Raw genomic sequence first — 144,179 nt, 5'->3', positions numbered from 1 at the left:
GAACCCCGCCCCTCACCCAATGTGACCACCCGATCCATTTAGTCGCCTCAAACGGCCAGCATAGGTTGCTGGGGCCTATATGTTTACCCAGAATTTCCACAAGGTATTTATGAGGTATGATAGTAAAAGTGGAGCTATAGATAGTTTGACTAAACCCTTTCGTTTCGGGAAGAGATGTTTTTATCCTAATTTTACGACAGAAAATTCTTTAACAGGATTTTTATAAAAATGGTACTGTGGCTACATGTTTGTCTCCTTCCAGAAAGACAAAAGGTTCGTCTTGAAGAAAAGACAGAAAAAATGTTTTGAGTCCCACCAGCCCCACCTCTTTCTCCCACAAGCATGAGGATGCTGATAGGCCAAGGGTGATCATCACACCTAGGGATTCAGACCAGGGTTTTTACCTGTTTTAAAATATAGCATCATATATATTTAAAACTTAAGAATATTATCCAGCCAGTCATTGGAAGCAAAAGAGTATGGATGCTGAAATGATTGAAACTAAATTGAAAATGTTGGTTAGATTTCTCTGATATTTCTTTTGGAGAGTTCATTTAAGATTTTCCTTTACTCCAAGTTTTGATACAGTAAAGGAAATCCTTTTTATAAAACGAAAGGCATCACACATACTGGTTACTTTGTACTTCATTGCTGTTGAATCAGTGGTCACCCTGGGACATCCATTTTAATACCTGGGACACCAAGAAGTATGAATGTTTCTGAGAGTAATAGAGAGTGGTTATTCTTGGATGTTGATGTTTTAATACCAAGACTCCCCAGGACTCACAAATATATAGACCAGGGTAAATTCCTGGATTCAAACCCATGAAAGTTGATCCTTGCAGATAAGGAATATGTATGTACATCGTGCTGTCACAAATACACTACTGGGCCACATATGTGCCCCTTAGTCTCTTATACCCAGGGGTCACGGGAGGCCCAGTCATCTAAGGGTTCTAATTAAATCCCAGTTTACCCCAATTATTTTTCTAGGTTCGTCATCAGCACACCCGATGTTTCACCAAAGTGGTAAACGTTTAAGACACGCTTCACTTCGGGATTTCCTCCCACATTCACCTGACGCCACGGTATAACTGGAATACTGTTAAAAGTAGCATTAAACTTACTCACTCATACAGAACTCAGACCATATATAATAAAACATTCACCCCATTGCACCCCTCTCAGCTACATCAGGCTATACTCATTCATCCCTTTCAACTCTAGCTCCTGAAATTATCACACTTGAGGGTACTTTTAATACTTATGGGTTTTCTTGTAGAATTACAAATTAACTTTATACAAAACTTTATTTCACTTTTGGTTTCAACGTGCAATTTCCGTCATATGCATATTTCGCGCACGGCCCGCCATGCCATTTAGTGATGTGGCCGAGAAGGGTATGTCCGGAAGGTGAAGCAACCAGGAGGGGGCTTTATGGCTGCTTAATTAATTTTGGTGGAAATTTGTGATTTTGAAATATGCCATAACAAAAATGTGGGGAACTGAAGGAGTTTGTGTGGTTGTGTGGTTGTGTGGTTGTGTGTGTTTATAGATTTATGATTTATGTTTTATTGGTAGCTTGTCTTGTTTTAAATGCGTCACCAAGTCTATTCAGTACCAAGGCTACAGAGTGTCACCCAGCCGGGAAACAATTTACAATACTGTCAGCAGTCTATTGCTGCTACCCATTACTGATTAAAATTAAAACTGTTCCAAGTTTGTTTTTTGGTTGTTTTTTGTGATGGCATGTCTTACAGTACAGAAACCACTCAAATCTAACTAAATTAAAGTCCCATTGGCCACATTTGCGTAATAGTTTTTGCCTCCAGTACAGGAAATGCTTTTAGCAATCACATGTTTAACAATTAAACATCAATTTATTGACACTGTGGAAGTAACAGTGGCTGTGTTTTGTTATGTTAACACCAGTGTGGCAGGTCTGAACTGGCCACGCAATGCTGCCATGTTTGTTTAGTTCAGCCCCAGAGGTGCCAAAGAGACCCTCAAGTATGAAGTGCTCTTCAATAAAACATTCAGAGGCCAAATGGCGTTAAAATTTGTTGCAAGACATGAGGGTCTATAAATCAACATCACGCTTCAGTGTTTTGGTATGTCACTATTTCATATCCCCTCGAAGCTAACCTACACATGTTGGAGAAACAGAAAAAAAACATACCGAAAATGAGGATGGGGGAAATACTCATGTATAAAAAAAAATGTTGGAAGTAATTAAACTGCCAGTATTGATGACAATATCGAGCGTTTGGAAACATATCAAGCACGTGGAATCGTGATAAGTGAAGGGGGATGCACGTGATCATATAGCAGACGACAGATTCATTACAATGAACCTTGGGGGTGAAATATGTTCACCCCAACAAAACTCACATCCGCAAAATCAATTCTTTTAATCCCACTTCTTGGGAGCAGTCGTCACGCTGCTAGCCTTTGCATGCTAGATGGCAAAAAATCGAAACAAATATAAATTTCCTATTCCCAAATCATCAATTTTTCCATCGTCTAATTCTGATGAGCGAGGCATGTGTGACATTTAATACAAGATCTTTAAAAAATGTGAAGTGTGTAATAGAAAAATGTGAAAATAAATCCTTGACAGTAGGAACAAGCCATGTATGAATCCCTGCAGTAGTCATTCTGTGAGAGGAATGATGCTAAGTTACTTACCTAACATCGCGAAGCTTGTTGATAGGGACGCTATCACTCCGTCAAGAAGCAGACGATACTCACAAGCACGCGCTGTATGAACGCACGCGCCACAGCTCGTGCCTCTTGAAGTGACTCGCACGTCTATCGTTCACTGTCACTTGCAGCTGTCCAGGAATCGCGCCACTTATAGCGAGTTTGCGGCAACACACACTAAGTTCGCAACAACAATCCAACCATCTTCATGCCTGACATGCGATACTCACGCCTCTTTAAAATTCATAACTCCCACAACTCAAGTGGTACCTTTACCACCATTGTCGGGCCTCATTCAGGCATTGCGGACAATCTGCTTCGCATGTATTGCTGCGATTCCTATGGAGCATTAGAAGGGTAACGCTGGACACTTGTTGACTTCTGTAGTCGCTGTTTGCTCCATAATCAATTTAACAATTGAGAAAGGTCATTGTATATTAATTTGTCATTGGATCACATTACAGAGAAACATGCTTTTAATTCCAACCCGAACTAGAACTACTGATGGTGTCCAACCAATGATTTCAATTCAATCAAAACATTTGCCTCATGAGTCAAACGTTACGTGCGAGTGTTCAAACTACTGAATCGTCCTTAATCCAAGTTATGCAGCAATCAAGATTCCCACTTGCTTTTAACATGGTTGAGCACCTTGAACCAGAAATACATCCACTCCTGGTGACCGTGTCCCTGCTACAGGCATATTATCTCGCCACAAAAATCCAATGAACCATATCGGAGCCAACGGCACACAGATGGTCTAACAAGACTTTGGGTTCCCATAGTTTTACTACAAATCACAGCTCAACCATTTTGCCCTAACAATGTATGTAGAGACATACCACATATATACACTGCCAGCATGGTATTTCTGTATTTCCTGCGACCCTGGGCTGTTTTACTACCTTCCTCTGTTGCCTACTTTTGATATTACATAGTGCAGCCTGCCTTAACCTATCAAGCAGATGCTTCCACAGTATCACACGACAAAAAACACTTCTGGATTGCTGTTTGATTAACTTGCCATCGAGGTTTAAAAATATCCGGGTTTCAATTCCACATGATTAAACCAAAAGATGCAAGATAGTAAAAACAAATGAGGAATTAAAACGAAATGGGCGCCATTGATCAAATGTGGCTCTTTAGCAATCGGCGACTAACATTTAAGGAATACTTGATTGACCGGAAGCTTGCCAGTTGATATGAATATTTCCCGATCGGAATGTTATAAAACATGTCTTCCGTCTGAAGTGATGACCGACAGACCAAAACTATCACGCCATGACTGTTTATCTCAGGTCTCGGTGGTCGTTACATCAGTCACAAGTCGATTTCAGCACGTGCCACTCTGTAGGCAGTGAATGTTTTCTCCATAGACAGAAGAGCTATAATGCATGCATGGGGTGTTATACAACACGGACCGCGTCACTTGGACGATGGTTCCATTCCAGAGATGTCTCTTAACAGTCGTACAACAGTGGGGTGTTGTGTCTGTGGAATGGTTTCCTTTGAATAAGCTCTTTCTCTCGGTATATTTATCTTTCAGTGGCCTTTCTCTCAGCGTTGGAGAAATGTAAAAGGGTACAATTACATGTTATCGCAGATGGGAAAACCAAATGTTTCATGATAACCTAGTACAATCACGCAAAGAAAATTGTACAAATAACGAAATTTAAGAAATTAATGCCGAGCTAGTATCTCCCCACCTGACCGGAATGTAATTGCTTTGTAGACCAGCAGATCGACCCAGATGACCTGATGTAGGAGTGAGTGTGTTAAAATTTAACGTCACATGCATCGGCAATATTTCAGCCATATCGTGGACGTTCCAGGGCTCTTCAATAAGCTCAGGCTTTTATTCCAGCTATATGATGGCCGCCTGTAAATGATCAAGTCTGGACCAAACAATCCAGTGATTGAAATATTGAGCAAGGATCCACAACGTCGGTACGATGACACCCAAACAACCAAATCATCGAGCCTGACCACCCGATCCATTTAGGGACCGACCGTTTGATATTCTGGTATTTGGTATTAAAACCAGAAATTTTGTTCCGCTACAGCTGCTACAGTGGATATTTATTTTATTTAAACTATGGGCTATTTTCTACCATCTGCCCTATACAATTTAACGGTTGTAGCTATATTGCTTCAGTTTCGAGGCTTTACACATTGCACTGGTTACAGGGAGAACAGCCTCTGGTCCCACTCTACCCTGTTGTGTAGAATACTTCGTACATAATGTTGTCAACCTGCCTGCGACTATTTTGTAAATTTATACAAATACAAATAATTGTTCACTGGAGGTCCAGATAAAATGAGTGGGTTGAAAGAAAAATGTCTTGAAGCAGTGATAGAATTATTGTCTCTAACAACAATTAACCCCAGCCCCAGCCCCAGCCCCAGCCCCAGCCCCAGGCCCAACCCCTACGCGGTTCCAGATCTTAGTGGTAGCAGCAAAAATTCAAACGTCGATTACCCGATTTTAAGCTACCCCGCCACGCTCACCTGATGAAGGGGTAAATCAAGAAAGCAATAAAAGCAGCGTTCAAAATGCATGCATGCTGCATTCCGTATGGAATACCATGGTAATTATTCTCTTCAATCTTGTACATTACATTAAATGCATACTCCTTTTTGATACCACCAGTTGTTTATAATTGGTACATGCGTGCAATTCGAGCCTGTAAGCCTGGGCATTATTCTCTTTAATGTATATAATGTCTATCTTTATTATGAGTGCGATACGCGACACTTTGATAGCCTGCCGCTATACTTGACATAACATCCGTGCAGTGTGTTATCTGGTTGCGTCACTTGGTAAGTGGCAACTGGGCACCGTGTACCGAAGGTCAGGTGTTAAACTGGGCTGATCCGATACAGATGTTTACCTCCACGGTGATTGCCTTAGACAATGATAAGCTGGACAGTAACATCCTACGTAAACCCCCGGAATCCGGATAAGAATATTGGTCTTCAGCAACCCATGTTTGCCGCAAGAGGCGACTAAATGAATCAGGTGGTTCGGTGACTTTGCTGCTGGCATGTAATTGGATCAAATTGCGTGGATCGATGATCATGACGTGAATCACTGGGTTGTTTGATTCCAAAGCAAGTCTACAATACTTTGGCAAATTTAATTTTTTTCAGTTTCAGAAAATGAAGAGAATCTCTGAGCGCCTTTATATTAAATATTGAAAGACAATAAAACGAAAATAATGTGTTTTAAAATATTTTCATTTCAAAGTCTTAATGTTTATCTCAATGGTACTTACATGACACGAGTGCGAAATTAGCATTAACTGGAAGCGCATGTAAAATCTACATTCCCAATATCGCAAGGCTCGTATCACTGCTTTGCGTGATCCTTTTTTTCGAACATGCATGGTTACTCGAAACAGCTAGTTGTCCGTGTTTTGAGATATAGGTTCACTCTGATAAATGCAAGATTAATGTGACCGTGTAGTTGACGAGGGACGAGGAACCATCAGCTGGTGCCCGTCTCCAGGCTAAGTCTACGCACAGGGTTACAAATAACCGAGTTAATAAAAATCGTATGTGCATTTGTGCATATATCACTTGACGCGCACAAGTGTATTGGTGACGTTATTCGAATCGTATTGTTACGTAAGGACGAAATGACGTCACACTAGAAACGACATCATATCTGAAAATTGGTGACGTCATTCGACAATTGTGGTTTTCTAAGTCGGTGATCGTGATCAGTACATTTATCTGAAGGGAGCTCAAGGTATTACGAAATAATGGTCAATAAAGAAATTATTACACTCTGAGGGGTGATACTGATTTTACCAAACTCGTGTAAGTATTACTGTATTACCCTCGCTTTCGCTCGGAAAATACAAAAATCCTGGCACTCGTCTTGTAAGAATTACTGTATTACCCTCGCTTTCGCTCGGAAAATACAAACATTCTGGCACTCGTCTTGTAAAATCAGGATGACACACATGCTCGTATTATTATTCTCTATGTGTGTTGTGCAATGTAAATGTTAGACACTGTCTCTGTATTTACTGCCATCAGTATCTGCCAAAGTGTACACACCATAACATTTGAGGTGGCCGTCAAACAACATAAATGTGGATTTTATTTACTTACTTGCTTCCTCTGCGAACTGTTATGAGTCAAGTCTCCATTTAACATTAACATTGATAAAGACACTGGTTGCGTGTGACCGAGTTTTAAGTATCAAGACTTGATTAGGGAATATTGGACATTTGTTGTATGATTTATTCATAACATAATTCTGTATTGCGATGGGCCATAACATCTTCAAACACCACTGGGCAGAAACCCCATTAGATGTATCAACTACAGATTTTTAAAAGTGAAATAATTGCATTATTGAGACATGAACCAATTTAACCTATAATGGAACTCACAATAGAAGAATTCCTGCAGCTGCCTCAGAAATGCATTCTTATTTCTAAATTGAGTCGTGATTCGACCTCGGCAGTCTACCCAGAACCATGTTCTCATGTGATAGGAACATCGCTCCACATGTCATGTCGATGAATTCTGAATATTTCTCACTAATATTGTAATGCTCTTATAGTGCATTATCGCGTTTCTTTGTTCAATTTCATTTTTGAATTTCTACGAAATATATCACCCTGGTTCACTACAGCGATGAACTGTAAAATGAATAACTTTCGGACTCGTGGTGTACAATCTATCTATCTATGTCTGAATCCACACACACACACACACACACACACACACACACACACACACACACACACACACACATATATATATATATATATATATATATGCAAGTCGAAGTGCGAGACTGTCGGATTAACGGGTCGAAAAAGCACTGATTTAATCGGTTCCCATCATTAGTGTCTGATAAAGCCAATTGTCGGATTAACGAGTGTCGGATTAACTAGACTTGACTGTATATATATATGGTAGACACAGTAATGGTAGTCATAGTAACCGTTTCCCAACCCGATAGGCGTCAGATTTATATATATTTCCCGGCAATCTATCACACTATCCCGACAACAATGGGCAGATGCAGATTCCTTTGTTACGCACGCCTCGCAGCCCCTCTTCATAAAACATATCTGATGAAGATATTCCCTAGTCAGTTTTCCCTCCTTATCCACATCTCCGTGACGGCATCAGCTCCTCCGCTCATCGATTTCTTTACATATACTTAGTTTCGTCTTCTAGACGCACGAAACTAAGCCCTTTTCAGCATGCAGACCTGTACACCTCCGTCTAACTTCAAACTCCTCTTACGTCTAAACTAACCATCACTACATCAGGCAAGCTGCTGCCGTATAGATTCATGTGCCACATAAATCCCTTCTGTAAGAGACCTTATATCCACGAATGTCGTAACTCATACACTTTATCAAAAGCATTAATATTTTTTTGTCCGACGAGGCCCTCGAATACGTTGCTTGTTTAGCGATGCACTCCGCAATATCTCAGATATATAATAGCGGTCTGTAAATAATCGAGTCTAGAGCAGATAAACAAGTGATTGACATCATGAGCATCGATCTAGGCAATTGGGATACGATGCCATACATCAACCTAGTCAGCGTGATTGATCACCTGATCCTGTTAATCTTATCTTACGACAAGCATGAGTTGCTGCATGAAGACCAATTCTAACCCGGAATCTTCTCGGATACTGTCGTAATTGTGTGGTATATATAAAACAAATAACAATTACGATAGTCGAAACCATTAAAGTCTTTTTCTTGAGACACAGAACTTAAACTGAATTGAATGTCGCATGTTTGACAATGTTCTGCTACTGGCCTATGGTTCACAAAGCAATCTTAGCGCTAGGATTGTCACATGTCTATAATAATTATTATGTTAAAGATTGGGAGATACAACAACCGCAGCGCTGCGATCGTTTTGTTTGAAAGGGAAAAGGGGACGATGTCTGAGCAACCATTGTTGTAAGTCCAACTGTTTAACATAAACTTACGACATTCGTAGTCATATAATAGCTTTTGTAAACGATCGAGGCCCAGTCGTAAGCCTATGATTTAAAGTTTACTAGCTACAAACTGTAGTACATTATGGTCAACAGAAATTTGGTATTTTTAATTTGCTTTACCCTGCCGTTAGAATTAAGGAAAAAGCAAAAAGAAAAGTTTTGTAATCTAATCATATTTGGATTCGAACCTGGAGTTCTAAGTGAACGAAGATAGTAAGTATCACGTGCCTCTTGCTATATTTGTGCAACTCTTTTATGAATGCAGTAATATGCAGGAACATGTACCCCCAATATCACTCACGCCACATGAAAGTGTTCTCTGAATGGTGAAATAAAGTTTACAAGAGTCTCTCTAAGCGCACGGATAACAACAAAGCTATCCATACTACGCACTTTATACTCGTGACAATGCATAAGCAGAGAGCTGTGATTGCTAGCTGATATACACGTACATGTCTGTCACTCATCACATAGATATATCTCACGTATACCCACCGGTGATAATGAAGATAAAATAATGACAGACTCAGAAACATATAGACAGTAAACCTTTTATTCGTTCCGACAGCTTCAAAGGGAGTTCCATTTCGTTTGTAATTAGTCCAGGTTTTATACACCCCGCGACTTGCACTGAGTACCATTACGCACACCGAGTTGTTAGACGTGGACGATGAAATGCGGCTCCCCGAATCAAGTTATTTTATTTCTCTTTGAAGTAACTCAGACTGCATGTAAATGTAACAATTTACTTTGGTATATTGCCACACTTTTGAGCTTGTTATCTTACAAAAAATATAACTCTGTCGTATTTTTCTTTGATAAATAGGCCACATAACACCACTGACGCTTACCCTCCCTATCTTCTAATTGAAACCATTGCCCCATAGAGAAATACTTGGGCCATGTCTAAATCTCGTTTGTAACGTGAAAAATAGTTCACTGGCATTTCTGAAAAGACTCTCATTACAACACTGAAAAACAGAATACCATTCATAGGTTTGATAGATAAGCCTAAGATGTACACAATCCCCCCGTCTTGAAACGTAATTTAGTCTGATCATCTTCTCAGAATTCGTCCGAAAGGATGTTTCAGGATTTCGCCAGGTAAGAAAAAAATCATTAATCTTGACTTCCCGGAGTAGGTGAAATATCTAGTTACCTTTCCGCCAGTGTTAGGATCCTGTGACGCAACCCGAACCGGTCTCAAAGCCAGGAGCCCCTGCCCCTAAGTGCGTTTTATCAATCTCCGATTATTCTCTCATTCTTAACAAAACATCTTAGGGAAGTGACAGAGGGGATTGTTTTCCCCGTGCAGTGATGCCCCATAGAGCGGTCTCTGACAAACGCAGACACACAGAAGGCGGTGTCAGTAAGTGAATTTTTCTTTATGCCTAATAAACAGTTGTGGAATTATTAAAACAAACTGAAAAAAATGTTTTCCCCAGGTTTCACCCAAAACATAGTTGTTCGTTGGATGTCCTGAAAAATATATGCGAGTAGAATATAACATTGCCCTGCTCCTCATTTCATAAAAAATAAAAGCGTGTCTTGACGCAGGGACTGAAAAAATATCCTGTCTCGAACGACCCCTCCCTCCTATATATTGTAGTGGGGCCTTTACGGTCAAAATCAGTACAACTGAACCCCGTTTAACAAAGCGAACAAATAGTACACATCTCCTATACCTTGACATAGTCTTACGATAGTTGTATAACTTGCCCAGTTCGCTACATGGAACAGGGGTATGGTTCTTCAAATTTTACAACTATCTTTCATTGCAGTTTATCATTTTTTGCTAAAAAGGGTTAAAGTCAAGTGGTTAGGAAACCTTTTGAAAACATCTGAAATATTAGGAATAGTGCACAAAACGTTGACCCTGCTTGTCCACTCACAAGAGTTATTCCTTACAGTGAATGCAGCATTGCAGACTAGCGTGTATACTGGGTGGGTGGTAGGTTCTGAAAGATGTTCCTTCCCATGTATTTCCCAGGAATTGGGTGGCCTTGAGGTGCGCGTGGTCACTCATTACGTTCCGACATGGGTTCATTGGGGATAGCCCATTCTTTCAATAATTGTCCTCAGTATTTTCCAAATAAAGCAACTGGTCCACTGGACATTGCAATTTTTCTGAAAAATAACATGTAGCTGGTAAACAAAATTGTACGCCTTGAAGCGCTGATTATATGAACTGCTGCAGATAGTTTTAATATATTAATTCATAACGCCGCGACCAATGCTCCTGTTATTTCCACGTTTGGTGACATGATGTCTCGTCTACCCTACGTCCTTCACCCCGTGTTGAAAACACTAAGACGGTTCACAAAAAAGCCCTTATGCAGAGCGTTTTTCAGACTTTAGTCCTTCTGCAAAAAAAATGTCTTCAACAGAAAATTGCTCTTAGTTATTTGAACTTACCATTTAAACCCTTACCAATCTTTACATTTGGCAGGGGTATTTTTTGGCCCGAAGGGACCTTGTCATACACATGTACTAGTCCTGTGTACACCGCAGAAAGTACGTGATAAATGTTACCACTTTGGTGAAAACCCACGAGCATGGGTATGGCGCGGACAAACATAGAAACATAAGTAGGTCGAACCGGGATTCGAACTTAAGACCACAGGTCTAGTAGCAACTCTGCACAGCCAATTGCGAGACCTTAGACGATTGAACCACCCCTGCCTCCTTTGTTATATTGAAACGTCAATATTCAACAAGCATCTGCATTTTTTAGATGTAATTTAAATCCTGTGTAGAATCACTCTATCGAGAAAAGACTGATTTACAGTTTAACCAATCTTTCATAATTTAATGAATGTGGTTTGAATTTGAATAAGTCTAAATGAGTTTTTCAAACAAATGGTATGTTTAAATGCTGAATCAGCTTCATGATAGGAAACAGCATCGTGTCTGATAACAAAGAAGCTGTCAGTTTAAAATCTTTAAAACCTGTTTACAGGAAGTTTCTGTTCTTGATATAATCAGATTAGTGGAAGGCGGGAGTCACACATGCAGCGTACAGTCATCTATTTTACCATGGAGGTGAAAGATTAACATTAGCACATCATCCACAACACACTTCTATACAACAATACCTGGAACAGGTGCTGATACAGAGACGTATACTGCTTATAAAGCTCCCAATACCAGCCCCGTGATCGGCGTGTGTGTATACCGGTGGGGACGTTATCAGGAACGCCGCGCTATCCCATCTGTCAACAGGATACCAAGATACTTCCTCGCGTTTTACTTAACTTATCTCTAGTTTTTATTCCCCACTTGATGCACATTTTTCATTTTATGTTTATTCCTGTTTGTCTTGTAACTGACGTGAACTGTTTGTTCTGAGAGATGAACTCTGTCATTAGGTTATCGAGAAACCCATTTGTCAATGTATTTTTTAACATTCAGGAGGAAACAATATCAATTGTTTAGTAACCTATGTTCGATAAGAATAATACCTTAATCTTTCACTTTTGTGTTCGCCGTTTATGCAAGCCCATTGAAGACTGTCCTCATTTCTGTACGAACAGATATACAAATATTAAGTATATATTTAAGCATCTTATCTGACAAATTATATGTGTATCTAGAGTATGTAGATACAAACATGTCTACTAGTTTATGACACTCTTTTCTCCATAGCGGAATGATGTGGACATAAAAACAGTGGCCGAGTTATCACTGAAGAATATTTTACCCAAAAGTATGTGTGTCCAAACACTATGTATATGATGGTCACAGACATTCAACACTCTCAGTGGAGAGAAAAGAGCAATATTTATTAACACGTATGGGTGTGGACGTATACATGTACGATAAAAAACAACACTGCTTATGGAAACAGGTATATGACGTGGCTTTAGCTACAAAACGTCAACGCCCAAGAACAAAAGTCTCGATTTTCTGACGAAACAGATTCCTATTGGCCTAAAAGGCCAAACAGTGATGGAATTATATGAATATATCACTTTAAGTGTTTCCTTGTATCAGCTGTAATGCAATCCCCGATTCTTATGGGACCACCATCAAATCGATAATGACTACTACAGCCGCATCCATTGAACGTTCGTAGCGCCGTCTGTAAACACACCTACATTAACTGCATATGACGTGGTGTTTGTGGTGGAGTTGCCGGAGGACGGATCACAGCAGATGGCAACCTGCTTGTTATGGGGGTCATGCTAACGTTTGTTGCATTAAAGTGTTCATACCTTTTTCGCAGATTAACAAGGTGCCTATCATGCCTATGTGAAGTGACCCTACGTCCATTAGGCCTTTTTGCATATGCAACAGTTCCAGCGGTTTAGTACCAAAGTCTCCCATTAACACCCCGAAGACCATTAATACATGCTGCCACCTGACGTTGACCACTCGTTAAGGAGCATCCCATAGCGCTGCCACGATTTCCAATACTTAATTGACGTATAGTTTCAGGTAGCTATTGTCATCTGCTACTGCTAATGATATTGGGAACAACCCCACCAGTGTCAACTGTGCCTATGTAGCCCATATACTCCACCAGTGTCAACTGTGTCCATGTAGCCTATACACCCCACCAGTGTCAACTGTGTCCATGTAGCCTATATACTCCATCAGTGTCAACTGTGCCCATGTAGCCTATATACCCCACCAGTGTCAACTGTGTCCATGTAGCCTATATACCCCACCAGTGTCAACTGTGTCCATGTAGCCTATATACCCCACCAGTGTCAACTGTGCCCATGAAGCCTATATACCCCACCAGTGTCAACTGTGTCCATGTAGCCTATATACCCCACCAGTGTCAACTGTGTCCATGTAGCCTATATACCCCACTAGTGTCAACTGTGTCCATGTAGCCTATACACCCCCAGTGTCAACTGTGCCCATGTAGCCTATATACCCCACCAGTGTCAACTGTGTCCATGTAGCCTATATACTCCACCAGTGTCAACCGTGCCCATTAAGCCTTGATATCCCACCAGTGTCAACTGTGTCCATGTAGCCTATACACCCCCAGTGTCAACTGTGTCCATGTAGCCTATATACCCCATCAGTGTCAACTGTGTCCATGTAGCCTATATACCCCACCAGTGTCAACTGTGTCCATGTAGCCTATATACTCCACCAGTGTCAACTGTGCCCATGTAGCCTATATACTCCACCAGTGTCAACTGTGTCCATGTAGCCTATATACTCCACCAGTGTCAACTGTGCCCATGTAGCCTATACACCCCCAGTGTCAACTGTGTCCATGTAGCCTATATACCCCACCAGTGTCAACTGTGTCCATGTAGCCTATACACCCCACCAGTGTCAACTGTGTCCATGTAGCCTATATACCCCACCAGTGTCAACTGTGCCCATGTAGCCTATATACCCCACCAGTGTCAACTGTGTCCATGTAGCCTATATACCCCACCAGTGTCAACTGTGTCCATGTAGCCTATATACCCCACCAGTGTCAACTGTGTCCATGTAGCCTATATACCCCACCAGTGTCAACTGTGTCCATGTAGCCTATATACCCCACCAGTGTCAACTGTGTCCATGTAGCCTATACACCCCACCAGTGTCAACTGTGTCCATGTAGCCTATATACTCCACCAGTGTCAACTGTGCCCATGTAGCCTATATACTCCACCAGTGTCAACTGTGTCCATGTAGCCTATATACTCCACCAGTGTCAACTGTGTCCATGTAGCCTATATACTCCACCAGTGTCAACTGTGTCCATGTAGCCTATACACCCCCAGTGTCAACTGTGTCCATGTAGCCTATATACCCCACCAGTGTCAACTGTGTCCATGTAGCCTATATACTCCACCAGTGTCAACTGTGTCCATGTAGCCTATATACACCACCAGTGTCAACTGTGTCCATGTAGCCTTGATATCCCACCAGTGTCAACTGTGTCCATGTAGCCTATATACACCACCAGTGTCAACTGTGTCCATGTAGCCTATATACCCCACCAGTGTCAACTGTGTCCATGTAGCCTATATACTCCACCAGTGTCAACCGTGCCCATTTAGCCTTGATATCCCATCAGTGTCAACTGTGCCTATGTACACTACAGTACCAATGTCAACTCTTCCTCTGTACGAATGCTCTTTTGACCCATGACACCTCTGTCCATTGTACTCTTTTGTCCAATGTGTCTCTGTTTCGCTGCGTCCACTATACCATGCACCCCTGTACCTCAGTGCCAAGTGTTTAGCGCCGCACTCAGCAATATTTCAGCTATATGTCTGTAAATAATCGAGTCTGACCATACAATCCAGTGTAAGCATCGATATGCGCAATTTGGATACGATGACATGCATCGACCAAGTTAGCGAGCCGGACCACCGGATCCCGTTAGTCGCCTTTTCGGACAACCATAGCCGTCTTTTAGGGCAAGCATGGGTTGCTGAAGGCCTATTCTAACCCGGATCTTCACGGATAGTGTGTCCAGTGAATCACAGTATTCATGTGTCCAATGTGCTCCCCTTCATTCCTGCTCTACTCTACTCATCTCTGCCCTTCCACATATTCTGCATTCCCATACAATGCCAACCGAAATTTCACATGAACTTGGTATCGGGGTTCAAATCTCAGACAGATCTCGGCTGAACTTAACTGGCGCGCCCCGATATTACCTTCAACTTGGATAAACCCAGAAAATGGGAGTAACTTTTTGTGCAGGATATATCTCGTGTAGTTGTCGGGTGAATTATGACTGAGATAAGTCACCACAGTGGCCTCCATCACTCAGCCCAATGCGCGCGAGCTGATTTATTACACGAGGGCGTGTCTTGTCGACTACAACATCCACACAGTTTCTTCCTTCGCTGGCGTTGAATGATGTAACGGGGATGGCATTTAATCATGGGAGTCCCGTAAGTAGTGGCAGGCATAGATTGAATTGATATGACCCCGTTAGCTCCTGACGGAACGCGAAGAAATCGACATGGAATGGTAAAAATATTTTATTACTCAAAAAGTCCCTGTATGGCAGATGGTGGGTTATGATGTAATGCCATAAAGTCATAATTTATCACAGAAAACTGATCCCCAATTAGCCGTAAAAGCAAAAAAAAACCACCCCCAAAACTTAAAGAAATCGAAATTTAAAAGCCATAGATCCTCTCAGCAAAGTATGGACATTTACAAATGTTTTAGAAATAATGTAGACAGTGAAATGAGCAGTTTATTGACATAAATTAGCGAAAATGGCTTTAAAATACGCATAATCGACTTTAAATTGGTAACTATTAACGCGGCGATGTTATCGCAGTTCCGCTAAAGAGGAGATAAATGAAGGGGACGCAGTTCATCATGGCCTCATTATATCATAGTCACGTGGTGGCGGTGTGGTGTAATCCTGGCAATATATCCTGGTTATATCATAGTCACGTGGTGGCGGTGTGGTGTAATACTGGCAAATATATCCTGGTTATATCATAGTCACATGGTGACGGTGTGGTGCAATCCTAACAATATATCATGGTAATATCATAGTCACATGGTGACGGTGTGGTGTAATAGTAGCAATATATCACGGTAATATCATAGTCACGTGGTGACGGTGTGGTGTAATACTAGCAATATATCATGGTAATATCATAGTCATGTGGTGACGGTGTGGTGTAATAGTAGCAATATATCATGGTAATATCATAGTCACATGGTGACGGTGTGGTGTAATAGTAGCAATATATCATGGTAATATCATAGTCACATGGTGACGGTGTGGTGTAATAGTAGCAATGTATCATGGTAATATCATAGTCACATGGTGACGGTGTGGTGTAATAGTAGCAATATATCATGGTAATATCATAGTCACATGGTGACGGTGTGGTGTAATACTAGCAATATATCATGGTAATATCATAGTCACGTGGTGATAGTGTGGTGTAATACTAGCAATATATCATGGTAATATCATAGTCACATGGTGACGGTGTGGTGTAATAGTAGCAATATATCATGGTAATATCATAGTCACATGGTGACGGTGTGGTGTAATACTAGCAATATATCATGGTAATATCATAGTCACGTGGTGAGGGTGTGGTGTAATCCTGGCAGTATATCATGGTTATATATCATAGTCACGTGGTGAGTGTGTTGTGTAATCATGGCAGTATATCCTGTTTATAAAAATTACAGTCACATATTGCCGATATGGTATGTGTTATGTGGATATATACCCTGGTTGTAACAGCGGAAAAATATCCTAGTTCTCATTATTAGAGCCACACTTTGCCGATGTGGTTTAACCCTGGCAGTATATATCCAGGTTATATATCACAGTCACGTGGTGAGGGTGTGGTGTAATCCTGGCGGTATATACCCTGGTAATATATCACAGTCACGTGGTGAGGGTGTAGTGTAATCCTGGCGGTATATACCCTGGTTATATATCACAGTCACGTGGTGAGGGTGTGGTGTAATCCTGGCAGTATATATCCTGGTTATATATCACAGTCACGTGGTGAGGGTGTGGTGTAATCCTGGCGGTATATACCCTGGTTATATATCACAGTCACGTGGTGAGGGTGTGGTGTAATCCTGGCAGTATATTTCCTGGTTATATATCACAGTCACGTGGTGAGGGTGTGGTGTAATCCTGGCGGTATATACCCTGGTTATATTTCACAGTCACGTGGTGAGGGTGTGGTGTAATCCTGGCAGTATATATCCTGGTTATATATCACAGTCACGTGGTGAGGGTGTGGTGTAATCCTGGCGGTATATACCCTGGTTATATATCACAGTCACGTGGTGAGGGTGTGGTGTAATCCTGGCGGTATATACCCTGGTTATATATCACAGTCACGTGGTGAGGGTGTGGTATAATCCTGGCAGTAGATATCCTGGTTATATATCACAGTCACGTGGTGAGGGTGTGGTGTAATCCTGGCAGTATAAACCCTGGTTCTAGTTATTAGAGTCACATATTGCCGGTGCAGCCAGAGAGAGAATATTTGTAACCCTGTTTGTTGACCTTTGGGTCGGCATGAGGTGCGCGTGAGAAAAGAATATGGTAGTGTCACCATTATATCTCTGAGCTTTTACACTTTACACTTGTAATATAATAAGAAATGCCAGAAATCTTTCACAATATATGATTGCTTTTTGACATAAATATTTCACACTTTGAAGTAGTTGGTTGGAGAAAATTACTGGTAACACAGGTATACAGTTCACATGTCGGCATGCTTTTACCTTCATCAATACATGATTTATTTACAGGTAATGCAGGCGTGACTCTGTAGACAGGAATTATACACAGTAGAGACACATCAGTCGGGATTAAATCGAGGTTTTATCGTTGTATTTCCGCAGCTCTGCACGACAACAGAGAAATCTCATACACGTGCAATTCATGACAGTGTATCCAGTACACGTTCGTCCCTTACCACCAAAGTTAAACCTAAAATATTGTTTCATGTTTAGACAAAGCAATGTCCTGGAGCTTCTGTGCTTAGTCTATAGTGTTGGTCCTGGTGGTCGACCAGAGAGTGAGCCGGGCCAACTGGTGATACCTGCATGTTCATACTCCTTCCGAATGACAATATTCCAGCTACATGACGGCGGTCTGTAAATAATCAGTCTGGGCCAGACAATCCAGTGATTGATATCATGAGCATCGACCCACGCAAATGGGATACGATGACATGCATCAATCCAGTCAGCGAGGCTGACCACCTGATCCCATTTGTCGCCTCTTACGACAAGCATACCTTTTCTACAAGACCTATTCAACCACGGATCGCCACTGGTCCAACCTGTCAGCAATCTTTATATTAAAACGAGAGTTGGGGAATCAGCTCGCTTGGCAGAGGTACCACTATACACGACCAACCCACACAACAACACAAGACCTGAGTGAATAAACAGTCAGTTTATTAGACAGCCACATAATCTTATATATAATCAGTTAGACTAACATCTAGTCTCTCAAATGAACATATCGTACAGAAAAAAAACCAGTTGTTCAGTTATCTTAATACAAATATAATAAAAAGGAGCACAGTGACTCTCTTCATCCTGATACTGCAGTAATCTAGACTTGCCAAAGATTATAGGCTTGCATGGGCTGTATTTGATATATATTTGTATAAGGGTCTGTAAGACAGACTAATAATCATTCAACAATAGAATGTTTACAATCAATTATTAGAGAAGATTTACAATCAGTTATAGAGGTACATATTTATGTGAAGAACATAAGATAAACATGATATGGAATCATTACACAAGATATTTACATTAGTCACGATACATACGTCCAAGGTACACAACGTAATACAACAGTTTACATATGACTGAATATAGTAGACCCGACACACTCTAACTAATACATTACCCGAGTGGGCATTCACACAAGATACATTCAGTTCAGCCCCAATACATATTCCAAAGTGTAAACAACGTAATACAGTGAACAGAATTGGCATAATCTATACACAGAAGTGGTACACGAGAATATCTAAGATCTCCACTCAAGTATGACATTTTCAGTTAACAATTAAACTTGCAGGCTTTGCCAAGGGTAACAAGCATATAGTCAAGAATTAACATACAGTAAACTACGGTTATAACGAACACGCTTATAACGAACTGACCGATATAACGAACTTAGTTTTTAATCCCGGCCATTTGCTATATATATACTGTATAATATGCTTATAACGAACTACGGTTATAACGAACTAAAATAAGTGGTCCCTTTGAGTTCGTTATAACCGTAGTTTACTGTAGTACAAGATAGTAAAGTTTCTTACCTGAGTGAATAAACAGTCAGTTTATTAGACAGCCACAGAATGATTTGTGACTGTCTGTCGTCCGCATTTATACCTTTTTTAGCAACTGCAGATAATCTCATTTACTAATTACAGTTGTTATTGCGAACTTTAGTGGCGCTATCTAGACAGAATTATAAAATTTAGTTTGACCGAGGCATTGATGATGATAAAGGTGTTTCTGAATGTAGTTTAGTAAGAATACTTGTTTGCTTGTATGCAACGAATGTATACGTGGTACGGGTGATTTGACAAGGGTAGATGTTAAAGATATTAACGTGTTATATTTGTTTGCCTAACTCTATCAGACCAGCACCATGAGTGACGCGGGTCCTGCCCGATATGCGTTATCGGGTTGACCCTTGGAAGTCTAAAGACAATGGAACGAGGTCGTTAGTTGTAATATTCCCTTATTTCACAATTTCCAATTCTTAACATGTGACATTTAACGTGATCAAACTTTGTTCATTTCCCCCATGTTAATATTTATAAGCGCCACCTACCAGGACTGAAAATGTACATCGTATGAGTATCGATCTACGCAAATGGGATATCCTCATCCAAGTCATCAAGCCTGACCACAAGATCCCGTTAGTCGCCTCTTACGACACGCATAGTCGCCTCCTACGACAAGCATGGGTTGCTGAAGTCCTAGTCTCTATCCGGATCTTCACAGGTCAAGTCACTAAGCTTCGCCACCCGATGCAGTTTAGTGGCTTTCACGGCAATCAGTGGAGTAGCAGCCATGCTTACCCGGTAAAGCCTGAGTGAGTGAATATTGTCTTACGGTGCAGTCACCACTAATTCAACTAGCGGCCTGTAAATAATGGAGAATCGGCCTGGCAAACCAGGGGTTGATAGCATGAGCAAATATCCGCGCAATCAGGGCACGATGACCCATGCCCGATCAAACAGGTCACGCAGTTACCAACCGGTCCTCTTTCCAGTAGGTTCTCATGAGGGTGGTTGAAAAGTCCTGAGCCGAACAGTGATCGGGGGCGTTGATGAGGTTGGTTTCTAATTATTAGCCTAGTGGTTAAATCGTTCGCTCGTCACGCCGAATTCGATTCCCGATATGGGTACAATGTGTGAATCCCATTTCTGGTGTCCCCCGCCGTGATATTGCTGGAATATTGCTAAAAGCGGCGTTAAACCATACTCACTCACTCACTAACTCTAACTAACTAATTATTTTTCAACTTAATCCCCTCCGAGGTCTACACGCTTCCGCCAACGATGCTTGAGTGCCTTGGATCCCACTGCTGCAGAGTAGCTATAGGTCCCTTCCTCCTGGTGTGTAAAAGGTAATTCACAGCAGAAACGTTGGAGGTGGAGACCTGACGGGGCCACATCTGGTGAATGAATTGAAAGCCACAGTCGCCATTGCAGCCGAGGCGACAACAAACTTATGCACAGGTACATCGTCCAGGTAGAACACCTCACCTTTAGTGAGTTTTCCTCAATGTTAACACTTGATATTCTCACGCAGGTGCCTTAGCACATACCCAAGCCCCCAACCCATTTGAAAACCAAATGTAATATGTTGTTGGCAGTAAATTGTCTGAGAGAGGATTTTGTTATTTTGGGTTCCTCCCTTTAAAAAATGATGGATTCGCCTGTGGGTACTGTACTTAGTACATGCAAACTATATATTAAGGATGTGCTATACATCATCCTTCGTAGTAAGGATCACACATTTTCAATCCCCTGTCCCGTCCTACAACAAGCATATGGCTCTGGAGACCCATTATGCCTCTCACAATCCCTTCTTGGGGAAGACAATTTTGCATTGGAGAATGTATTACATTAAGTGACAATAACATACATGTAGATCATGTACAGACGTGTGTGGGCAATTGCATAGATCGCAAAATAATAATCTTGTCATGTTCAAAATATATTTCATGGATACAGATTGCTGCAAAGAAGCAGAGGAAGTGAAAAGAAGGTCGTTTATACAACAATTGTCATGTAACAGTTATACAACTTTTGAAAATCGATTTTGGTTTCCGTAATTCAATATTCGTATTTGGCTTTTTACTAAGAAAACAACATTTTTCTTCAAAAAATTAATACTGGATACGATTTAAAAAATGACCGTTTCTTATGGCAATGTTTGCTGAGTGACGGTTATTTCCTTCAAGGTGTGTATATATACTCACACGCAAAAGAAACGCAAGTCGTGTATGCAGTATACATGTTATTTATTTTTAACAGTAAAGACAAGAAATATTAAGTTGGGCAAGTTGACAAAAAATTGACTGAAGACAGTTTAATGGATTAAAAGGCAGATGACATAATTGTATTTTTCAAATGTTGAGGGCTTACACAGTTTCGGGTCAATACCCAAAATGTCAGTCAATACCTGGTGTGACCAACATTAGCATTGATCACTGCCACACATCTCCTGTACATTGAGTGGATCAAACGATTTGTGAAGGCCCTAGGGATCCTCTTGCACACATCCAGAGCAGTTGTGCGTAGTTCATCGGCAGTTGTAGGGACTGGGCGCACATTGTGCAGACGCCGTTGGGCCTCATCCCACAAGTGTTCGATGGGGTTCAGATCAGGGCTGACGGCTGTCCACGGTAGAACACGGATGTTGTGTTGTTGCAGAAAGGCCATGGTAGCTCTGGCAACATGGGGACGAGCGATGTCATGCTGGAAAATATGTTGTTGATGTTGTGCAAAAAATGGAACAACGTGGGGTCTGATCACTTGGTCGATATACCGCTGAGCAGTGACGCCGTGTCCCCGACCTTGACCAACATTAAGAAAGCACATGGGTCCAAGTCTCTCATTAAGTCCAATCCCTGCCCATATCATGACGCTATGTCCACCCCATGGATCCCTTTCCACAACGTTTCTGTCAGCGAAACGATCACCTCGACGCCGCCAAATTCTGACTCTTCCGTCTGCATAGGAGACACAAAAGCGACTTTCATCAGAGAAGATGACACGCCTCCACTCACGATGACGCCAATTGCGATGACCCTGTGCCCACTGAAGTCGTGCTTGTCGATGCCGTGGTTGGAGAGCAGGACGACGTGCTGGTCGACGACATCTGAGGTTGTTGGAACGGAGACGTCGGATCACAGTGTCCAGGCTAATGTGTCGATTATGTGTTCCTATGGTCTGTCGAGCACTTTCACTTGCAGTTATAAACGGATTTCGCTGGTGTTGACGACGGGTAATATGCCGATCTTGTCGAGGTGTAGTGACCCTAGGACGACCGCTCCGAGGAAGGTCATCTGTGGTCTGTGTAGCATTGTATCGATGCAGGAGACGGTAAATTTTGGTTATGGCGTTTTGGCGATTCGTTTTTTATGTTGCGTTTGTACTCGGGGCTTCAAAAATGCAACCAAATACCAATATTGATAACACCATCAGGCTTCACTTAGTCTACATGCTAAAACTCGTATCAATTTATAGTTCCGTGTTTGTTACCTATTTGCTTAAAACCACTTGCGTTTCTTTTGCGTGTGAGTATATATGCAAAATCATAAATATTCATAGAAACGTAAGACGTTAAGTGCATACATTCTCCGACATAAAAGGTAAAACCTCTGATGCTGAATGTATTCACGAAGCACGGATTGTATTCAAGCTGCAGCGCCCACGTCGTAATGCTGATCTGAGGCAGGTTCGAAGATTAGGAAACATGTATTGGGAAAAAGAAACCTTGCATTTATATAGAAATGATTTCGGTGTAGCTTTCAATCACTCCTGTTTCTATTTATCCTCCATACATCTCAATTATATACATCCCTCTAAAAAGGTTTAAAGAAGAGACAAGGAGCTATACCTTCGATTTAATGTCAAATATTCCAAAGAGGACATTTATCTTACTTAAGAGCTCTTTATTACGTATGCAGTTGAAAATAACACCAACTCCATCTACACCGAACTAAATGATGTTTCACAGTTTTTTTCTATAAAAAATATAATGTTTTCATATATTATAAAAAAAATCGTTTCAAGTTAAGATTAATCTTGTTTTCTTCAACCAGTTTCAAGAACGATACACGCGAACATGGTTGCGCCCACACAGACTCATGCACGAACATGCCAGATAGCGACAGGTTAACTGTCATCATTCGCATTAAATCCGAGTTCCTCATAGTCAAAATGTTGCATTTCGGATAATATCACTCTCTCTCTCCCCCCCCCCCCCCCCCCACTCCTCTGCTCTGCGTTGGGATACATGTTCCCGCCAGATCCCACAAAGAAGTGACAGTGATGGATGAACGTCATTCATCGGGCGTTTTTAAATCATTTTGATATGATCCACGACATTTTGGAAGAAATTTTCAATTTAGTTCTGAGACAACATGTGACAAACCTCTATCGATTGATTTATAAAAAAGAAGTTAATTCAATAAAAATTACAACTGAATATTCTGAAACCTCTGCATCTCGACCACGTTAGTTTGTTTTCCGAGAAAATATCAAGAAAAATAAAACAGGACAATGCTAAGAGACAGTGTAAGTAGAGATGCTTTCGTATGAATATATATTATGCGCATTGGATATTCCTTGGGTGCTTACATGCACGTGCAAATATTGTTAAAGTGTCTGAATGCAGATATCGCCGAGGTTCAACACTCCGACAAACGTCAATGTTAATTATCGAATATTGTTTGCTTATGTAATAACAACCAGGCGCTAGATAGTATTCCAAACCAATCAGCCTTTCAGAACGCGAAATAACATAAGAAGACAAAATAATTTCTTCTCGGAGAAGTCAACAACACGTCCCTAAAGACTAGCTTTAATCTCACTGTGGCACACAACACATGTCATGGTGCTGTCCTTGACATGCAGCCAACACTCACATCACAAACCACAATAAACAGTAATTTGAACTCTGGAGAAAGGGAATATAAAATAAATATGCAATAGTAATGAATTTTTTTATGCCTATCAATTACGCTTTCTGCTTTAGTCCCAAGCTGTCTTGGTCACAAATAATTGGGCTTTTTATTGCGCACATCAAAGCTCCATACACTTCTCATAGGTCGTGCGCCTTCCTGTAACGTCGCCGCGGTAAAATAAACTACGGTGCTCTGAGCAGAAGCGTCTGCAGTGTATTAGCGGTATCAAAGGCGGACTAATCTTCTCCAGCTCATAACGGTGATAAATAACAGTAAATATCTACATATTGTCAAGGTATCGACTTACCGTTATTAGTGTTTCATGTAGGCTTCTCATGAGCGACTCGGAGAAACGATATTCACCACAGAAATAAGTAATAAATATCATGGATAGTGTATTGAGGCGGTAAAGTTATTATGGAGTGTTATTAAGGACAAAATATGGTTTCTGACAAGAGTTTAGAAAACAGTTTTGCTATCAAATAGATGTATTCAAGCTCGACTACATGTATATCGATGATATTTAGTTATGTTTTCACGTTTTGCACGTGTTTTTCTAAGGCCTCATGTTGTATACACAATCCAATGGCCATAACCTTATTGATATTTGATATGTGAAAGTGTTTAATCATTTAATAAACAAACAAAACAAAAAACAAACAAATACCATCAGAAACATTACAATGTTGATATACTATGCGTTCTGGAAATTAATAGGTTAGTTACTTGATGTGGATGGCCTTGGAGATGAGGATGGCGTGGGTTATGTGGGCGATGTGGGTGATGTTGACGACGTAGGTAATGGTGTTGGGTGATGTCGTCGACGTGGTTGACGTGGGTGGGAGATGTTAATGACTTGGGTGACGTAGGTAATGGGGTTGGGTGATGTTGACCACGTGGTTGACGTGGGTGGGAGATGTTAATGACTTGGGTGACGTAGGTAATGGGGTTGGGTGATGTCGACGATGTGGTTGACGTGGGTGGGAGATTTTAATGACTTGGGTGACGTAGGTAATGGGGTTGGGTGATGTCGACGACGTGGTTGACGTGGTCGGGAGATGTTAATGGCTTGGGTGACGTAGGTAATGGGGTTGGGTGATGTCGACGACGTGGTTGACGTGGGTGGGAGATGTTAAGGACTTGGGTGACGTAGATAATGGGGTTGGATGATGTCGTCGACGTGGTTGACGTGGGTGGGAGATGTTAATGACTTGGGTGACGTAGGTAATGGGGTTGGGTGATGTTGACGACGTGGTTGACGTGGGTGGGAGATTTTAATGACTTGGGTGACGTAGGTAATGGGGTTGGGTGATGTCGACGACGTGGTTGACGTGGTCGGGAGATGTTAATGGCTTGGGTGACGTAGGTAATGGGGTTGGGTGATGTCGACGACGTGGTTGACGTGGTCGGGAGATGTTAATGGCTTGGGTGACGTAGGTAATGGGGTTGGGTGATGTCGACGACGTGGTTGACGTGGTCGGGAGATGTTAATGACTTGGGTGACGTAGGTAATGGGGTTGGGTGATGTCGACGACGTGGTTGACGTGGTCGGGAGATGTTAATGACTTGGGTGACGTAGGTAATGGGGTTGGGTGATGTTGACCACGTGGTTGACGTGGGTTGGAGATGTTAATGGCTTGGGTGACGTAGGTAATGGGGTTGGGTGATGTCGACGACGTGGTTGACGTGGTCGGGAGATGTTAATGGCTTGGGTGACGTAGGTAATGGGGTTGGGTGATGTCGACGACGTGGTTGACGTGGTCGGGAGATGTTTAAGACTTGGGTGACCTGCATCACTCTAGGACATCTCGTGGTAATTAATATATAATTTTACGTTTTATAACCATTGAAAATTTCCATTTTCTCGAAAAAAATCAAAACCAAATTACCAGATTGGACACATGGATCGCAAAAACCATATTCCCGAAACCCTGCACAATGGCAACCGTCAAATCACTAATCTATCTGAATATCATCTAGGATGCCAATCTAATATTAATATTTTCTAAGTTTCTTGTCTCAAATTAGAAGTTAACATATAGAGGGTGTTGAACTTTAAGGTTGTGGGTGGACATACGATATACAAGTTTTGAAAGTACATCAAATAAATAAAAGTGACAAAACCCTTTCCATATTTATACGAAATCGAGTCGATTTTACGATTCCGACTATGTGGTATATTCATGAATCACCATGGAATAGTGATGATACCAGGTGTTCGCGAAAAGGTGAGCGTATCCTTCCCACCGGTGGCACCCGTCACAAACACATGCAAAGGCAAGTGTTCACCTGAAAAAACAACAACCACGGGAACATATGGTACAAGTCAAAAGAAGCAGTTGCATAGGACATCTTTCTTGTCACTGATGCGTCAAATGTCTCCACATGTCTACCATAAAACGTTTTGAAAGCTTTTCCTTAAAGGAAAGCCTTCTCTGTTGATCAAACAACTGAGTTAAATGACGCTCTTTGAAATCTTGGTAGAAAGGGCATGTTCAATTGTACCTCGTTGTGAAATGTAGACACCAAGGGCGTGAACTGCAGGAACAAGTCATCCCCCTTGTCATACAGTCTTGTGGATAGTTTTTGGTCACTCTGAATCTTTATGCATAGATCTAAATGAGAAACAGATGAGGCGGTCTCATTGGTCACCTTTATTTCTGTTTCAGTTGGGTAAATCACAGGAAGTGAATTGGCTATTTGGTGATTATTGAACGATATCAGATCATAGATATACCTGGAGCTTAAGTTAAACTTCTTGGCCAAATTGCCTTGTCTTGACTTTGCCAATCCGAGCAGACACACCGATTCATGTGCATAAAGAAACAGATCAGCAAAACGCACTTGGTGTCCAAGGGGATACCCACTTCTTACCTTAATGTCTTTCCCCCAAATTGAAAAGAATCTTGAAGGTAGATATGTAACTGTCTATGGTCACCACGTTTTGTAACAAAAGCCCCATGGATCAAGGAATTATTTTTGTCCTTAAGTTTGTCATGTTGGATAGTGGTGTAAAGTTAAGAAATCAAATGTTTTGACAGAATTGAACCTGGCTCTTTTCTGAGACAGTAAAAAGCCAAGCTAATCCTATGTTTTGAGAATCCACGTGGTATTAATTCCACTTGTCCCAAATACTTTCTGTTAATATTAAGAAAGTCCTTCCTTGATTGTTTTAAGGATTATGATTAATCTTTCAGTCAGGGATTTGGTGGTACATTTACCGGACCAAGCATTTTAAAAACAATCCCAACCTTCTTAAAAAATCTTCAAGAGGGGAAAAACTTGTCTGGTTTGGCCGAGAGGGAGTTTGGATTACTTTCAACTTCTAATGACTACGTTAACGGTTTATCTGTTCAACTGAAGTCACTGCATAAACACACTTGGCTGCGACGTAATAACACATTAAACCTCTGTTTGATTTCAGTATACATCATTATACAATGGCGGAATCAACTGGGTTGTGTGGGAAATTCTGTAGGTGAATACCAAGGCACGTGGTGAATGACGTAGGTTGTTGGAAAATCTGTAGGTAAATACAATGGCACGTGGTGAATCACGTTGATCGTGTTGTCAATTATGAAGGTGAAAACCAACACATTTTGAATCACGTGGGTTGTGTTGTCAATTACGTACGTGAAAACCAAGACATTTTGAATCACGTGGATTGTGTTGTCAATTACGTACGTGAAAACCAAGACATTTTGAATCACGTGGATTGTGTTGTCAATTACGTACGTGAAAACCAAGACATTTTGAATCACGTGGATTGTGTTGTCAATTACGTACGTGAAAACCAACACATTTTGAATCACGTGGATTGTGTTGTCAATTATGTAGGTGAATACAATGGCACGTGGTGATTCACGTTGATTGTGTTGTCAATTATGAAGGTGAATACCAACACATTTATGAATCGCGAAGGTTGTGTTGTCAATTATGTAGGTGAATACAATGACACGCAGTGAATCACGTTGATTGTGTTGTCAATTACGTACGTGAATACCAACACATTTTAAATCACGTGGATTGTGTTGTCAATTATGTAGGTGAATACCAAGACACAAGGTGAATCACGTGGATGTGTTGACTATCATGTAGGTGAACACAAATACACATGGTGAATCACGTAGATGTGTTGACAATTGTAGGTGAATACCAAGACACAAGGTGAATCACGTGGATGTGTTGACAATTATGTAGGTGAACACCAAGACACATGGTGAATCACGTAGATGTGTTGACAATTGTAGGTGAATACCAAGACACAAGGTGAATCACGTGGATGTGTTGACCATTATGTAGGTGAACACCAATACACATGGTGAATCACGTGGATGTGTTGACTATTATGTAGGTGAACACCAATACACATGGTGAATCACGTAGATGTGTTGACAATTGTAGGTGAATACCAAGACACATGGTGAATCACGTGGATGTGTTGACAATTGTAGGTGAACACCAATACACATGGTGAATCACGTAGATGTGTTGACTATTATGTAGGTGAACACCAATACACATGGTGAATCACGTAGATGTGTTGACAATTGTAGGTGAATACCAAGACACATGGTGAATCAGCCATGTCCCCTCTTCTGTTATAGGGATATGATGATTATACATGTTTTGAGTATAATTATGTTCTCGACCTGTGACTCATGGCAGCCTGTATACAACACGACACCACTCAAGCACTGGCTACACTAACTGGTTCCTGTACAGACGCCTGGTCTTCAGCTGTTCAGTCACATAAACGTATGCCATATTATTGGTCAGACATCAGCACATGTTATAGGAAATTGTGTTTTTCAAGAAAACTTAGATTAATTATCATTTCTTATCGAATTCATCGGCCAATTACAGTTTTGACTGTTCTGTAGTTTAACTGCGCATGACAAATGTCACGTGTACTGGTCACACCTCTTTCAGGATATATGCCGCATACCTAACTCCCGACACCGTCACTGATAAACGGCTAGATAAGAATATTCCTCCCTATTGCACCGAAAATCATATATCTTTACAAAAATTAACAACCGTGATATTCCGTGCAGCCCGCTTGTCGGATCACTCAGACGTTGGGTGCGTTTTGGCGCTGGGACAAAGGGTGTCATAGTACCTCTTGAAGACCGTTTGGTTCAGAAACACGCCATACATTTCGCAAACACATATTTTTGAGGAAACATGCTTGTGACAGAAATGCACCTAAAGATTTTATGTTTTGGCTTTGACAAGCGTGGCAATTGTTACTAGGTAGATCATGGATGTTTGACACATAGAGAAGAAATGCTTGTATTTCTTTACAGACAATAGCACGGAGAACATCCATCATCGGCTAATCCGTTCCCTGTTCTGTCGGTGTAAGGAGATTCATCGCACCAAACAGGCAGCGTCTTGATGCTACACGCTACAAACTCCCCACAACTCGTTTACCCCCCTTTCTTTCGGCCATATCTCAAAATAACAAATTCTCTAATCTGGATAACCATTATTCATTTCAAATCTGCATTCCTGTTTTGAGGACTTTAAAGACATGTTTCAACCGAATTTACATTGTTTCGGAAAAAGATGCCGTTACTCACACTAAGAACGAAAAAAAACCAACTCCGCGATGTTACCGTCAATTGATTGGCATGTGTATATCTGTATGTTCTTAACAGACGCAAGATACTGCACTTAACCAAGGCAGATTACAAGTTATAAGTCGCCCGTCTCCGCTGGTCTTGGTGACCAGTCTGGACTAGGATCTTATTTATTTTTTTGTTCTTCCCCTAGAAACAATTGGTACGACCTGGAAAAGTGTGTTGTATGTCATGTATCAGTGACAAAAAAAACCCGTCAGTCTTTCACAAAAATACAAAAATACAAGCCCTCCCAAGATACATGTCATAATGCTTGAATATTCCATGTTTACCCAGGGTCTTGTGATGACAGGAACACTTTGTGCCAACCTTGACACCCTTGGTACATCTCTACTTCACACGCAGTGCAGAGTAACGAGTTTTCTGAGACATTTTCTTGGGCACGGGTGGCTCGATTCGCTGTGCAGAGTTGTGTCACTTGGGCGCCCCGGAAACCTATGATCTAGGGTTCGAATCCGGTTTCGCCTCTGATTATGTTACTTAGTTTGTCAGAACCTTACCCGTTTGTTAGAACCGTGCTCGATGGTTTCTCCAAAGTGAAAATCGTCTAAGACCCGCAGTTCTTCGGGTTACCTACCCCATCAAGCTGACAAGCCGTGATATAACTGAAATACTGAGCGGCGTTAAATCAAACTCACTCACTCATTCTACATTATGTTTCACAACAAAAGCATTTCCCCTATAATTCTAATGCAACTGGATATTTCGGCCCCCTCCATATATTGATACAAGTTCTGAGGTTATGCGCATGTCAGTGATCACAGCGGTATGTTCCGATTTGATACATGTTCTGAGGTTACGCGCATGTCGTTGATTACAGCGGTATGTTCCGATTGTTTTCGTTTCCGTGATGCCAGGCCGCCATGCTGCCCAACTGCCCCACCTCTGCATTAACCTCATATCACACATTCCAACATGGCGGACCAGTGTTATCGTTGTCCATACTTCACACACCCCAAACAGTACATTCTCTCACACATCAATCTCCCGGAGATGAGATAGCGCCGAATCCACAAGACACAGACGTTTAAAAAAGCCCGATGTGAGTGTTGGAACGATTGTATTGAATACTATGGAACGTATAACAGCGATACGGCAGACATTACTGCTGATCCCGCACTGATATGGCTCTCAACAGCGCCATTGCCGGAGCGAATCTTTTAACACTTTCCTCGTAAACCGAGACGAGTTAAAAACACACAGGAAGCACTGGATGCATGCGTCGTTGGACTCTATTGAACTGAGACATCGTTGGACTCTACTGATCTGAGACATTTGGCATAGTTTGATCTCATATCATTCGTGACCGACCTCCTCCGTGGTCTAATGAGAGCGTCCGGAGAGCGGAAAGTCGAGGGTTGGATCCCGGGCCGCGTCATACCAAAATACGTTAAAAGATGGTACTTGTTGTTACTCTGGTGCACGGCATTAAGGGGCTAAAACGAGGACTGGTCGGCTATACTGTGTCTGGGTTGGGAATTCATGTTAAACTGCGGCATGGTATCTCAGTGGGCTAGCTTTTTAAAATCGGCATTAGTCCGGACTAGATTAAGCAGACACACGCGCACACGCAAACATACATACACACACGCGCATGAAGAGTCACGTCCCATTGCTGTACCAGGATCCTTCGCGGTTTCGAATCTAAGATTATTATCCTCACTGCCAGCATCGTACCTTTAGGCGTGGGTTTCAGAAAAGTAGCAAACGTCGACGCCATGCATCACTTTTCCCTCACATTTAGATATACCACGTCGTGATGTAACTGAAATATAGTTCAAAACGGCGTTAAATCCCACCTTCCCTAGGCAAAGGCGTTTACTGACTTCAAAAATCCAGATTCCACCATTGCCAAACTAGGCTGGAATTATGGAGTTGTATTTTCCTGGACTAACGAGTCCAATGTGCATACTCCAATCAAAATCGCGTAACGAAATCGACATCCTGTTAATAATCAACATGGCGACTGCCGTGCAGATTTCGGTCGATTTGTCAAGCATGTGTACCGCCAAATACGTTTTCCAAATCGTTTCATGTATTAAGTCAAAGTGGCCAATTGGTTTGGTGCACTTCGCGAGGTAAGACCCGTTTTATTTCAATGTTGATATTTATTATTGGAGCTCCGCCATTTTTTAAAAGAAATCAAATGCAAGTAATGTGAGAGGTGCGATCTGAATGGTCAATAGGAGGCACATAGAAGGGACATAACTCATAATAGCCACGAAATTCCAGTCTCGTTCGGCAAGGGTGGAAACTGGACTTTTATAGTCAGTTAACTCCCTTGCCTAAGGAAGATGAGTTAAACCCAAATCACTCACGTGTAAGCCGAAGTGCGACCTGGTTATTATCATACAATGGTCTTAGATGTTAAATAGTAACAAATAGAAATACGTTTATTGTTTATTGTTGTAAGAGTGAGTGAGTGAGTGAGTATGGTTTTACATCGCTTTTAGCAATATTCCAGCAATATTACGGCGGGGGACACCAGAAAAGGGCTTCACACATTGTACCCATGAACCCGGGTCTTCGGCGTGACGAGCGAACGCTTTAACCACTAGGCTACCCGACCGCCCCTGTTGTAAGATATAGGCTAATCATTGTCAAAACAGTAAATGTCAATCAATGAAAAATGGCTTCCTCTCAGTGATCCATTCTTATAGTTTGCTCCACTAATTTGCCTTTTACGCCCAATAGAATCTGTGTCGGCGGATAGTTAAGACTGATTATTCTCATGACATTGGCGTTGTATATTCCCTTCTTCTGTGCGAGTATATCGGACGTTAAACCAAAGGGCAATCGAAATACAGTTGTCGGCTAACATAAATTCATGATAATATACCACTCAACCTTCGATAGGGATACCGAGACAGTTCATACAACGTATATAAGTTACATGTTAGGAAACAATTGTTATAGTGGGTATTTCGTAGAATTGTAACAGTGTGACACGTACACCTTATTCTTAAAATATTGAATAGTATTACTGTAATCTAGGTTATATGACAACTATATTCTGTTATATGACCAACCCTCACTGTATAACAGCTTATATCAATACGGCCTCCCTTCATAATTTTGTGCTTAATCCTCATCCATTATATTCTTACTCCGCCGCACACGTTATATTAGCAAAAGTAATATTTATGTCTACGTGTCTACGTTGTGCGACCGCCTCCGTGGTCTAGTGGTAGAGCGTCCGCCCGATGGGCCGCGTCATACCAAAAGACGTTGAGGGGCTAAAACAAGGACTGGTCGGCTCGGAGTCAGTATACTGTGTCAGAGTGGGGTATTCATGTTAAATTGCGGCATGGTATCTCAGTGTGCTAGCACTATAACTCGGCATCAGTCCGGACTAGTACAAGCAGCCACACACACACACGCACGCACGCACGCACGCACGCACGCACACATACATGCGTGCATGCACGTCGCTCTATAAGTGCAATAATCTTGGACGCGACGTCAAATCCAATTACACCTCGGAGTCATGTTAAGCTGCGGCATGGTATCTCAGTGGGCTAGCACTATAAATCGGCATTAGTCCGCACTAGTACAAGCAGCACGCACGCACGCACGCACGCACGCACGCACACACACACACACACACATGCGTGCATGCACGTCGCTCTATAAGTGCAATAATCTTGGACGCGACGTCAAATCCAATTTCGCCTCAACTCTACATTGTGTAACGTGGATGTTCGGATGGTCTGGTATTAATATTCCGACCGCCTGTGTACTGACGACCGCGAGCACGATGTGCCGCTCGGAGGAACCGCCCGGGGGTTGAGCTGGAACTCCGCTAGTCTCCGCTAGTCGCCATCTAGTCTCTAATATGAAACAATTTACAGAAAAAAGCAGTTGTAATATTATCTTAATAAAATATAATAAAAAGGAACCAAGAGAAACTGCAGGAAGTGAGTTGTGTTTAACGCCGCCTTTAACATTATTCCAGTTATATCACGGGGTGTCAGCATAATGTGGGAAGAAAGCCCGAAGTGATGCAGGTCTCAGACGTTTACCACTTCGATGAAACCCACGAGCACGGGTATGGTGCTGACAAACCTAGAAACATAACCGGGACGAACCGGGATTCGAACCCACAATCATAGGTTTCTGGCGTGCCCAAGGGACGCAACTCTGCACAGCGAATTGCGGCGCCTTAGACGACTAGGCCACCCGTGCCCCCCAAACTGCAGTAAACTAGACTTGCTCACTATGATAGGCTTAACTGTATTGGAGTGAGTATCGTGTTACGCCGCTTTTAGCAATATTCCAGCAATATGACGGCGGGGGACACCAGAAATAGGCACCACACATTGTATCCATGGGGAGAATAGAACCCGGCGTTCGGCGTGACGAGCGAAAGCTTTAACCACTAGGCTAGCCCACCGCGCCCCGGATATATTTGTTTCAGGATCTGTATGACATACCACACGCTCATCGTTGTGTTCTGATGTTGAGTAGCCCAGCAGGTATTCCGCTCGATGTGTATTTGACGTTTTATTGTTATATATTGTGTATTAAATGCACCAGAACAATGTTCTGATGTCACCCGCCGTGATATTGCGAAAAAAGGCGTAAAACCAAACTCACTCACTCCAGAACAGTGATGCTAATGTTGTCCTCCATTAGCTCCAAGATCTAATTCCCCCGAGACTGCACACTGTCTGAATGATAGAAACTTCCTATTACAATGATGATTAATATAGATTGCGACATCAGTGTGTTTGAGTGAGTATGATTTAATGCCTCATTTATAATTTGTGGAACCATATTAGGCCGAGGGACACCAAAAATGGTCTTTACACGCAATACTAAAAATTAGACAGCAACGAGAAGCGTATCAGTGCTAAAAACGGGATGTGGCTGTACGGACCTTGGGGAAAGTCGGGTACACACAAAAGAGGCAATACATCGATTTTGCTATAGATTTGCTACAAAGGGTTAACCATCAACTAAACTTTCATGACCACAGAAACTACATTGAATCATTGGTTCCCCTCCACGTCTGTTTGTTTGCATGACGTAATCTCGCGTGCTGACTGAGGAATGACATGCGATGGTATCACGCTATCACACAATCGCTGTGTCGCCGCCACACACACTGTTTTCTTTGCGTTATTCTGACCTTTACAAAGGAAATTCTTTACACAAAGCTCGAAACTTTCTGTGAAACAATCATTTAGGTCTGTTCGGGAGGCAATCACCATGCTCCCCTGACATTTGTGTTTGAAATAAAGTCAAAGTTGAGCCGCTATTCATCACATATCAACATCCAGTTCTCCCGAGGGGGATTAATCTACAACAACGGCAGGTGCGTTGAGACAGGTGCGTGGAAGAAGGCACGACTTGTACCCAGTCTGTCCGTATAACTACCCGTCCCCGCCAGGATCCCATTGCCCACTTTTGTTTGTTGTTTAACGCCGCACTCAGCAATATTCCAGCTATATGACGGTGGTCTGTAAATAATCGAGTCTGAACCAGACAATCCAGTGATTGACATCATGAGCATCGATCCACGCAATTGGGATACGATGACATGCATCAACCAACCCGGCAAGCCTGACCACCCGATCCCGATAGTCGCCTCTTACGGCAAGCATGGATTGCTGAAGACCTATTCTAACCCAGATCTTCACGGGTCCCTTTTGGTATGACGCGGCCGGGGATCGAACCCACGACCTTCCGCTCTCCCGGCAGACGCTCTATCCACTAGACCATGGGGGTGGTCCTCGAACCAACGATAAACAGATCTTGGCACGATAAAGGCACTTTCAAGATCACCATCACATACAGCTGACATCTAGACGTGACTGGCTTTGCCGCCAGCTAATATCAATACCATTCTCGTTTGTAATAATAATTCAGCATAAAACTTGGATATGGCTAGTTTTATCGCATCTTTAGTGACGGTCGGTCGCGTGCTGCTAAATACAAATGTGGACGATTATACACACGAATTACGTGTTTTTAATCAATAAAATTCAACGCTTTTATCATTTTATCACAACTGCAATACAAAAACACCCGACGCATTTGACTGTGTAATGAGCGAGGCTACACTAGCGGAAAGCTCGGTAATTGTTTGCTTGTGTAAGTTCCCAGTATACAGAAGCATGCCAGTAAAGCGGAAGTCGTGGCCGACTACCGGAAGTGCATTACAATCGTTTTACCCGGACATGACTATTATTTGAAGCCATGCACGCGAGACGAATACAAACACATCTTACACAACCCGCACTGTCAGAAAATTAGCGAGATTATCGGAAAATTGCTGTAATCAAACATGTCTAAGAAGAGATGTTTTATAGCAGCGCGCGCCCGCTTCATCACACTCAAGGAGGAAAGACGGCCATTGGCATAATTGAGAACACGCGCCTACCATAAAACACGTGCCTGGACACGATCCGGAGATAATTGATTAACCTTTGACCGTTGATATCCGAGGTGACTTTGATACGGAAGTTAATGAGTGCGCATGATCTCTGTATTGGTTGAATTACAAAGGATTTGCTGAAGGTCAACACGAAGTGTAGGGTCATAAATCTGGGATTTCTTCGAGGCCAAATTGGTTGACAAACCAACAGGGCTTTTTTGAGTTTACTCCGTTAATTAACTTGTAAAATGCATGTCTGCTATCTCGGCGCCATGCCATTCAGGGGGAAGGCGGCGGTGGTGGTATTTTTCTTCATGGTGCCAACAGCTCATGATCTGAGGTCAGGCAGCTCAACGACAACTTTCTCCACCCCTTTGTTTCCCCATCGCGGCGTTCGTTCCCCTTACCTACACTCAAACGGGAATCTCGGGACAAAATATGTGGGTTACTTTGTTCCCATATTGGTCGAACTTATACCTGAACTATGAAACTATATATGAAGAATGTCACATAAGTGTCTTTTCATATCAAATATATCTACACGAATTTTTAAAAAAAAGTTGAAACTTTTATCGACGAGTGTTGATATATTTGGTATCAAAAGACACAAGGGCGAGATCCCATTTATCATCCAACATCATTCTTCCAACCTTTTCAGTTTGTAGACACTAATAAGCAGTGTCTTATGTGTAAAATGTCCTGCTAACAGCTTCAGTGGCAGATCCATTAGTGATGTCATTTGATTGTGACTTCATGATAACCAATGACGCCACATGTAGATATCGTTTGATCTCACCCAAGCAATATCCCCCGTGGGAGCCAGTTTGGGATGAAAAATTTAAAGGTCAGAAATGTGTCGTATTATTGTACCCCACATCTGGTCTCATTGACATGGTTTCGATAAATTGCTAAAGTTGTACATGTACTGACCGAATTATGGAATGATGCTTTTTACGTAACAGAGAATCCTCACATATCATTTATGATGTGTATCTGACCTAGCATATTTTTCACATATTCATGTTGTTGCATGTCATTGTATCCCAAATGTTTAGATCGATGCTCACGACGTCAATCACTGGATTGTTTGTGGCAGACTCGATAATTTACAGACTGCCGTCAAACAACAAACAAAAGTGGGCAATGTGATCCTGGCGGGGATGGGCAGTATGTACGGACAGACTGGGTACAAGTAGTGCGTTTAACAAGAGACAAACGATAGTTATACTATACACATTACTTTGTATTTTACTGAACGAAAGTAAAAGTACTTCGTTTCAATAGAAACCCTTTCCTTTCCACAAATTCACCCTATAGGCTACATGTACCATATTGTCTGCAACATATCCGCACTTGGCGATCAAATAGCATAAACCACGATCGTATAATTGTTTCGACGACAATATTCCAAGTATCAGATAGCCAATGTCAGTTCTTCATTGGGGATTCTCCATATGATGATGCTTAAAACAGCTGAAAACGAGGTGTTTTTGTGAGATCTGGTCGTTAAAGCATGTGAGAGTGCATAAGATTGTGTAGTTTGTCTGCTTCCAATATTGATGAAACCTAGCCCACAGCTCCATCAGGAGCCGTCTTTATATGGTTATGAAACATGAAACACAAACACAGTCTGCCGCGTCCATTAACAATGCATCAGGCTCACGTCGGAGTACACGTGAGCTATGTGACTTCCATTACGGTCCAGCGTTAGTAGGGAACCATTGGGACTCCAAATCAGTAAAGCGCCAAGTTGTTGTAAGTGTCTAATTCAATTTCGGAAATTGTCAAATACTCGAAATGAATTTCCCCAACGTGAATTCATAGCAAACGAAGACAGAACAAGACGGAATGTCCGATTCTGCTGAGTTGGCAATCCTCTCAACTTGTCCTTGCCTTCCCCATAGAAGGACAGGTCCCCCTCGAGTTTGTCTATTTTGGCCGATAGGACTGGCGAGATATGTGTTTACAACGTGTCCATAGGAATGATTTAATAGCAGTAGGATTTGTCTGCACAAACCAGTGAGAATTGAATACTGAGGAGATCGTAAAAAAACACCGGTCAAACACTTAATGGTTGTGATCCCCGAGAGCAGACGACTATTAACTCCGTCAGACCCCTGCCTCATCCTACAAGCTCCTCGCAGAGCAGACGTTGCACGGAGTAGGAGGAACTCCATACTATTTCAATCATGGTGCTGTCCCGGCTGCTTTTGACAAGGGTATTGAATACTCCATAGAAAGGTGTGTTTTCAAGTCTAGTCTTGCGCCCCCCGTGACACAAGGACATCAATCAGTCCGTCACACTTAAAGGCCCATGTTTGCAGACTTTGAAACGTATTAAAATCACAATGCCCTTGGTCGAGACTGCTAATGGGAGGACTGAAGAGTCTTTGAAGGTCGTCTTGAGGTCGATGTGAAGTAGGTAGTCGTTTTCATCAACACTGATAGTAGGAAGTGGCAGTGCAGAATGTTGTTCCCCTAAGTGAGTGAGTTTGGTTTTACGCCACTTTTAGTTTTCCTCTGTCTTTGCACCCAGTTTAACAAATCTGGAGTCATATCAGTGTACACATCTGGTACAGGTAAATTATACTGGGATGTTCACATATAATCCATTACCATGTGTGTTCTTAAGTTTAGGAACCGCCTAGGGTCCGTGGTAGAGCGTCCGCCCGAAGAGAGGAATGTCGGTGCTGCCATCGCCGGCTGCGTCATACCAAAAGACGTTAAAAGATGGTACTTGTTGCTACCCTCTCTGGCGCTCGGCATAAGGGGCTAAAACAAGGACTAGTCGGCTGGGAGTATACTGTTTCTGAGTGGGGTATTTGTATTAAACTGTGGCATAGTATCTAGGGCTGACTCTATATGGGCTAACACTAAACGATCGGCATTTGTCCAAATTCGTACAAGCAGCCACACAAACACACACACGTGCATCCACGTCGCTATATAAGTGCAATCATTTTTGGCGCGACGTTAAACCCCATTTCACCTCACTTTCTTAAGTTTAAGGCTATATATATTATTGATTTGTCTTTACAGGAGCAACAGTTCATGGCATCCTGCATCCAGCATCAAACATTTTAGGGAGTTGGCACCCTCAATATTTAAGCAGTATCACTAGTCTGCCTAGGCCCTTGTTCTTTAAACATTTTCATAAAGCGATCTCAGCCGATCTTCCCAAGGACGTTAACTGAGTGTAAAAGTCCACTTTCAACCCTTCCCTAACTAGGCTAGAATTTCGTGGCTCGATCGTAGCCACCAGTGGCTATTTCAAGTTATTTCCCTTCTATGTGCCTCCTATTGACCAATCAGATCCCACCTCTCACATGTGTTGCCAGACTCCGACGTTGATATCCATGAAACGAATTCCGTTCAGAGCCCTAGACATTCGAGTAAGGTGGGCCAAACGAACAAATTTGATTCCAATCGCTCAGTGTCATGTCATTCTGATGCACGTCATTCGGATAGAGATCTAAGAGACTTTCAGTGAATTCTCATAAAAGTCACCCATCCCTATCAGAAAATAGACGACCAATCTCAGGTGAACACAGCAGACGTTCTGATGAAGGTTCCAATCAGTCACGTCTCAGTCATAAAAGCCGCTATTCGGTTAGTAGATCACATATCAACTGCCAGTAAGCTGTTGGATCATCAGGTTGCCAAACTTGCATTTATGAAGAAGCAGGCCCAATTTATTGAACTTTGCCATAGGCGCCTTGAGAAACAGGAGGCAGATGAAGTCTTAAGCATACAAGAAGATGAGGCGACTGAAGCCCAATATAAAGCCGAAGAAGAAATACGCATAAGCACATATTCGGGCGCAGATGGTTGAACGAAAGGCAACCAAAAGGCTAGAAAGAATGCACGCTGAAATACAACAAGTAAGCTAGATTCGGAATTTGGAAAGAGAACTACATGAAGCCAAGTTAGTTGAATCTATTCTGAGAGAGAATGATGAACCACCCGAATCCGAGTCACCAAAGAAACTGAATCCTCATGCCCAAGAATTTGAGCCTATTTCCAATGACTTCACTGCAAAAGTTACAAATAGTCATAACCCCCTCCCCCCCCCCCCCCCGAGATACAAGGTAACAGTACATACCAGAAATCTACTCATGGGTCACTGGTCAGTGAGTCTTCTATAGACCAGAACCCCCTCCATCCAAGATCTATACCTGTACTCACAGCAACAGCTGATCCACGGAACATTTATCCTACAGTCAAACCTGTGTCCCAACAAGAGGCTGTAACTCAGATAAGAGAGCTGTGTGATAAACCAAAGTGAAAGAAATCCATCCCCTATATGATACCCACAATGCCTAATATGACTGAACTGATTATTGCTTCAGCATATGGTATTCCTGGACCAACATTGGCCACATTTTCTTCCAGTAAAGATAGAGACTTTGCCATTTAAATTGGCCATAGACAGCCAAGTCAATGTGCACCCCCACCTTTCCGAGCAATATAAGTATCAGGTACCTATTGGCTGACTAGAAGGCTCACCAAGGAGTCTAGCAGAAACCTACCTATATGATGTGAATCCATTTATGAGTGCCATGCGAGCACTCAGGGACAAATATCGACAGTCACCGCAGCTTGTTCAGTCTGAAATGGCTGCAATTATGCACATGGCTCAAGTGAGATTTGGGGAAAGTAACATATTCGAAAACTTTGCCTTGTCGGTTCATTCTCTAGTGGGAATGCTGAAATCCCTTGAAGGCAAAAATGGGTATGAACTCAGTAAGGGCTCTCATGTTGATCGCTTTCTGGGAAAGTTACCCCTTTCGCGATAGTTTCATTGGATACTGCATCAACCAGTACATCCTCAGTACTGATAAAGATCAGACATACACCCTTGTTCACTTCTCCAACTGGTTGAGAACCAAAGCACTGGCGACAAGAATCGCACACCAAGCTGTTGCTGTGTATAGACCTGTAACTCCAAACAGATCAACAAAGGATACTTCTCACCCTCCACAGAAGCGAAATCTGCCAACTGCAGTATTCTCAACCAAAACTGAACAATCCTAACCTTCCACACAGGCTGCTAAACCTGGTACCACAGGGTTTTGTGCATACTGCAACAGAGGAGTGAGTGAGTGAGTGAGTATGGTTTTACGCTGCTTTTAGCAATATTCAAGCAATATCATGGCGGGGGACACCAGAAATGGGCTTCACACATTGTACCCATGTCGGGAATCGAACCCGGGTCTTGGGCGTTACGAGCGAACGCTTTAACCATTAGGATACTCGACTGCCCCCTCAACAGAGGAAGTTATCGCCTGGATAAAGGATAAGAGGCGATGTTGGCAATGTGGTCGTGTACAGCTATGCTGTTTTAGATGATGGTTAGATGAGACCTCTGTGATGGTGCAGTTGAACTTTCTGAAGATGCCAGATGATATCTTGCTCACAGTGTCACAGTGTCTTGGTCACAGTGTGAATCTTTTGATCTCATCCAGAGACAGATGTGATGTTAGATTCCCGATTTCACCTCAGAGCACCTAAGAGCAGCTCAGAGCCTGTCAGAGTACTCATATCCAGTGGAAGCCCTCAAGACGCACTACCTTCATATGAAACATACACCTTTGCCAATGATTGACAAAGCTATCCCTACTATCCTCATTGGTTCCGATCATGCAGATCTCATATTGCCAACTCAACCAATCGTGTTTGGTCCGGAACGAACTCCAGTGGCAGTGCATACCAAGCTGATAAGCAAGAACCTGCTCTTGGATTGCACTAGAAATGCATTACTACTGGTATCAACCAGTTACATATGATAAACAGACAATGTTGTGTATCAGATCGTTGCCACACAGTATGATCCTATCGGCTACTTGGCGCCGTTCATGGCACAAGCCAAAATCTTGATGCAGGACCTATGGAGATCGAAACATGAATGGGATGAACTGGAAAACCTCATGATCAATGGAGTAAGTGTGAATCTGAACTGTGTGATATCCCTCTAGTGTGTTTACCAAGATGCTATACATCAACAAACCAAAATCCTTCTCAGTCACAGAGACAACTGCACATAATCTGTGATGCTTCAGAGCGTGCCTATGGTTCAGTTGCCTATTTGAGAAGTGAAGATAGTAATGTTGACATGGCTGTCAGTTTTGTGGCTGCGAGAAGTATAGTGGCCCCTTAGAAGCAGCTCTCAATGCCTAGACTTGAACTCTGCTGTCCTTACTGGTGTACAGTTAGCCACTACACTTCACAAAGAATTGAGCTTGATGATCCAAGATACCATATTGTGGATTGACTCAATAACTGTCCTGACATGGCTTCAGTCAAAGTCCTGTCTGTGAACGCAAAGGATAACCCAGCCGATGTTGTCACTAGAACTTGCAGGAACTCTGTGTTGCCGCCCAATGGAAGAACAGTTCTCTCTTCCTTCTAGAATCCTCTGAGAAATGGCTGACACTCACAGTCAAATGTGATATACATAATGCTGCTGAGGTTGTAGATGACTTGAAGAAAAGTTTCTGTGGCAATATCTCAGCTGTGACCTTTCAGATTGTTCTCAGTACACCAACTGGGAATCACTAGTCAAGGCTACCAAGGAGTGCCTTGAATGGGCGGCCGCAAGTGATCAATTTGATGAAGTTGAACTCATAGAGAAACTTGAAATACCGTTGTTTCAACAAATTCAGCTGGAATGCTTTCGTGATGAAATTGCAGTATTAAGAGGAGGCAAAGCCATAGCCCATACAAGTAGACTTATAGAACCCAATCCAGAATATGACCCATCTGAAGGCCTGGTAGAAGTTGGTGGTAGGCTGAGGAACTCCCAGACAATGTCAAACACCCTATAGACCTCAACCCTAAACATCCCATGAGAAGACTCATCATCAAGGACTTTGATGAAAACTATCCATTATGGACCGGAATGCCTCTTCACAGACGTTCGACGAAAGTTCTTGATACTGAGGGGACGGAAAGCAATCAGAGACTTTTGCATGTCAGAGATTACGTGCATCTCCTCAGTTACCCCAGATGGCAGATCTCTCCCCCCCCCCCCCCCCATCACGCCTTCGACTGTACAAACCCGCATTCTACTCGACTGGCGTGGATTGTTTTGGACCAATGTGGGTCAAGATTGGCCGCAGAAGAGAACAGTGATGGGGAATAGGCTTCAAATATCTCACAACGAGGGCAGTTTTCCTGCGATGCTTTCCTCATGTCTTTGAGACGATTCATAGCCCACAGAGGGAAACCCTATGAAATACTTTCAAACTGTGGAACCAATTTCAAGGGTGGTGACCTTGAGTTGACTGAAGCATTTGCCTCAATGAGCTCTGAGATCGCTCAGCAATTGACCAAGCAGAAGATACGCTTCAAGTATAATCCAACTTATGCACCACACTTTGATGGCTGCTAGGGGCGTGAAATAAAGTCCATTAAACATGGCCTTAGAGTTGTCGTCGGAGATCAGTCAGTGGCTGAGCCAGTCCTGCGAACTGTTCTTATAGAAGTTGAAGCCAGAATGAACTCAAAACCTCTAGGTTATGTCCCAACCGATGTGGCTGACCTTGATCCTGTGACACCTAACTCCCCCCTTATTGGGGGCCCTGACCCCGCACTGCCACAGGTAGCGTACCCAGAAGAGGACATTTTGGGAAGGAAGCTCTGGCGGCACAGTCAGGTGATTGCCGCTCAGTTCTGGAAGAGATACACCCTTAAAAAAAGTATATAAATTGGATATATGTTATTGTAAAATGTTGGTGGCCTGATATTCGACAAACAGTGCGTCAAAACGCAGAATTTGTCGATTTGCAATGTCTTAAACGGCATTGTTTTCTGTGAGAAAGTGTTCGAAGCGCCTTGATTCCGATTCCGTTTTTTGTTTACCTGATTACTGTTGATTCCAAGTTTTTGTAATTTAGACGAATAAATGGCAACATCCATGAGGCGTGTGATTCCTTTTGATACCAGTTTGACCCTACTTTCGCTCGTTAATCAAAATCTATATTTTGTGATAATTCCGGTCTTACTTCGCAAAGTGCATCAAATCTCTTGAGAACCTTCATTAAAAGCATGAAAAGATTTGGAAAATATCTGTTGACGCTGAGTTGGCGGTACACATGCTTTGCAAATCCTGCAATCGACCGACATCTGCACGGCAGTTTAAGAACCGGATGTCGATTTTGTTACGCGATTTTGATTGGACTGTGCATAGAGTCGTTAGTCAAACCAAAATATAACTCCATATCCAGCCTTGATCGGCAAGGGTGCAAACTGGACTTTTATAGTCATTAACTCCCTTGCCTAGGGAAGATGTAAGACAGGTTTGTTAGACACGGGGCCCTGAGTTCGAGCTGTAGGTATGTATTGGCAACAAATGGTATCCATCGTCAGTGAAGCCACGGACCTAAACTACAAGTCCGGTGAAGCTAATCGGGCGGGTGGTGTCACCTTCAGCAGAGACTCGTCTGACAGCAAGTAGTAACCCCTGATTTGACAGCTCACTCAAATTCGATTTCACAGTAATGACCTTAAATACACAAACACTTTATTAGATCAGTCTCACACATTGCACAAATTATAACTGTAGAACATGGCACCAGATCTGGGCACATTTTATTGGATGGATTCGAACCGACGATCATAGGTTTCTGGCACCCATTAGGGGCAGGGCAGAGTGAATGGCGGCACCTTGGGCAACTGGGCCACCCGTGCCCGTACAGGCCGTTTGGATATTCTTGACTTGTACAGAACACCACAATGACCACCTTGTTAAAGATACAGATTGTTTAAACATGAAACATCTGCAGATCTATAGTATTCACTGGACTTTGTCCCACACTGTTTGATTGTCCCATTGTTCGAGCCACCATGCAAGATAAAGCTGGAATTAACCGATTCCACACTTTACTATTTTAACGACATAATCTGCGCATACAAGAACTAAGCATTGGTGGTATTTCAAATCCAGGGCTGATTTTCTAAATCAGGTTTAAGTTAAGTACACAGAAACGCCTAATTGTAGTAATCACCTACATGTAAGTTCAGCAGTAAAACAAATATCTGATGGCAACGCCTTAGGAGGTACCTTAAATACCACACGGACTCTTGCATGGAATTAATTATAGCTCTGGTCGGTACGGTGGAACACATTTCTACATCGACCCCGTGGGAACCCTGGTTCGAATCTTGCATGTCATCGTATCCCAATCGCGTGACCCGTTGTTTATTACAACAACTACGTTTTTCTGGTCAAGACTTGATTATTTACAGGCCGCCATGCAATGGCAGGATTTGTGCTGACTGATGCGTTAAACAACACCCACTCACTCACATCTACTTAGTGAGTGCAGCGTACAGGAATCATACAGTCAGTGTACAGGCACCGTACAGTCGGTATAATCAGCGTAAAATTGGGGTACAGTCAGGGTACAATCAGCGTACAGTTGGCATACAGTCAGGGTACAATCAGCGTACAGTTGGCGTACAGGCAGTGTTAGGTAGTGTACAGTTGGAGTACAGTCAGGGTACAATCAGCGTACAGTTGGCGTACAGGCAGTGTAAGGTAGTGAATAGTTGGCGTACAGTCAGGGTACAGTCATGGTACAATCATCGCACAGCCAGGGTACAGTCAGCGTACAGTCAGGGTAAAATCAGCATACAGTCAGGGTACAATCAACGTACAGTTGGGTACAGTCAGGGCACAATCAGCGTACAGTCAGGGCACTATCAGCGTACAGCCAGGGTACAATCAGCGTACAGTCAGGATACAATCAGCGTACAGCCATGATACAAGTAGCATACAGCCAGGGTACAATCAGCGCACAGTTGGCGTACAGCCAGGGTACAATCAGCGTACAGTTTGCATACAGTCAGGGTACAATCAGCGTACAGTTGGCATAAAGTCAGGGTACAATCAGCATATAGTTGGCATACAGTAAGGGTACAATCAGCGTACGGTTGGCGTACAGGCAGTGTTAGGTAGTGTACAATTGGCGTACAGCAAGGGTACAATCAGCGTACAGTCAGGGTACAATCAGCGTACGGCCAGGGTACAATCAGCTTACAGCAAGGGTACAATTAACGTAATGTTGGGGTACAATCAGGGTACAATCAGCGTACAGTTGGCTTACAGTCAGGGTACAATCAGCGTAAAGGCAGGGTACAATCAGCGTACAGCCAGGGTACAATCAGCGTAAAGTCAGGGTACAATCAGCGTACAGTCAGGGTACAATCAGCGTACAGCCAGGATACAATCAGCGTACAGCCATGATACAATCAGCGTACAGCCATGATACAAGTAGCATACAGCCAGGGTACAATCAGCATACAGTCAGGGTACAATCAGCGTACAGTTGGCATACAGTCAGGGTACAATCAGCGTACAGTTGGCATACAGTCAGGGTACAATCAGCGTACAGTTGGCATACAGTCAGGGTACAATCAGCGTACAGCCAGGATACAGTTAACGTACAGTTGAGGCACAGTCAGCGTACAATCAGCGCACAGTTGGCATACAGTCAGGGTACAATCAGCGTAAAGTTGGCGTACAGGCAGGATACAATCAGCGTACAGTCAGGGTACAATCAGCGTGCAGTCAGGGTACAATCAGCGTTCAGTTGGCGTACGGGCAGGGTACAAGAAGGGTACAGACAGTGTACCGGGATCAATGATTAAAAGGAATTCGGATTAGCCAGGTGTCACTGTATGTTGTCTCGAAACCAGGTACCTCACATTTGAATTCATCATTTGAACAGGATGTCAATTTCTCTCCAACGTGTGGCTGGCATGGGGTAGCTGCAATACTGTTCAAAGCGGCCTTAAACCACACTTCTCCTGGAGAATACAATGAGCCATACAGACTTATCAGACGGAGGAATAATCTGGTATATACATATATGCGCACATTGCGGACTGGCCTTCTGACTGCACGTGTATAAACACCGGCCACCAAGAGCTCCGTGTCAATAATAACGCTGGTTCTACAGAGTAATGAGAGGCGTAACATCTCCCACTTGTTGGCGTTGTGTGCGTTCTCTGTCGGCGAGGCAGCGTTCGGGGGGGAGAGGGGGTATCGCTGACAGACAGGCTGTTCTGGACTGACAGGTCAAGCTGAGGGACAGCCACGTTATGCCAACTGAAACAAATAATTCCCATTGTAAACATCTGTTGTGCCAAAGTAATCGGAAAGGGTTGCTTTGTAGGCTTCATAACTTGTGTTTTGCAAGCATTTAAACAAAACAAGACAGCGATGGACATGTCCAGTAACAACACATCAGAAAGTCATAATGAAGAGAACCTGCTAGTCTGTCTTACAGACCCTGATACAAATATATACCAAATACAGCCCATGCAAGTCTATAATGTTTGGCAAGTCTAGATTACTGCAGTATCTGAAAATGAAGAGAGTCACTGGGCTCCCTTTTATTATATATTTATTAAGATAACTGAACAACTGTTTTTTCTGTACGATGTGTTCATTTCAGAGACTAGATGTTAGTCTAAGAACCTGCTTGTGTGGGAATATCGGAACATTCTAATGTCATACTAACATAAATGACATTCTAGAACCAGATCGAAACAGCAATTTCACGCCGGAACCTAATCGATGATACTGAACAGTGTCTGTAATTATAAGTGGTATTAAATGATATCAAATTTTCAACACATTACTATTGGCCGGGTTGGATTCATCAGGATTGTGTGGGATGCGATATCGTGTTTGACTGTGATATCGCCGTTTACGGTGTGAAATCCGTCCATCGTTCACATTTCCGCCATGCGTTATATATGGCTTAATACCAGCTTAACGTAGGCTTGACTTTAATGCGATAAGTACACGACTACTCAGAACAGCTGTCCGTTCAGAAAGTCCAACAGCCTAGTGGTTAAAGCTTTCGCTCGTCACGCCGAAGACCCGGGTTCGATTCCCGACATGGGTACAATGTGTGAAGCTAATTTCTGGTGTCCCCCGCCGTGATATGGCTGGAATATTACTAAAAGCGGCGTAAAACCATACTCACTCACTCCAACAGACGGCTTCAGAGCCCTGAGATGGGACTGCTCGTTGGGGACACGGATCTTTGATTGTAAAGATTCACAATAGGCAAGCCTTCTACAAGCATTCTAAAAGATGAATGCCAATTTGATGAAGCAAATTACGATGATGTTGAGTGCATTGTTTGTTTGTTGTTTAACGCCGCACTCAGCAATATTCCAGCTATATGGCGACAGTCTGTAAATAATCGAATCTGGAACAGACAATCCAGTGATTGACATCATGAGCATCGATCCACGCAATTGGGATACGATGACATGCATCAACCATGTCAGCGATCCTGACCACCCGATCCCGTTAGTCGCCTCTTACGACAAGCATAGTCGCCTTTTACGGCAAGCATGGGTTGGTGAAGACCTATTCTTCACCGGACCTTCACGGGTCTGTTGAGTGGGAATTATGTTGAATGATGATTGTGATGAATATGATGATAGCGATGGGCAGTAATGATGATGTTGAAATTGTTGGTATTATGGTAACAGTATTTACATTCATACTACAAAGGAACCAGCTGAGTGTCCGTAAATGATATTGGATTTGGTCTTTTCACGTATTGAAGATAAAATAGCTATGCATATTAATGAGTTTCATCCCTCACCAAACCCACAGGGAATCTGCTAGCCTGCCGATTAAGCACGGACCTATATAACCTACAAGTCCGTGGATTAACCAACATCTTGTACATTAAACTACCCCAGCTCGCGTCACGCATAGCCTTCCAGTCTGACTGTTTACATATGTTTAGCGATAACTTATGTAAAATGTTATTGCACGAGTATATTAACAGTCCATCGCGTTTATCACAATATTCAGATACGCCGTAATGGCGTAAAGAACGGCTGTGGTGATTCGAATGTTTCCCACGGAAGGGCATTTACAGAAGCAATTTCCGATCGTTCCTATCGACACTATAAAGCATAACAAATGTTGTGGCGGCAATCGGGATAAATAATAAAGCAGAATGACCCCTGCGTTTTTAATAACATCTTTTCTCAGCCATGTGTTAACGTCCCTCAACTTCGAGCTGCCATTATCACCTCGTACGTCAACGTTAACAGCCATGCTATCACATCCGGGTCACCGCTTTGACCCCCGAGTCATCGCTGGCCATTACGGTACGGTAAAGCAATGCTTTCTCTATGGGGAGCCGTGAAACTAGATGAAACTATAAATATTTACTCAACACAACATTTCCTCGTACTTTACAGCCTTTCAAAACATGGGGCGAAGATGAGGTACAGACTGCGCATATTGGTACCATAAGCACCGAGAATGGCAGAGTTACCCCCCTTGTTATTGAGAAGACGCCCACATGGGAGCACACACCTGTATGAATACTGACTAACACATGTTCCTGCCACGTGGACTCGACACATCACGATGTCCGCGATGCTTAGAATGTGATTGTGTGATATTCATTGCGAACACAACTGGTATTCCAGTTGTATAAGGCGCCGCAATTCACTGTGCAGAGTTGCGTCCCTTGAGCGTGCCAGAAACTTACGGTCATGGGTTCGAATCCCAGTTCACCCTGAAGTATTTGATGGCGGTCTGTAAATAGTCGAGTCTGGATCAAACAATCTAGAGACTGACATCATGAGCACGATCCACGCATTTGGGATACGATGACATGCATCAACCAAGTCAGTGAGCCTGACTACCCGATCCCGTTGGTCCCCTCTTACGACAAGCATAGTCACCTTTTAGGTCAAGAATGGGTTGCTGAAGACCTATTCTGACCCGGATCTTCAAGGGCACCTGTTTGTTTCAAGGTTTGTCAACTCCATACTCGTGTTCGTTGTAGAGGGCTAAAACCTGCGTCAATTCGGTCCTATCTTCAATTCTGTCATATTCTGAATACTGTTTAAAGCAGCGTTATCCACTCACTCACACATTTTTCAAGTTTTCGGCAATATTCCTAATAGCTACAGTTCGTTATATCCGGAAGTTCCTTACAAGCGTGTTCGTTATAAACGTAGCTTACTGTACATAACAGCGGGTTTGGAAATAATAGAGTCTGAACCAGAACATGCAGTAATTGATACTGTGCGCATGGACCAACGTAGTCGGGGCACGATGGCCCGCTATCAACCAGGTCCCCGAGCCTTACCACCCGATTACGTCACCTTTTACAATCAAGACAGGCTGTTGGGGACCAATTCTAACCTGGAATGCCCACGGAGTGATTACCACTAGTGTCATCACTGGATTTACACACCGCCGTCATGTAGCTGGAATATTGCTTAATGCAGTGTAAAGAACAAAAAACCCCAACCAACCAAACAAACATCAACATGACTATTCGAGGTAATACAATTTTTAAATTTTTAAATTTTTCAACGTCCCGCCCATTGCATAATGAAGCTGGCAGCCATATCAGGTGCAGGTGATACAGCGGTTTACCTGTATAATATGCGTCAAAGGCATGGCTCGTGAACATTGAGCTGCATCTTGTGTCAGCGAGGGTACAGATCGCTGGTTTAGATACATAGAGCAAGGTGTGTCAACAAGGTATCGCTTGGAAACTCGTCGCGACACACACATTTCATTCACTATCATTGAAATAGAAGTTGCTGGACTCACATGTAAATCGTTTTTAATCGACGCCTTGTTTACCATTTACTCAATGTGCATGTGATTGAGATAACTGTTTCATGCTGCAGTGTATGCAAAGGAACATTTTATGGATTGTCTGTGCATCTGCAAACGAAGGGAGATGTGAACTGAGTGTGTGAGTGAGGGTGAGTGAATGAGTGAGGGTAGGTGAGTGAGTGAGTGGGTGGGTTATTGAGTGAGTGAATGGGTGAGGGTGGGTGAGTGAGTGGTTAAGTGAGTGAGTGAGTGGTTGGGGGTGGGTCGGTGAGTGGGTGAATGAGTGAGTTGGGGTTGAGTGAGTGAGTGGGTGGGTGCATGAGTGAGTGAGTGAGTGAGTATGGGTGGGTGGGTGGTTGAGTGGGTGGGTGGGTGGGTGGGTTATTGAGTGAGTGGGTGAATGAGTGGGTGGGTGAGTGAGTGAGTGAGTGAGTGAGTGAGGGTTGAGTGGGTGGATGAGTGGGTGGATGAGGGAGTGAGTGAGTGAGTGAGGGAGGGTGACGTTTGTCCTCTGTGGAAAAAATATTCATGTATCACATGATCACTGTAGTGACGCAGTGTGGTAGTCGAGTGGAGAAAGCGCTGACTCTTTACGCTGTAGAACCGGGTTCGTATCCAAACATTGATACAATGTGTGAAGCCCATACCTGGTGTCTCGACGTAATATGACTGGAATATTGCTGAAAGCGGCGTAAAATTCGCATTCGAACACGAAAGAGCTTGTGTCTTTAATTAGATGATTTGGAGTGAGATCAGGAGAAAGTGTGTTTGTGGGTGTGGGTGTGGGTGTGGGTGTGCGTGTGCGTGTGCGTGTGCGTGTTGCAGTAAGAGGGCCGCTTAACTTATTCTACCATCCTAAAAACTATATCGGTTCTATTCACCTCGGCATTTGGTTGGCAAGCATTTTCCTGGTGTTTCTCTTTGTTCACAAACCACAACACATAATACTGGTTCAGGCTGTTTGATCTTCAGGTCGTGGTGCTATAGGGCGTGCTTTAACTCGGACAATACGTGAAAAAACAATAATCTCATGAATGTGCTTTTGCCAAAGAAGCTACAAGAAGTATGACAAGCACACGTCCAAAGTTCAACTTCAATACCCGTATCACATCGGCTCAGGTATCTTTCCTTCTCCTCCAAACTGTCGGTACTGAAGAACACGCCCGACACACACGGGACAGTCGGGAACTGATGGCTTTCACTGCCAAGACCCGTGAAGATCCGGTGAAGAATAGGTCTTCACCAACCCATGCTTCTCATAAGAGGCGACTATGCTTGTCGTAAGAGGCGACTAACGGTATCGAGTGGTCAGGCTCGCTGACTTGGTTGATGCATGTCATCGTATCCCAATTGCGTGGATCGATGCCCATGACGTCAATCACTGGATTGTCTGTTCCAGACTCGATCATTTACAGATCGCTGGAATATTGCTGAGTGCGGCGTTAAACAACAGACAAACAAACACTCCCAACCACATTCGAGACCAACTGGTGTTATTCCGTGACAAGCCGAATAGCGGGTTACGGAAAGGGGCGAGTGGTGACGAATGTCCCAACAGACCCATCCTAACATACTAGTTACGAATATATTACGAGCGCTTCCTGAGATTATAACCCGACGCCTGTCCTTACGTATATTATACCCCACTTGTGATAGAGATATTATTATCTTCCCATGGTACACAAAACAGATTATCATAAGTCCGACATGACGTCTTAGGCGTTTACCACTCTGGTGAAATCCGGGGTACATTGACGGTGGACCATTATAGAACCGAATCTGGCATTCGAACCTACGGTTCTGGCTCGACTAAGGGTTCGATTCCCGACAAGGGTGCAGCGTGAGAAGCCATTTAATTTCAGCCATGAAATTGCTGGAATATTTCTCAAACGGCGTAAAATAATACTCACTCAAGTATTTCAGTCATTCTCAGTTAAATGGAACAATTAGCTGAGCAAAGTATAGAAAAAATAAGTTCTTTCATCCAAACTTTTTATTTTCATAAAGTAGAAACTTCAACAATACTATAACCAAACATTCAGCACTGAGGGACAAACAGTGTCGTGACCCAGGTAATACAAAGTGCCCTACCCTGATATAACAGTGTAATTAACATAACAAAACCTGGTTAAACATTACAGATTCTACCTCAATTCCTAAAGATCCTTTGATGGACAATGCGGCATATTCTAAATACTAAAAGGAAACTAGATATTTCACGCACAATAACCTTTATAGATGTCTACTTTATACTTATAGTTTTTCTCCTTCATTTGCATATGCAAAAGATTAAACCCGAGGACAACACATAAGCCTCATTACGGATCCCGTGACGGCAAGTCTTCATACATCCAAATATTTTGATAAATGTCACTGGGACGTCATATAACTTAGCAATATGAAAATATACTTGGTTCTCACATTTAGACAGTCGTTCAAACAGTAGCACAGTACATATGACCGTGACGTAAATTTCAAATCTAAACAATTTTGCAATATTGTCTGCAATAAACAGTCTAATTTAACGTAGCAGCATATATAAAACACCTTCAAACGATTACTGATGCATTGGTTCACTTTACTTGAATTTTTTTACGCTAATCTATTCCATACTGAATGTGTAATTTACGTTGTAATTTACGTCACTCTGAAAATCGCAGTTTGTATTTGAAATTACTTCCTAAAACAATTGTATTTGAGTGTATTCTGACCATGTGATTATTTTTACAAATACAATTCACAATTAATCTAGAATATATTCTAAAATACGGCTCCTGGCCATGGGTTGTTTGAAGAATCAAAATTACTAATTACTAAACGTAAATTACATCTGAACTTCAATGGTTCAATATCCAGATATAAAAGCTGCGTTTTGGCGCCGTTCTGTTACGAAACATTCGTGGATAGAGAAGCCCTGTTGATGACCATAGGCTGAAACTAATTCAATTTCACAATACCCCTTACTAGCTGTCACGTATAGTTACATCCTTAAAAGGGGGCACGGGTAGCCCAGTCGTCTAAGGCGCCGCGATTCGATGTGCGGAGTTGCGTCCCTTGGGCACGCCAGAAACCTATGATTGTGGGTTCGAATGCCGGTTCGCCCCGATTATGTTTCTAGGTTTGTCAGCACCATACCCTTGCTCGTGGGTTTTACCGAAGTGGTAAACATCTGAGACCTGCATCACTTCGGGCTTTCCTCCCACAGCTGACACGCCGGGATATAACTGGAATACTGTTAAAAGGGGCGTTAAACCCAACTCACACACTCAAATCCTTAAAAAATCGCTTTGGAAATTCCTCATTAACGAACAATTTCTTACCAACTATTGCTTTTGTTGTATTTTCCAAGATATGTACTTTTTGTATGTTTCTTCCAGCTTTAAATAAACCCGTTTGGTTGCAAAATATGCTAATAATACTTGAGCTAAGCATCATGGAAGTAACGTAAATTTCACAACATCTGCCGACAAAATATTTAAGTATATTTGACAATTCAATTCTGGCTTACATGCAGGATTTTTGGCATTGAAATAAGAGGACTATACAGAAGTTTTCAGAATGATAGTTAGTATTTCTGACATTGTCACACATATCTTAGTTTAACATTTTCTTGATGGAAATGTTATTCACCGACAATTGAAAAATGGTACCCCAAGGTAGGAAATTACATCTGTGAATTATTTGCACATGTATTATGTGTTATTTTGTTTCGAATTAAGATTCTGGTATACTTAACTAATTAATGCGCAGAAATAAATCGGTGTCATATCTGAGTGACTGGATTTGTACCATTTACCTGAGAATGACTGATTTAAGCCGACGTGGTAGACTGCATGTCAACATTACCCAGACGCCGTGGAATATTGATCATAATGTCAAACGTCAGTGTCATCTATACTTTTATCGTCATCTTATTTTCTGATGTACATATTTTAATATCATATATTTTCTTGTTTTCATATTTTAGTGCTAATCAACTATGCAATATGAATTTCCTTTGGGATAATAAAGTTTTGTCTAATCTTAGCTACTTTTCGTTGTTAACACCGACATTTCAGCCCTTTTATCGGTGAGGTTGATTTTACTTCACGCGGTGGATGAAAGGCGTGTCATTGAGAGTCGTATGTCGGCTCCTCTTCGCCAACTCGGCGTGACCAACGTCATTTACTCACCACTTACACACCACGTGAGTGAGTTTATGTTGTTTTACGTCAATCAACAAAAAACAACAACCAAATGTGAATAATAGCCACATAGGCGCATCCATGGGCGTTGAATAGTGTGAGTTCGTTTTGAAATTGACGTTGATAAATGATGCGCTTCGTGATCAACCCGCCCTGCGGTACATACACCCACGCTGTGGTAGTGTGGGAACGTTGAGGACCCGCTTCGCCTAACAGTGATGCGAGGCAATTATGTCCGCTTCAGCAGCTCTCTCCATGGAGTTCACATGCTGCTGTGTCGGCCATAATTGTGGATAAACTTTCTTACGTCAGCCCACAGATCTGTCGTAAAGACTTTACCCTACAATATTTCTATATCTGAAATGTCCAAGTTACTATAGATAATCATACTATAGATATCTGACAGACTGCTGCGATTCGATACGAACTCTGACAGACTGTTGCGATTCGATACATATTCTGACAGACTGTTGCGATTCGATACGTACTCTGACAGACTGCTGCGATTCGATACGTACTCTGACAGACTGTTCAAATTCGATACGTACTCTGACAGACTGCTGCGATTCGATACGTACTCTGACAGACTGTTGCGATTCGATACGTACTCTGACAGACTGCTGCGATTCGATACGTACTCTGACAGACTGTTCAAATTCGATACGTACTCTGACAGACTGTTCAAATTCGATACGTACTCCGACAGACTGTTGAGATTCGATACGTACTCCGACAGACTGTTGAGATTCGATACGTACTCTGACAGACTGTTCAAATTCGATACGTACTCTGACAGACTGTTGCGATTCGATACGTACTCTGACAGACTGTTGCGATTCGATACGTACTCTGACAGACTGTTCAAATTCGATACGTACTCTGACAGACTGCTGCGATTCGATACGTACCCTGACAGACTGTTCAAATTCGATACGTACTCCGACAGACTGTTGTGATTCGATACGTACTCCGACAGACTGTTGAGATTCGATACGTACTCCGACAGACTTCAAATTCGATACGTACTCTGACAGACTGTTCAAATTCGTCGCGACTCGAGAAGACTCTGAGCGTCTGTTACAGTCACTGCATTTTTCAAACATACATTCGCAGCACATTCTATTCAGAACATTCAGCATGTCCAACAATGTATTAATTTTAGTTAAACATGCGGGCAAATTATGTTTTCTCCACCCCCTCCTGCCAATATGAAATGGTCATCCATTAACGGTAAACGTCCTTGCAGTACAGATTAACGTTTGTTGCACTACAACTATTCAAACACCGTTTTATGTCACATCTGTTTATAATACTTGCCAGTTTGTACCTAAATCAGTGGCATATTTATTAAACACTTTTAACGAAACTGGTTCGTTGTGTCAGGTTGAATGTTAGATGCCATGCCAATCTGAACCATGCTGGGATAGAAACTTCTGAATACCACGACACGGTTGAGTGAGTAAGTTTGGTGTAACGCCTATTTGAACAGTTTTTTTTAACCATTCAATAACACCACGGAGTGTTAGATAATTGTGAGAGGAGTCCAAAGTAATGGCAGCCATAGACGAATTGTTACCAATCTGGGACTCAAACTACGACCCTGGCACTCTGCGAATTGCGGCACTTAGACCTCTGAGTTACCCGTTTCCCTTACAGGAATAATAATTACCATTAGCATACCTCGCCAACACTAAAGTGCGCAATACCTGTGGAAGAGGCGCGCCGATATTCATCTTCAATCTCATTACAAACTAGGAGATCGAAGGGGCAATATTGACCCAATGCTAAGGCGCCGAAATACTCGACGAACATTCCACAAAACCTGTTTATACTCACAGCGTCACGACATTCACTAGCCTGTAAAGTAAATCAGTTGAGAAGTAAAAAAAGCTGTTAAGACATTAATTATAAATAGCAATATCAAGATTTCATTTGATTGTCTGGCAACTACACCGTGTCCCATTTGCACCCCAAGCAACTAAACTGCTCATTTGACAGCCAATTCTATAAATTATAAAAAATAATTTCCAAAAACATCAGCAGCTAACTACCTATGATATCCCTGGTTAATGGGGCATGCGACTACTTCAAAGTAAAATCACCAGAGTTCACGCAGGTGTACGCCACCCGGGGTACTGCTCAGTATACAACCTGCTATATATGGCGTTGACTAGTACTAAGGCTTTCATGGCCCCTCTTCAGTACTAACCTAGCTGTCCCATGCCGTCTTGACATATGAGGGACATAACTGATGTGTACACCTGTTTTCACAGCCATGTACACTCTTCAAAAAAGGAAACGCACAGGTAGACTTTTAGTAAATGTATTGTATCTAATAAAGTCGATATATTTAATTTAATGTCATAGATACAAATATGAAATTTTGGAGGTCGATAGTCACATGTTGGCGTTGTACCAAGGCACTGAAAACTGTTCATTGTCATGTCACATAAGGCCACAAGGTTGCGCTGAACTCAGTATCTCGTGTGACCGCCCCGGGCAGCAATCACGGCTCTGCATCTCCTCGGCACTGACTGGATAAGTGTACGAATTCTGTCCTGCGGAATTCTGCTTGTAACGCGTTAGCCAGTTGTGGGGGTGTCTGCGGCGTGTTCTGACGTTGACGTACACGTCGATCGAGTTCATCCCAGAGGTGTTCGATTGAGTTGAGATCTGGAGATCTCGACGGCCAGGGTAAAGTGATGGTGTTGGCATTATGAAGGTAGTCCACCGTGACATCGCTAAACCACACTCGTCTCCAGTTTCTCAAATTCCAAGGCTGTAAGGTATGGCACCAACGCAAGCGTCACTGTCGATGGATCTGTTGCAAAACAGGGACGATAACTGGTCTTCTGGGTCGGATTCCAGCCTCGCGAAGATGGATCTTGGCAGTCTGGTCCGATATCCTCCTCAAACCAGGGATGCGTCCTGCAGTCTCCGTAGCTGTGGCATTGCGATGACGTAGGTGGAACAGTCGAATGTAGCGATCCTGCGCTGGGGTGGTAACTCTTTGTCGACCCGTTCTCGGACGGTCTGCAGTGAAATTGAACTGTGTGTAACGGTCACAAAGGCGGCAAATGTTGCTGTGGTGGACGTTGACGTGGCGTGCAACAGAAGACTGCGATTCCCCTCTTTGGATACGTCCTATGGAGATGTTCCCATCGGCAGCGCAGAGTTTTAGCATTGTCGAACTTGTTGACAAATGAATGACAAATTATTGGGTTATGCTTACCATTTATAGCCACTACCACGAGTTACGAATGCCATAACATGCACGTGTAATTTGTTTTACTGTTTTCCTCCATGACAATTTTGTGCAAGTGTGAAAACAATGCCGTTTAAGATACTACAAATCGACACTGCGTTTTGACGCACCATTTGTCGAATATCAGGCCACCAACATTTTCCAATAACATATTTCAAATTTATATACCGGATTTTTTTGTGTAGTCAAGTTCAATTGGCTACATACTTTCTGTTTGTTTCTTTTTTTGAAGAGTGTATGTCCCATGGCAGCAGTAAATACGCTAAGTATATCGGGGAATCATAATCGGGCGGCAATGCTTTCATGTTGGGCCAGCAAATACATCGATATCTGAACCATCCACCGTGTCAGGTGTGTAACAACTGGTTGCATCCTCTTAAAAATGAAAGTGCTTTCGCTTCATTAAACCATTAGTGTATTGGTGTATTGGTGTATTGGTGTATTGGTGTGTAGCTATTGTCTTATCACCCATGCGAACGATAAACTACGAAAACAAAACGATAGGAACTATGGAACACCCAGTGAAATTCCTGTCCCCATATCTCATTATCTGTTACATTTAAATTGGTTCTGCTGGCTACACCTAGGAAATATATACTGAAAGTTAAAAGATACGCAAATACTGAATAAACTGAGCCATTGTCAATTACCTAAAAGTGATGATGTATTCGTATTGGTATTCGGTGACGCGGTGAGTGAGTGAGTGAGTGCTATGGCTTGGGATGAAACGTGAGGGGTTGAAATAAGTAAGAAATACGTCTTATGATGTAAATTTGCATTCGCACCGTTATTAGTAGTCGGTCAAACAGACCCTGAAATAAATATATCTAACAGCCTATACAAGTCTATAATCGTGGGCATGTCTTTACATCGGTTTTCTGAAAATGAAGAGAGTCTCTGGACACCTTTTTATATTATATTTCAATATATTAAGATAATTTAACAACTGCGTTTAATATGAAATATTTTCATTTCAGTGACTAGATGTTACTCTACGCTATTAGTAAATATACAATTAATGAACATTGTATTAACCCCGCCCACAGTTATTGTCCTTGTGATGTCAAATTTAAACTCTCACCTCACTACCACAGCTAGCGTTCTAATTGCATAGCTCCTTTTGAGGTACATATTTACACTGCTACGCTGAGTTCCAATTTCTCGTTCAGCTTCCTTCGGCACAGAGTGGACACAGCCCTTCACGCATTCATGCGCTCTGAGGCATTCCTCATTCTTAACCTGTTCCTCGCGAATCAAAAGCCCTGCATAGTTTCACATAGAACACTTTCCCCAAAGCTTCGTTGTGTCCGCTCGTATGCAAGGTTGACTGCAGAGTTCGTAATTACATACCGACGGTACAGCCTGTCATCGGAGTGGAAAGGCAAAACACTCACGGCAACCTGTTTCTATTGCTTTATACATCGCCACCCATTTGATGACTGAGACTATCCTGATTTTGTTCTGGAATTAGACCATGGCGACATATTATACCTTCAGCTGTGTTCAGATGAATGGCTTCTGGCTGTAAACATCTTCCATGCATCCCTCGAATCTCTGTCACAATAAACTTGTTATGACATATCGTTCACTTGTGCCATGTTAGTGGCAGACTGATCAACTGATTGAATGGACACGAGTGTCCACGTGCTAGGCGCGAAATACTCGGTGAAGTGTTGCGACCCTTATCCCTGCCAGCATCCGCTGTAAGTGGGCCTTGGTTCGATTCCACGAATTTAGCCCCAAATGTGATCCTTTGACTGTCAGGACTAAACCCATGCTCGAGTTGTTTGATAGGCATTACTTAGAAGTTGACAAAGTCTTTCTTGACAAGGGTGTAAGGATCTATACCAAAACGTCGCCTTTACAGTAATTAAAAAAGTTGTTATCATTAAATTGTGTGTACTTTGTAAACCCGTACTCGTAGATTTCATCAGGGAACAAGCATCAGTGACCAGCGTTGATTCTTCCCACATTTAGCTGACACGATGCAAGTGAAATAATATTCAAATTAGTCTGGGGGTGGGATGGGGTGGGGTTAGGGGTAGGGGTAGGGGTTAGGGTTAGGGTTAGGGTTAGGGTTAGGGTTAGGGTTAGGGGTAGGGTTGAAAGGTCCCTTGCACTCTTGCTTACCGTAAAATACTACTTATTTGGATCGTGTGGTCTGGCTTTGTGACTTGGTTGACAGCATGTTATCGCAGCCTCCCCCGTGGGTTGTTGCTCATATCATCCACTGAGTCTTCTGGCCCAGACCCTATTATTTACGACTGCCGGCATATAGCTGGATTATTGAACTGACTGAGCCGCAGCACAAAACAAAAACAACACAAAACAATTCAAAGCGTCGTGTAACTACACATTGGTACTGACATATTGGTACTGACATATTGTTATTGAGATATTGGTACTGACATATTGGTACTGACATATTGGTACTGACATATTGGTACTGACATATTGGTACTGGCATATTGGTACTGACATACATGTTTTGATATTGACATGGAGACTGAACTGAAAACTCGAAGAGAGGCAGGTATTAATCACATCGGGGAAACCACGAGTAAGGGTATGGCGCTGACAGACCAAAGATCCTTATCTGGGCAAATCCGGGATTCGAACCCCTACCAGTTGACACGTAACTAAGAGACGCATTATGTGTTGGTTACATACGATAAATGCGACGAAACCCTTTCCAATATTCAAATGAAATATCTGCCAAAAGATGAGTCGATGTACGATTCCGTCTATATCATGAATCACCATCAGATGGTGAAGATACCAGGTGTTGGCAAAAAGATGACCGTACCCTGTCCCATCCGTCATAAACACATGCAAAGGCAAGTCAATTGTTCACTTGAAAAACAACAACACGGGAACATAATATGGTACAAGTCAAAATTGCATCGGATATCTGATGCGTCACTGATGCGTCAAATTTAGATATAGATATGTCATTCACGTGTCTACCATCGAACTTTTTGAAAGCTTTACTTTTAAGTACACAGAAGCAGCAGATGGCGATTATATGACGTAACGAAACGATCATGCTAAAAATGGTAATTAACAGTGTGATTAATGTTGTACTAAATTACCCGAAACTCATTATGTTGTTGCTGCACATGACTACCCCTGTATCCACCCGTAGCCTGTTACCCCGGGTGCTCAAGACCTCTCGCCTGCACAAGGCAGATGTGACCAGACAGGTAAGAAGGTGCAAGGTTTTCTGTACAATAGGTATTGTTTGCCACGATGGAATATATTTATTATCACATGTATGCAGATTAATCAATGATTGCACGTTTCTCATTGTGTATATTTTGAAGGATATAAAGTTAGTGTCCGTTAGTATTAAGGTTTCTCAATTATTACCAAGACGTGTCAGTTATTACCAAGATGTTTCAGTTATTACCAAGGCGTTTCAGTTATTACCAGTTCGCCTTTGTTGTTACCAAGACGTCTAAAATATTACGATGGTGTTTCAGTTGTTACCAAGACGTCTCTGTACCAAGACGTCTCAATTATGAATATTTACCGAGGCGTCTCAATTGTTACCAAGACGTGTCAATTATTACCAAGATGTTTCAGTTATTACCAAGGCGTTTCAGCTATTACCAATTCGTCTCAGTTATTACCAAGACGTCTCAATTAATACTACGGGTCTCAGTTATAACCGAGGCGTCTCAATTATTACCAAGACGTGTCAGTTATTACCAAGATGTTTCAGTTATTACCAAGGCTATTACATTATTACCAAGGCTTCTCTATTATTACCAAGACGTGTCAGTTATTACCAAAATGTTTCAGTTATTACCAAGGCTATTTAGTTATTACCAATTCGTCTCAGTTATTACCAAGGCGTCTCAATCATTACCAAGGCGTCTCAATTACTATCAAGCGTCTCAATTATTACCAAGGGGTCTCAATTATTACCAAGGCGTCTCAATTATTATCAAGCGTCTCAGTTATTACCAAGGCGTCTCAATTATTACCAAGGCGTCTCAATTATTATCAAGCGTCTCAGTTATTACCAAGGCGTCTCAATTATTACCAAGGTGTCTCAATTATTATCAAGCGTCTCAATTATTACCAAGGGGTCTCAATTATTACCAAGGCGTCTAGGTTATAACGCAGGCGCCTCGGTTATCACCCATGCGTGTTAGTCATTACAATTGCGTTTTAAATAGTGGTTAATATAATATACACACTTAGAACATATTCACCCGTGTGACGAACAGCACTATGCACAGGACCCAAAACACACACACACACACACGCACACACACACACACGCACGCACGCACGCACGCACGCACGCACACACACACACATGGCAAAGTACACACTACCAATCGTATTATAAACCAGATTAAAAACATTATAAACACGACCAATAATATAATACATACGACCAACAACACACGATACACACGACCAATATTCTAATACACACGACCAACAGCATTATACACACGACCAACAGCATAGTACACACGACCACACCACCCCGTATTTAAATAAGTCAGAAGTCTCCAGAGGATCAACCAATGATGTTATTTGTTCATGTACAAAGGAAACCCCTGTGGTGAAGGTACGGCCCACCCGGTGTAAGCTGCGAGACCGGTTTCAGGCATGCTATAGTGACTTGTCAGTGTGGTTCCCCGAGAACCTTCACGCCTTGGTAAACATGTTGGCGGCCGTCGCTTTCAACACACGACACTTCAGTGCACGTGGGACATAAGGTAGATGCTATTGCTGTGGTAAACATGTTGGCGGCTGTCGCTTACAACACACGGCCCTACAGTACAGGTGGGACATAAGGTAGATGCTATTGCTGTGGTAAACATGTTGGCGGCCGTCGCTTACAACACACGACCCTACAGTACACGTGGGACATAAGGGTAGATGCTATGGCCGTGGTAAACATGTTGGCGGCCGTCGCTTACAACACACGACCCTACAGTACACGTGGGACATAAGGTAGATGCTATTGCTGTGGTAAACATGTTGGTGGCTGTCGCTTACAACACACGACACTACAGTACAGGTGGGACATAAGGTAGATGCTATTGCTGTGGTAAACATGTTGGCGGCCGTCGCTTACAACACACGACACTTCAGTGCACGTGGGACATAAGGTAGATGCTATTGCTGTGGTAAACATGTTGGCGGCTGTCGCTTACAACACACGACCCTACAGTACACGTGGGACATAAGGGTAGATGCTATTGCTGTGGTAAACATGTTGGTGGCTGTCGCTTTCAACACACGACACTACAGTACACGTGGGACACAAGGGTAGATGCTATTGCTGTGGTAAACATGTTGGTGGCCGTCGCTTTCAACACACGACACTACAGTACAGGTGGGACATAAGGTAGATGCTATTGCTGTGGTAAACATGTTGGTGGCCGTCGCTTACAACACACGACCCTACAGTACACGTGGGACATAAGGGTAGATGCTATTGCTGTGGTAAACATGTTGGTGGCCGTCGCTTACAACACACGACACTACAGTGCACGTGGGACATAAGGGTAGATGCTATTGCTGTGGTTAACATGTTGGTGGCCGTCGCTTACAACACACGACACTACAGTACACGTGGGACATAAGGTAGATGCCATTGCTGTGGTACAAGGAAGAATGTAAGTTATTGCTGTTGTGCACATGACTTTGTAAGTTTTTGTTGTGGTGCACATGAATCTGTATGTTATGGCTGTGGACCACAGGAATCTATACGTTACAAGGGTCTATATGCTGATGCACAGGGAACTATGGACTAGGGGCGTGGTACACAGGGGACCATGGACAAGGGATGTGTTACACAGGTGACTATGGACAAGGGATGTGGTACACAGGGGACTATGGACTAGACATGTGGTACACAGGGGACTATGGACTAGCGATGTGGTACACAGTGGGCCATAGACTAGCGATGTGGCACACGGGGGACTATAGACTAGGGATGTGGTACACAAGGGACTATAGACTAGGTATGTGGTACACAGGGGACTATGGACTAGCGATGTGGTACACAGGGGACTATGGACTAGCGATGTGGTACACAGTGGGCCATAGACTAGCGATGTGGCACACAGGGGACTATAGACTAGCGATGTGGTACACAAGGGACTATAGACTAGGGATGTTGTACACAGGGGACTATGGACTAGCGATGTGGTACGCAGGGGACTATGGACTAGCGATGTGGTACACAGGGGACTATGGACTAGCGATGTGGCACACAGGGGACTATAGACTAGGGATGTGGTACACAAGGGACTATAGACTAGCGATGTGGGACACAGGGGACTATAGACTAGGGATGTGGTACACAGGGGACTATAGACTAGCGATGTGGTACACAGGGGACTATGGACTAGCGATGTGGTACACAGGGGACTATAGACTAGGGGCGTGGTACACAGGGGACTATGGACAAGGGATGTGTTACACAGGTGACTATAGACTAGCGATGTGGTACACAGGGGACTATAGACTAGGGATGTGGTACACAGGGGACTATAGACTAGGGGCGTGGTACACAGGGGACTATGGACAAGGGATGTGTTACACAGGTGACTATAGACTAGCGATGTGGTACACAGGGGACTATAGACTAGCGATGTGGTACACAGGGGACTATGGACTAGCGATGTGGTACACAGGGGACTATAGACTAGCGATGTGGTACACAGGGGACTATAGACTAGCGATGTGGTACACAGGGGACTATAGACTAGCGATGTGGTACACAGGGGACTATAGACTAGCGATGTGGTACACAGGGGACTATAGACTAGCGATGTGGTACACAGGGGACTATAGACTAGCGATGTGGTACACAGGGGACTATAGACTAGGGATGTGGTACACAGGGGACTATAGACTAGCGATGTGGTACACAGGGGACTATAGACTAGCGATGTGGTACACAGGGGACTATAGACTAGCGATGTGGTACACAGGGGACTATAGACTAGCGTTGTGGTACACAGGGGACTATAGACTAGCGATGTGGTACACAGGGGACTATACACTAGCGATGTGGTACACATAGGTAGATTTGCTATTGCTGTGGCACACATAGGTATGTATGCTAGGGCTGTGGTACAGCTGCGTATGTTAGCTACTGCTGTGGTAAATCTTTACGCCTCGATCAAATAGGTCAGCCCTATACAAGACACCCTCTCTATTGGCGAGACATAACTGGCAATTTCTCTTTCAGAGTGCGAATAATACCATAGAATCTTGGGCTGCCACACCTTGCTTGAAGCCTATTAACCAAAAACGCTTCATTCTTTTTAGCTCTTTGAAATACCTTGCTACAATAACACGGTTGTGAATTTCAACAGTAAATAGAGTACCCCTTCGCCTCGCTATACCGGTTCTAGGATGAACAACTTTCAACATAAAACATTGAAAGACCATCCAGAAATGAAGCAAAGGCAATGTGAATTCATATTGATGCAACGTTTTAACTGCCACAGTAACACTACACTACAGGAATCTGCTTTGTCTGACGAGGTAGTTTTTAAATATTAGTATCTAAACACTATGTAATACGTCCAAAGTAGATAATTCCTACAATACAAGAAACAAAAAGGCTTTGTGCGTCAAATGTATATACATTCAGGCGTGAGGCGGGAATTGAGGCAGTGATTTAAAGACAGCATTCCCAATTGGTGACATATTCTGAGGCTGTTACATACATATGTGTTTGTATGTGTGTGTGTGAGAGAGGATGGCGATCTGTTAATAATAGTTTGAACTAGACTATCCGGTGATTGATATTAGGAGCACCGTCACCGTACCGGACCACCTCATTCATTGTATCCATTAGCCACCTTTTACGACCAGTATAGGTTGTGGAGACCAATTGCAACTCAGAACCCACGGGTTCGTGACTGTGAGGGGTGATGAGTGAGTGAGTGAATGAGTGAGGATGGCTTTAGGCCGCTTTTAGCAATATTCCAGCAATATCACGGCCTGGGACACAAGCCCATTGTACCCACACATTGTACCCATGTCGGGAATCGAACCCGGGTCTTCGGCGTGACGAGCAAAAGCTTTAACAACTAGGCTACCCACCAACGCTCCGTGAGGGTTGATGAGGTAGCCAGAAGATAACATACTTATTATGAAGATGAGTGAGTGAGTTAAAATTAAACGTCTCATCGGGCAGCCAGACGAAACGGCATTACAGAAATAATAAATATTTACCCTGAATAATGCATTAAATATTTCAAAACTTTATACAACAATGCCCTCCCAAGTCAAACATACAGTACGTCCAGGTAATAGCTACAGAACTTGGTTCATGCATCGTTCAGATGGAGATTTTAGTATGCATGTTGTGCTTCAAAAGCAGGGCTAGCTGTGCGGTATAGCCAATAACGACAAGTGTAGTGATGATATATGCGTATTACAGGTACACTATGTGTTATCTTAGGCTGCATGACTGGTAGTTGTCTGACAGCGAAACCCTGACACGCCTTAAAGATAACAGAATTACGTCAGCGCCTTTCATTGAACTGGCCTATAACAATCTCACTCATGCGTAGCTCTGTATTTCAGAATGACATTTATAATACTGAAAAAAAGGACTTTTAACTGGAACTAATATTTTGCTATTTATACATTTGCAAGGCTTCAAGGCAGTATATATATATATTTACGATGTTGATGCGCCTGCTGCAGTACAGCGTAAAGGGTGTTGGGGTAAAGCGTCTACCGTGAGGGGCTCGTCAACGTAGCAGGGTGTAGTTTCAAGGAAACAGACCAGTGCGGGGACGAGGACTTGACACATAAAGGACGTGCACAACAAGATTCTGAGATAGAGAGGAGGGTTTGTTTGTCTGGAGGCCGAGCTCACTGTTCACGCCGCGTAGGAGGAAACTAAGGGCAAAGAGGAAACAGACCGTCCATCATGTTTGGTCAAAGTAGAAAAAACAGGTGGCCAAATTTGGACGATCGTCACAGCGACGGAGACAGGGGTAAGTTATTCTTAGGAGTGGGATTGTGGGTTTGAGCGGGTGCAGGGATGAGCCGACCAGCTCTGTGTACGAAGCGATACCTTCATGGGTACGATAGGTCACGTACCCATAATCAATAGAAATATTATTATGTTCAATTTTACATATGTAATTCAAACATGTATTGTCAATTTGTGATATAATATTGCATTATAGTTTTATATTGTGTCATGTTGTGTTTAGGTGTTGTGTATTTTAAAGTAGTGTGATGTTTAAATGCGATGTGACGCACTGTTGTTTTGAGATGTGGTGATGAGGTGAAATTGGGCTTAACATTGCTGTTCAGATTATTACACTAATGTAGCGATGTGCATGCGTGAGTACGTGCATGTTTTTGTGTGTGCGTGCGTGCGTGTGTGTTTGTGTGTGCGTGCGTTTGTTGGGATATTGTATGATGTTGTGTTGGTTCATAGTATGACATTGCGTTGGGGTATGGTATGATATTGTATTGGACAATAGTATGACATTGTGCTGGGGTATGGTATGACGTTGTGTTAGGGTATGGTATGATGCTGTGTTAGCCCAGAGTATGACATTGTGTTAGGGTATGATATAATGTTATGTTGCCAATAGTATGGCATTGTGTTGGGGTATGGTATGATGTTGTATTGGCAAACAGTATGATGTTGTGTTGGTCCATGGTATGACATTGTGTTGGGGTATAGTATGATGTGTGTTGCCTCAGAATATGTCACTGTGTTGGGGTATGGTATGATGTTGTGTTGGCCATTAGTATGACATTGTGTTGGGGTACACTATGCTGCTGTGGAGTATTAGTATGCTGCTGTGGCCAGTAGTATGGCGTTACGTTGGGGTAGGGTATGATGTTGTGTTGGCCAATAGTATGGCATTGTGTTTGGGTGTGGTATGAATTTGTGTTGGCCAATAGTATGACATTGTGTTGGGGTTTGGTATAATGTTGTGTTGGCCAATAGTATGACATTGTGTTGGGGTATTGTATTATGTTGTGATGGGGGTATGGTATGATGTTGTATTCGTCAATAGTATGACACTGTGTTGGGGTATGTTATGATGTTGTGTTGGCCAAAAGTATGACATTGTGTTTGGGTTTGGTATGATGTTGTGTTGGCCAATAGTATGACATTGTAATGGGGTATTGTATGATGTTTTGTCGGGGTATGGTATGATGTTGTGTTGGCCTAGAGTATGGCATTGTGTTTGGGTATGGTATGATATTGCGCTGGCCAATAGTATGACATTGTGTTGGTTTATAGTATGATATTGTGCTGGCCAATAGTATGACATTGTGTTAGAATGGTGTTATGTGATGCCCTTGTGTTCTTTTGAGGTGTATTTCAACCTTTTAACGTCCTTGTCGATGGTATGTAGGTCCGATACAATTGAGCTTTATAAACTCGGAGAGGTGGATGCCCAAACGTACCCAGTCGTCCCCCACTCGGGAATAATGGAGACTATCAATACTCAATGGAGTAGTCATCCCCATGGGTGAACTAAACGATACAAGTGTGGAGAAAGAACATAACCTCAACTGTGTCGCCCCGGTTCCCTTGCGACATCTGCACGGGATGCTGTCTCCTTGCTTTCGAACATATATTTTATTCACTGTGTGTTTAATGCCTCACTACATTTGACGTTCACAATCTAATAAACCGCTCAAACATAACATGGTCCGATGGTACATGTAGGTGTGCCGGCTGCTTCTTTATAATGGCGGTATAACCTACCCGTTACCCCATACCCAGCTCCAGGTCCATACCTGTACCTCATGGTTGTATCATATATTACATAATGACCTGCTTCTGCAGACCTTGGATGATATATCGCCTTGCGGTCCCAGTCTAGCGGCTCCAGTCTCACATAGGAAGAACTTACTCCTTCAGTAATAGTGCTGTGGTATTTCTAATTGAAACTCATCGATTCCCTCTGAGGACATCGACTTCCGGGCAAAAGAAAGTACCTACCAGTGTTTGATTGTGGCTAAAATAAAACAGACGAGAAATGGTTATTCAATCATGATTTACTTGATACGAGTATCATTGTTGTGTTTATGGTTGGAGTGTTTTGACGTCTGTTTTCAACTTTGTAACGTTTTGAGAATGTTTGTAATTGTTTGGTTTCATCCAAATTTCAGTTGTGTACTCTTTTATTCCCTGCAGTTTACTAGTATATCAATCTGGGTGACCAAAGATTTCTTCTTATTCTCTTTAACTTCCCTTTCGTCAACTTGCACAGAAATGCCTCCTCACTCGATCCTGCACAATAGTTAAAGTTTCCATATATCTAATTTTGTTCTTAAGAACGATGAATAAGTTTTTAGGCCTCTTATATAGCGTGGGATGTGTCTTGCACGACCGTTCTCACACAATCACCAGCATCCCTCCAACATAGGTGGTATTTACAGCAATTAACGTCTTCGAGTGTGTTCATACACGTACAACGCAGGTCACCACACAGTGAAAAGGTGTATGTAGTTTTACGCCGCCACTAGCAAGATTCTATCAATACCAAGGCGCGAGACACACATTGTACCCATGTGGGGAAACGAGCCCGGGTTCTTAGGCGTGACGAACGGATGGTCCCATTATTAAGCCACTCGAACGCCGAGTGCAGTCAGAGGCGAGCACTGTGGTTGAAATTACAACAGCATGTAATAGAAACTGTGGTGGTGCTTTATGTATGTTTTTTCAAGCGCAGCCACGTGACCTCTGTAACATATCCATCGTTAAATATTTTAACATGTTAGAATTCTCAAGTATTGGTTCAAGATTCCCAAAATGCCTATTGATAGATTGCAAAGAAAATTTTATAATATAACGTTATTGTATGAAAAACATGGAGTTCGCAATTGGTTATACGATGTAAAGTCGTTATTAAATGAATGCGGCTATGGGTATGTTTGGCATAATCAATGTGTACCTGAGAATCCAGATATAAATATTAAAAGATTTAGAATAAGTTTAACACATTTAGATGCAGCTCCCATAGATTTAGGATCGATGTAGGCAGACATAGAAACAGAGCCAGAGAATTGAGAAGATGTGAGAAATATGGTTTAAATGTGATTAAAGATGAGTTTCATTTTCTGTTAGTCTGTCCAAAATACAACCATCTAAGAAGTAAATATATTGATCTGCCTTTTTATGTACATCCCACTCCACAAACATTTATATCGATCATGTCAACAACTGTTAAAGATACTCTAGAAAAGCTAACAATGTTCATTTATCATGCTATGTTAATTAGACTATGACCCGTTAAACATATCTGCAACCACTCCCGAAAACAGAATTGTACTATTGGCCTGAGGCCTTTCATTATGGAATACAACTTTTCCTTAACCTTAATATGTCCATGAAGGTACAGACAGGTTTCAGGTCTGGGCTGGAGGATGTGTGCGAATCTTGGTGTTGCCCCAGCGCAGAAGATTCAGTCATATGTATGCATTACTTACATTCAAAGTTTGACTTCAATAATCTCCGTGTTATGGGGTCGGGCGTTTACGTGGATTTACGCAAAGTGAGCACACCAGTTTTGACGTTTTTAACTCCACGAACGCAAAAATACATGTCGAGGTCAATTCTTAAATAATAAATTCTTGTACGTGAACAGTACTAACTTTACAGGCTGCTTATCTATTATTATCCCACCAATACATCAGTGAAACTATTAAGGGCATTAATGTGCAACATAGGTAGTACGGGTGTGGGCGTGGCCAAATTATTTTTCGGTTTGTGGCAACAAAAACGCAAACAGAATTGCTTGGTTACAAAGGACATCTGACAGCGGGGAATTATATACATGTATGTTCACATATTGTCAATCTCACAATCTGTGTTGCTTTGTTAGAAAGTATGCTTTACTTTAAGACATAATCAAATGGACAGTGTATATCTTCATGTGAGAAAAGGGAAAATACGGAGCCTCTTTTGTCAGGACGCTTCAATCAGTGAGATTAAAGACGAGAACGGGTACTGAAGGTGTGATTGATTGATGATGGTAAATATCGCCGTACTGGTATTGCAGTTATATCTAGAAGTGAATGGTGGCTGGGTTTATTGCGGTGCAGGTATTTCAGTTATATCATGGCATTCCTAGGAATGAATGGTGGCTGGGTTTATTGCAGTGTTGGTATTTCAGTTATATCATGGCATTCCTAGGAATGAATGGTGGCCGGGTTTATTGCAGTTCTGGTATTTCAGTTATATCATGGCATTCCTGGAAATGAATGGTGGCTGGGTTTATTGCAGTGCAGGTATTTCAGTTATATCATGGCATTCCTAGGAATGAATGGTGGCTGGGTTTATTGCAGTGTTGGTATTTCAGTTATATTATGGCATTCTTAGGAATGAATGGTGGCTGGGTTTATTGGAGTTCTGGTATTTCAGTTATATTATGGCATTCCTAGGAATGAATGGTGGCTGGGTTTATTGCAGTGCAGGTATTTCAGTTATATCATGGCATTCTTAGGAATGAATGGTGGCTGGGTTTATTGGAGTTCTGGTATTTCAGTTATATTATGGCATTCCTAGGAATGAATGGTGGCTGGGTTTATTGCAGTGCAGGTATTTCAGTTATATCATGGCATTCTTAGGAATGAATGGTGGCTGGGTTTATTGGAGTTCTGGTATTTCAGTTATATTATGGCATTCCTAGGAATGAATGGTGGCTGGGTTTATTGCAGTGCAGGTATTTCAGTTATATCATGGCATTCCTAGGAATGAATGGTGGCTGGGTTTATTGCAGTGTTGGTATTTCAGTTATATTATGGCATTCCTAGGAATGAATGGTGGCTGGGTTTATTGCAGTTCTGGTATTTCAGTTATATCATGGCATTCTTAGGAATGAATGGTGGCTGGGTTTATTGGAGTTCTGGTATTTCAGTTATATTATGGCATTCCTAGGAATGAATGGTGGCTGGGTTTATTGCAGTTCTGGTATTTCAGTTATATTATAGCATTCCTAGGAATGAATGGTGGCCGGGTTTATTGCAGTTCTGGTATTTCAGTTATATTATGGCATTCCTAGGAATGAATGGTGGCTGGGTTTATTGCAGTGCAGGTATTTCAGTTATATCATGGCATTCTTAGGAATGAATGGTGGCTGGGTTTATTGCAGTTCTGGTATTTCAGTTATATTATGGCATTCTTAGGAATGAATGGTGGCTGGGTTTATTGCAGTGCAGGTATTTCAGTTATATCATGGCATTCTTAGGAATGAATGGTGGCTGGGTTTATTGCAGTTCTGGTATTTCAGTTATATTATGGCATTCTTAGGAATGAATGGTGGCTGGGTTTATTGCAGTGCAGGTATTTCAGTTATATCATGGCATTCTTAGGAATGAATGGTGGCTGGGTTTATTGCAGTTCTGGTATTTCAGTTATATCATGGCATTCCTAGGAATGAATGGTGGCTGGGTTTATTGCAGTTCTGGTATTTCAGTTATATTATAGCATTCCTAGGAATGAATGGTGGCTGGGTTTATTGCAGTTCTGGTATTTCAGTTATATTATAGCATTCCTAGGAATGAATGGTGGCTGGGTTTATTGCAGTGCAGGTATTTCAGTTATATCATGGCATTCTTAGGAATGAATGGTGGCTGGGTTTATTGCAGTTCTGGTATTTCAGTTATATTATGGCATTCTTAGGAATGAATGGTGGCTGGGTTTATTGGAGTTCTGGTATTTCAGTTATATTATAGCATTCCTAGGAATGAATGGTGGCCGGGTTTATTGCAGTTCTGGTATTTCAGTTATATTATGGCATTCCTAGGAATGAATGGTGGCTGGGTTTATTGCAGTTCTGGTATTTCAGTTATATCATGGCATTCCTAGGAATGAATGGTGGCTGGGTTTATTGGAGTTCTGGTATTTCAGTTATATCATGGCATTCCTAGGAATGAATGGTGGCTGGGTTTATTGCAGTGCTGGTATTTCAGTTATATCTAGGAGTAAATGGTGGTTGGGTTTATTGCAGTACTGGTATTTCAGTTATATATATGAGTGAATGGTGGTTGGGTTTATTGCAGTACCGGTATTTCAGTTATATCTTGGAGTGAATGGTGGCTGGGTGTTTTGCAGTTCTGGTATTTTAGTTATATCTCGGCATGCCCAGGAATGAATGCTGGTTGGATTATAGCACAAAGAAAGCAGAGTTTGCACTCGAGAGGTTATCAAGCGGGAATGTTTATGCACACCACAGGCCCATGATTCATGTTAAACTATCTCCTGGGACAATAGTATTCTATACAAGGAAAAACTCTCGGTGACTCTAAAGTATTGTGACGTACACCCAGTAAACACCTAGCTATAATCATCACTTGCCCTGGTATGTGGTATTATAACTACTCTAAGCTCCATGGATGAACGACCCAAAATCATCCAATATTTCTATGCCTCATCTTCTCGGTATGGCAAGTAAAGGGCGTGATCCTGATCCACCATGCGAGAACAAGTGAATCGGTCCCTCACCGTAGTTAGCATGTCCCCGTACTCCCCACAATCTCCACAGCGTCTCTGATTCCCAGAACTAATCCAACTCCTCTTTCTCCACAGACTTCCAGGATTATACCAGATACCCTGACACAAGGCTAGAGGAACCGTTCTCCGACCATCTCGCGAGGATGAGCCTCCCAGGTAAGCCCTGCTTCTGCTGGTGGCCATTGTAATCTGTGTTTGTATAATGGGTGGTGCTACCATTATACCCATAACCCCAGGGCTATGTTTAAAGAGGCTCGTGAATGATTCAGAGTTGGATATTTTGTATGGCAGAGCTGCGAGACCTCAGTCTTGTAGCTTCATCAGGGTGGGAGTGGTAAGTACTAGTTTATGGCTTTTTTAGTTTTGTAGATTCATATTTTACTTACGGTACACCTCTTTGTTTTACCAGAGAACGTGTTATGGATTTAAAAAAATGGATTCTTTAAATCTCGATAAGGAGTTTATTAAAAATTATTTTTTTACACAGATTCTTCTGAGGAACGTACATGATATTGTTCATGGTGGGTGTACTTTGAATGAGGCTGCCATTGCTATGTAAAGAAATCTAGCTGTGTGGGTATATCATGAGAGATCAATGGAATGGTTATCTATTTAAAATGTGTAATATATTTATTTTGTTACCATGCATAACATAAATAAAGTTCTAATTTTACCTTCACAGTCGTTTCAGACGCGCGTCATTAATAGAAAACATTCATCAAATCGACACTTTCCTTCCATAAAACGGGCACTTACTTTTCTGAGCAAAATGAGTGAGTGGCGGGTGCTACGGTAGATATACTGACATTTTCACAACCACCCTGTGTCATCACTGATTTTCAGTGATCCATTCATAAAATTGTTACCCCCAGTGGAATTTGTTTCGGCAGATAATGGATACTATTTATTCTCTGACGTTTTATAGTTAGCATGTTGAAATGTTTGTACTGCTGATATTAACGTTAATAGTAATGCTTCAATCGACTGTCATAATTCCTGTGCCACAACTCGCAACGCCATTGAAAGGATGACGTCACTGAACTGCAAGGTCCAATAGACTTCGACGCCAGTGTTCCCAGGATGTTAATCCTGGGTCCTTGGCCAGCAATACACTGACAGGCTTGATCTACTATCAGAGAAAGTCTATAACATGTGTCACTTCCTCTATGATTACACACAATATCTGAAATACACATACCCCCTCCTCCAACAAACGCCGTTTTACGACGGTGTCGAACAAGTAGTCACTAAAGTTCAACCGTGTTGACATATAAATATTTGGCTGTCATTGTGCATACATCATTATGTTTTATCGATGTCTTGAAATCCGAAATCAAAACAGTTATTTCATGACTTTATTTCAATTTATACAAATCCCTAACCTAACGGACACACGTATGAAAGCGCAGACACCCTGACGTCAGCAGCAACACCTAAGCCCATGTCAAAACACAAGGTGATACAAGAACGTAGGGCAATATGACACGCGCCCTAATTTGGAATCTTTGGTTATTCGCGCATGACTTCAAGCTAATTGCTGCCCTATTCAGGTGTGTCAGAGCTGATACTGATGCGATGTCAGATGCCAGTCATAAAGGGGCTAAGGCACAATTACAACCTCCGTTCTGGAACACCACACAATCCTGCATTGGTACTTCATAATGTCCATCACATGTATGACCATGACCACCGACTATTTGATTTTTTGAGGTGATGATGGTGGGGATGGGTGAGGTGAAATTGGGTTTAACGTTGCGGCCATGCATACGTGTGTGTGTGGCTTATACTAGTCCGGATTGATACCGTTTTATAGTGCCAGCCCACTGAGATACCATGCCGCAGATTAACATGAATACCTCACTTAGACACAGTATACTGACTCAGAGCTGACCAGTCCTTGTTTAAGCCCCTTAATGCCGAGCGCAAGGCAGGGTGACAACAAGTACCATCTTTTAACGTGGTATGACGCTGCTGAGGATCGACCCCCGACCTTCCACTCTCCGGGCGAACGCTCTACCACTAGACCACGGACGCGGCGGGTGGTATTTGGGTGTGATGCTGGGGAATGATTGGTTGTTAAGGCTAGTATTGTGATTGTGTTTGAGACACACATCGATTTCCTCGATGAGGAGGCAAACACGTTTTTACACCTCTAACAGATTGTTTTGCAGAACATTATTTCCAGGTCACGATATTTTGTTATTAAAAAAGAGGGAAAAGATTCAATCATTTTGGGAAAAGATTATTTAAAAAAAACTCCCGCGCTCTCACAATAAAGAATCAAATGGTCGGTCCCTTACAGTGAGTGAATGTATTGGGATTTGAAAGCTTCTTTGTTGTGATATTTTTTAATTACTAAATAATACGAGACAGCGTTCTGGGTATGACAAGCATCTCAGAAGCGCAAAATCAGGACAGTGTGTACTTTATTAGTAGGTTTAATTCAAAATATGTTGTTTTAATTCTGGATGTGTAGAAGTCCATACTAGACATGATAATATTGATACTTATAAAGTAGTGTGCAAAAATAAAAAGTTCTTATTCTGAAACCTTTTATGTGGTATACAAATGACAGCGAAACCAAAAAGGAAAACCATAAGGGATCATGCACTGGCTTGACGTTATCATGGCTATGGTCGGTAGGTATGAGGTGTCCTGTACTGGCTTGACGTTATCATGGCTATGGTCGGTAGGTATGAGGTGTCCTGTACTACCTGTCCTGGTAGGTAGGTACACGGTGTCCTGTACTGGCTTGACGTATGTAGGGATGTGGTAAGTATATATAAGATGTCCTGTACTGGCTTGACGTATGTAGGGATGTGGTAGGTATATGTAAGGTGTCCTGTACTAGCTTGACGTATGTAGGGATGTGGTAGGTATATATAAGGTGTCCTGTACTGGCTTGACGTATGTAGGGATGTGGTAGTTATATATAAGGTGTCCTATACTGGCTTGACATATTTAGGGATGTGGTAGGTATATATAAGGTGTCCTGTACTGGCTTGACGTATGTAGGGATGTGGTAGGTATATATAAGGTGTTCTGTTCTGGCTTGATGTTATCATGGCTGTGTTATGTATGTATAAGTAGTCCTACACTTGCTTGACGTATCATGGCTGTGGTAGGTATGTATAAGTTGTTCTGTACTGGCTTGACGTATGTAGGGATGTGGTAGTTATATATAAGGTGTCCTGTACTGGCTTGACGTATGTAGGGATGTGGTAGGTATATGTAAGGTGTCCTGTACTAGCTTGACGTATGTAGGGAAGGGGTAGTTATATATAAGGTGTCCTGTACTGGCTTGACGTATGTAGGGATGTGGTAGGTATATGTAAGGTGTCCTGTACTAGCTTGACGTATGTAGGGATGTGGTAGGTATATATAAGGTGTCCTGTACTGGCTTGACGTATGTAGGGATGTGGTAGTTATATATAAGGTGTCCTATACTGGCTTGACATATGTAGGGATGTGGTAGGTATATATAAGGTGTCCTGTACTGGCTTGACGTATGTAGGGATGTGGTAGGTATATATAAGGTGTCCTGTACTGGCTTGACGTATGTAGGGATGTGGTAGGTATATATAAGGTGTCCTGTACTGGCTTGACGTATGTAGGGATGTGGTAGGTATATATAAGGTGTTCTGTTCTGGCTTGATGTTATCATGGCTGTGTTATGTTTGTATAAGTAGTCCTTCACTTGCTTGACGTATCATGGCTGTGGTAGGTATGTATAAGTTGTTCTGTACTGGCTTGACGTATGTAGGGATGTGGTAGGTATATATAAGGTGTTCTGTTCTGGCTTGATGTTATCATGGCTGTGTTATGTTTGTATAAGTAGTCCTTCACTTGCTTGACGTATCATGGCTGTGGTAGGTATGTATAAGTTGTTCTGTACTGGCTTGACGTATGTAGGGATGTGGTAGGTATATATAAGGTGTTCTGTACTGGCTTGATGTTATCATGGCTGTGGTCGGTAGGTATAAGGTGTCCTGTACTGGCTTGATGTTATCATGGCTGTGGTAGGTATGTATAAGTTGTTCTGTACTAGCTTGATGTATATAGGGATGTGGTAGGTATATATAAGGTGTTCTGTACTGGCTTGATGTTATCATGGCTGTGTTATGTATGTATAAGTAGTCCTACACTTGCTTGATGTTATCATGGCTGTGGTAGGTATGTATAAGGTGTCCTGTACTGGCTTGATGTTATCATGGCTGTGGTAGGTATGTATTAGGTGTCCTGTACTAGCTTGATGTATATAGGGATGTGGTAGGTCTATATAAGGTGTTCTGTACTGGCTTGATGTTATCATGGCTGTGTTATGTATGTATAAGTAGTCCTACACTTGCTTGACGTATCATGGCTGTGGTAGGTATGTATAAGTAGTCCTACACTTGCTTGACGTATCATGGCTGTGGTAGGTATGTATAAGTAGTCCTACACTTGCTTGACGTATCATGGCTGTGGTAGGTATGTATAAGTAGTCCTACACTTGCTTGACGTAGCATGGCTGTGTTATGTATGTATAAGTAGTCCTACACTTGCTTGACGTATCATGGCTGTGTTATGTATGTATAAGTAGTCCTACACTTGCTTGACGTATCATGGCTGTGGTAGGTATGTATAAGTAGTCCTACACTTGCTTGACGTATCATGGCTGTGGTAGGTATGTGTCAGGTGCCATGTTCAAGGCCACTCCACACGGCGATCTTATCAGTCAGACGATCGTAATGCCCATATTCTAACACAGACGTACTACAGTCATTGCTCTGAGATCGCTTTGTGAAATACGAACTATACAAATACAATATATACTAGCGGCAAGGAACACACCCAAACAATAGTTTCTATAAATCTTCTATGTACCCGAAAATGAACCGAGTTTCATTGATTATATTTTGTTGGTAAACCTGAATCAATATATCCAATCCAAACTAGATGTTCTTAAAAAAGAAATCACAACTAATCGCAATAACCTTTCATTCCATTTGGGGGAAAACTTGAAATGACTGTGCAGTTTGTCCAAGGCCGACCTAGTAATCAGTCAGGCGTGACACACTGACTATCACAGACTATCATCTCCCGATGTTATCTGTGTCTGAATGTCATGTGATGAGGGGGATGATACAAAAGTGTATTTACATCCAGCCTTTTGCTCCTGCTCGCGAGCAACACATTTAGCGTATTATAATCACGTTCGTTGTAAACCTGCTTCACAATGTTTGTAACATTTGTAAATGCGTTGTTTGTAACCCGAATATCTGCTCTGTAGTTCGGTGTTAAACTGTTATAAGCAGCGGCCATTCAAATGGGTCTCCAGTCTGTAGATAGATCTGCACAGTAGCAGTAGAAGCCTACAGGTAAAACATTCACCATGCACTGTAGTCTGGCAAACGGTGCCTAATATATATACCTACCAAAGCCGTGTAAACGTCAAGCCAATACAGGACATCTTATATATATATATATACCTACCACAGCAAACATCTAGAGTTTGGACCAACTCAGTCTTTTTTATTTCAAGTTCCAAACCACTTTATAAGTCATCCTTTTGCCAAGACCGGCTCCACTTTATAAGTCATCCTTTTGCCAAGACCGGCTCATTGTATCTTATAAAACTCTGGAGCAGAACACACTAACAAGATAAATAAAAAGGTTTTGTTTACGAACATTCCTAATATTCACCCTACCTGAGCAGTATAAATGTGTCCAGAGTAGATTTATTTTGAGCTCTTCCAATCCAGGCGAGGGGCGGTCGGGTAGCCTAGTGGTTAAAGCGTTCGCTCGTCACGCCGAAGACCCGGGTTTGATTCCCGACATGGGTACAATGTGTGAAGCCCATTTCTGGTGTCCCCCGCCGTGATATTGCTGGAATATTGCTAAAAGCGGCGTAAAACCATACTCACTCACTCCAATCGAGGGTTTATATAAAAATAAAGACGCATTTATTCTACCGTGTGTCACACTTGCAAATATTACTTTGTTGTTACCAGTTCAGGGGCGGTAGGTATTCTAGCTGATAACGTGTTCGCTTTTTACGTCGATTGCGCGGGTTCGATTCCCATATGTGTACAATCTTTGACGTCCCTATCTTGTTTCCCTGCCGTGATATTGATAAGACTCAATCACTTACTATTGCCAGTTCAAAGTTATGGTCAAAGAAACTGAACCCTCAGACGTGCCGTGAAACATGTCTGTTTGAAACACGCACCGCCCTCTCTCCCCAATAACGCCCAGTACATCTGTATACAAATATAGATACACAGTCGCTAAACAAGCTTGACAAGCTCGTCACGGGGCGACTCACACACACCTGGTCCCCACCCTAACCCTCTTTAATGTGCCCAGTGACCCATGTAGACCCGAGACGCATCCACCTAGTGTCCTCCTCCTCCTCCACCTCCGCATCAGCAGCAGTGTGCTGGGCGAGTCCCCACGCTCGACAGCATGATGCCGGGATGAAGTAGGCACGGCCACTCGTACTGTACATTTGTAGTGTGTAGCTGTCAACACTATTAAGATCGGCTCAGCTGAAAACAGGGTGGAGACGTTTACATCATCTGTATAAGAGATGTCCATGCGTGTTGCATTATCTGGTACGCTGAAACTACGGTCCAACTTCGTTATCTCGAACTCGAATGTACCGATATCTCGAATATACCCCCCGGTCCCCATCGCCCCACTATATAAATGCAGATTAATTATATAATTTGCTCTCTTTTCTCGAGTTCTCGTTAAATATACATAACGCTATCTCGAACCTTTGACTTGTTCCCAACTTTGACTTTACTGTAGAACTGTGTACCTTAATCTCGAAGTTGGCATTTGCTACATTAACAGTTTAATTTGAAGTATAGTGAAGTTGTTTTTGACCCAGAATGAATTATTAACCAAATCAAACATTTTAGATTTGTTAAATTATATTACCCTGGGCCCCATTCCACAAAGCGATGTTTGTGTTAGGAAGATCATAACTCCCAGTCGTCAACACTAACTGACGACAATCGTTGCGCTGACACCGTCATGTACCATGGTACCAGCCCAAGAGTACACATATTTCACACGTGTGCCAAGAAAGTGCATATATATCCGAAGCATGACGAAGCAAACGTGGCGATGTCATGAATATATCACAGCAGGTCAAAGGTTATGTCAAAGGTTGCAGCGATTTAAATATATTTAGAGAAAATGTATTCATGTTAACCCTGACTCACGGTCTCCTCAGAATATGTTAAATTACTATTTACTAATAAAAACAGTCCCTCTTATAATATATCCCCGTATTAGCGATTGATAAAGATATATACATAACGATATCGATTTCAACAACTGAAAGTGGGGATATACCTGCGATTTGTGAGTGAGTGAGTGAGTGAGTGAGTTGGGTTTAACACCGCTCTAAAACAGTATTCCAGTCATATAACGGCGTGTCAGCTTGATGTGGGAGGAAAGCCCGATGTGATGCAGGACGTTTCAGCTCTGGGGTGGTTGAAGTTAAAACCTACTTTCATGTAAGTTTAACAAATGCACCATGCCGAAAATGTTCGAAAGTTACATCAGCACTATAATGACCTAACCGTGACATATACACATTGTACGTCAGAGATTAACCACTTTCGATTATCTGCGGAAAAAGATTCCATTTTGCGTCAAATGCAAAACAGGTGAATAATTTATGAATGGATCACTGAAATTCCGTTATGACACCAGGTGTTCGCGAAAAGGACAAGCATGTCCTTCCCTACCGGTAGCACCCGCCAATCACACAATTTGCGTAGAGAGGGTGTGTTGCCTAGCGCCGCGCAGCGTTTACAAACCAACCAATCAAGTGATGGAACAGTAAATCTAGTGGAACGATAGGGTGTTTGGATTCTTTTTTACTGTCATTTGTGTATTTGAGAGGAAACAAAGATGATTAACATGCCAAACAGGGAATTAAAGGTAGTCATCAACCGCTCATTCCAGTTGCAACTCAACCCCAAAACGAGGCCTCTCCGGTGGGGCAAAAGGCCTGGTATCATCACTATTTGATAGCCATTCTAAACACATTTTCATAATAAAGTTGAAATCGTATAACGACGCTGCTTTTGGCAGACATTTCTTATGATTACGGAAAGGGTTTTGCCGTTTTTGATTTATTTACGTTTTTCAACACATGAGTCCTAACTGGTAGTTATAACACTGGTGTATTTTAGAGAAAGGAAATCCATTGTGACGCATTTAGACCACGTGTTACATTAGGTCTTCAAGCCTTTGGGTTACCCCCGATGACGTCCCTTAACAAAAGTTTGTCTTAATTTACAGGTCAGAGGTACTCGTACCAGCCTTTTTCTCAAAATAACTCACAACCCTACAGTCAACCATTCTCCCAATCTTTCCCCGAAGAACGCGACGTAATCACACAGCCATACCTTGGCAACATGGAGATTCCCCCGAATGGCCGCAATGTCAGGACATACACTCTACCCCACAGGAGAGGAACACGAGAGCGACAGCCTATCATGATCGTACCCCCAAAGAGGGAACCCAAACTGATAACCATGGAGGTGAAGGCCCCAGACCCAGAACCGATTTTCATAATGCCCCCACCTCCGCCGAAAAAGAAGGTAATTGAGTACGAGGTTCCTGTGAGACCCAAGACCCCAGAGCCGATCCTTGTGCCAGTTATGCCCCCTCCCAAGGATCCTGAGTATGTGACGGTGAGGCATGTCGTGGAGGAGCAAGCCGACGGTACCAACTGGGTGATACCAAATCATCATGAGCCGCCTGCCTACAGAACTTCCGGACCAACCATTTCAAGAATACCGGACGACTATGAACGAAAGGTAGGTATCTGGCTTAAATATTAGTATCTGGCGTTTGAAACTGTTTAACCGTTGGAAAATATTTTCATTAGTGCCATTTCTGGATAATGCCTTTAATAAACATGAATATTTTGTTGATTTCTGTTCGAAGAACATTCTGGTAAACTGTTTCTGATATGAGCGTTAACCATAGTATATTTTGCCAATCGTGGATTGAAAAACCTTTTCCCCCAACATAGCATCTAACAAAAGTCCCAATTCCTCCCATCTGTTTCTGTTTCTTTTATAATCATCCTGTTTCTGTGCATGTTTTTGATTCACTAACCCGCCATTCTCGCCCGCCTCGACAGTATCGGACTCAGAACTGGATCGCCCGATCAAGCCAGTGGTTGCCCACGAGAAGATCCCGCTATTCGTAACTGGGTATGCTGCATACGTACACACTGACCTAATGCCCGAATTTGCCTCAGTTTACAAACGGTGATAGGCACCCTTGCTTTAACACTCTCCCTATAGATGGATCCTCCTCACCGTAGTACCTGCATCTAGTTTAGTGCTTCATTATGCAAATTGTCTTTTTGATTATTTTCTATTTAATGAATCTAACGATATGTTACCGGACTGAGCTTATGTTTGTACCTAAGGTTTGCACATAATGAACACGCATTACATCCTCGAATACCCAGGGTAATACATGTATATCTCCCTTCGGTTATAATAGCCATTCACCATCATAGCTTCGTTTTGTGTCTGATTCAAATAGGCGATGCTAAAAGCAGCCATCAACTCCAATGACACCCATGAGCTTGAAAATATTTGTGCGAGGTTACAGATAAGAGTTAGAGACAATGACGACACTCCCTGGACGAAGCTATGGTTCAACGTATTTATTATAATAGGATATGACACACCGAATAGTCGACGGTTCCTGGAGGAAATCACGCATTAGCATGCACACTAGCCTCATTGCAGGACAAATCCATCGACAGGCACTGTCTATAAGCAGGTCCTAATTTCTTTGTACTCAACACTGTACATGGTCAAATTTAACACTCCTGCAGTGTGTAATCTTATCATGCTAACTAATCACATGCTACGCACTATACCAGGTTGTGGCAAATTCGGATATTGGGTCGCAGTTGGTATGTATGGACTCAAAGTAAAACTGTCCTCTTGGAGTGGAGACAGTGTCGGAGGAGGGAGGGGTGTGGGCAGAGGATATCCTGTCGTAGACGATAGGCAATACTTTGAATGCCTGATGCCTTTAAAGCTCTACTTCTGACCATCTTCCCGAGGAAAGGGAGTTAACAGGCTGTGAATGCCCAGTTTACAGTTTCCGGGATTTAGGGGTTCGATCGTAGCGCCACCGTGGCTATTACGAGCTTTGTCCTTTCTTTGTCCCTCCTATTGACCAATCAATTCCACCTCTGGTATCATTTGCATTTGCTTCAAAATGGTGACGCAAAGTGATTACGATCTGATCGATAATCAAGATCAATATTGTAATAAAACTGGTCAAGGGAGCACCTTGATTAAAAACATGAAAAGATGTGGAAAATATCTGTTGACGCTAAGTTGACAGTACACATGCTTTGAAATGTTACGCGATTTTGATTGACTCCATTTGATTGAGTCCATCCAATTCCGGAATCCCAGCCTAGTTCGGCATGGGTAGAAACAAGACTTTCCCCTAAGTCAGAATGTACCTTGAATGTCTTACCTAGAATACACTGTCCTCTAAGTCAGAATGTACCTTGAATAACTTACCAAGAATATTCTGTCCTCTAAATCAGAATGTACCTTGAATCACTTACCTAGAATACACTGTCCTCTAAATCAGAATGTACCTTGAATAACTTACCAAGAATACACTGTCCTCTAAGTCAGAATGTACCTTGAATAACTTACCTAGAATACACTGTCCTCTAAATCAGAATGTACTTTTAATAACTTACCTAGAATACACTGTCCCTTAAGTCAGAAAGTACCTTGAATAACTTACCTAGAATACACTGTCCTCTAAATCAGAATGTACCTTGAATAACTTACCTAGAATACTTTGTCCTCTAATCAGAATGTACCTTGAATAACTTACCAAGAATACACTGTCCTCTAAATCAGAATGTACCTTGAATAACTTACCTAGAATACACTGTCCTCTAAGTCAGAATGTACCTTGAATAACTTACCTAGAATACACTGTCCTCTAAGTCAGAATGTACCTTGAATAACTTACCAAGAATACACTGTCCCTTAAGTCAGAATGTACCTTGAATAACTTACCTAGAATACACTGTCCTCTAAGTCAGAATGCACCTTGAATAACTTACCTAGAATACACTGTCCTCTAAGTCAGAATGCACCTTGAATAACTTACCTAGAATACACTGTCCTTTAAATCAGAACGTACCTTGCATAACTTACCAAGAATACACTGTCCTCTAAGTCAAAATGTACCTTGAATAACTTACCAAGAATACACTGTCCTCTAAATCAGAATGCACCTTGAATAAATTACCTAGAATACACTGTCCCTTAAGTCAGAATGTACCTTGAATAACTTACCTAGAATACACTGTCCTCTAAATCAGAATGTACCTTGAATAACTTACCTAGAATACTTTGTCCTCTAAATCAGAATGTACCTTGAATAACTTACCAAGAATACACTGTCCCTTAAGTCAGAATGTACCTTGAATAACTTACCTAGAATACACTGTCCTCTAAGTCAGAATGCACCTTGAATAACTTACCTAGAATACACTGTCCTCTAAGTCAGAATGCACCTTGAATAACCGACCTAGAATACACTGTCCTTTAAATCAGAACGTACCTTGCATAACTTACCAAGAATACACTGTCCTCTAAGTCAAAATGTACCTTGAATAACTTACCAAGAATACACTGTCCTCTAAATCAGAATGCACCTTGAATAAATTACCTAGAATACACTGTCATCTAAGTCAGAATGTACCTTGAATAACTTACCAAGAATACACTGTCCTCTAAGTCAGAATGTACCTTGAATAACTTACCTAGAATACACTGTCCCCTGAGTTAGAATGTACCTTGAATAACTTACCTAGAATACACTGCCCCCTTAGTCAGAATGTTCCTTGAATAACTTACCAAGAATACTTTGTCCTCTAAATCAGAATGTACCTTGAATAACTTACCTAGAATACACTGTCCTTTAAATCAGAACGTACCTTGCATAACTTACCAAGAATACACTGTCCTCTAAGTCAAAATGTACCTTGAATAACTTACCAAGAATACACTGTCCTCTAAATCAGAATGCACCTTGAATAAATTACCTAGAATACACTGTCCCTTAAGTCAGAATGTACCTTGAATAACTTACCTAGAATACACTGTCCTCTAAATCAGAATGTACCTTGAATAACTTACCTAGAATACTTTGTCCTCTAAATCAGAATGTACCTTGAATAACTTACCAAGAATACACTGTCCCTTAAGTCAGAATGTACCTTGAATAACTTACCTAGAATACACTGTCCTCTAAGTCAGAATGCACCTTGAATAACTTACCTAGAATACACTGTCCTCTAAGTCAGAATGCACCTTGAATAACCGACCTAGAATACACTGTCCTTTAAATCAGAACGTACCTTGCATAACTTACCAAGAATACACTGTCCTCTAAGTCAAAATGTACCTTGAATAACTTACCAAGAATACACTGTCCTCTAAATCAGAATGCACCTTGAATAAATTACCTAGAATACACTGTCATCTAAGTCAGAATGTACCTTGAATAACTTACCAAGAATACACTGTCCTCTAAGTCAGAATGTACCTTGAATAACTTACCTAGAATACACTGTCCCCTGAGTTAGAATGTACCTTGAATAACTTACCTAGAATACACTGCCCCCTTAGTCAGAATGTTCCTTGAATAACTTACCAAGAATACTTTGTCCTCTAAATCAGAATGTACCTTGAATAACTTACCTAGAATACACTGTTCTCTAAATCAGAATGTACCTTGAATAACTTACCTAGAATACACTGTTCTCTAAGTCAGAATGCACCTTGAATAACTTACCTAGAATACTTTGTCCTCTGAGTCAGAATGTACCTTGAATAACTTACCTAGAATACACTGTTCTCTAAGTCAGAATGTACCTTGAATAACTTACCTAGAATACACTGTCCCTTAAGTCAGAATGTACCTTGAATAACTTACCTAGAATACACTGTCCCTTAAGTCAGAATGTACCTTGAATAACTTACCTAGAATACACTGTTCTCTAAGTCAGAATGCACCTTGAATAACCGACCTAGAATACACTGTCATCTAAGTCAGAATGTACCTTGAATAACTTACCTAGAATAAACACTGTATACAATGTCCTCTGTGTCAGAATGTACCTTGAATGACTTACCTAGAATACACTGTCCTCTGAGTCAGAATGTACCTTGAATAACTTACCAAGAATACACTGTCCTCTGTGTCAGAATGTATCTTGAATACAAGGTAGACACAATTTTATGGATAACAACTTCTCTAATACTATAAAAAGCGACGTTTCGATATAGATCCTTATACCGTTGACAAGCAGAATTATCTTTGCGTTGGCTTTAGTCAACTACAAAATATAGGCGACTAAACCCTTCCCATATTCATAAGAAATCTATAAGATTGTACAATTCCGAGCATATCATGAACATGAATTACCATCAAGTAGTGACGAAACGATAAGGTGACACCTTATCCCACTCGCCCCACTCCCACGAACATGTAGGTTTTACAAGGTAACTTGAGGAGCTTTTGAGTACCTTGTCTTTTGTGTCAGAAGAACTTGAAATTTGAAACATACTCAGAAACATACCTCATCATATCCCGGGTGCTACAGAGAAGGCAAAGAATAACCTACAATTTGCTTTGGAGGAAATCTTGAATACCCTACCGTCGGCTTTATAAGTTATCTCATACGTGTCAGAAAGTATAATAAAATACCCTGCCATATGTATTAGAGGTTATCGAGACTGCCCTGCCATTCGTGTTATAGTTTGAGGTATGTATATTACCCCATTATTACGATGTTACAAGCTTTGTAGACTACGCTTCCTTTCGCATTAGAAGGTATCTAGAAGGTACCCTCCCCTCGGTGTAAGGAGGTACCCTCCCCTCGGTGTAAGGAGGTACCCTCCCCTCGGTGTAAGGAGGTACCCTCCGCTCGGTGTAAGGAGGTACCCTCCCCTCGGTGTAAGGAGGTACCTTCCCCTCGGTGTAAGGAGGTACCCTCCGCTCGGTGTAAGGAGGTACCCTCCCCTCGGTGTAAGGAGGTACCTTGAAGAGCCGACCCTAGGTTCAATCAGCCAAATGCAAAATCAAGAACGTGGTTCATCTTGAATGTTCAAAGTCAATAAACAGTAGGATATTGCCTTTTAGACAACCACCGGACCTATTGACCAGAAGGTCCTCGTTAAACACCTGTAACCGTCAAAATCAGTTGTCATGATGATTATGTTAAGATACATCCCTTTCGGAACTATATAAGCACGCCACACACCCTCTGTAGTATAGGGATGTAACACTAAAACAAAACAGAGTGACACAGCACAATATCACATTCACTGATAGCATAACGTCTAAGTCAATCACCTTGTAGTATGCAAGCTATTCTGATTATGCAGTTAGTGCAGGAAAGTCACGCCAATGTCACTTCGGGACGATATGTTGAATTTCATTGACGTAAAGTGTAAAGGTTTTATGATTTAGATCAGCTACACTATACATGTCAGGTTCCGGTTAGGCACGGACAATTTGATATTCTTTGGGTGGAGTGAACCAACGTATTCAAGGCGTCAATCCACTTTCCACACGATGGGTAAATGTGTGAATGTTCTGTAGCGCCGTAGTATTTCTCCAGCTACAACACGGCCTATCATTCCCCTGAATCCCAACTGGGGCGCCACACTCTGAGCACCAATATATACTGAGGGAAACAAATAAGGGAACACATGAAAGTACACGTTCCTTTATTCTTTTCCAGGTTTCTTCGCATGCTTTGAATTGCTCTGTGGGTGAAAATCTGGAATTAAATAAAAGAACAGTGTGATGAAGTGGTGTTCCCTTATTTGTTTCCCTCAGTATATGTCCAATACGACTCTTTCTCTGTGACCTTCTCAGTGGATACCTACGGTTTGACTCCAGCAACCTTGGTTGGTCGTACGAGGCGACATTTTGGACTTAGATGATTGCGTAAACTCGTTTCCCGACTGTGTGGATCATTGTTCATGATATCAATCCCTGGGTTATCTTGTCCAGACTCGATTATTTATAGGCCACGTATATATCTGGAAATTATAACGCAGATCATGTCGCTTTAATATTACTAAGTGAGAAACAAACCAACCAACAAACAAATGGTATGTAACCTGATCATAAATGCTTACTGAATTTCGCCTTCCTCTTCTTCTCCCCAGTCGACGTACAGCGACACTCTCCTCGGCGTGCGACGAACAATCTTGTGGGAACTCGTCATCGCCAGTTTTGTCCTGTTTGTCATCATGCTCCTCATCGCCATCTTTGTTGCCGGCTTCCTCTCCTAAACGACGTCTCGACGTCTCCAGGTCTAACTCTGTAATCAGGGGCTCCAAATATTTCTTATCCAAATGAACCACCTTGTACTCATTACATTCAACAGCAGGGCGTGAATTTGGACGACGTCGCTGACAATGCGTCCTTACTTATATCAGCCAGGAGTTTGAACGGCCCTGCGGTTAAAGCGCTCGCTTGTCTCGCCGAATGCCCGGGTTCGATTCCCCACATGGGTATAATAAACAGTGTACCATGCCGTGATATTGCTGGAATATTGCAAAAAAGCGGCGTCACACTCTCACTAATAGACCAGACATGATTTAGATATGATAATAGATCGTATTGGTAAATGTTGAATATCCATTGAACCGTGTCACACTGTTTCGAAACATACGTTGTCCCGTGAATAGTTCTAAATTAACACTCTATGTGTTGCCCGCTGAAGCGTGTCCTTTAGCAGGCAAACGTGTGTTCTGGGCGTTAAACATTCCAGACAGCCATCAAGACTCCTATTCTTTCCATATGGCATCTTTCGCACATGCCTGTCAGACAACGATAGTGTCTGAATGTTAATGTATTTTAGGGCACGGGTGGCCTCGTCGTCTGAGGCGACGCATTCGCCATGCAGAGTTGCGTCCCTTAGGTGTTCCAGAAACCTATGATCCTTGTTTGAATTCCAGATTCGCCCTGTCTATACTTCTAAGTTTGTTATCACCATACCCGAGCTTGTGGTTTCACCAAAGTGACAAACGTCTACGACATGCACCAACTTGGACATCAAGTTGACACGCCATGATATAACTGAAATACTGTTCCAGGCTACTTTGTTCAAACCTAACTGTTGTATAACTTTCATGACAGTGGCACCTAGTTATCGCATCCTTTGGATAATGTTGCATAGAATACACGACAGGGTCCATAATATTTATGTAGGGACTGAAATGTTGCCTGTAAAAAGATCACACGTTAACAAGAATATAATATTTGATTTTCTGGAGTAATTTTGTTTGATAGAGGAAGCTATGGGCTTTGGTTCGAACTAGTGACGCTGTGACTCAACACAACAAAACCACGAATTTACGAATCGCTGATATACTCGTGATATAAGCTACGCCGCATTTCACTACAACATGGACAACTGGGCGTCACTGGTGTTGGTGACGTCACACCGATTGTCCTCAACTGTTTTTCATATTGTCTAAATCCGAAATAAAATTGTGACATATATTAAAACATATTCTCAAAAGTTGCTCGATGTAAGTAGTAGGATTAGGATTTTGAATCAATTTTAGACAGATGTTTTTGTTTCTAAACATGTATTTTAATAAATTGGACAACTTCTACGAATCGAGGTTGTATCATTCTTCTTTTTCGTTGACGAAAATACCATGTTCCAACACATCTGCAATCCTAGCCCGTGATTCACCGTAGTCAGCAATTCACATCACACCAGCACCACACGGAAAGGTCGGGGGCTATAGCAATACGTGTTATGAAAACGCCATTTCAAACAATAAATAAATCTGAATTAAAATCGCTGCTGTTAAAATGTCCATAATAGCATGGTACAGATGGATTAGTATATATGTATTGATATGTATTCAACTATATATTGTAAATATGTATGCCACCTGTGTATTAATTATATGAGCAATAAAGATCTATTTTGTATAATCAGTCGTTGTATTTGGCATGGAATGACTGTACACGGACTGCAACTACCGGACAATATGATGTCTGAGCTTATGCCATACCGTGGCGTCCGTCGTCCGTACGTCAACAATTTATTCAAACGACCTCTTCTTCGGAACCACTGATTGGAAATTAACTAAATTTGACTGGAAGCATCCCTACGTGGTTGGGATTCAAAATTGTACAAATGGTGGGGCTGCCCCCCCCCCCCCCCCCCCCCCCCCCCACCCACGCCCCCAAGGGGCTGAGGGGCGGGGCCAAATAGAGGTAATTTGGCTATATTGCTTTAAACGACGTTTTTTCTGGAACTAAGAGTTAGATATCAACGATATTTAGTTGGAAGCATTCTCCAATGGTGGAGATTCAAAATTGGAGAAATGGAGTTTCTAATTATTTCTATTCTAGGTACAAAGTCACATAGTGTCAAACAAAGTCAAATGGTATCAAACAATGTCAAACGTGTCAAACAAAGTCAAACGGTGTCAAACAATGTCACATATGTAGTGTTAAAAAAGTCAAATGTGTCAAACAAAGTCACATAGTGTCATACAAAGTCAGATGGTGTCAACCAAAGTCAAATGGTGCCATGCAAAGTCAAATGGTGTTAAACAAAGTCAAACGTGTCATACAAAGTCAAATGGTGTTAAACCAAGTCAAACGTGTCAAACAAAGTCACATAGTGTCAAACAAAATCAAATGTGTCAAACAAAGTCCAATGCTGTCAAACAAGGTCACATAGTGTCAAACAAAGTCAAATGCTGTCAAACAATGTCAAATGGTGGAGGGATTGGGTGGTTAAACTTATATGACAAACGTTGTGTCACAGAAACAAAACAACCTGAGAAGTGATCCTCATTTATTGAAAAAACAACATCTTTATGGCTTGGAAGGAAGATTAAATACAGACATTACAAGAGAATGAAACAATAATTCAATAACTCTGAAACTGAAGAGAGCGAGGGGATATTTTCATCACGCCGAAACTATTTTACTCTGAAATCTTAAAAAGCAAGGAATTGAAATAAGATGCAAGCAAACAAAATGAATGTCAGGTGTGAAATGAAATTGTCACCATCTAAACAAATGTGTTTTCTTCTTTACATTTACCGCAACTTACTCGCATGACTTTGAAACTGCCATAAACCTTCAAATATTGCATTTATACCGCTGAAGTTGCTGCCTGGATGTGCACGAGTTGTCTCCCTTATCCGCCATTGATTGATGAGTATGATTAATATTGCGTATTTAGTGTAAGGGCAAGTGGATCTTCTCTAAAACATATGACAATATCCTTCGGCAAATGCCGATATAAATAACAGCGAGAAATGGACTTTCTTGGACAATGTGTTGAAATAAGAGAAGCTCTGATGAATATATAGATGATTAGTTATTCTATACCCCAGAACGGGCATGTCTGTATTTGAGGTGTAGAAGTATCGCGAGGGGAATACAGTCTGAATGTACCCGATTTGTGGCCTTGGTCCCCTAGCCGACAGGCGAGGATTACACGGCCACACAGAGAGTACATCAAACCGTTTTCCTTGTGGATAAGCCTACAACGATTTATCTTGTTTATATATGTTTATCTTTTCTCGCAAAAAAACGGACCCTGAAACGCGAAGAGCTTGTTGCCATAGTTCCAGACGACAATTTGTTTACGTTAAGGCTGTGTGCATCACGCGCATATAAAGTGAATGTGAATGAACATTATGCGATGCCGTTTCACAGTAAGGAGCTTGAATTGCAGAGATTACAGAGATCGGACGAAGATCTTCAGAACGTCTGTTGCCACGACGAGTATGTTTTTTAAATGTATTTAAACGCCATTCACCTATATATTCAATTTTACATTAAGGGTAAGAAAGAGTTTTTTTTTACACAGTGTTTTGCTATTCACACGTCCTAGACATGTTTTAGTCTGGGGTGTTTAGATTTGTGTTCAAATCCTAAACGGAAAGGTTTTGTGCTCGGTTTATGGTAACATCTTTGGATTTCACCATCGATACACATGACGTGACCATATACCAATATCACAATAAGAGACCCGTGAAGATCCGGGGTAGAATCGGTCTTCAGCAACCAATGCTTGTCGTAAGAGGCGACTAACAGGATGGGGTAGTCAGGCTCGCTCACTTGGTTGATGCATGTCATCGTATCCCAAATGCGTGGATCGATGCTCATGAAATCACTGGATTGTCTGGTCAAAATTCGATGATTGACAAACCGCCGTCATATACAACAACAACAAACACAATAATATACCTTCTCTAACCGCATTTTCGTGGTGAAAATGAAAGACTATCTTTTGATTCAGACGAAATAACAAAAGACAAAAAACGCTTATGACATATGTTCGTGTGAGGTGAGGTGAGTGAGTGAGTGAGTGAGTGAGGGTCAACAGACGACCGAGTGAGTGAGTCAGTGTCGGAAGGATGTAGTATTGCAGCAACATTGCGACTGGGAACACCCATTACACCTATGTGGAGAACTGGGACCTTTGCTTTCGGGAACAGAGAAATGTTTTCCAAACAGTCACCTCCCCAACCTCCTCGAATATGAAAATTGGCGACCCATTAACGACATACTAGTATATGCCGCATACCAAACGAACATTAGTCCTCTATACACGTCGCTCGTGATACAGTCATATACTGCTCCAAATGGGGGTTTAGTATCACATATACAGTGATAAGTTGTCAATTGTTTACTATGTAGACTCACGACGAGGGACATTCCATAGAACCATTTCGAGACAGAGCAAGATTAGGATTCACGCATAAAGGGAATCAAACCGGGTCTTCGGCGTGACGAGCGAACGCTTCGGAACAGCTGAGCTATCCCCCTCGACCATAATCAAACCACCACTGCCAGCAACCACACACGACATGTGTGTGTGTGTGAAGTACATTGTATAAGTGAGGGAAGATACTTCCCCTCGGCGCCATGACGCCATGACGTAATGACGCCATAGATTCCGGATCTACTCAACACAACCATGGCACAGTGTGTACATTGCTGGTTTGTATGGTGGTCGTGTGTCGGCGTGAAGTCGGCCGGGCCTTATCTCAGTCCTACTGACGCCAGGAAGGTCTGTTTGAGAGAGGTGCGTTCCCGCGGTGTCTCCAGGTAGGTCCTCCTGCCTTGTGGGTCTGACGGACTCCACGTGCTGTCGGGAGTGATGCTTTGAAGGAAACGCTGAAACACATGTTTCCACATAACCATGAAGTAACAGTCGCCAGTTGATGAAATGTCTGTTGTAAGTTAAGGTATGTACAAACATGGTTGACAATTTGAATCTTTTCCTTAAATGACCCCCCCCCCCCCCATTCTATGAGGAAAGTTACTTACCTTATTCGACTTTCATTCCGATAAATATATAGCTGCGTATCCGTATCGTAATTATAAAATTATTAAAAATCAAACATGTGTATTATGGTCAAGATTCAAATTATGAACCATTTTGGCACAAAACTTAACTTACAACAGACAATTTCTCTGTTCAATTCCGAACAAAAATATTGTCATTGTTACGTTTTTTCATTTTCCGTCCACTCACAGCTCCTAAGCATGCATGGAGTCACAAAACATGACCGACCAACTCATCAGATTCTTGTACGCCTAAGGGACAACTCTCCACAACGAACTACGGAACCTTAAATCACGATATTCATGCCCCCAGCATTAAAACATGAAAACCAGCCTACCTGTTTTAGTGAACCATTTGCTCTGTTTAGTGTCATCACCATGACGACCACGACGGGCATGACTGGAATACACGCCAGGATCCAGCCAATCACGGGGGCGTAATCCGGGTACTCGTACTTCCCGTATGTCGGGGGGCTGTACTGGATCAGCGTGAAAATGAAGGCCGTCTGCAATAAAAGGGATATATGAGGCAAACTCCGAGACGTTAGGGGTCGATAAGACGCTAAAACAGTTTCATTTGGGGGGATAATGTCCCTTGATGACTAATTACCTAAATAGGTATATATACATAGGTATATTCTGATACACATTTTAATTTACCTCAGCGCACAGGATATGACGCTGGCAATATGGATGATAACATTAGCTATAAAATCGAGTGAGAATGGTCAACGCTTTTAAAAACACAAAGGGGCTTCACATGCTGTGTCCATGTTACTAGCACTAACCACTTAGCCACCAATAGCAATCCCACTTTGACTTCGGATACCCTTAAAACGATTAAATGTCACATAATTATACTTCGCTGAATAACGCTCTCCAGCTGTCGACATATGGAGGACAATTCCAAATTTGAAGCATCAGTGACAAGTATGATGTCCGATGCAAGTCCCTATTTTGACTTGTACTTTATGTTACCGTGATTTTTCAGGTGAACAATTGACTTGCCTTTGCATGTGTTTGTGACGGGTGCCAGCGGTGGGGCAAGATAAGCTCACCTTTTCACGAACACCTGGTATCAACACTATTTTATAGTGATTCAATAACACATGGTCATGACATAGTCAGAATCGTACAACCGACTCTGCTTTTAGCAGAGATTTCTTATGAAGATGGAAAGGACTTTGTCGTTTATATTGTTAATATCAATTATATTGTTGTAAGCGGATGTAAAATCCTTGTGTCTCTAAGCCGTTACAAGATCCGATGAGAACCCCACATTCGCCCCAAATACGATCCTTAGTTTGTCATCATCATATCAATGCATTGTGGGTTTCGCTTAAGAGGGGAGCGGTCGAGTAGCCTAGTGGTGAAAGCGTTCGCTCGTCACGCCGAAGACCCGGGTTCGATTCCCAACATGGGTACAATGTGTGAAGCCCATTTCTGGTGTCCACCCCTCCTCCCTTGATATTGCTGGAATATTGCTAAAAGCGGCGCAAAACCATACTCACTCACTTACTCACTCACTAAAAAGGACATCTGTGTGAATTCTACATGAAGTTAACACCCCGTGACATATGCCTACCATCATAAACAACGGTGTGATATAACACCACGTGATCTTGAAGAATAATGGTGGTTTCCGACCCAGCATTAGCTCAATGTCGTCACTGAACCGCTCTATGCCTGAAACCAAGCACACAATATATTGCATCTATCAAATGATGTACGAACGTTTAAGAATAAAACAATATATACAGGGAAAGTTAATAAGTAGATAGTTTGCCACTTCATATCTCAAGACCCGTGAAGATCCAGATGAGAATAGGTCTTCAGCAGCCCATGCTTGCCGTAAAAGGCGACTGTGCTTCACGTAAGAGGCGACTAACGGGATCGGGCGGTCAGGCTCGCTGACTTGGTTGATGCATGTCATCGTATCCCAACTGCGTGAATCGATGCTCATGAGGTAAATCACTGGATTGTCTGGAGTCGATTATTCACAGACCGACGTCATATAGTTGGAATATTGCTGAGTGCGGCGTTAAACAAACAAACAAACAAACAAAACGTCATATCTCAAGGGGCGATCGGGGAGCCTAGTGGTTAAAGCGTTCGCTCGTCACGCCGATGACCCGGGTTCGATACCCGACATGGGTAGAATGTGTGAAGCCCATTTCTGTGTCCCCCGCCGTGATATTGCTGGAATATTGCTAAAAGCGGCGTAAAACCATACTCACTCACGCACTTGATTGGGAATTTGTAATGCAATGTTTATGCGGAAGGATAACATATTAGGATGAACAACTTATTTTTCCTTTTTTACACCTCGGGCGGTGGTGTAGCCTAGTGGTTAAAGCGTTCGCTCGTCATGTCGAAGGCCCGGGTTTGATTCCACACATGGGTACTATTTGAGAAGCCTATTTCTGGTGTCCCGCGCCGAGGTATTGCAGGGATAGTGCTAAGAGCAGCGTAAAAGCATAGTCACTCACTCACTCACCTTTTTACCACTAGTGGCGTCCTTTTGGTGTAGGCCTTAACTACGTCGTCAAGCACGTGGTACATAGCGTGGATGAGAGTCAAATACACACATATGACGTTGTGTTTATACTTATCCTAATCGTAATAAAGAAGCTGTTCAACCATATATGGTATCTTTACTTTGAACTCCAACCCCTAAATGATGATGGGGCGGTCGGGTAGCCAAGTGGTTAAAAGCGTTCTCTCGTCACGCAGAAGACCCGGGTTGATTCCCGACATGGGTACATTGTGTGAAGACCATTTCTGGTGTCCCCTGTCGTGATATTCCCGGGATATTGCTAAACGCGGCGTAAAACCATACCCACTCACTCACTCTAAATGATTACAGCAGTATCTGGTCTCAGACGAAAATTGCCCCAAAATGTTCTAATTGTATCGCATCAGCAATATTGCAGTCATGTCGCGATGAGAAAAAAATAATTATTGTTATACTTGTTGACAAAGGACAGTAAAATAGTAAGGTAAGCATCAAAGTCTAAGTATAAAACAAATGGGATCAAATTAAAACAGTAAGTATTGTCAGAAAGCTACCGTATATCCAGGCCACACAGACACACTCAAGGAAAGCTGTTGTCAGCAGCACCAGGAAGGCGAAGTACCAGTCGATCAGCTGGAATATGTACATCCCTGCCTGCAACACAAACAGTGAGGGCCGGCTACTTCAGGTGGATACGGGTGGGTGTGGTGTGGTGTGGTGTGGTGTGGTGTGGTGTGGTGTGGTGTGGTGTGGTGTGGTGCTACTTCACATGGTGTAACCTGAGATATGGACGAGGGATTATGAATAATTACGTTGTTCATATTGCACCATACTGGAAATATCAGAATAGTTTTGGATCGTGGATTAGTTGTTCATATTGCACTCTACTGGAAATACCGGACTAGTTTTGGATCGGGGATTAGTTGTTCATATTGCACCCTACTGCAAATACCGGACTAGTTTTGAATCGGGGATAAGTTGTTCATATTGAACCCTACTGGAAATATCGGACTAGTTTTGGGTCGGGGATAAGTTGTTCATATTGCACCCTACTGGAAATACCGGACTAGTTTTGGATCGGGGATTAGTTGTTCATATTGTACCCTACTGGAAATATCGGACTAGTTTTGGATCGGGTATTAGTTGTTCATATTGAACCCTACTGGAAATATCGGACTAGTTTTGGATCGGGGATAAGTTGTTCATATTGAACCCTACTGGAAATATCGGACTAGTTTTGGATCGGGGATTAGTTGTTCATATTGCACCCTACTGGAAATATCGGACTAGTTTTGGATCGGGGATTAGTTGTTCATATTGAACCCTACTGGAAATATCGGACTAGTTTTGGATCGGGGATTAGTTGTTCATATTGCACCCTACTGGAAATATCGGACTAGTTTTGGATCGGGGGTTAGTTGTTCATATTGCACCTACTGTAAATATCGGACTAGTTTTGGTTCGGGGATAAGTTGTTCTTATTGCACCCTACTGGAAATATCGGACTAGTTTTGGATCGGGGATTAGTTGTTCATATTGCACCCTACTGGAAATATCGGACTAGTTTTGGATCGGGGGTTAGTTGTTCATATTGCACCCTACTGGAAATATCAGAATAATTTTGGATCGGGGATTAGTTGTTCATATTGCACCTACTGTAAATATCAGAATAGATTTGTATCGGGGATTAGTTGTTCATATTGCACCCTACTGGAAATATCAGAATAGATTTGTACCGGGGATTGGTTGTTCATATTGCACCTACTGTAAATATCAGAATAGTTACGTGTATTTAGTGTGTATATCTCACCCTGGTAGTGACGACGAGCCCCACAAAGTAGGCGACTATACAGAAGCCTGCAGTGAGATAGATTCGCTTCTCCCTCAGCCGCGGATACTGGTCAAAGAGGGCTGACATCACCGTCTCCACCGTTGCAAACTGCAGCATGACGCGGAGGATAAACTCACCATACAGGGCTAAACATCTACTGAATGCATAACTATAATAACACAAAATGTGTACACACACGGTATCAGGAATTTAATGCAAACACGAACATATTCAGGTAAAGAGAAATACAGTTGTACTGGGAGTTAAAAGCGATTGGAGTTTCATTCCAACGGCACTGCATTTGCAGTATTCATGCAAGCGCATCCATATGTTAAGATGTCGATTGGAGCATGTCATGATAGACCCAAATGTCACTATGCAGTTGGCCCTAGACAGACAAAGAGACAAGCATATGGCGACAGGGAGACAGACAGAGAGACAAGCATATGGCGACAGGGAGTCAGAGACACGGAGAAAACATATGGCGACAGGGAGTCAGAGACACAGAGACAAACATATGGCGACAGGGAGACAGAGACACAGAGACAAACATATGGCGACAGGGAGTCAGAGACACAGAGACAAACATATGGCGACAGGGAGTCAGAGACACTGAGACAAACATATGGCGACAGGGAGACAGAGACACAGAGACGAACATATGGCGACAGGGAGTCAGAGACACGGAGACAAACATATGGCGACAGGGAGTCAGAGACACAGAGACAAACATATGGCGACAGGGAGTCAGAGACACAGAGACAAACATATGGCGACAGGGAGTCAGAGACACAGAGACAAACATATGGCGACAGGGAGACAGAGACACAGAGACAAACATATGGCGACAGGGAGTCAGAGACACGGAGACAAGCATATGGCGACAGGGAGTCAGAGACACGGAGACAAACATATGGCGACAGGGAGTCAGAGACACAGAGACAAACATATGGCGACAGGGAGTCAGAGACACGGGGACAAACATATGGCGACAGGGAGTCAGAGACACGGGGACAAACATATGGCGACAGGGAGACAGAGACACGGAGACAAACATATGGCGACAGGGAGTCAGAGACACGGAGACAAACATATGGCGACAGGGAGTCAGAGACACGGAGACAAACATATGGCGACAGGGAGACAGACTGATGCAGACACAGAGCCGTACTGACAGGTTGTTACAGAAAGGTGACGGACAGGCAGGGACAGACAGACCGACGTACCACTGTATCTAACATGAGTGCGATCAACATGAGAGAGAACACAAAGCTCCACAACTGCGGGACGGGTAGACGAGACAGAGCTTCTGGGTATGTCACAAAGCCAAGCCCCGGACCTGCAACAGCAAGGGTAGTTCAGGCCATGGCGAGTGGCTAAAGGATGATCTTAATTATTACGAATGCTGTCTACGAATACAGCACCTGATTATTCACAAGCTGGAGATTCTTAGCCCGATTCTTCGGGTAGCCTAGTGGTTAAAGCGTTCGCTCGTCACGCCGAAGACCCGGGTTCGATTCCCGACATGGGTACAATGTGTGAAGCTCATTTCTGGTGTCCCCCGCCGTGATATTGCTGGAATATTGCTAAAAGCGGCGTAAAACCATACTCACTTACTCACTTGATTGGGAATTTGTTACCTAGGACCATGAAGAATCTATCACCTTTCATTTGATAGCATTTAAGGTCCATTCTTATCTCAATATTGTAAAATATATGTCCATAGAAGATACAAGTTATCGACGTCTAAAAGCCATTTTTTAAAATATGGTGATTGTGCTATTAATACTGTCATAGCGACTGATTTGGGACAACCATTATCTGAAGAACATTTGATTCCAAAGGCTAATTACCCTGTAGCCATGACATGTATTATTTATAAGACGCTAATCGCCGTTGTTAATCCTCAAAACATTCCATTGTATAGTGACTGTCAGCCACCGTGGTCTACTGTATTACTTCCCATTATTTACTGTTGACCGCCTCCGTGGTCTAATGGTAGAGCGTCCACCCGGAGAGCGGAAGGTCCAGGGTTCGATCCCCTGGTCAACTCGGAGTCAGTATACTGTGTCTGAGTAGGGTATTCATGTTAAACTGCGGCATGGTATCTCAGTGTGCTAGCACTATAAATCGGTATCAGTCCGGACTAGTACAAGCAGCCACACACACACATACACGTGCATGCACGACGCTATATAAGTGCAATAATCTATGACGCGACGTTAAACCCCATTTAACCTCACCTCACCTTATTTACTGTTATTTACATTATGACATTAATCCCCACAAGTCCCATGACCAGAACATCGTCATTGTCTCTTCGTCTGTCCATTGTTGTTCATTACTATATATGTGTTACCATTACACTGTTAGTCAGCGTAGCCGATGGCTGAAGCCCTCGTAAAATCTCTAAAACTCTCTCTCTCTCACTCTCTGTTAGTCAGCTTGGTATTACGAGAGCTGGTGTAGGGACGACCTCGAGCAGGATGTGTGGCTCGTCGGAAACGTCCTGAGGTTGAGGCTAGAGCTCCGCTCACCTCATGTATGCCTGACCTGGAAGGTCCGCTCATCGCTGTGTTTGTGTTGTCAGAAAAGGTATTCCGCTCATTGTGTATTTGTTGTTTATTGTTTACATGTTGTGCATAAAACGTTCCGGGACAGTGATATCGATTTTGTCCTTGATTCCCCCAAGAGCCAATTCTCCGTCAACATGCACGTTGACAATAACCCTAAACACAGAAAAGACAAATAGGCAAGCTCATAACCCCACTGCGTCATTACCCTTTAACAGACCTGAAACTCACCTAAATTATAGAAACGGGCTCCGTCCGTCCGTCACGTTTCGTTTCGGGAGCATAACTCAGAAACCGTTCAATATTTTTTCATGAAACTTTGCAGGTCTGTCAAGTACATGCTGAACTGGTGCCTTTTGCTATTTAGAATATTTTTATTTTTTACGTTTCCATGGCAACAAAATGGACTTAGGTTCTGTGAGGGTAGGGTTCATTTCCGGAGCATAACTCATAAACCGTTCAATATTTTTTCATCAAACTTTGCAGGTCTGTCAGGTACATGCTGAACTGGTGCCTTTTGTTATTTAGAAATTTTAGAATTTTTTTATCTTTTACGTTTCCATGGGAACAAGATGGACTTAGGTTCTGTGAGGGTAGGCCTAGGCTCGCTTCCGGAACATAACTCATAAACCGTTCAATATTTTTTCACGAAACTTTGCGGCGGAAAAACATCCCGATAATTACAATGGAGTTTCTACCGAGATCCGCATGCACTCATAAACATGCTATGCACTCGTTTTTTCCAGTGTAATGCTTGATTCCTACCTAGCAATGATTAATGCAATCATATGACTAAAGCGTCAAGACCTACATGTATGTAGTAGTCTTTCCTCCCTAACCCCACTGAGAGCACTCGGTTCACCTCGTCTCGACCAGCACTATTTCTTTATGCGGCGGGATCTGGCGTAACACGGATTCAAGCGAAATCAACACTTGTGTATTATGTACATATGTAAGTGGCAGCTGCAGAGTAAGCCGAGTAGCCCCGAGTTCATGGGCCCACTTGCACAAAGCGATCTTAGCGCTAAGATGATCGTAACTCCCATGCTTTAACATAGGCTTACGGTAGTTGTATCGCTAAGATCGCTTTGTGCAAGTGGGCCCTGATGTGCTGTCTACCTCTGTCATTGCGCATTACCTGACGACACTACCTCCGAGACTGGGACATTGGCTTCGTGCGCCATGAAACCAATGACTGTAAAGACAACCAGGCCTCCAAACATGCTGGTCCCCTCGCTGACAAACGTGATCAGAACCGCATCCCTGAAAAAAACCCAGCACTAAAATTATTTGATAAAAAAGCGACATTTCGTAATAATGTCGTCATTGAATTTACTTGCATTCGTGTTTGGTTCCAACAAATCAATAAAATCGTCCTTTTCACTCACGAATCTGACGTTGTTTCCAGCGAGTTGAATGGAGATGACATCGCTGTGGTCATGGATAGTATTGGCTCTTGACTTCAGACAACTTCATTTATCTGCCCTTTTAACCCTGGGCAATTTTATATAACGGCCATCTTTACTCTGGACAACCTCATACACTCGCCCTCTTTACTTTGGACAACCTCACGTTTTAAACCCCTTTATTCTGGACAACCTCATACACAGGCCCTCTTTACTCTGGACAACCATATATATAGGGCTCCCCATTACTCTGGACAACCTCCAACATCGCCCTTTTTTACTCTTTCGGACCTTCTTAGTGTAATGTGCTTCCTAATTGTCTGACCAATTTAATCTGTTTAACCCAATATGCATATACCTGACATCGTTACTCAGTGAGGCCTCATATACCGGAAATCGTTACTCTGCGAAACCTCATATACCGGGCATCGTTACTCAGTATGTTCCCCATATACCGGACATTGTTACTCAGTGAAACCCCATATACCGGGCATCGTTACTCAGTGAGTCCCCATATACCGGACATCGTTACTCAGTGAAACCCATATACCGGACATCGTTACTCAGTGAAACCCCATATACCAGACATCGTTACTCTGAACAAACCTTCAACATCAGCCCTGTTTTACTTAGTGCAATGTGCTACCTAATTGTCGGACCTATTTAATCTGTTTAACCTCATATACCTGACATCGTTACTTAGTGAGACCTCATTCACTACGACGCAAAAGTTTGTTGTCGTGTTCTGCAGTAAAATTGCGAATACTCGGCGGATATTCCGCGGATAAGTTGCAAATAATTCGCGGATAATCCGCGGATATGCATTTCTGCGAAAACTATTTTATTGCTTTATGGCGCTAATTAGGAGTTTATGGGACTATCACGCCGTCAACGCGTGGCGGGCCATGGCAATACTCTCCATACATGTTCACTGTATACTATGATGCTACACTATGAATTGATTTCGGGTACATGTAATGTTTGATAAATGCATATAAACAACAGTTTGTGAAATACCCCTGCCATAATACTGCTGTCAATAAATATTCATATTGACATGAATCGTTGATTCATGACGAACTTGCATTGTGTAACAACTACATGTATACATTTATGTACAAGAATTTACGTATGTACTGGACAGGTGTGTACACAGTTAACGTTGATCACAATATGAAATGCATAACATATACTCCTACAAAACTAATTATATACTCATTTGCATTTGAGTTCTATACTTCAATTCCCACGTTATTTACGTCAAAACCAATTATTAGATATTGATCTTTTTGTGTGTAACATATGCCAAGTGTCATTAATATTGTGATGCAGCAGTAGAACATGTCGTTAATTAAACGTGTGTACGTTATAACATTTCAGATCATAACCATTATCTGATATACAACAGATGATGCCAAGGCATATTTTTAATCTTTTATGTCTTGTGCATGCACGTGTGTGTGTCTGCTTGTACTAATGTCGATTTGGTCCTTGGTTTAGCCCTTTCATGCCGAAAGGCATGACTATGGTAGCTGTAGCAGACAGATTGACAGTCGTTGTCGACGAGAGTTGACTAAATCACTAGGTTATTTGAACGGCAGTGGGCTTGTAGGTTACACGCAACCAAATGTTTTCCCATAGACTTCTATAGTAACGTTATATTTTTTTTAAAATAACTAAGCATTCAACAGCTATTACCTGTACGTGTATGCACAGTTTGGCCTTAGAGCAGCAATAAAAAAATAAAAAATGACTAGCTCAGTCAGCTCCTTTTCCGAGTACCGGAAGCTAAACACAACACCCCCAGTTTCGCACCAAACGTCACCTACTTGAAAATAGCCGTGGTCACATTCAGCATAAGTCATCATGTTGAAAAAGACAGTACTAAATATAGAAAAACATGGTCAGTTTTACTAACTGGATGGATGTACATTTGAAAGACATACAAATCTTACAGAATATCCTCCAATCACAGCCTGCAGATATCTCTCGATCTGTACTGAAGGCTCCCTTCGAAAACCGCACTGTCCAAACTGGTACTGATTTGGTGTAGTAGAACCTGTAGGATGCTACTATACTTTGATGATTTTCTTGACGGACGTAATTCAAATTCCTTCCACACTGACACCACATCAAAGTTATTTATGTACCGAATACATAACTTTTACTGACTGGGTCGTTTTACACGCACTGTACAGGGTATTGCAATCAGAGAGACGGTCAGTAAGACATCTAATTATGCTGTATCAGTTTGTAATTAATGTGTTATGTACATCAACTGTCGTCATTAGTTTCCTAAACCTTGACATACCCTTTTCACTATTATTTGGTCACGTGTGCCAATCAACAATATGAGTTATGACTGATGATGCCCTGTGCGTTGTGATACCAGGTCAGGGTATTACATTCAGTCGCTCATATCACGTGACATATTTCACATATTGTCTATTAAGCTGTATACAAGGGGCAAACAATTACTCTTTGTGGTTTTTTCTATATATTTAACAGCGCATTCAAGTAATGTTTTCGTGAATCATGGGGTGGGAGTTGATGCATTTATTTTGTATTTTTGGGATTAATTAGGGCAGTACCCACAACAATGGTACAGTCCTACTCAGTGAACTAATTAGGCATGTCTCAAGGTTCATTGTTTGATCTTTCTCTACTTATTTTCTACTTATTTATTGTTATAGTTATTTACTAGATTGCTAATCCAGTTGCTAATCCAGTTGCTACTCCAGTTGCATGTCGTACTCTGATTATAAGTTATTATGTTAATCCAATATGTAGTGTTTGATCTTTAAAACATGTGGAAAATGAAGAACTTCTCAACTAGACTACTACTCAAGTTACACTTGCACTTAGCTGCTTGTTATAATAACATTCTTAACATAAAACGATTAATCTTTTACTATCAATTTGTCAGAGTCTACTCAGTTTAACCAACTATAATTAAATTTTCGTTGTGTTCATGGAAATTCCTGCATTCTGATTAGCTGAATTGGTCACGTGTTATTGCATTCATTTCCCAATGAATGTAAAAAATTAAGCCACGCCCACCGCGGCGGACTACTTTTATTACTGCGGAATGTCGGAGAATCCCAATATTACAGTAGAGGGAATTCCCATTCTGCTCACGTGTATCGTCGTGCACAGGACATTTAGCGACTTTCATGCATATTCATTGTTCAAACTACCCTTTGAAACCGAAGGCCGAGAATGAATGAAACAGCAAACGTGCAGGCTCGCTCGCCTTTTTTTTTTCTCCAACTGTGTTTTACCGTAATCAGGGAAGTAATGTTATTTGAAACAGCCGCCTTCTCTCGGACATATTTCTTCCGGTTCGTTACAGTCTGACTGTTGCAGTTCTTTTCGCCTCTTGCCTTAATTGACAGGTCCAATGAACATTGTTTTAATCCCACTCTCCGTTGAATGGCTACTGACTGTGTAGGCGTGTCAAGTTATGTGCATAAATTAAACGATCACCTGATTCATGTCACGCCACTGTATGTATTCCTACACCTGGAATGTTTATCAATGTCGTCATTTTTGTCTGTTTTGATATATGCAACTGTTTGGGGTTAACCTATTGTAGATAAAACATGTTTTAAGTTGTCGAATTTAATTATAAGCATTGACTGCTACGCGGATTAATACAGTTTGCACATCGATTTTTCGATTCATACCTCAAAGTGATATAAATATAATTACTGGCAAATCATGGAAGCATTATCAGAATGGTTGGGTTAAGGAAAGTGGAATATATTATGTCACAGAGAGGCACGCCTCAGATTCTTCAGGGTGGATATCTCTGCAACCGAAATCGAGAAAGACAGACAAGCACCCACTGGAGGTGTGCTATCTGCATATGTGGATTGACTAATACCTTCAGTAAAACCATTTCTTATAATTAGGCCAGCTTACACTTGAATACACAATGTCACTCACCTAAGAGGAAGTTGTGTCTAATAACAGAGTCGGCCTAATTTACAGGTGAGTCTACAATACCTGCTCTTCTTCAATTACAATCTACCACACGATGCCTGAAAAAAACAGCCTTGCAGGTGTTGATGTGGGCAAATACCCAACCTGTATATATATTTTTGTAGATACATCTTTTACATATTTTCGTTAACTGTGGGTATATTATACAAAACGATTATGAAAGAAGAATTGGTGCTTTGATATACAACAAGAACGAATCTTGTTATTTCTCCGGGATCTTGATGTGTATCATCGTTTACTGGTTCATTCTATTACAGGTATGTTAGGAGGAGCTATCAAAGGCACAGACCAGCAGACACAGACACTACCAACCCATTTCCCCACCCTGTCAGTAAAAGTCATGTAATCGGTACACAGATAACTTTGATGTGGTGTCAGTGTGGAAGGAATTTGAATTACGTCCGTCTAGAAAATCCTTAAAGTATAGTAGCATTCTACAAGGCCACTGTCGTTCAAATAACCTAGTGATGCAGTCAACTCCGTCGACAACGACTGTCAATCATAGACTACCATAGAATCATCCCTGTCACAACTGTCATTTAACTGTCTTTTTCAAAATAGAAATTGTAAAACTTCGTTAACAGACTGCATACCATAAACAGGCCTCTTTACCGCCTCCATGGTCTAGTGGTAGAGCGTCCGCCAGGAGAGCGGAAGGTCCAGGGTTCGATCCCCGGACCCGTCATACCAAAAGACGTTAAAAGATGGTACTCGTTTATATCCTGTCTGGCGCTTGGCATGAAAGGGCTTAAACAAGGACTGGTCGGCTCGGGGTCACTATACAGTGTCTGAGAGGGGTATTCATGTTAAACTGCGGCATGGTATCTCAGTGAGCCAGCACTATAAATCGGCATCAGTACAAGCAGACACACACACGTGCATGCACGTCGGTATAAAAGTGCAATAATCTTGGACGCAGATAAACCCAATTTCACCTCACCTACAGCCCTTTTATTTGATGCAAACAGTAAGTAAGAAAACTTGAAGATCAACTTGATGTTACATTCCTTATATCAGCTAACAGTCATGTTTGAGTAAATATGCACAAGACATAAAATATTAATTATAAAATATGTCTTGGCATCATCTGTTGTGTATTAGATAACGGTTATGATCTGAAATGTTATAACGTTTGATTAGGAAGAAGAAACATTTTAAAGTTTATTTATGATTATGTATTAAACAACTTGCCTGTGCACAAGCGTTTCCCAAGGATAGGATATTGCACAGACAACACAAACTTGTTGTTGTAGACTGATAAATAGCTAGTGATTTTCTTGCTTTGAGTGTGCCTCCATATACACATTACAAATTCAGATATAGCACCTGTGTGAAGCACTATGATGCTGAGAACAGAGATACCAAGTGTTATGTTCACGGAAGCAATAATTCTCGTGTAAGCCCTTTCCATGTAACACCAAAGTATTTTGAATTGTAGTAAATATAGTAAATTTAGTTTATTTACAGCTTTGATTAATAGTGATTCCGTACATGTAGTCACATTGTCTGCTAATTAGAATTTTCAATTGTCATGTTACAGCACTGTTACTAAAATCTTGTTGTTTTTGTTTTCGGGTATGAATATTTGATTCATAGAGTCATATATTTTAGGATTCTTATCCGATACATGATGTACTAGATACATGTATTGTTAAGTGTAATAGATACTAACATTACTGTATCTCAGATAACATTGAGGAACAAGAAGAACATTTGTCTTTATGTTTTAATTTCATGCATCCCTGTTCACAGCAAAATGGGTTTATCCGTACTGCGTCTAAATTAATCTATTATTTGATTCCCGACATGGGTACAATGTGTCCCCCGCCGTGATATTGTTGTAATATTGCTAAAAGCGGCATAAATCCAAACTCACTCACACACTCACACAGTATTACGGGTTAAATGCGGTAAGAGTTTCCCTGCCGCAGCCAGGTACATTGCACGTGAATGTGGTGTCACGAAATTACGCGAGGAAGGTGACGTGTCGTGTTTCGCTAACTGAGTTGAACCATTCGAGGTCTTCGCATTAAACAGGCGACCATATTTTACATCTTGCTAAATAATTGAACAACAGACAACTTCTCCGTCATCCCACCTCGAAGCTGCCGAGGAAATTCAGCCTGACAGATCAAGGGATTCTGTTGAAGGTTACGAAACTTTTCAATTGTTGAAAGAATATATGGATTGCAAACTAAATCATTCAAACGTGAAACAACTGAAGAGTCAGAACAAAGATCGCTTTCAGCCTCAAAAAGAGCTCGCAAAGATTCTGATATACCATTCTTTAGATTTAAAGGAAATCAGTTGCAGTATAAATTCAATGATGTTCTTTTGGAGAAAGTAGATTCAGCCTTCAGATATATCAAACATAATATTAAGTATTCCCTTGAAAGTCTTGCTTCAGAAATACACAAGCGAAACTAACATATCAGATAAGCTGACAGATCCCTGTCCGGTTCGGCCGTAGTCGCGGAATTGGAGAGAGACAACATTGATTCTGGTTCAGACAACATTGATTCTGGTTCAGACGAAGAACGTCGCTTCGAGAAGGCAGAGAGTAAGGCACTACGTTAGCCCCTTACAGGCCTCGAGATAATGCTCCTTACCCTAACCCTAACAACGACGACCTCCATCCCAGGCCTTTCGTCCCCAATTAAAACGTACTCCAACACCAAACCAACAGTGTTTTTTCTGTGGCGGATTGCTGCTCAACGCTCAGCCTAGACAGCAGGTCACACACAAGAGGGGCAGACGGCAGCAGATCCAAGTAGTCAAGAAATAATTTCAGAACATGTGAACCTTTGATTGCATTTTCAAAAATACTGCGCAATAAGACCGTAAATTGGTTCACAGATAGCAAGCCTTGTCATGTCGCAACATGTGGTAGTTTTATTTTTAGAAACTAGCTATAACAATTTTCGTTAAAGCTAGTATACACAATATCAAGTTTAGTTGGATTCCGAGGTAAAAAAAATGAGAAAGCTGATGCTTCAAGCAGATTTGAAGATTCAGATGATTGGAGATTTACACATACAATTTCCAGGATCCTGGATGCTAGATGGCGACCACATTCAGTGGACAGATTAGTCGATCACATTAATACACGGTTGGTAAGATTCAATTCCAGATCTTGGGTTCCCGGTGCCGAGGCAGTCGATGCTGTGTGTTTTACACAGCAGCGGCAAAGAGACAACAACTGGGCTGTACCACTTGTCCATCTGGTTTAAAAAACAATCAAGTTTGTTAAGAGGAACAAGGCTCCTACAACTATGGTTGTACCTATGTGGCCCTCTGCGTCATATTGGCCTGTCTTGTTTGATGGTGATAAAACAGATCTCTTGTTGCAGGTATGCTACAACTTTAAGGCAGTACTACTGTCGAAGGTGGAAGCAAAGCTTTCATGTTTGATTCATTTAACGGCCATTAGAATCAATGCAATTTGATGTTTATATTGCAGATATGTTTGGTCTGGGCATCTGGAAGGAGAGCGATTCCTTGGTTCATGAGGATTCATCAGTTTAGCAGGGAAAATGCCAGAATTAGTGTCAAAATCAAAAGCACCTGCCACTGTCGATAAGTACATGAGAGCTTATATTCTATGGTAAAAATGGAGTTCACATTTGCCAAAGGTGCCTTGTTTACCAGCAAAACCTTTTTATGTTGGTTTATATCTCACACCTCTTCTCCAAGGAGGTAAGAAATCACATTCTGTTGTTGCAGAAATCAATTGTATAAGTTGGGCACATCAAGTAGCAGGTTTACCAGATCCATGCCAGTTTGATCTCATAAAAAATATCAGAAAAGCAGCCCAGAGAAATTATAGTAATCCCGCCTAGAAGAAAGAGCCAATTGATACGGATATGCTGAAGAAACTTGTTTGTGTGTTAGGAAAGGAAGGTTGTTCCCTGTTTGATTTAAGACCATTCTCTCGTATGCAGGTTTTTTAAGAGTTTCTGAAGTTGTACATATAAAACTTTCAGATCTATGTTTTCATGTTCGAATTTTCATTGACGTGGTAGATATGTGTTGATTTCGGCCTTCGGGTCCGAACTATATCCATTGAAATTTTGGTTCGATGTTTAACAGCTGCAAATATTCTGAGGAGTATATAATACGTCAAATTAGTTGTTGCAGAAAGTTAGGAAGTTATAACCTGAAGGGAGAAAAGCCTCTGTCATATACTTGTATATTTCAGGTAACTGATGAAAACGGACTTGGTTTTGACAGATGCGTGGATTCACTTGAAATAATGTTTACGCGTTTGACTATACATGGGTTGTCTGATAGCTACGGTTTACCTGTTTAGAATAATTAGACGAAGCAGATTGATACCCGCAGAACTGATAACATCCTAACATGTAATTAGTACACAGATAATTGTTACATATATTTTCCTGTACATTCCTGCTTAAACAAAAGGCCTACATGTATGCTATAATCAGTGAAATTGTGTGTCCACGTGTACAGTCTCAGCTGGCTAACGTCACATCACCTATTATAGTGAATGTTCTAGCGAAGACTCAATAGCATTGTGCACTTTCCACTGTATTTCCACTGCCGAATAAAACCACTTTAGTTTTGTCTGGATTAACCTTTATTTTCCAGGAAATACAATACATTTCGAAAGCATCCAGACAATGCTGTAATTGTGAGGGAATCTCACCAAACAGGACAGTATTTATCTGCACATAACAACAATAACAACTTGGTGATCCCCGAAAGTGATTCTAACGTAATACCTTTACAGTCATAGATATTCATATGAGTTTCCATGTCATTTAAATTCAAAGAGAACAGGAGGGGCGACAGATTTTCCCCTTGACTGACACCCTTACTACATGACAATTAAAAAAGCCTGAAATATCATCATCATGACTCACCATATATTACTGTAATATTTTATTGTACATATACATATAAGTATAAAAAGTATACCTATAACACCATAGGATAGAAGTTTCTGCCCAAAGCCAATCCTCCAAACGTTATCAAAGGCCTTTTTAAAATCCACAAATAAACAAAATATTTTTTTATTTTGTGACTTCGGGATATCAATTGTTCCAATACCACGCTTGTGCCGACGCCTGGAGGTCATATACTTCGCAGGTACAACGCAGTAGCTCCGTGGATTTCACAAACGTTTTGCCCCTGCGGAAAAAGTACTTTTGCGTCGTAGTATATCGCACCTCTTTACTTTGCGAGACCTCATATACCAGACATCGGTACGCAGTGAGACCTCATATACCGGACATCGTTACTCAGTGAAACCTCATATACCGGACATCGGTACACAGTGAGACCTCCAATACCGGACGGCGTTACTCGGTGAAATCCCTAATACCGAACATCGTTACTCTGTGAGAACTCATATGCCGAACATCGTTACTCTGTGAGAACTCATATGCCGAACATCGTTACTCTAATAGACCTCAGACACCGGACATTTTTCTTGCGAAACCTTATATACAAAACCTTTTCAATCTGGGCAACCTCATAATGTCGCGGACCTCCTTACTCTGGACATAACGTATACTTAACCTCTTCTCTTGATCTGACATTTCATTTCAGGTCCCTTTTGCAATGGACGTCCTAATCAACGGACCTCTTTACTTTGGGCGACCTCATTAACCGGAATTTTTCTCTGTGAAACCTCATGTATCCCGTCACGCCTCTTCATTTAACTATTTACCTTAGTGTACACATTTGTATTGTATGAGATGTATGTATTCATTAATTTTGTAGGAACTCTCACCTGAGGCAGTTGTTGTCGAATTTGTTGAAGCTTGCCATGGTGATAAGGCCTCCCCAAGCTGGTCCAAGGGAGTAGAACACCTGGAGACACGCCTCCAGCCACACCTACACGAGGGAGAACATACAACCACATAGGCGAGCAGCGCCTTACCAATAAAGTTTTCACAATTTTGCGCGTTAAATATTATCGATCAAACAGATACAGGATTCCTGACAGTTATAATACTTACTGAATGCCAAAACAATCAGTGCAGTAAGACACGTGATGACCATTTCATGATTGGATCACTGAAAATTAGTCACTAGGTGTTCACGAAAGAACCTGAGTCAGTGCCAGTCAGTAAGAAGGTGTCATGGAATAGCATGGCGCATCGAGTTGAAATTTGTAAATTCCTCTCCCATAATAATCTCGAATGACTTAACCGGGCCTTTGATGGCGAAAACTTGATGGAAAAGCTTGGCTGAAATTTCCATGAAATCTGAATAAAATACACATGTGCTAAAGTACCTAAATCTATGGGATCCACTTAAATATGTAAATATGTCTAAATGAAGAAATGTATTCGGAAAAAATTATATGGCTTTTTGTACAATGAAAAAAAAACCCACATTGTTTTAGGCTTTTGCTGTATATAATTATTAAACCTCTACCTGCATTTCCATGAGCTTGTTAAAGTCAGGTTTAATGTACACCAGGAGGCCCTCGTCACTTCCGGGTAGCATGAGACTTCGAATCAGGAGGATGATCAGCAAGAGGTAGGGCAGGGTGGCTGTCACATAGACAACCTGTAACACACAGGAGTGAGTGTGAGTGAGTTGGGTTTAACGCCGCTTTTAACATTATTCCAGTTATTTCACGGCGTGTCAGCTTGATATGGGAGGAAAGTCCGAAGTGATGCAGGTCTTAGACGTTTACCACTTTGGTGAAACCCACGAGCACGGGTATGGTACTAACAAACCTAGAAACATAATCGGAGCGAACCGGGATTCGAAACCACAATCATAGGTTTCTGGCGTGCCTAAGGGACGCAACTCTGAACAGCGAATTGCGGTGCCTTAGACGACTGGGCCACCCGTGCCCCCGTAACACACAAGATATCAATAATGAACACGACGTATGTGGAGTAGAGAGTAAATGCGTTTTTTCTGATAAGCAAACATCAATGGTTCCTCAATTTAATTTCATGTATAGAAAATATTTCTTTTGGCCGACCGTACAAAAAGGGTTTTGTTGCTTTTACTTTGCGGTAATGCTAGCAAACCTTTACCCAACTGGATAGTGCTCATAAGTATAGTCAGATCTTGTTTACATGGTGAAGTTTAGTTTTTTTATTACTTTTCCAGCGGACTTGATTCCTCGGATGATGCACAGAAACACAATTATCCATCCGCTGAGGAGACATAGAGCCAGGTGAGTCTGTATCCCTCCGACACTGTCCAGACCGTCGGAGATACGCAAGACGTTGTACCTATGGATATATACATTGTAGCAATTAGGGCAAGTTGCTCGCTCACAGCGTCATACACACGTTTCGTCAAAACGCCATTTCACTGTGTGGAGTTGCTTCCCTTTGGCGTGCCAGAAACCAATAATCATGGGTTTGAATCCCGGTCCGTCTTAATAATGGTTCCATTCCCATGTCCGTGAAGATCCGGGGCAGAACAGGTCTTCAGCAACCCATGCTTGCCGTAAAAGGCGATTATGCTTGTCGTGAGAGGCGACTAACGGGATCGAGCGGTCAGGCCCGCCTACTTGGTTGATGCATGTCATCGATCTCAATTGCGTGGATCGATGCTCATGATATTAATCACTGGATTGTCTGGTCCTGACTCGATTATTTACAGACCGCCGTCATATAGCTGGAATATATTGCTGAGTGTGGCGCTAAACAACCAACCAACCATACCCGTGTCCCCAACGTGGTAAACGTGTAATGTTATACCTCGGGATTTCAAAGCTGACACGTCGTGATACAGCTGCATACTGTTCAAAGTGGCTATAGGGGGCGGTCGGGTAGCCTAGTGGTTAAAGCGTTCGCTCGTCACGCCGAAGACCCGGGTTCGATTCCCGACATGGGTACACTGTGTGAAGCCCATTTCTGGTGTCCCCCGCCGTGATATTGCTGGAATATTGCTAAAAGCGGCGTAAAACCATACTCACTCACTCACTCAAAGTGGCTATAAACTCATTCACTTAGGATACCAATGCCACAGAAATGTTCAGTCGTCTATCACCTATGATACGTAACAGGGTAGAAAAAAAGTAATAACATATTAATTGATGTTGGTGTTGGTGTTGGTGTATTAATATTTTGTTTAGTAGGGATTTTGCGAACTATTTGAAATATCAGTGAATACCCCTTCCAAATAATAGAGACTTAACACTAAGTATCCCCACAAGGGAATGTAGTACTACTTCGATCTAATATAATCCTTAGCCATGCTTATTCATATCAATACAATGTGGCAGACAAAAGGAATAAATTGCTGGGCACTAAAAGTAAAACAACTTCTTTATTCATATGGTTTTGGCCATGTTGGGAATAGTCAAGGAGTAAATCATATTGGTTTTATTGATAACTTTAAAACAAGATGTATTGATATAGATAACCAACAGTGGTCTAGCGGTTTAAGAACTTACTCAAAACTTTCTTTTTATTCTTGTATTAAGCAATATAATGTATTTGAAAATATCTAGATTGTATTTTAGTAAGTGCATATCGTATTGCTTTGAGTAAATTTAGATGTTCCCGTCATACTTTGCTAATTGAAAATGGAAGGAAGTACGATATACCTAGAGCTAAGAAACTATGTCCATTTTGTGTAAGACCTGAAGTGGAATCTGAATATCATTTTTGTTTACAATGTCCATACTATGACAGTTTGAGACGTAAGGTTCTACCTTATTATTTTTACACAAATGATACTTTTGATAAATTTGTAACACTCTGTACATCTAAAACCCCATGCATAATTAATGCTGTAGTTAAATCTATATTTCCTGCTTAATAAAAAGCGTAATAACTTTCTCATTGGCGCTGAAATTGTCTGAGCCTGATATCATATATTGTATAATGGGCCGGTGGCCCCTTTACTGAAACAAAGCTCTCTGTCACTCCTTCGATCTAGACGGGCCGTGGGGCCAGGGAGAACCCCACCACCCCACAAATACACTTACTGCCAGAACTCCTCCGCTGCAGTGTGTGAGAGACTGGCATTAGTCACACCTGAGATGTGACGTATTTGTCCACCATCGGTGACGTTGCTGTCGTTGGTTGGTGAATGATATAACGTCTGTGCCGAGGTGACGACACAGGATGGTGTGTTCCACCAGTTCCCACACGACGTCCACGGCAGCAATTGGGAACAAGACTGTACGAGGAAGTACACCGACCACGACAACACAATAGGGTAGTACATCAGAGTCAGCGCCGATAGCAACGTCATGCTGATTCCCAAGCCTATAGTTATAGAAGGTTAAAAAGCATCGCAGTCAGCATTGGTTATTGTACGATACTCAGGAATTAAAAACATCTAGACCTTAGAGTTATTCATTTTATCAGACACAGGACAAATATGGATAAACACAAACGAAAATATATAATGTCCTATATAAGACATGCATATCGCAAATTCATAATACCATCACAGTGTTTCCGCATCAGCGACCCGTGTGATTTTCGGTAAAATCAAAGGTAAAAGTATATTTTCCATTAGTAATGACACAGACTTGTAGTTATGATCGGTTAGTACAGTTTAAACCTTTTTACAGTTTGCTTTTCATCTAATAAATTTAATTGTTTGATGTGTCCTCTTTTTTTCTTGTCTCAACCTGACATATGTACATAGTACATTATTAATTAACAAACGACATAATTGCAGCAATTATATTGTTTTTTCTTGGAATGAATTTGTTTTAATGTCATAATAAAAAGGATTTTATTATTTATTAATTGTCAAGTGCAGTCAGATTAGGAATTGTACAGATCGACAGGTATTTAACGATCAAATACCAATTTGAACCTGCAAATAAGGTAGGGAGAGTCATTGAAGTAATTTGGAGTAATTGTCACCTAGTTTCTAAAAATATCTTTAATTTGAAAAGGAACACAGGCATAACTACTCGGTATGATTTCTTGTGTCTTTTGTATTTGTTTCATAAATATGAGTGAATTAGAACCACAAGCGCAAATGGTGACAGAAGCAAAACTACAATTAAAGGGCCTTGGCTGTCAATACATCAATTGTATTACCAATGTTTTTGAACATGTATAATACATAAAATTTTATTACTAATTGGTAATGGATTTACTATTGTATATAGATCACATTTTGGACAGATCAACATAAATATAAATGACATATATTTTGGTTTTAATTCATGTTTTACAACAATTAGACATACATCCACATCATGATAATGTCATGATTATACCCATTAAAAACTAAATTTTCATCACTATGTACATTCTTAACGTAATCGACATTGACTTGTGAGTTTGCCACGATTGCATATGACTCCAAAATGTAACTGTGGCTTGTTTATATCAGACATAGAGCCTAATGGATGACCTCAGTGAACAGATAATTGATGAAGAAAACCAGCTGGGATAAAGTATTTGCTCGTGTATAAATATTAAAAAACCGATTGAAATTTACCTTTTTTACACATGTAAGTCACATAACTATCTCATGTAAGTAACAAACCATTTAAAAAAGTGTCCCAAAATAACAATAATTGAGTTGTAAAGATTATCCTCATTCTTAAAGTATGCATACCTCGTGGGCTAAAATGTCAGTTACCATGCCCATATGACCTTGGTGGGTTTAGATATACAATGCTGTATTAAGGTAGAGAATATATGGATGTCAACTTCTTAATTATGAGGAACACAACGTTTCGGAGTATAAGCTTACTCCTTCATCACCTGAAGAAAATGACATCCGTGTATTGTCATCCTTGTGTGTATCACTTCTAAATGCATTTCAAAACCTGAGAGCTGGTTTTCTAAGACTTCACATCAATGTGCTTTACCCACCTTTCATCAAAGGACAGAAGCCCCAGATGTGCATCGCGCTCTTCCCGGCAAACTGTCCCAACGCCACCTCGAGAAAGAACAGGGGGAGACCACACAGCACCAGGCACACGAGGAAGGGGATGAGGAAGGCACCTGCGGAATGAGGGGGGTTGTTGAGTGAGTGAACGTTTAACGCCGAGGATAACAATATTCCTTCTATCTCACATCAGCGTGTGAAAATATAAATTATTATCATGTTAAGACATTTTTTCTCCTTAACCACTGTGGGTGGTTCTTTTTGAGAAATAAATGATGATTGATTGCTTGGTGTAAAACGGGTAGGACAAGTGCAACCCGGGCAATTGTCACTGGTCAATTACCATCCGGACAATTGCTACCTAGGACAATTACCATCTGGGACAACTGCCACCCTATAGAATTTACTACAATAGGACTTTTCCCACCCAATATATATTTTTTATTAAATGAAAGGTGTCTTACTATTGTTCACAGTGAGATAAACAAACACATGTTCTTGAAAGTAAGATGTAAACAGTCTTCATGTTTTCTTATAAAACCTTTGTGTTCTGCGAGGAGAGGGTGAGTATTGGGAGCAGAGCTGCTTGTACTTAAATAACATTGGTTAGGAAACAACTATTGTTTGATAAAGCCAAGATGGCATATATGTTGTGATAGTGTTCTGTTAGAGAGGATTTATACATATATCGGAAACAGTTTGATCCTGTGATGGTAGATTGAAGCCAGACTAGAGGAGGAGAATTATACCGTTAATCACAATTAAGAAAACTATATTAATATAAGGTGTGTCTACTAGGCATGATCGACCCTACTCACACACATAAGTTCCAAAAAGGGACAGGCCAGCCGACATTGCTGAGGCAGAAGGGGACCTCTTAAACCCCAAAAGCAACAGCAATATGATGGGCATGCATTATTCACAGGCATGGATAACCATAACCATAAGTAGAATTTGTAAAGTCAGAGAGGTTTGTAATGAAAGTACATCTTCACCACACGGTACTTGACAACCAGTGTGTTGGACCTCTACATGAACACACCCAAGCATTTGGCGTTTATTGCATGTCCTAAGGAGGGAACAGGCTCTGAATGATCAGGTGATCATCCAAATGCTGGCAGGGCAAAATGTGGCCAACCATCGCAAACAATATAAGGATTGCCAACATTTTGTCCTTCGCACCATTCATTTGCATCAGACTTTATTAACAGACACAGCATGCACTATCTGAGCCCTGTGGCTCACAATTACAGATTGTGAATTGTTTCTTCTGCTGTACTGATAGTTAACAGTTGAAGTATAATTATATTTATATAATTATAATATACAGTTGTATAATTAACCGAATATAGGAATTATAACATGTTAATGAAGTATTCTTTTACGAGTGGCAATTGTCCCGGGTGGCAATAATACTGATGGCCATTGTCCTGCTCCCTTTATCAATTCTGCACTAGGCAAACCAGTGATTGACTGCATGACCAACGACCCACGCCGTCGGGGTACCAGACACACAATGAGCAGGGGGACATGTTGCAGCAACCATATGTACATTAGTCAACTCTAACCACAAGCTTATTGGGTTGAAGGGGCCTATTCTATACCGGAATCCCGTCATGGTGTGAAAATACGCGAATTTCAGTATCGCAGATATTTCAACAAGTACTCCTTTGTCCTCTTCAATCATTTATGGCAAGTTTATATTGATACGCCCCGCGGTTTTGGGGAAGAAGAGCGTTCTCTCAGCGTGTACTGGGGGCGGTCGGGTAGCCTAGTGGTTAAAGCGTTCGCTCGTCACGCCGAAGACCCGGGTTCGAGTCCCGACATGGGTACAATGTGTGATGCCCATTTCTGGTGTCCCCCGCCGTGATATTGCTGGAATATTGCTAAAAGCGGCGTAAAACCATACTCACTCACTCACTCACTCACTCAGCGTGTACTGACAGAATGGCGAAAGGACGAATAGTTCAGATGAGTGAGTGAGTGAGTATGGTTTTACGCCGTTTTTAGCAATATTCCAGCAATATCACGGCGGGGGTCACCAGAAATGGGCTTCACACATTGTACCCATGTCGGGAATCGAACGCGGGTCTTCGGCGTGACGAGCGAACGCTTTAACCACTAGGCTACCCGACCGCCCCTAGTTCAGATGAATGCAGTGACATAAATCATAATTGACTCTCAAGATAAACCTAAAAGTAAATGTAGACATACATTACGTAAATCTAGGGTTAGCCCTATAGAATTTAATGAATAATACATTTCACATTTTTGTATATTATCTTAAATGTAAAACCAGCGAGGCTTTTGTTCTTTTCAGTACCAGCCATGTATACAAAATGAGTTACTGTTTCAACCATCCGACAATGACAAAATATATACCAATGCCGTTTCTCAAGCATTATCCCCGTGTATCTCGTATGTTATTATAAATAGCACCCGTAGTTTTTATTTGTCTAAGGAAATGTGGACACATGTATTTTTTTCCTGAACACAAAAGAAAACATCAGGTCAGTCTAAGAAAATATTAGAATATAAAACGACATCGTTTTAGCAGCGTATTTGACAACCCTCGTTTAGTATTCTATTTTATAGACCTTATTTTATATACCTTATATCTATTTCCTTATTCATTTAGTACCAATAATTAAAGATGCCCTAATTTACATGATAATTACATATTATTTCTGAAATTTATGTCTTCCTTGATATAAACCCATTCAACACCCAAAGTTTAGGACGATCATATTAACCGAAGCGATTAAAGATACCCTAATTTACATAATAATCACATATTTCTAATCAACATAATAATTTTATATTCTTTTTCTAACTTCTCGTACATGACAAAGTTCAAGACGATCATATCATGGGAAGTAATTAGCGATACCCTCATTTTAATAATATACTCAGCAACACAAGTTCTTGTGACACGATAAAAAACCAAGAACCTTATCAAAGTAGATTTACTCATCTGAAAGAATTCATATTTTCAAACAGACAATGGACCAGTAGAACAAGAGCACCCATTTAAATACACACGTCTAGCAAAGACATGAAAATAACCCTGTCAATTCACACGTTAGTGGCGTGTGTCCCCCTCTCGCTCGGATGCATGCAATGCATCTCCTTCGCATTAAACGGATCAAACGTTTAAGACTTTATTGTGGGATGGCATCCCATATCTCCACCAGTCTGTGTCTCAGTTGGTGTGCTGTAGTCGGAGTACGTTTTAAATGTCGGAGACGGCGGTCCATTTCAGAGTGAGCAGGCCATGGGATCACATTCACGTTGTTCTGTCCAAGTGCTTGTTGAACAATCCGGGCCACAGGGGGTCGGGCGTTGTCAAGCTAAAAATCATGCCAGGCCCATGTTGATTCAAAAAAGGCAAACGATAGGCTGGATGCCCTCGTCACGGTCACGCTGCCCGTTCAAATTTCCCATTCGTGACCCACTCGTGTTATTCCGGGACAAGCCGAATAGCGACTCGTCCCCCTCTCGTGGCCATTTTTGCGACCGGGCTCCGTCTTAGCGCAAACGGGCATACCTAAATTAGTTGTCAACTCGTTGCGTAATGGTTCCCATATATTTCCCAATGTATCATATATATTTCAGATGTAATTTAAAGCACATCGGGACGTGCGGAATTATACAGTATGATTGAACACATTTAACTCTGTCTTGGTTATAATTTTAGATGCAAGACATATGTAAAATCAAAAATTATTTCTGTGGGATTATTTGACAAAGAACTCGAAATCATACGCGCATTCTGATTGGTTTGTCGTATTTTCGCACATAACATTCATCGATAGGGGGACGAGACTTCTTGCAGGTCACGGAAAGGGGCGAGTGGTGACGAATGCAAATTTCCTAGATCTCTTGCAAACGAATTCTCTGTCTCTCGGTTATTCCTCCCCACACCATAACACTGCCTCCTCCGAAACGGCCTTCCTCCACAACACAGTTCTGAGTGTCACGTTCACCAGTACGTCGGTATACTCGTATTCGGCCATCGCCGTTGGGAGAGGTGACATCGAGACTCGTCGGTGAACAGAACCTGTCTCCACTGAATTGCCATTCAACGCAAGCGCTGTCTACACCATTGCAGATGCAATCGGCGGTGATTGTTGGTCAAAATTGGGCGTCTGGCTGGTCTCCTCGCAACAATCCCCTAACGTCTAAGACGGTGACGTACAGTCTGTGCCGATATTCGACAAAGGCCAGGAATGGTTCTCGCAATGATTGTTGTAGGCTGGAACCGATTTCAGATGGGAGGTTCGAATCCAACGATCTTGGTGGACGCTCGTAACTGGGGGCCTGCCTCTCCCTGGTCTGTCGGTCTCTGACAGTGTTTGTTAGCTGCCACCGCTTCCATAATGTTTCTGTACTCGTTCAATCGCCTGGCAACTTCACGCTGCGACGTTCCTGACTGGAGCATACCAATGGCTCTCCAACGGCCATTTTCAGATAGGCGTGTCATCTTCAAGCTTCAAATAATATGACCCGCCGTGATATGGCTGGAATATTGCTGGAATATTGCTAAAAGCGGCGTAAAACCATACTCACTCACTCAAATAATATGATTGAAATTTGATGTTTTTCGTGTTGCAGTTGTCAAGAAAAGCAGAAACAATCCCCACAACACGCGTGCTTTCATGCCCTGGTTTACATAATTAATTGCATGATTGCTGCATGAATGACACTTTTTTGCGATCAGATCATGCTTTTCTGCTGAGGTTGCGTTTGTGCTACATGTTTTCACATTTTCGTATCCGATTTAATCACCAGAAAGGGTTTTCTTGTATGGAACCGATTGTAAACGGGTGTCACAGGAACTTTTGTTGCTGAGTATAATAATTGTCGACCTCTTGATACGCGTGAAACCACTAGTATGGTAGGTTAAACTGTTAGTATATTATCTGAAACAGTGAATAAAGTTGTTGGTTATATAAAGATTATTCGTCTTTTTCTTATCGTAAATCTCTTAGGAATACAAATTGTAGCATAGGTGTAATCGGCGAGTTCAATATACATTTGTAATCTGGGATTTTATCGAAAAAACTAAATTGTTCCCGAAATTTATATGAAAAATTATAATTAAAGAAATGTTCATGCCACAAACATAACATTGTTGCAAGGTGTTTTTTTTTCTCAGAAAAAATAGTATTTGAAATAAAGAAAATATCTGGTTTTGTAGCTGCAGCTGAAATAAATATCTAATCTGTATAGAAGAAGAAGTCTTTATTTGTACCAAGGCCACTGGCCCATATACAATACATACATTTGAAATAGTGTGGTACATGAAAAAAGGTAATGTCAGGTACAAATTTACAGGTTTACAGGCTTTTCATAATTAAGTCTTCTTTCATAGCTGTAATACAGGTATTTACATAGTTTTCCAAGTAATTGTTTACACGAAGATGACAGTAGCGTTTTAAATTTATGCATATTTGGATTATTGCAAAATGTTGTTGGTAAATACAGATGTCTAATATCGTCGTAATATTCACATTCTAAAGTAAAATGATATTCATTCTCTTTACTTGTTTCACATATGGGGCAGAGTCGTAAACGTAAGTCAATATCAGCCCATCTACCTTCGTTTACCTTAAGTCTTAGTAGCCCGGCTCTAAGCCTTATCAAAACATTTCGATATTTTATTTCAGTAATAATGGAAAGGTATTTTTCTGGTTCCAGGAGACTTTTAAATTCTTTATACAGAATGTACCTAGAACTAGCCTTGATAGTACTATTCCATGATTGGTAAAACATATTTATCAAAACGTTTTTAAAACTATTCATGAATGATGGTTTGTCGCCAACAGCTTGACTGAGCCAAACTACTCCGAATCCGTGAGAAAATAATATGGAACGAATAGAAGAAGCATAGTTATGACGACCACACTTGTCGTTATATACAAGCATATTATAAGATTTTCTTGGTATCCTATCTTCGTCCATTTCAATCAGTTTTAGCCAATACTTTACAGAACGACACATAGCATTTACATGTAGTGGGTACCGACCGCATTCCCCATACACAATAGCATTTGGGGTTTGCAAACCAACGTTAAGAAACTTCTTACAAGCCATAATATGCACTTGTTCTATTTTTTCAAATCTGTCTAGACCCCATATTTCCGCACAATATAAAAGAATAGGTTGACTCTGAGTATCAAATATTTTAAAGAAAACTGAAGTGTCAACAAAACCAATCTTCCGTAAATTGCGAAATATTTCCATTAAAGCTCGTTTACCCCTTGATGCTAGATCTGAAACACATTGGTTCATCTTTGATGTATATGAGAATACAAACCGAAGATATCTATAGGAGTTGGTGGTTGAAATACGTTTGCCTTTATAGAACCATTTCTCATGAACAGATAACCGCCCTCCTCGTCTAAATACAACAACACTCGTTTTATCTAAATTAACCGTTAATCCATGTGAATCTGCAAAGTTATCAAGAATATTAAGTTGGTTCTGTAAACCAGTTACTGTGTCAGAGACAAGAATAACATCGTCGGCAAACAATAATAATAATATTTCAAACAAGTCAGGAAATAATTGTACGCCGTGTTTCCCATGTGATGAAACATGTATACATATCCCCAGGCTTCTAAGAATACCAAAACGATCGTCCCCTAGTGGGGTTAACCCTGTCTCCACTGAATTGCCATTCAACGCACGCGCTGTCTACACCATTGCAGATGCAATCGGCGGTGATTGTTGGTCAAAATTGGGCGTCTGTCTGGTCTCCTCGCAACGACCCCGGAACGTCTAAGACGGTGACGTAAGTCTGTGCCGATATTCGACAAAGGCCAGGGATGGTTCTCGCAGCGATTGTTGTAGGCTGGAACAGGCTTCTAGGAATACCAAAACGATCTTCCCCTAGTGGGGTTAACCAGGATTCGAGCTCACGATCGTGGGTTTCTAGATTGCCCAAGGGACGCAACCCTGGACAGCGAATTGCGGCACCTAAGACGACTGGGCCACCCGTCTCCCCAAAAGTTTCAGCCATATTTTCATTACTAAAGTAACTGTATTAACTGCATAGGAAGTATATATCACATAGCGTCACATTATTTGCAGCGATGTTTGTTTACATATGCTCACATACATAGGAAAACAACTGACTAAACTATTTTGTGTACGCTAGACAACAGAATTTTTAGCAAGTTGAAATCACATCAATGTCTCGCGTTACAAAACGTAGTTCTTGTTTCGATGACCTTATATGCATATTTATCTGATTGGTTTGTAGCATAGATAACACTCACATATTTCAATGTATCTCTTATGAATCGATGAACGATACATTAAGCATTAAATAATAAGATAGGTATGTGATGTAGTTATTCCTTGCTTCTGGCGACTAACGTAATCACGTAGTCATGCTCGCCGGATTCGGCAATATTCCAGCTATAGGACGGCGGTCACTAAATCCAGTGGTTGACATCATGAGCACCGATCTACGCAAATGGGATACGATGACATGCATCAATCAAATCATCGAGCCTGACGATCCGATTCCGTCAGTTGCCTCTTTGAACAAGCAAGGTTTGCTGTAGACCAATTCTAACCCGGATCGCCACGGGTGCAATTCTATATGTTATTCCAGCCTTTTTTGCTTTGACAAACACTGGTGTTGTTGGTTGGTGACTTGTCACAGTTATCTCTTTGTTTATCATGTTTATTTTGAATGAATAACATTATCAGTAGAACAGTTGATGTTTGAATTCTATTGCTTCTTATGTAATTTCAGGTAATATTTTTAAAATCTAAGGCAAACTTAAATCTAAAATCTGTAACACACACTAACACATGTTATAAAACGTCAGTTGAATCGATCACGTGGTTCTGCAGATATATGCGCTAAGGTTACGGACGACTGACTTGTTAGATGAACTGTAATATCTATTCTAATACCTAGTTATAAAAATCTGTATTCTATGTATTCTGTATATATGTCTGAACAAGTTTTATTTATGTGCATATTCGTAGGTAATATTCGTGTCTATGTGTTATGCACAGAGAACATGTGGTATTCATATGTATGTATGAAGCCATCACAAAAAATAACACAATTAGATGAATGGCAACTTCACTTTGCGAGGAAAAATTTAAGAAGCTAAAAACGCAACAAACCGAATGTAATAAGACATGAAGTTGTAGTGTATGTCAATACTGAGGTTTTGAATAATAATTAAAACCGACAAAAACATTCACATAATCATACTAAATCATACTAAATCTCTACTAAAAGCACAGTCCGCTGTACGATTCCAACAATACCAAAATCATGTGTTTATGAAACACTATGAAGCAGTGATGATACTAGGTGTTCGCGAAATCATCATTACATGTTTCAAATTAAAACAGCAGATTTGAGGACCGCACAATGGCGCATGAGTTTGCACCTAACGAGATTGCCCACACCTTTCTATGTTATTTCCGAAATGTAAAAAAAATCATTTACCTTGACATGGATGTGGTGAAACCAATGAGAATTATTCCTAAACAAATCTGCATAAAGATGAAATACATAATGCATACCTTTATTAAAGAAACACAAATCGTATCACATCGCCACACCATTTTCTTCTTTGTTATTCCGCGAACAGTGAATGATGGCATGGTTTAAGCGTTGGTTCGTCACAATGAAGTCCCGGGTTCGATTCCCTGATGTGTGGCGTTACTGTGGTCTCCTCAGTCGCGATATGACTGGAATATTGCCAATAGAGGCGCAAAAACAAAGTATGTGCTTCTTAGTGGGGTATTAAGTGTTTTAACTGTTACAACTTTTTAAGAATCAATTTTGAAGCCCTATAAAAAATGAAGCATTACGCATTTTTGTCTGAAATCGATCCTAAAACAATTAGCTGATTCACTTTTACAGAGATGAACAACGTAAACTGTCATTACTTCAGTAGAATGAGATGAAGAACAAAATAAAATGCCATTTCAGTAGAAAGAGATGAAGAACAATATAAGTTGCCATTACTTCAGTAGAAAAAAGAGATGTAGAACAATATAAGATGTCATCACTTGAGTAGAAAGAAATGAAGAACACTATAAGTTCTCATCACTTGAGTAGAAAGAGATGAAGAACAATATACGGTGTCATCACTTCAGTAGAAAGACGAAGAACAATATACGATGTCGTCACTTGAGTAGAAAGAGACGTAGAACAATATACGATGTCATCACTTGAATAGAAAGAGACGTAGAACAAAATACGATGTCACCACTTGAGTAAAAAGAGACGTAGAACAATATACGATGTCACCACTTGAGTAGAAAGACGAAGAACAATATACGATGTCATCACTTGAGTAGAAAGAGACGTAGAACAATATACGATGTCATCACTTGAGTAGAAAGAGACGAAGAACAACGATGTCACCATTTGAGTAGAAAGAGACAAGAAGAGATGTCATTACTTCAGTAGAAAAAAGAGATGTAGAACAATATCAGATGTCATCACTTGAGTAGAAAGAAATGAAGAACACTATAAGTTCTCATCACTTGAGTAGAAAGAAATGAAGAACACTATAAGTTCTCATCACTTGAGTAGAAAGAGATGAAGAACAATATACGGTGTCATCACTTGAGTAGAAAGACGAAGAACAATATACGATGTCATCACTTGAGTAGAAAAAAGAGATGAAGAACACTATAAGATCTCGTCACTTGAGTAGAAAGAGATGAAGAACAATGTACGGTGTCATCACTTGAGTAGAAAGACGAAAAACAATATACAATGCCATCACTTGACTAGAAAGAGATGAAGACAAATATACGATGTCATCACTTCAGTAGAAAAAAGAGATGAAAAACACTATAAGTGTAGTGTGGGTGAGTAAGTTTGGTTTTATGCCGCTTTTAGCAAAATTCCAGCAACATCACGGTGGGGGACACCAGAAATGGGCTTCACACATTGTACCCATGTCGGGAATCAACACCGGCCACTAGGCTACCCGACCGCCCCAACACTATAAGACGCTTCAGTAGAAAGAAATGAAGAACAATATACGATGTCATCACTTTAGTGGAAAAGAAGAGATGTAGAACAGTTCCAGTTGGGATACTTAACATCTTTTTCTCCCATAACAGGGCTTGATCTTCAATCGCCAGCAGTGGTTTATTCGCAGTGGTTTATTTTTTTTCACCCAATCTGATTGGCTGGCTGAGAGTGGAGAGTTGTGTCATCGCGTTTTGATTGGCTGGCTAAAAATGATTGACGGCACTATTTTCGGATCGGGGATACCCGAGGTCGTCTTGTACAGGAAATCCCCAAATGGCAAAATATTACCGTTGTGACGATGTTTCCAAAATTTGTCGAGGAAGAAGGTGTGTGATATGTGGAGATATATCAGAGAATTTCGGCTTCCCAATGTACCAGATTCAGTTGCAGAATGAGACGGTAACCGAAGCGAGATACCGCATCGATATTACATATTAATATATGTATTTAGATTTTTTCTTAACTATTTTGATTTCTTATAGGGAGCAGACAAAATGATGAAGATAAACATGGTGGGCACCAATCAACCTTATTAGTCATTTTTTTCAAAGACAATATATTTTTTTTAAACAATGATTTACATTTATGCATCTTAAAATATTTTTGTATTTAAGATAGGATGAAATAATCTCAAAATTAATTTCATATTATTAGTTTTAGGTATAAACTCAATATCACAGATAATTATTTTCAGAATTAACAGATAATACAGAGTATTAAGATAAGTAGAATTATGTTTGTCTCAAGTATATTCTTTAAACTAAATATTTAATATTTACCATGTTTACTGAAGAAACACTTCTTTAATAATGCAATTGTTATATCATCATAGCAGATAAAGAGCCCCAATATGCATAGCTAGTTTAATTTTAATGATAATTATTTAGCATTTCTTGGGATGATAAACTGGACACATACCAAAATAAGAAATGTATTTTCATTTATTATTCTCCCATTACAAGGTTTACAGTGGTTTATGTTTTTGACATAATCTAATTGGCTGCCTGGGAGTATAAAGCTGTGTCGCTATTTTAATCACAGACCTTAAATTATTCTAATGTGTAAATTTTCAGAACATGGTAAGTAAAGAAAAACTGAAATTTATGGGTGATGAAGAAATGACCAACAAGAGGTCCTCTTATAACATTTTACCATAAACCTCACTTCTTTACATGAGCAATGTCTAATTCTAATTTTAATACTTTTTACACACAAAAGAATTTAACATGAACAGGTCACTAAAATACATATTTATTATTATGTCTTGTTTTCATGAAGATAAAAAGAAGAAAATGTCAATTTGAAATTACCTATTATCAGTAAGTCTTAACTTCTAATCTGATAAAATAACAAAAGAATAAAGGTTTGAGGTAACTGTTACAGTAAAATAACAATGTAATATTACAAGGGTATTAAAATGCAAATATTTGTAGAACTACTGAAATGATAATTTATTGTTTACATATATCCTATGTATTTATGTTTTACACACAATACATTATTGTGCTTGCCAAATTCACGTTGTGTTCTTGTCATTCACAAATATGGGGAAATTAGATGACTCATTTAGTAAAATTTTTGGTGTCATGATGTGAAATATTATGTTCAAAAGAAAAATTGTCCACTGAATAAGTTTTTTATATAATAAAAACTCGTGCTCACCATGTTCATGAACAAAAAAAAAGAAAAGAAAAAAAGATGACATGGAATAATCATCATGTTACATATTAAATTATTCACTGTAAAATTAGTTTTAAAGAGGAAAATTCGTCCAAACATATTACAATCCATTGATGGATTTGAGAAGATGTAATCAGCTGACAAGTTGCCTGCGTTGGTATTTATAGAATCTTGCCTGATCAATCCTGCTTACAGTTCCTTTGCGCCCGTGTTTTTCGTTAACAATATTTCACAATATATACACAATATTTAATTTCCTCTTAATTGGGTTTATAACATTTGTCTCTAGCGAACAAATAAACGAATAACGTATTTACATACACTAAAAAGGTGGGCCTATTTAGTGTTGCGCATTGAGAATGATAGTCACGGCGAGGTGAATGCAAACAAAGTTATGGACCCTGTATTCAAAACCATAAACAAATATCAAATCACATCACTAATTCTCAAAACGTTACTCCCATCAGCTTTTAATAGTTAACAAAAAACATAACATGAACGCTAACAATTGGCTTGCCTGTCATGGAAAACTCGTGTGAGTTGTCTTCGCTAGATCCTTTTTACCCGTTTATGGTGCAGTTGTCTTACTGAGCATATTCGAAAAAGAGACTGGGGGAATCCCGAGTGGTTACTATACACGGGAAACCTTCAACTACGAGCTCGACTTTTTATGGCGTATCGTTATGGGAGAAAAAGGATTAAAAAGGTAACAACCGAACACAGTGGTTAATCCTCTATGTCACACATGCTTTTGCAAGAATACACAATAACATAATTTTAGTCGTTGCCTAAAGGAACAATGGGTCGCAATGGGAAGAGTGAAGGGGGTATTGTTATGATCGGTTTGATTTGGTTCACAAATACCAGAAATCAATAGCGAAGATGACCACCTGGATTGATGTAGATCCTCCTGATTTGATGATCCAGAGGAATCCACAAGTGTCCAATATGGTTTAAGTTCGGTGAGAGAGCTGGCCATGGAAGAACAGCAACATTGTGCGCAACCAAAACATCCTGGACGACCCTTGCAGAGAGCGGCCTAGCGTTGTCGTGCTGTTAGAAATTCCCGTGGTGCTGAAGGAATGGGAATACAACGTGTTGAAGAAAGTCCTTGTAGATCTGGTCGATGAGGTTGCCACGGATGATGACAAGTCCAAGTTCCTCCCCAACCTATCACCCCACCGCCACCATATTTATGCACTCCCCGAATGCAGCCTGTCCCCAATAGTTATCCCCTGTAATGATAAACCTGAGCAAGACCATCATGGAATAAACAGAACACTCTACCAGTCACTGATCTGCCAGGGTTGTACCGTCCTTGCTCAGTGCCGTTTTAGGCGTTGATGTTCACAGATCAAGGCCAGTCCACGGAAGGGTGGGTAGGCTCGAAACCTTCAACACAGAGACGTTGTAGTGTCGACTGTTGAGGCGTCCTAACGTCGCTGTGGGGAACCTGAGGCGACATTGCTGAAGTACCGGTCATCCTGTGGCGTCGTCACGCGTGGCCTGCTTGATCACCCCCTGTCTGTAATACTGCCAGCGTTCAAGCAGTCTGGCGATGATTCAGTTGAGGTTTCTTACAATCTGGACAATATGTCACATTCCCGATGCATTATCTCTATTTTGTGGCATATCGCTTGTGCCTTTTCATTATTTATCATGATTTGGTAACGATCCATTGCATGCCATATTTCTGCACGTGCATTTCACGGGTACACCCAACATATGCTTAGTGATTTTTCACTGCTGCACTGTTCTTTTTTGGACCTTAAGTTTGCAGTGTTTCTGGGATTGCTTTCAGACTCGTAACGTTTGTGAGGTAAACTAATTGTTAAGGAAGAGAATATATGAATGTCAACTTATTGGCAATAAGCCCCAAGCACAAGGCAGATAGATTACCTGCCTAGTGCTTGGGACTTATTGCTTTGATCTTTGTCGAGGCTAATTGCCTAGCTGGCTTCAATTTGCCCCTTGCTATGTCCATTCTTACACCTATCAGTGCTAATCCCCCCTCCATTTGCCCAGTGTCCATTACCAATTACTTAGCTATGATAACTGAAGTGTTGGCTTCCATTGTCTATTGCTAATCACCTACAGTAAACTACGGTTATAACGAACTCAAAGAGACTACTTATTTTAGTTCGTTATAACCGTAATTCGTTATAAGCATATATACAGCATAACTACAGCATATAGTCGGGACTAAAAAGTTAGTTCGTTTTATCCGTTAGTTCGTTATAAGCGTGTTCGTTATAACCGTAGTTTACTGTATCAGCACCAATCATTTCCTCATAATAAAGAAGTTGAAATCCATATATTCTCTTCCTTATGTGTATCACTTCTAAATGCCTTTCAAAGACCTGAAACAACTAAACTGACGTCCAAAAGAAACGTTACCAACTGAAAATATAAATTTCATACAAAGTATAAATTTGTTTTCGATGAAGTCTATCTAAAACACATAACCTATATACAACAATTTGTGTATGCAGAAAATGTTAATCGTCTGTTACGTGTTTGCGAGATAACACGCGAAAAGGTGAAAAACACGTGCACCACGGACAACTGCAAATGCACGTGCGGATAAGGGTATAAAACGATTGCAACGGCAAGTCAGACATCCACAGTAATAAAAAACACAAAAGAAATGCCACGACTCACAGTCGAACAACGTGATCGAGCCTTGGGTATGGTACAGATGGGAGCCACCCACGCACATATTGCACGAACCTTCGGTTGCCCCCGTGTTGCCGTTACCAACTTGATGCAACGTTACAGACAGACAGGGTGGACCGCTGACAGGCCAAGAACAGGCAGACCCAGGGTGACCACGCCCCATGCTGACCGGTACTTGCGTACCTTGCACCTCCCAAATCGCTTCCTGACAGTGACGTCATCGGCGACAAATGCCTTAGGTCACAGGGTTAGTCGACAGACAGTGGCCAGGAGACTCAGGGCTCGTGGAATCAGGGCTTTTAGACCATACAGAGGACAGCTATTGACAGCGCAACATCGTCGTCTGCGATTGAGATGGGCCCGGACTGTACGACGTTGACAACGACGTGACTGGCAGAGGGTTGTCTTCACTGACGAAAGTTGATTCTGTATACTTAGGGCTGGTGGAAGACAACGTGTTTACCGCCGAAGGAGTGAACGAACGGCGGCGTGTTGCGTGCAGGAGGTCGTACCATATGGTGGAGGGAGTGTCATGGTGTGGGGAGTGATCTGTTGGCAGGAGAGGACACCGCTGGTCATCGTTGACGGAAACTTGACAGCTCAGCGTTACATGGATAACATTCTTCTTCCAGTTATCCTACCATTTCTCCAACAGCAGCCACGTGGTGTCATTTATCAGCATGACAACGCTAGAGCCCATACAGCCAGATTTGTCACTAACTTCCTCGCAGCCAACAACGTCAACGGCCTGCCGTGGCCTGTACGCTCACCCGGCATGTCCACCATAGAACACCTCTGAGACTTGACGGATCGCCGTGTTCGACAACAATCACAGTCTCCAGCCAACCGGCAAGAACTGATCTTGGCCCTCCAAGAAGAATGGCGTCAAATCCCACGTGACCTCATCAGACGACTGACTTTTTCTGTGCGTCGAAGAGTTTTTGCATGTATTGAGGCATTTGGTGGTGACACACGCTACTAATGACTTGTTATTGAACGTGAGCGATTGTTTATGTACTCTGCCTATTTTCCATGATTCTGAAAGCTCGAGTTTTGTACCACACCCAACTTTGGAGGTCTCTGACGTCATTCTCGGTCGCGGTATGATTGTCATTTTCAGTGTTGATTATGTTGATATATTGATCTTCTCAATACACTTTAGTTCATGCATGTATGTTTTGTTGTTTTTGAGCAAGAGTGATTTCAAACTCTGGTAAAGTTTCTTTTGGACGTCAGTTTAATTGTTGTCAATAAATGACTGCAGTCAACTATACGTTTTGGTTATGTGTCGGATTATATGCCCGTGTTAATTTTGTTGCTGCAGTTATATCTAGATGATAAAATTATATCAAGACACATTATTCACAATATGAATATGTACATAATTTTCCTTCAGTCAGAACGACTTCTCAGAATACACTGATGTGAAATCCGATCCATCACATTCATAAGTGTGCAACAGCATCGTTCTATGTGTTTACAATATATTAAACGTCATCTCAAGGGGACAACCAGTCTCGATTACCTGCCGAAAGAGATTCCATTGGGAGTAAAGGGCAAATTAGTGATTGTTGAAAACTATGTGAATATCACCAGGTGTCCGCGAGGAGGGTATCCGGTAGCACCCTTCACTCACACGATTTGCATACAAAGTTTATAAATGCGCCGGCGGACTGTAAACAATAAAGTCTTGACCAGACAATCCATTGACAAGATTTTACTGATTTTGCTGAAACTTAAGACAATATGTTAATTTTGAATAACGCCTGCTTCATACAAGTGTAGAGTGAGTGAGTACGGTTTTAAGCCGCTTTTATCAATATTCCAGCAATATCACGGCGAGTGACACCAGAAATGGGCTTAACACATTGTACCCATATCGGGAATCGAACCCGGGTCCTCGGCGTGACGAGCGAACGCTTTAACCACTAGGCTACCGGACCGCCCCCATACAAGTGTAGAGAAAATGTTGTGTACAGGTGAAGAGAGAGGATAAAGAAATATGTATCGATCCAAACGTTTCCTTCCATAATTGATAAATGCTACTGAGCTTATGTTGAATGTAAACCAATTTAATATTCTTCATGTATATAGGTTCAAATGCAATGAGATTAAAACCCGCTGTTCCGTACAAAATTAATTAATATGTAACATGACACAATGTTTCAACGATGCCTCCTGTGGTTATATTGTAGGATAGTTAATTACAGTACAGACATAAATTAGATTTAATTTCATTAGTATAGCGTGTCACAAAGGTTATCAGATACAGTTTTAGTTGCTGTAGCGTACCTCGCCGCATCAGGGCGACACAATAAACTCATTGCTAACCAGTTCCATTCATCCAAAACAACGTGAGTTGATTATCATGACCATGTGTTTTTTAATCAGAATCACCATCAAATAGTGATGATATCAGGCGTACGCGAAACGGCGAAGTTATACAGCCCGACTGATGGTACCCGTCATAAACACATGCAAAGGCATATCAATTGTTCACCAACTTTTCCCTTAAGTTCTCGACATGTGGAATAGTGGTGTACAAAGTTGAAAAATCAAATATTTTGGCAGATTTGAACCTGTTGTTTTTCTGAGATTGTAAAAATGCAAGCAAATCCTTTGAGTTTGGAGAATCTACATGTATTAGTTCGACTTGTTTTAAATACTGTCTGTGAAAACAAAGAAAGTCCTCCCTGATAGAATTTAGGATTATAGTTACTCTTTGAGACAGGGATTTGATGGTATATTTGCTGACCCAGCAATATATCTCTCTTTGTTTGGATTTAAATGGAGCTTTGGAATCCAGTACGAAAGAGGCATGGACAAGTCATGTGTTTGAGTCAAGTCAAAAGTTTACCGATGCATAGTTTTGGCAGATTTCTCCCTCGGTTAATCTACTGGTATTATATGTGGTATTATTTGAGATGTCATGTATACCATGCAATGTGATCAAACACTCAATGTTGTGTATGGTATGGAAATGGGTTTGTGGCCTCTATTTAATGCAATGGTTGTGTTATTTGGGGCCTTGTCAGCGGGAACAACTACACACTTTTCATGTGACGTAACGGTAGAAACATTTCGGATGACAGCTGGCTCTTACAGTACAGTAAAGTACGTTTATAACGCACACGCTTATAACGAACTGACGGATATAACGAACCTACTTTTTTGTCCCGACTATTTTCTGTCGTTATGCTGTATATATGCTTATAACGAACTAAAATTAGTGGTCCCTTTGAGTTCGTTATAACCGTAGTTTACTGTACTTCTCATTCCTCTTTTTCAGCTTGTGCATTCTTCCAATGACATCTTCGTTCGCGTGCTGCTATCCAATTTCATGATATAGGATTTCGATTGATGCCGATTAAAAAGCATGTGTGATTGATACTGATACCTGTGACAGCTTTATGTATAAAAATTGTACAGCATTGGCTACTGAGTCATAACTGTAGTGTATTTAATTACTTGCAATCTACATCATTTACTAGGTGGAAGAAATGTATAGATTAGGTTGAATAAGCGATTGAACTATGCGTTATCGGTAATCAAATGCAGGATTACAAAAAAAGCACAAACGTTTCAGAATGGAGTGGGCACGGCGTCATGTCATCAGATAGTTGGCGTCATTCCGAGTTGAATGGCAAATCGGGGCTCGTCTACTTTACAGATGGCCGACGTGGTGTTTAGAGACACAACAGCTAGTGTACGATAACAGAGCATGACATATATTGTGTTGGCACAGCGATGTTTTGGGCTAGGGTCAAGTTCATCTTTAGGACAGACACAACCCACCTCAATTGACGACTGTCAGGGGTTCGTTATCCTTATGAGGTTTTAAGATCAGACGTGGCACAGTGTGCGTGGAGGATTGATGGCCCATGTGAAAATTTATATCATTTTTTCATTGAATTTACTTTATTTGAATCAGCAGGAAACGAATTGGTGCACTCAGTCTTGTTAATTGTGAAAGATACTTGTGATGTAAACATTGACCTGATTCCAGTTGGCAATACAATTTTACCTAATCATGCGAATGAAAACATTGTTAGGAATGTACGTACATATATCAAGAAAACAGAAAGGTTTGAATGAGCAATATGAATGTACATACGTTTCTTTTCTTTCCTTACTGTCATTAATTTTTTTAAATTGTAAATAAGCATAAATGTAAATCTATGGGAGAGGGGGTTCTAAACTTGTGATAATTTGTGCCCAATCCTTTTCATGAGAATAAAATATGTTTAAACTAAACATTGATGGTCAGTTTGACCTTTAGGAACATCCGGGTACTGCCTTTGCCATATATCCTCAACATAACTCCATTGAAAGTTTGTTGGATTAACGTAGTCGTCATATGGGGAATATAAATATTAGTCTGAAGTAATAGCCCGGACAAGGCAACCAGTAGTTGATAACATAAGCATTGGTAAACGCCGACGGCGTACGGTGGCATAAAATATATCAGGTCACACATCGTAATAAACCGGTTTATGTTTAGTCGGCTCCTACGCCAAGAATGCTTGTTCGTCTGCAGAATCCGGACATGTAAACACAACTGAGATTAAAAACGTTCAATGACAACTATACAATATGCCGTTTGTGTGTAATTTAGGGAATTCAGCGATATTTCAGCAATATGACAACGGTCTGTAAATAATCGAGTCAGGGCCAGACAATCCAGTCATTAACATTCGTGTGTATCGATCCTGGCGTTTGGGACACTATGACATACAATATAACACGTCATCGAGACTTGTTTGAGGACCCAGAATGTTTCGTGGTAGAGCGACCACCAGGAGACATATCCACCAAAAAACGTTAACAGTATACTGTTTCTGAGTGGGGTATTCATGTTAAACTCATGGTATGGTATCTCAGTCTGCTAGAACTATAAAGTCAGCATTAGTCCGGAGTAGAACAAGCAGCCACAGCCACACAGCCACACACACACACACACACACACACACACACACACACACACACACACACACACACACACACACACACACACACGCACTATAAGTGCAATAATTCTGGACGCCATGGTAAACCCCATTTCACCTGACCTGACGTGACCTGACCAGTGTGACGACCGACACGTCAAACCCCGTGCAGATCCGGGTTAGCTCTTCAGCAGTATTACTAGGCTTGTCGTAATAGGCGACCAACGGGAACGGGTCGTCAGGTTCGCTTATTTGGTTGAGGTATGTCATCGTATCCCATGTCAATCATAAGGTTGTCTGGTCCAGACTCGATTATTTACAGACCGCCGTCATATAGCTGGAATATTGCTGAGTGCGGCATGAAACAAACAAACAAACGAACACGTCAGTCCCTGGGTGACGCCACCGCTAAATGCTTGAAATAAGCATGATACAGTCACTAGTCATGACAGTAAGAGTAAAACCTACCTCCCCCATTTCTGTTGCAAAGGTAGGGAAATCTCCACAAGTTGACCAAGGAGACACAGTAGCCCACCATGGACAATGTATAATCGGCCTTGTGACTCCATTTCGGTCGTTTGGCTATTCCAGGATTTGTCCTTGACTCTTCCAACATGCCTAACGATTCTTCGTCAGTTTTCCTGTCCCCGTCACGTCGCTCGAGCTGAAGGACGTCCATGGTGACTGACAGCGCACGTTGTGTTTACCGTGTGTTCCGAACTAGAATCCACGCCGCTTTTATGTCGTATCACGATAGCAGGTGTGCATTTTTCTGAAAATATATTTCGAATTAACAGTCGGGTCGTGACTACTGGTTCGACTGGGATGCGTAACTAACACACACGGATTAATGCAATGTGAATATATAGGACACGCTTACGCCAGGAGCGCGTCCAGTGGGAATAAAACAAATACCGCCAACATTTAATATACTATAAATTGTTTGATACCAACTGTCAATGTTAACTAGTCATTGGTAAAAAACGAATATCATCTGTATCATACACATGATCATACCGAAACAGATGACACAGGATGAACTAGTGCAAAGCATGCGCTTCAGTATACTACTGAACCTTTAGGGATAATCAGATATGTCATTTACATTAAGGGAAAATAGTAACTGTGTCTCATAAAGTGGTAAATGTTATGTTCCTCAAAATAACAACATACTATTTGGTCATTCGTCTGATCAATGTTTATTTTGTTTACAAATTCATTGACAAAGCCCATACCTGGTAAGATGAGACGGGGATACACCCTAAAAGAGGGGCGGTGTAACAACTCAGTTAACAATGTCAACATCGGGTATCACCACTATCCGCGTTGGGACCCGTGAAGATCCGGGATAGAATAGGTCTTCAGCAAACCATGCGTGTCTTAAAAGGCAACTATGCTTGTCCTAAGAGGCGACCAACGGGGTTGGGTGGTCAGGCTCGTTGACTTGGTTGGTGTATGTCATCGTATCCCAATTGCGTAGATCGATGCTCATGATGTCACTCACTGGATGGTCTAGTTCAGACTCGATTATTTTTTCAGACCGCCGTCATATAGCTGGAATATTGCTTGGTGCGACGTTAAACAACAAATAATCAAACAAACAAACCTTTTGCTTTGATACAGGGGAAGTAGCGGTGGCGCATTGAAACACCAGACTACTAATTTATGATTTGATATCTTTGTATAAATGTGCATTGATATCCTTATATACATGCATGACTTTTGAGAAGGCCAGCCATTACAATTATTATTAAGCATGTTGAAAAAACAACAATATATTTGTATAAATATAACCTTTAGGCATACTCAAATTGAAAGCTTTTGGGTGTAAATTTGAATTTATGTCATAATAAACATATTAAAACAAGGTGTTAAAACAATTCTTGTGTTTCTCGCAAGCTATAAGTAAGCAATATGTTCACTTGTTGTTAACAATGAAAAGCATCAAGGCAGCATTAAATGAAGTCATACTTCTCTTTTAGTGTTCGTTGTTAAACACCGCACTCAGCAATATTCCAACTATATGACATCTTCCCGAGCCAAGAGAGTTAACTGACTATATATAAAAGTCCAGTTTCCACCCTTGCGGAACTAGGCTGGTATGATGGAGTAACATTGTGGCTGGACTAACGAGTCTATACATAGTCCAATCAAAATCGCGCAACGAAATCGAAATCCTGTTCGTCAACTGTCGTGCTGATTTCGGTCGATTGCAGGGTTTGTAAAGCATGTGCTCCGCCATCTCGTTGTCAACAGATATTTTCCAAATGCTCACGTGATTTGATACACATCGCGATGTAAGACCCGTTTTATAACAACATAGATCTTGATTATCGATCAGATGGTCCTGACTGGGCACCGCCATTTTGTTTGAAACAAATGCAAGTGATACGAGAAGTGGAATCTGATTGGTCAATAGGAGGGACATATAAGGGACATAACTCGTAACAACCACTGGTGGCGCTACGATCGAGCCCAGAAATTCCGGGCCAGTCAGGCTAGGGTGGAAACTGGACTTTTACAGTCAGTTAACTCTTTTGCCTCGGGAAGATGGCTATATTGGTCGAACTGTAAATAGTTGAGTCGGGGACATACATTCCAGTGATTGTCATAATAAGCATCGACCTACTCAATTTGGATAAAATAACCTGCATTAACTGAGTCAGCGAGCCTGACCACCCGATCCTGTGGGTTGCTGAAGATCAATCCTAACCCGGATCTTCACGTTCGTCCACATTGTGTATCAATGCAGACTTGACACCTTAGGCCAATAATCGTTGAAGAAAGGCGGAAGAAATACCGTTCTTTTTTAATTTAACAAAATGTTTAATGTGAAGGGCGCTATACTACAAGATGACACAAATGTCAAGAACATTGCTAATACATGGAGAGATACAGTCAACAATCCCAACAACGTAAATCAGAATACAGGACCACACAAGGATGCAAAAAATGTCATGATAAACCTTTACAATCTGATACACTTCCTTTTGTTTTCGATAAATAATAATATTTGATTAATGTTATAGGGCCATGGAATAATATATACACTAATAACAGAACATGTAAAAAATACACTTAGTTACTGGATTTTCAATAAAGATTTATCCATCAAATAGTATACATACAGAATGAGTTATAGAAGATGAAATTATTAACCACTAATATATGCACTAGTTTTGTGAACTAGACTCTGAGAATAGAACACGCGCCGTTTTTTTTATTGTGAGCAGGTTTCAATATTGATGAAAACCTTTGTATTGATGTTGTGCTCCATGACTATTTATTGTTGGGAATTGATGCTGGCTGTGACTGAACCATATTCTTCTGGCAGCCTAAAGGTATACTAGTATCTCCATCTCAAGTATGGACCGCCACCTTCGTGGTCAAGTAGTAGAGCGTCCGCCCGGATAGCGGAAGGTCGGGGGTTCGATCACCGGCCGCGTCATACCAAAAGGCGTTAAAAATGGTACTTGTTGTTATCCTGTCTTGCGCTCGGCATTAAGGGGCAAAAACAAGGACTGGTCGGCTAGGAGTCATGTTAAGCTGCGGCATGGTATCTCAGTGGGCTAGCACTATAAATCGGCATTAGTCCGCACTAGTACAAGCAGCAACACACACGCACGCACGCACGCACGCATGCACAACACACACACACACACACACACACACACACACACACACACACACACACACACACACACACACACACACACACACACACACACACACACACACCTCGGATGCAACGTTAAACCTTATTTCACCTCTCCTCACAACCGACCTAGTGGATACAGCGTCGGTCGATTCTGGCCGCGTCATACCCAGGTGATACGTGCCTGGCGCTCGGCATTAAGGGGATACAATAAGGACTGGTCGCCATGACATGTCAGTGGCCTAGCATCAAATAAATTCAAAGTGACAAAACCCTTTCAATATTCATAAAAAATCTTAGGATTGTACGATTCCGACTACATCATGAACATGTGCTCATTAAACAAATTGCGCGTTCGTGTGTGTGTGTGTGTGTGTGTGTGCGTGCGTGCGTGCGTGCGTGCGTGCGTGCGTGCGTGCGTGCGTGTGTGCGTATGTATGTATGTATGTATGTATGTATGTATGTATGTATGTATGTATGTATGTATGTATGTATGTATGTGTTCGTGTGCGTGCGCGTGTGTTCGTCGATATTTACATGACTCACATCCAAACGCAAAATTGATAAACAACCAGATAAACTAGTATGCTATATTTCATTGAAGGTATTTATTACTATAAGCATGTGTTTGTTTGGTGGATTACTCTACTGATGAAGTCTTTATGGGCACGTGAATTATAAATGTGTTCATGGCGGCAAATATTGCAGTGGAAGGTCAGATGGGGTGTAATTTGGCATCACCAAAACATCATACGATGCACCCAGGATTTTGTCATATTTTTGCTGAAAGGTCCCGGAATACTTAAAGTTTGCAAACATCGCCAGCATCAATGAAGAGTTTTTCCGGGACAAAAATCAGACTTGATGTCTGGAAAGTGATAATTACTTGCCCCATGACAGTTACTTTTCTATGTAACAGAGTGATGAACACATTCTTCTTCGTCTTCCCAAGGAGTGGGGTGAGTGAGTATGGTTTTACGCCTCTTTTAGGAATATTCCAGCAATATCACGGCGGGGGGCAACATAAATGGGCTTCACACGTTGTACCCATGTCGGCAATCGAACCCGGGTCTTCGGCGTGACGAGCGAACGCTTTAACCACTAGGCTACCCATGGAGGTTTACCTGACTTTCGAGAACAACACATGCAATTACTGTTGACATAAAGCGGCATTTGCGGTAGGAACTAACGCACACTCAGGGAGCGGAGCTGATCTGACAGGTCAATATGATGTCATGATAACACACAAATGTCATTGGCTAATGCGTAAACGGGTGACGACATATGATCACCCACCCACGTTTAACAACAACGAACACTGCGGGAGAATAAATGTCCCAACAATTACGCCCTCCATTGCATTGCTCCATCCATGACGATAATCTCCCATGATGTTAATGCCTTGACAATCTTCCTGATCAGTTGATTTCAACAATGTAATGCACACAGCCTCTTTCACGTCATCACAAGATTCCTTTGACACCCACCCACGTGATCAGACTAATGACCTCGATATGGATTAATTTGCATTTTTAGTGAAAAATTGTTTTCTTGAATACTATGATAAAAAAAGCATACTGTAAATGGTATTTTTATTGCACTTTTTTAATGTCTTTCCACACGATCTCACAGCAACCTAGCCCCTAGCTCTCACCCAAACTGTCTCGTGCTTTGCATGTTCGCTTGTCTGAAATATGAACAACAAAACATTTTCGTGTGACCTTTAATTTGACGGAGGAGTTGTTCGAGATGATCAGGGAGCCTTTTGGAGCAACTCTGCAAAGCGAATCGCGGCGCCTAAGACGACTCGGCCACCCGTGCCCCCTAGTGAAAGAAAAGGACATCCGTAATTAGAATTGTCTTCTATTGGATTTTTGGAGTATTGGATTTTTCGCTTATCGAAATTACATTATTATCTGGATACACTTAATGTAGGTCAAAACATCTCCTTTATTTCGGTGCTTATTTATCAGTTAATTGGTTATGTGGATTGTTGTGTTGATACATGTGACCTGTTCATATATGAAGTATTTGAATGGCATCTAGAAGTGATACACATACGGAAGAGGATTTATGGATGTCAACTTCTTCATTATGAGGAATAAAACGTTTCGGAGTATATACTTACTCCTTCCTCTGGGAATAAATGCTACGAGGCAGAGAACACACACACACACACACATATATATATATAATACTACGAAGCAGAGAACATATATATATATATAATACTACGAAGCAGAGAACATATATATATATATAATACTACGAAGCAGAGAACATATATATATGTTCTCTGCCTCTTAGTATTTATTCCCAGATATATATGTACCTGTAAAAACAACAAAAGTAATAGGATAAAGGGGGTGGAAACGCAACAAGGAAAACCAACAGTTAATTGGATCTGATAGGTGATTAGCAATGGTCAAAAGGAAACCGGCACTCAACAGTTAATCACTGGTGATAGAGATGGACAACTGGAAGCCAGTACTAAATTATCATTGACTGGTAATGTGACATGGGCGGTGGGGATAATTAACACTGATAGGTAATAGAATGGAAATGGCAAAAGACAAATGACCACAGACAATAATCAAAGCAATAAGTCCCACGAACTGGGCAGATATGTTCCCTGGCCACGATTTTGGGCTGGCTGGTGTCTTCTGATGTCAATGGTTCCTTATAGTTTTACTTGTCGCCAGTTTCTGTTGGTAGACAGTCTAGTTTGTCTAGTTATTAGTCTGATGTCTGCTCAAAGATCACCCGACCTCATGCATGCATCTATGTTTCACAGTGCGAGAAATACGGCAGTTGGACCAAGCCTACCACATTAAGCCCCAATGGGTCAGGAGATTTGCCATTCTATAATTTATAATTAATAACTTAATTTACCTGCGACATATACGTTTAGAACTTCTGATATAATTCCCCTGGTATTCATTTCAATGTAATATAGCTCCTGTCTAAAAAAGACAGCTGGTGGATAGTTTCTCGTAGGCTGCGATTGGACGACATATCACCATAAGCCATCAGGTCTGGACGTTATCAGTAGGCGCAGACTGGGCCAGAGGGAAACATTAACAACAAGCCACCATCAGCTCTGGGCCTAACAGCGGGAATAGACTTGACCAGTGGGAAACATTAACAACAAGCAACCATCAGCTCGGGGCCTATCAGTGTGAGTAGACTGGACCAGTGTGAAACATTAACAACAAGCCACCATCAGCTCTGGGCCTATCTGTGTGAGTAGAATGGACCATTGGGAAACATTAACAACAAGCAACCATCAGCTCTGGGCCTTACATCGGGAGTAGACTTGACCAGTGCGAAACATTAACAACAACCCACCATCAGCTCTTGGCCTATCAGCGGGAGTAGACTTGACTACTGGGAAATATCAACAACGAGCCACCATCAGCACTGGGCCTATCTGTGGGTGTAGACTTGACCAGTGGGAAACATTAACAACAAGCAACCATCAGCTCTGGGCCTATCTGTGTGAGTAGACTTGACCAGTGGGAAACATTAACAACAAGCCACCATCAGCTCTGGGCCTATCTGTGGGAGTAGACTTGACTATTGGGAAATATAAACAACAAACCACCATCGGCACTGGGCCTATCTGTGGGAGTAGACTGGACCAGTGGGAAACATTAACAACAAGCCAAAGAAGAAAACTTTGATTCA

At 41.6% G+C, this 144,179-nt stretch overlaps 4 protein-coding genes across 5 annotated transcripts; 2 read left to right on the top strand and 2 right to left on the bottom strand.

Moving 5' to 3' along the window:
• Positions 1-64,285: 64,285 nt before the first annotated feature.
• LOC139453808 (uncharacterized PPE family protein PPE16-like) lies at positions 64,286-65,500 on the top strand. The gene has a single exon (XM_071235269.1). It carries the CDS (start codon positions 64,286-64,288, stop codon positions 65,498-65,500), a length of 1,215 nt encoding a protein of 404 aa, XP_071091370.1.
• A 1,673-nt stretch (positions 65,501-67,173) lies between these two features.
• On the top strand, positions 67,174-89,784 carry LOC139454372 (uncharacterized). Of its 2 annotated transcripts, none has more exons than XM_071236030.1 (4): positions 67,174-67,436; positions 74,009-74,089; positions 82,238-82,758; positions 89,194-89,784. In XM_071236030.1, exons 1-4 carry the CDS (start codon positions 67,370-67,372, stop codon positions 89,317-89,319), a joined length of 795 nt encoding a protein of 264 aa, XP_071092131.1. In that variant the 5' UTR covers positions 67,174-67,369; the 3' UTR covers positions 89,320-89,784. The 2 variants fall into 2 exon arrangements, with proteins under 2 accessions (XP_071092131.1, XP_071092132.1); XM_071236031.1 differs by lacking the exon at positions 89,194-89,784 and adding an exon at positions 83,088-83,171.
• Positions 89,785-94,060: 4,276 nt separating this feature from the next.
• On the bottom strand, positions 94,061-137,516 carry LOC139450479 (sodium- and chloride-dependent glycine transporter 2-like). Its single transcript, XM_071232193.1, has 13 exons — positions 137,306-137,516; positions 117,490-117,621; positions 115,629-115,911; positions 113,787-113,919; positions 113,102-113,236; positions 112,452-112,555; positions 102,424-102,548; positions 99,939-100,051; positions 98,692-98,820; positions 97,436-97,535; positions 95,952-96,052; positions 94,705-94,872; positions 94,061-94,195 (listed from the first exon to the last, which is right to left on the bottom strand). Exons 1-13 carry the CDS (start codon positions 137,514-137,516, stop codon positions 94,061-94,063), a joined length of 1,869 nt encoding a protein of 622 aa, XP_071088294.1.
• LOC139444347 (uncharacterized) lies at positions 122,837-123,836 on the bottom strand. The gene has a single exon (XM_071225284.1). The coding sequence runs from the start codon at positions 123,797-123,799 to the stop codon at positions 122,837-122,839; it is 963 nt and encodes a 320-aa protein (XP_071081385.1). The 5' UTR covers positions 123,800-123,836.
• Positions 137,517-144,179: the final 6,663 nt, after the last annotated feature.

This window comes from Haliotis cracherodii, unplaced genomic scaffold, assembly GCF_022045235.1.
Source record: "Haliotis cracherodii isolate W230 unplaced genomic scaffold, xgHalCrac1.p SCAF_10, whole genome shotgun sequence".
Classification (NCBI taxonomy): domain Eukaryota; kingdom Metazoa; phylum Mollusca; class Gastropoda; order Lepetellida; family Haliotidae; genus Haliotis; species Haliotis cracherodii.
This window is presented reverse-complemented; position numbering and strand designations above follow the sequence as displayed.

Excerpts from the sequence above, each read along its gene's own strand:
- LOC139453808 (XM_071235269.1), top strand. The coding sequence starts at position 64,286 with ATGTGGTACACAGGGGACTATGGACTAGACATGTGGTACACAGGGGAC.
- LOC139454372 (XM_071236030.1), top strand. The coding sequence starts at position 67,370 with ATGTTTGGTCAAAGTAGAAAAAACAGGTGGCCAAATTTGGACGATCGT. Across the intron at positions 67,437-74,008 it reads TCACAGCGACGGAGACAGGG|ACTTCCAGGATTATACCAGA; the intron begins GTAAGTTATTCT and ends CTTTCTCCACAG. Across the intron at positions 74,090-82,237 it reads CGCGAGGATGAGCCTCCCAG|GTCAGAGGTACTCGTACCAG; the intron begins GTAAGCCCTGCT and ends CTTAATTTACAG.
- LOC139444347 (XM_071225284.1), bottom strand. The coding sequence starts at position 123,799 with ATGAACCAATGTGTTTCAGATCTAGCATCAAGGGGTAAACGAGCTTTA.
- LOC139450479 (XM_071232193.1), bottom strand. The coding sequence starts at position 137,516 with ATGGACGTCCTTCAGCTCGAGCGACGTGACGGGGACAGGAAAACTGAC. Across the intron at positions 115,912-117,489 it reads CTTCTGTCCTTTGATGAAAG|GCTTGGGAATCAGCATGACG; the intron begins GTGGGTAAAGCA and ends CTATAACTATAG. Across the intron at positions 113,237-113,786 it reads GAATCAAGTCCGCTGGAAAA|GTTGTCTATGTGACAGCCAC; the intron begins GTAATAAAAAAA and ends TGTGTGTTACAG.